Raw genomic sequence first — 144,179 nt, 5'->3', positions numbered from 1 at the left:
CATTTCCGGTTGCTTCTTCTCCGCCATGTCTGAACACCGATGAGAAAAAGATGAACCAAATCATCAAATCTACCTGCCGACATGCGAAAATGTTTGAAATGCATTTCCTCGTACGTGTCTCTCAGGAAGAAACTCAACACAGTGGCATAGAAACCCCACCGCCAACTGGCGTTTTGGCGCACACCAGCGCATGCTCGCTACGGCGTAGAGCCTACGCAGAAGTGAAAATCAGGCCTACGGCGTAGCCCATACCCACTAGTATAAATCAGCCTTTAGAGAACCTGCTTCTCTGCATAGCAAGAAAAGTCGACAGTGTCAAAACATCCTCTTGTCCGCATGGTTATTCCTATAAGTATATCGAACATTAGTCCACATTCTTCAGACATATCTGTTATGTGTGGATAGACTCTGAACTTCATTTTCAGGTCACACATTATTCATCTGAAGAGAGCTGAAATTCCTCTTATAATAAAGACCAGGAGACCTTGCAATTAATGATCTGCGATTTTCAGCGCAGACAATTATGCTTGCTATTCATTAGTCATGGAGAACCAGGCTTCCTCCAGCTTTCTTTAATCAACAGTAAAGAAGCTCGCAGTTTTACTGTTTCAGGAGGGCAATTGATTCAGGTTTGAGAGCGGCACCCTGTGTCCCTGTGCTGGGACCTGCTGTCTGTTGGAATGTTGGTGCTCGTGGGATGATACACTTCTACAGTTCATGTGTATTTTGTTGAATGGTGAGCTGTGTGGAGGCATCACACTCGATACCTGTGACTCACTTAAACTGACGAGTTAACAAGCCAAGCAGCAGAACACGGTGTTTTCAGGTTGAACATGCCCCCAAGGAAACAGTTGTCTGGCTCTGCAAGTGCTTCAGTATCAGTTTACGAGAGGGAGCTGATCCCACTGTCGCACACAGTGCCTGGTGACAAAAATATTTCACCTCTTTCTAAGCAAGCAAGGTATTAAATTTCTCCCCAAATTCCCTGTTTTGCACTTAAAACGACATTATCACCCTGCTCGGTGACATGCATTCTGTATTGTTTCACACTGCCTCAAGTTAAAAGCATTTGCTTGGGATTAAATTTAACAACACCGTTTGTTATGTTAGGTGTTGCTGAAGGATGCTTAGGGTTATGGGCTATTTGCTTTCAGCCAAAGAGTTCACACTAGGAGCAGCGTGGGGCACCATCTTGTCTTTCAAAGTGACCAAGCTGCAAACTAACGCTGCATCAATTTACAACACAACAGAGTAGTTTTACTGGCTGATCCCACCAGCTCCTATTATATTAATCACTTTTATTGTATCTGCATTCCTGGAGACTGGCATCCAGACCCACCCCCATCTCGTAGTGTTAACTTTGACCCCTGCAGATCTGAGTCGCAAATCAGAACTGGCAATCCAGCCATTTGGTTGGGCACAGTGGGATTAAAGTGGAATCGTACCTGCTCCGTGTGAAGTCAGTTTGACAAGTTATTCCACGAAGTTGGATAAACTTGCTGATGATGACTATCCATTGCTAGCTTGCTCATCTTGTTCCACCAGGGCTCGGAGAGAGCTCCCCATTGTAGATTTGATGAATGATCACAGAACGCCATTCGTGTGCTTAGCTTCCTGTGTGCTGGAAATGGATTTTACTCCATGGCCTACAACAAACAGGTAATTTATTCAAGTTGGGCAGTTGAAAAGAATCCACCAAACTTAAGCTTAGGGCGAGAGTGGAGGGCAAGAGGGTTGGAGGGGTTGTTATTGCAGTCTCAGCTCCCCAGTGTCCTTGTGCAGGCATCCATGGGATCCCAAAGTCACTGCAGGTGACTTCTGAACAATAATAACGGAGGTGTGAGGAAGATAGACTGATTTGTTCCAGCAAACATTCCAAATATTTCAATAAAGTTTTGTAATAATGTTATGAACTTGAAGCCCAGAGCATGTACCTAAAGCCCAGGTGAAATTCACCACTGAGGCTGTAAGATATTAAGGGGCTGGTTTTCTAAGCCTTTATCCAACCCTGGTCAATGCTAACGTAATGACCTTTTGGGTCCTGCAGATAACACCAAGAAAAGAAATGATGTTGATCCACAGTACTGAAGGAAAGGCTCACTAGACGTGATTTAAAAAGTTCAGTTTTGAAAGGCAGGGGCTCAGAAGAGACCTTCTAGCAACAAGTGACATCAGGATAGAGAAGGTAAAGCTTTTTACACGAAAGGCAAGACAAAGACAAGGTATTTGGCCATGAACAACTGAAATTGGTGTCTTCAGGTGATCCCAGGGCAGATAACTCATCTATGGATGAGATAAATTCTATTATGGTAAATTTCAGATTAGTATTCTGGGAAATTGAATGAAATGCAGGGAGGCAAGAGTTCCTCAGAGAAAAACTGAGAAGAGGAACTATTGCAAAAGGATTGGTAAAATTGATGAACACTATTGAGAAACAGAAAGGGGTGGGAAGCCTGGACCAAATCCACAAATCTGTCCTAAACAGCAGCAGATTCTCAATGATACTGCAAGCACACAGTGACTTTCATGGATAAATTGGGATTTATGGAGAGTTGAAAGCTGCAGGAACAATAGACCTGCTTGGCGTGAAACCTACCATTTAGAAGATAGCTTTAGAAATATTGAGAGAGAAAAAAAAGTAAGTGCTTCTGTTTAATGTCTGGAGGATATAAAGGGTATAATTTGGAAAAGTCCCAAAAATAATTTCAGTCATCATGAGATGTGATTAATCCAAGGCTATTACTTCCTGTACTGCCAACACAGAAATGCCATTCCCTCTGCTAATACAATCCATTTTGATCAGTGGCTAGCTCGTGTGTTTGATTTTAGGTGGACATGAAAGGTTCAATGTCAATAAATCCTGTATGGTTAAGTGTAATTTGCTTTAGTGAGGGTCATAACCATTGTGAAATGATATTTGGCCATATTATCCAACCTGGTGCAGGTCAGAGAGAATATCTGTTATCTGTTGACATTTATTTACTTAGTTATTGAGCTCTTTCACCCGTTCAAGCCACGCCACCCAGCAATCCCCAGATTTAACCCTAGACTTATCACAGGAGAATTTACAATGACCAATTATCCTATTAACCAGTACGTCCTTGGACTGTGGGAGGAAACCGGAACACCTGGAGGTAACCCACATGGTCACGAGGAGAACATACAAGCTCCTTGCAGGCGGTGGTGGGAAATGAACCCAGGTCACTTGTACACTATGTTACCATGTGTTTATCAGGTCGAGACCACTCAACACTACCCAGTCAAGCTTGATCAGGATTCTCCCCTTTCCTATGAGACTGAAGTCTGGTTGGCCTGTGTTCTCCATTGATCCTTGAATGCCTTGGAGTGTTATACTCAACTACAAGGAAGTTGTCCCTAGTAACAATTCACTCTAAAACCAGGTACAAGGCATGGTTCCCCTTCAGAGTCAGGTTACTGCTGCCTAAGGTGTCAATCCCACTAGTTCTGCACTACATATAAACCAGACGTTGCTAAAAACGCTCACCAGGTCAGGCAGCAGAGAGAAACAAAGAACATTTCAGGTTGATGACACCCTCATCAGAAGTGAGGAAACATTATGTTGTTCCTCGCCAAGCCTTATGTCATATAGGGTGGCAACCTTACCATTTCTTTAACATTTTTTCTGTTCTTTGTGAGGCCGAGTTGCTAGCTGGACGGTCAACCAAGCATGGATGGAAAGCATGCAAGGAGCCAGATGGATTCAAACCCAGGACCACTTGCCTCAAGGGCTGGTGCTGATGCCACTACACCACTGGCCGACTTGAGAAGTGGGGAAGTTATAAATATACAAGCTATGATAACGTTTGCCTTCTGAACGAAATACTAAGCAGCAGCCCATGTTTACACATTCTGCACTTTTAAACATGTCACCATTTCAAATATAACTTCTTAGTGATTTTTTTATCCAGACATTCCACTTTATGATTACAAGATTCCTTGCATATATTCTTCAGAAGGAGTTCAATAAAACAAGATTGCAATGGTCATTGAAGAAAACACAGAAGTACAGTTGAAAGACCTCGATAGAGTGGATGTGGAGAGGGTGGTGGGGAAGTCTAATACCAGAATAGAGGGACATCCATTTCGAACGGAGATGAGGAGGAACTTCCTTAGCCAGAGAGTGGTGAATCTGTGGAATTTATTGCCACAGGCAGCTGTGGAGGCCAAGGCATCGGGTATATTTACGGCAGAAGTTGATAGATTCTTGATTAGTCAGGGCATGAAGGGATACGGGCAGAAGACAGGAGGCTGGGTTTGAGAAGGAAATGGATCAGTCACGATGAAATGGCAGAGCAGACTCTGTGAGCCAAATGGCCTAATCCTGCTCCCATGTCTTATGGTCTTACAGTCTATAACGTACAGTGATTGTTAACATCGTGTGTTTGCCTTGGTGAAGTATGCACGTTGGTCTGACCAGAACTAATTGGTCTTCCACTACAGGGAGATGTCCATACATGAACGCTGCTCACCCAACACAGTCCAACGGGCGATAGGAATGTTGTGCTGAAGGACGCACTGAAATTCATGCAGCCTCTGCAGAAGTCCAGAGCGAAGGGACAACAGTTAAGGATCCTCCCAGCACTGAACACTGAGGGATTGGACCTGTATAACAGCTTCTCAAAAGCTTCCTGGATGTATTATTTAAGGAAGAAACATGAAAGATGGTGATGCATTGTAAGATAATCTATTGATGTTGTGGTACAGAGAACATGGAAAACTGTATTTGCTATAAATTATAAATGAAGTATATTTTTGGAAAAATTGATTCCTATTTTATAGCTGTCAACACTTAAGTATTGTGTCAAACGATTGTTTTCTGGAGTGCACCGATGTTTCGTAGGAAGTATGCTTCATGCCTCATGTTTAAGTCTCAATATTCTACAATGGATTTCACGGTGGTTCAAAAACCCACTGAGCCCATATACTGTAAACTCCCAGGAGCGTGCAAGAAAATGTAACTCAGCCATTGGATTAAAAGAAAATTGGAGATAGGGAGAATAAGATGTGGTGATGATGGTGAATGTGCAGCAGTGGTCATGTGCAGTCAATGCAAGGCTCAGCCAGTCAAAAATCTCACAGAAAATGGGGTTTATTTTGAAGGCATCCAATTTAATGACTGCACTTCAAATTAACTAGAGTTTTGGATTTAATTTTCATACTATCAAGTTCCTCCAGAATCTCACATTGCACCCTGTACTGACACCAACCATAATTTTGAACTCCGTAACCAGCTATACATCCCTTTTGTGCTAAAGATGAAAATAACTCATAAATCACCTCCTTCTGAAAGCCAACCAGTGTCTCTAGTCAAAATAAAAGAAGAATGATTAGCCTCAGAGTTGTATATCTTTCTAACACCGCACATTTCACCAGCTAGGGGACCAAGCTATCTATGAAATCCTCCTCTGTATACAATCAACATTTTCAGAGAGGTGGTGTCTCTTGAAGCCAGGGTAAGAGAAGAGTTTTAAATGTTGTCTTTTTTTTTTGCCAATAAATCATTAGAACTGAAGTGACAATTTGATTTAATTTCGAGGGTAAATGTGGAAGAGGATGCTTCCATTAGTGGGAGAGTCTAGGACCAGAAGGCAAAGCCTCAGAATGCAAGGACATCCCTTTAGAACAAGGATGATCAGGAATTTCTTTAGCCAAAAGAAATGCCTCCCATATTCCTTTATGACATAGAACTTTTAACATCTATGTCAGCACTTAAGGCAATACTATCAAATGTCTTATTTCACTGAAAATTATTCTCTCTCCCTCCAAGAGGAGCTCAGCTTTTGGAGACTTGTGCGCCTCTGTGTCTCAATGTCCCGGAGAGCTATGCTGACTGGGATCAGAATCTTTAGGTCTAGCTCTTGGCAGAGTTACCTATGGCAAGCAGGTCAAAGGGTAAAGGCCAGAATAAGCGTGGTCCACTGATGTTCCAGCTTCAGGGGTTCAGCTCAGGGCTAACAACCCTGACTGGTGAATCAAAATTGCTATGGAAACAGCAGAGAAGAATCTTTCTGTACGTACAAAGGTATTCCTAATTTTCCACTCGGGATTTGCATGGCTGACAGTGGTGAAAACCGAGAGGAAGCTACTGGCACGATGAAGGAAGCCGTGAATACTGCCAGAGATGAAGGACTTCCATTGCTGCCCTACACACCAGCGAGGTAATGGGAAAAAGAGAGAGAGAGATTCTCCCTCACATGCCCACCTGGAGTCTCCTACCATCTGCCTACTCTGGCGAAAGCTTATGGTACCATTTAATCTACCGACCCACATGGTTTCTGAGATGTGGGAGGAAAGGGAGGACACATTCAGTACGTGATCGCAAGGTGAAGGCATAGACAGGGATATCACAATGAATTAAAAAGACTGAATCTGAGAGGTAAAAAACCGCCCGTTACATCACCGCATCACGCTACATATCAATTGTTCATTTTTTATTCTTGGAGTCAGTCATTAAGGGTAATCTAAAGGATTCCTGAATTATCCTGTCGGTTTTGTGAGTATTGCTTTAATTGAAATTGGATGGTATTAATTTAATCATAGGGCTAATTCGAGGATATAAAAATTGGCCAATTGCCAGCAACCTGTTCAGTCTTTTACCGACTTCTCTTGAACAATAATACCTTATATAAAGGAGTTCATCAAAACAGAAATAAATATTGTACTTTAATTGTCAGTTTTCTGTATCCACTAATAAGTTCCTCTATCAGCCCAGCACAGAGAAATATATACAGCTCATCTAAAAGTACTGCCATTGTCAAGATATACTCAATGATTACTTTACTAGGTCCCTCCTCTACCTAATAAAGTGGCCAGTGGGTGTACGTTTGACGTCTTCTGCAGCTGTAGCCCATCCACTTCCAAGTTCAATGTGTCATGCATTCAGAGATGCTCTTCTGCACACCCGTGCTGTAACATGTGGTCACACAAACATGGGATTTCTCCAGATGCTGGAAATCCAAAGCATCACACACAAAATGCCGGAGGAACTCAGCAGGCCAGGCAGCATCCATGGAAAAGAGTGAACAGTTGACGTTTTGGGCCAAGACCCTTCATCAGGACTGGAGTAAAAGATGAGAAGTTAGAGTAAGTAAGTGGGGGGAGGAAGAAATGCAAGGTGGTAGATAATAGGTGAAACTGGGAGGGGGAGAAAGTGAAGTAAAGAGCTGGGAAGTTGATGGGTGAAACATAGAAACATAGAATATAGGAGCAGGAGTTGGCCATTCGGCCCTTCGAGCCTGCACCGCCATTCAGTATGATCATGACTGATCATCCAACTCAGAACCCTGTACCTGCTTTCTCTCCATACCCCCTGATCCCTTTAGCCACAAGGGTCATATCTAGCTCCCTCTTAAATATAGCCAATGAACTGGCCTCAGCTGTTTCCTGTGGCAGAGAATTCCACAGATTCACCACTCTCTGTGTGAAGAAGTTTTTCCTCATCTCGGTCCTAAAAGGCTTCCCCTTTATCCTTAAACTGTGACTCCTTGTTCTGAACTTCCCCAACATCGGGAACAATCTTCCTGCATCTAGCTTGTCCAATCCCTTTAGAATTTTATACATTTCAATAAGATCCCCCCCTCAATCTTCTAAATTCCAGCGAGTATAAGGAAAAGAGATAAAATGCTGGAGAAGGGAGAATCTGATAGGAGAGAGTGGAAGATCATGGAAGAAAAGGAAGGGGGGAGGAAGACCAGAGGCATCAGGTCTTGCCAATACAGCAGATGACCCCAATAGACTCACAGGTAAAGTGTCATCTTACCTGGAAGGACTGTTTGGGGCCCCGAATGGCAGGGAGTGGGGTGGTGTAGGGGCAGGTGTGGCACTTGTTCCACTTGCAAGGATAAGTACCAGGAGGGAGATCAGAGGAGAGGGACGAATGGATATGGGAGTCGTATAGGGAGTGATCCGTGTGCAAAGTGGAAAGTGTGGGAGAGGGAAAGACGTGCTTGGGGGTGGGATCCGGTTGGAGGTGGCAGAAGTTATGTAGAATTATGCACTGGACATGGAGGCTAGTAGGCTGGCAAGTGAGAATAAGAGGAACCCTATCCTTGGTGGTGGGGGGCAGGCAGAAAGAAGGGGTGAGGGCTCATGTGTGACTGTCACCTTTCTCTCAGCTTCAACCAGTCCAGCCGCTCTGCTCTGACCTCTCTCGAATGCAGGGAGTTTTTGCCCACAGAACTGCTGCTCGCGAGATGTTTTTGTTTGTTTTTTGCACCATCCACTGTAAACTCTAGAGACTGTTGTGTGTCAAAATCTCCGAAGATCAGCAGCTTCTCAGCTACTCCACCTACCCCGTCTGGCACCATGGTCAAAATCACCGATCAGACTTCGTCCCGATTCTGATGGCTGGTCTGAAACAGCAACTGAACCTCACGACCATGTCTGCATGCTTTTATGCATTGAGTTGCTGCATCATGATTGGCTGATTAGATATTTGCATTAATGAGCAGGTTTACCTACTGAAGTGGCCATTCAGTGGACATTGAATGGTTCTGTAGGGTGAGTTGGTCCTCTCACATTTAGTCATATCCCCATTCTGTGTTAAGCTGGGGAATGTTAGGCTGCTTAATTGTGGAGAATCAGAGCAGAGTTTGACTCAGACAGCAAAGCAAAAGCAATCGTAAGCAACATATACAAACTGCTGGAGGAACTCAGCAGGTCAGGCAGCATCCATGGAAATGAATCGACAGTCGATGTTTCGGGCCGAGACCCTTCTTCAGGACTGAGAAGGAAGGGGGAAGATGGCTGAACAAAAAGGTGGGGAGGGGAAAGAGTCTAGCTAAAAGGTGATAGGTGAAGCCAGATGGGTGGGAAAGGTCAAGGGCTGGAGAAGCATATGCTCGAAGAGTTGGAGGGCAGCAGAGATCACAGAGAGGAGCAGTGAGGGAGGGTTTCACTGATCTCCCATCAAAGGGAAGATTTAACCTTCTGCAGGGTAGGCATCCCTCAAAGGGACTTTGCAGTGGAGTAGTAAATCATAAACACAGGAAACCCTGAGCAAAATGTTGGAGGAACTCAGCAAGTCAGATATCATCTATGGAAAAGGATGAACAGTCAACATAGAGGTACCAACTAGAGAAGGGGCAGTGTTGGATCTCCTCGTAGGGAATGAGATAGGTCAGGTGATGGAGGTATGTGTTGGGGAGCACTTCGGGTCCAGTGATCACAATGCTATTAATTTCAATATAACTATGAAGAAGGATAGGACTGGACACAGGGTTGATATTTTTGATTGGAGAAAGACTAACTTTGAGGAGATGTGAAAGGATTTAGAAGGAGTGGATTGGGACAATTTGTTTAATGGGAAGGATGTAATAGAGAAATGGAGGTTATTTAAATGTAAAATTTTGAGGGTACAGAATCTTTATGTTCCTGTTAGGTTGAAAGAAAAGATTAAAAGTTTGAGAGAGCCATGGTTTTCAAGGGATATTGGAAACTTGGTTTGGAAAAAGAGAGATATCTACAATAAATATAGGCAGCATGGAGTAAATGAGATGCTCGAGGAATATAAATAATGTAAAAAGAATCTTAAGAAAGAAATTAGAAAAGCTCAAAGAAGATATGAGGCTGCTTTGGCAAGTAAGCTGAAAATAAATCCAAAGGGTTTCTATGGTTATATTAATAGCAAAAGGATAGTGAGGGATAAAATTGGTCCCTTAGAGAATCAGAGAGGACAGCTATGTGCAGAGTCAAAAGAGATGGGGGAGATTTTAAACAATTTCTTTTCTTCAGTATTCACTAAGGAGAAGGATATTGAATTGTGTAAGGGAAACAAGTAGGGTAGTTATGGAAACTATGATGATTAAAGAAGAGAAAGTACTGGCGCTTTTAAAGAATATAAAAGTGGATAAATCTCCGGATCCTAACAGGACCTAGGACCTTGAGGGAAGTTAGTGTAGAAATAGCAGGGGTTCTGACAGAAATATTTCCAAATGTCATTAGAGACGGGAATGGTGCCGGAGGATTGGCATATTGCTCATGTGGTTCCATTGTTTAAAAAGGGTTCTAAGAGTAAACCTAGCAAATATCAGCCTGTAAGTTTGACGTCAGTGGTGGGTAAATTAATGGAAAGTATTCTTAGAAATGGTATATATAATTATTTGGATAGACAAGGTCTGATTAGGAACAGTCAACATGGATTTGTGCATGGAAGGTTATGTTTGACAAATCTTATTGAATTTTTTGAAGAGGTTGCAAGGAAAGTTGACGAGGGTAAAGCAGTGGATGTTGTCTATATGGGCTTCAGTAAGGCCTTTGACAAGGTTCCACATGTAAGGTTAGTTCAGAAGATTTAATCTTTAGGTATTAACATTGAAGTAGTAAAATGGATTCAACTGTGGCTGGATGGGAGATGCCAGAGAGTAATGGTGGATAACTGTTTGTCAGGTTGGAGGCTAGTGACTAGTGGTGTGTCTCAGGGATCTGCACTGGGTCCAATGTTGTTTGTCATGTACATTAATGATCTGGATGGTGGGGTGGTAAATTGGATTAGTAAGTATGCAGATGATACTAAGATAGGTGGCATTGTGGATAATGAAGTAGGTTTTCAAAGCTTGCAGGGAGATCTAGGCCAGTTAGAAGAGTGGGCTAAAAGATGGCAGATGGAGTTTAATGCTGATAAGTGTGAGGTGCTACATTTTGGTAGGACTAACCAAATAGGACATACATGCTAAATGGTAGGGCATTGAGGAATACTGTATAACAGAGTGATCTAGGAATAATGGTTCCCTGAAGGTGGAATCTCATGTGGATAGGATGGTGAAGAAAGTTTTTGGTATGTTGGCCTTTATAAATCAGAGCATTGAGTATAGGAGTTGGGATGTAATGTTAAAATTGTACAAGGCATTGGTGAGGCCAAATTTAGAATATTGTGTACAGTTCCGGTCACTGAATTATAGGAAAGACGTCAACAAAATAGAGAGAGTACAGAGGAGATTTACCAGAATGTTACCTGGGTTTCAGCATCTAAGTTACAGAGAAAGGTTGAACAAGTTAGGTCTTTATTCTTTGGAGGGTAGAAGATTGAGTGGGGACTTGATAGAGGTATTTAAAATTATGAGGGGGATAGATAGAGTTGACGTGGATAGGCTTTTCCCATTGAGAGTAGGGGAGATTCAAACAAGAGAACATGAGTTGAGAGTTAAGGGGCAAAAGTTTAGGGGTAACACGAGGGGGAATTTCTTTACTCAGAGAGTGGTAGCTGTGTGGAATGAGCTTCCAGTAGAAGTGGTAGAGGCAGGTTCGATTTTGTCATTTAAAAAAAATTGAATAAATATATGGACAGGAAAGGAATGGAGAGTTATGGGCTGAGTGCAGGTAGGTGGGACTAGTTGAGAATAAGCATTCGGCATGGACTAGAAGGACCGAGATGGCCTGTTTCCATGCTGTGATTGTTATATGGTTATATGGTTATTTCAGGCTGAGACCCTTCTTCAGGACAGTGAAGAAAGCATTCCTTGCTGTGTGTGCAAGACAGTAATGATAAGCCTGGGCCCTGGAGAAATGCCTGTCCATTTTTCTCCTTAGTTCCATAATACTGAGGTGAATTGTATGACATACACCGCCACTGGGAATTCCACTCAGTGTTTGAATCAGAAAATCTGCTATTTTATTACATTAACGATGAGCTTTTCACTCATCTGCTGAGGTGTTTACAAGCGACCAGGTCTTTTGCTTTAGGGCAGCTTCAGGAAGAACAGGTTCATAAAAAGGGAGCAGGCTTTGCCAAAGTGATTATCAGCTTCCTTTGCTCCCATCTGTTTGCTGGGTTTCATACACTTTTCTTTCTTTGACCTGGCATCTTTCTTGTAATGAAAGTTTGCACTCCACATGTGCAAAGGACCCGTTGCTATGGTGACATGCTGGCTTGGCTAGGAATGTGTAGCATATGCTCCACCTGTCATAAAAGTCACCACACACCACAGGCCGCGCGGTATAATTGCTGAAAGAGGCTGGAAGAAGGAAGTTGCAAAGTGTAACAATTAACAGATAAACTCAGATGCCTTTGGTAAATCTCTCCTGCTGATATACCCCAGATACATCTGCGGCTTTTCATATTTTCACAACTCTTCTGTAATTTTATTCTGGCTTCCTCACCAGCCTTTCATTTCAATTTTGTCATTTGATCTTGCGACCTGTTAAAGCCCTCTGTAAAGGATTGTAAAACACTGAAGAGATTTGTAAACTCAGCCAGCTCCATCATGGGTTCCCCACCATTGAGGACATCTAACGCAACCACAGGGGTTGTTTTTTAAAAGGGGATTTCTTGTTGTCACTTAGTATGTGGACTTTTTATTCCTTGGTGTCACTCACATTGTGGACTTGTGCTGTCCTTGGATTATTCACCTTTTATGTCTAATTATTTGTCTTTGCACTAGCCCTGGTTTTTCACTTGGTTTTGAAGGTGTCTCATTTGGGATCGTGGGGATTGTTAAGCTCTTTGTATTGATCATTTCTCTTTAATTTGGGGTCATTTAATTAGCATAGTTTTGTCAACGTCCGGAATTCCTAGGTGCATGCCAGCCCCTCTTCGTTTGGTCGTTGTAGTTCCTTGTCGGGTGAAACTCAGACCCAGTTCTTCTGTGTGCCATCAATGATTTCTGTTCATCGAGATTTATATGGTCCACCTGAGCACTTGCTCATTTTTTCTTGTTCATTTCTGTAATAAATCTTTGGTTTCATTTCAATTGCCGAAGTCTCTGTGCTTCCTGCCACTTGAGTTTGCTTGTGATCCTCACAACATCTTCCAAAGAGGATGCCTCAAGCAGCATGCATCTCTCATGAAGGATACTCCCTATCCAGAACAAGCTCTCTTCTCATTACTGTTATAAGGGAGGAGATATGAGAGCCTGATGACACATGCTCAATATTTTAGGAACTGCTTCTTCTCCTTTGCCATCAGATTTCTGAATAAACATGAACACTACCTCACATTTGACTCTCTTTTTGAACTACAGCACTATTATATATATATATATATATATTTCTTACTGTTTACTTATTAATACCTGCCTGTTACGCCATTGGCATTTAGGGCAGCAATGAAGGTCCTCCATCTCTGTCTGTACAGAAAGATTCTTCATTGCTGTTTCCATAACAATTGATTGTTAACCTATCAGGGTTGTTAGCCCTGAGTTCAACCTCTGAACCTAGAGGACTGGTGGACCACACTTAGTCTGGCCTCTACCCTTTGACCTGTTTGGCGTGGGTGGCCCTACCAAGAGCCAAAGGACAAGTCCCTGATTCCAGCCAAAATGGCTCCCCGGGTCATTGAAGCACGCGAGCCTCCAAACCTTACAATAAGGTTGTGGTCATTTTGGAGATTTGTTTACTTATAGTAATGTTCTATGCATCACACTATATTGCTGCCACAAAATAAATAAATTTCACAAGATATGCAATTGATAATCAACATGATTCTGATGCTGATTCTAGGTACAATAAGCATTGATGACTCTGGGCCTGTACTTGCTGGAGTTTAGAAGAATGAGGAAGGATCTCATTGAAACCCACCCAATATTGAAAGGCCTGGATAGATGGCTTCTATTAGTGGAAGAGTCTAGGACCAGAGTGTACAGCCTCAGAATGCAAGAACAGAGATGAGGAGGAATTTCTTTAGCCAGAAGGTGGTGAATCCATGGAATTTGTTGCCACTGATGGCTGTGGAGGCCAAGGCATTGCGTATTTAAGGCAAATCAGCAGGTTGATGGGTTCTTGATTAGTAAGGGCACCAAAGGTTACAGAGAGAAGGTCGAGAACAGGGTTGAGAGGGAAAATAAATCAGCCGTGATTGAAGGACTCAGCAAAGCGATGGATCTTTTCACAGGCTTGGTTACATTATTGCAAGAGCGGTGAATGGAAGCAAAGTGCAGATGACTGTTGCTGGCAGTAAGTAAGTGTTAATCCTACACAGCATCAGGAACCTCTAAATTAACTGAGGTAACGGCAGTCGGTTGGGAACTCCATAGTCATTAGCCGCACAATGGAAGAGAGCAAACATTTCAACCCCAGGGCATCGCTGCAGGAGTCCCTCTGAGTTTCTTCAGTAATTCCCTCTCTCCGACATAAGGTCAGGTCAGAGACAGTTACCGGTGACTAGCCATTTAGTTTCCACTTGCCCCTCCTCGTGTGATAAAAACAGTGCCTGTCAGCATGCAGCCAAACCTGGACAATATTAGCCCAGAAACTAGCTTTGTATCTTGAAGATGGCCATCCTCAGCACAAGGAAGTCAGCCATGTTTTCCTGCCACTCGCTAACATTCCCGCAGTTTAAATGGCCACTGTTAACATCTCATTTTTCATTGACAAGAAACAGACCGGGCCAGACATATAAATAATGTTGCTACAAGAGCAACTTCAGATGTTGAGATTTCTGTGGTGAATGACACACCCTCGAGCCTTTCAATCATCTGCAAAATGTTAGCCACAGTTTACACTTGCCTCTGATGCATATCTCACTCGTGTGATTTGAGTATAAACATCTCTGTTGACACTTCAAGCCTGTCCTGGGGAACTGCTGCACCTCTAGGTGGTACCATCTTTACGATGAGACATGAAGCTGAGCCCTGCCCCTCTCTTTCACTAGGGAACACTTGCAGAAAGTCATTGCTGAATCGTTGTTAAGCTTTGTTCCTTAAAATAACATCAGTAACAACGGGTAGGTTGGGTGTCATCCCAATGTTTTTTTTTGTGCTAGCTGTTTATATACAAATTGCTGCCACGTTAGTTGTAATGAGACACCCTGGACTCATTAAATCACCTAAATCCAAACTTCTTTCTCCCTTTATTTATCAGCACTGTGGGAAAGTACTCCTCTCAACCAGACAAGTACTTCTCAGACACCACTCTAAAATCTTGACACTGTCCAAAACAAAGTAACACTCTTGAAATACATCCCATCCATCATCAGGAGCATTCTCTCCTCCCACCACTGCTGTACTTACTTTATTGTCACCAAACAATTGATACCAGAGCGTACAATCATCTCAGCAATTTTTGATTCTGCGCTTCACGCTTCTTGAAGTACAAATAAAAGTAAATGTAATAAAAATTTAAATTATAAATCATGATTAGAAAATAGAAAAGTGAAAGTAAGGTAGTGCAAGTCAGGTCTGGATATTTGGAAGGTACGGGCCAGATCCGGGTCAGGATCCGTTCAGCAGTCTTATCACAGTCGGAAAGAAGCTGTTCCCAAATCTGGCCTTACGTATCTTCAAGCTGGACCTTCTGCAAAAATGTACTTGAGCACCTCCAAACTGACACCCCTCCTTCTTTCTTCAGTAAGGCCACTCAGACTGTCAGCCTCTGCCAACTTCTTCAGTCGGATTACACCTCCTGTGCCTGATAAAGAAGTCACCGAGGGTACGTTCACGAACTTCTGCTGCTGGAGCCCATCCACTTCAAGATTCAATGTTTTGTGCATTCAGAGATGCTCCTCTGCTCACCACTGGTGTAATGCATGGTTATTTAAATTACTGTTGCCTTCCTAGGAGATGCACACACCACTGTTGTGACGTGTGGTTATTTAAGTTACTGTCGCCTTCCTGTCAGCTTGAACCAATCCGGCCCTTCTCCTCTGACATTTCTCATCAATAAGGCATTTTCACCCGCACTCACTCACTGAATGTTTATTGTTTTTCACACCATTGTCTGGAAACTCTAGAGACTGTTGTGCATGAATCTCCCAGGAGATCAGCAGTTTCTGAGATACTCCAACCACCCCATCTAACACCAACCATCATTCCACAGTTAGATCACATTTCTTCCCCATTCTGATGTTTGTTCTGAACAACAACTGGACCTCTTGACCATGACTGTATGCTTTCATGCATCATTACTGCCACATGATTGGCTGAATAGATATTTGTATTAACGGGCAGGTGTACAGGAGGCCACAGAAGGCATGTTCTAAATGGTCAACCCTTTATCCTGAGCCTTGCCCCAAAGTTCCTAAACCTCTCATTGGATGAAACAACTTCCTAGCACCTACACTATCAATTGTCTTTGGAATCAATGAGACCAACTGGTATTAATTTAAGCTCCATTGTATACAAACATTCTTGCTTCATTCTTTCTCATTAAAAACCACCACCACATGCTTCCCTCTCCCAACCCCACCAAACAGGCACACACTCATCCTGAGGATGAAGTTAGCATGCTTTGTCCTGTTAATGATGGAGAACCTAAGAAGGCCCAATAAGCAGAAATGGTTTGGGGCTCAAAGTTATGAAGTGGAGCTATAACCTATGACCACATGAATCAGAGCTGTGAGCCTCATCATTGAGCCTAGGTTTACAGTGGGTTATTCTTTATTGGTGCTATTACGTCAGGGATAAACATTAAAAAGGGGCCTTGAGAAATATTCCCTCCAAACTCTTCAAACTTGTATCATGGAACTTTTTTACAGATATCCACTTGGCGGAACTGAAATGTACTTTTTCTTAAAGTATTACTTCCAAAGCAGGAGTGCCAGTCTCTTCGCCTGGGGCATATGACAAGATTTTGGGCACAGGCCTCTGAAAGGTGGGTTAAACCCAAGGCCACTGTCGTGGGAGCAGAACTGATATCACCGAGCAATGAGATTTTGTTCCCGGTGACCAGCTGCTATTCAGGCCAAGGAATTTGGGGCAGAGGCAGTTCGATATCCATGCTTTGATGTTCAACACAATGTAGCGCTGAACTCTGAGCCTTTGAATTGAAAACTATATTAAATATATATTCCTAACCACCTCAGCACACAGTATTTGGATAATGAGAAAAAGAATTAATGAAAGGAGACTCGATTTTTGTTATAGCTTCGTATTACTGGCATACATTATCTTCTAGTGTGCCTGCTCACATTTATTTCTCACTTCCCAGAAACTGTGAAGGGCCAATGAAAGAAATAATCAGAGAATTGTGTGCTTGAGCTTTTGAAACATCAAAGGGTTGTGCTTCTTCATGCTGTACATTGTGCCAAGTGAAATTCAATAATCCGGATTTTGTTTATAGCATGTCTTCCTGATACCGGGTAGAAATAGCAACATACAGTTCAGAATCAGAACTTTGTCCTAGGAAATCGGATAGATCTAGTTCCCATGATTGTGACATTGTTTATCAGATCAGTAAGGTCTCTCCGGGAAAGCTATAATGAAGTCAACTTTATTGTCATTTAACTATATACATGTATACTGTCAAATGAGACAATGTTTCTCCGAACCAAGGTGTAAAGCACAGTAGTACACACAACACACAATAACTTGGGAAAGTAAGAATTACACTTACAAATGAATTATGCTAAGTAAAAAGTAAAGTGCATTAATTAAGTACTGTAGGGTACAGTACAAATTAATTGGTGACGCTCTGAATGCGATGTGGCAGGGAGTTCAGAAGCCTGAGGAAAGAACCTGTTTCCCATGCTGACCATTCATGTCCACATCCAAAGGTGTACAGGTCAGGGTTAGTAAGCTGTGAATGTGCTATGACTATTACTACCTTTACAGTTTGCTTCACACAACAAGTATTTCCTCGATTTTAATCCATACTACATGAGAAGGTATTTGGATTTTACTTCAAAGGTCAAGCCCTTAGTATAGCAGGGATTTCAAATCAAACAAGTGTCCTCATTTTTTTTTCGATGTCAAACGCTCTAAACTGAGATAATTTGTCAATCCAAATGTAATAAGAAGCCTGTTACAATGGTTGACAGAGAATGCAATGAGATATGTGATGCTGTGTATAATTCAAGTCTGCGTAGTACACAGTATGCTACAACATAACTGTGCTGGCCACTGAAAGCCAAAACAATAATTTGTCTATATATTGGTTAAGCTTGTAAAATTTCCCAATCCACTTCAATCCGTTGTACAATGGTGCCAGTTCTTGTTGATGAAATATAACCATGAACAAAAATAAATGTAAATTAAAGCCTGCAGATTAACTTTGACTTTTTTTAAATGAAGCGGAACTGGGTAGCTAACAGGCAGCACGGTAATGTAGAAGTTAGTGTAACACTGTTTACAGTGCCAGAAACCGGGGTTCAGCTCCACTGCTGTCTGCAATGAGTTCGTACTTTCTCCCCGTCCTGTGACTGTGTGGGTTTCTTCTGGGTGCCGACATACCAAAGATGTTCTGGTTAGGGTTAGTAAGCCATGGATGTGCTACGTTGATGCCAAAAGTGGGCTGCCCAGCATATCTGTGTTGACCATTGACAGAGGACGATGCATGTTTCAATAGTCTGATGTAGATGTGACAAATACAGCTCATCGCTAATATCTCCATTTACCAATATCTGCATCTGCAGAGTATCCATGCGTGTGTGATATCAGAGCAGAGCCAGTCAACAAACTTCTTGAGCATGCTCTGACTGAAAAGCTCAAAATGGAGCTCAGCAGAGGTCCCAGGTATTGTAATGGAGTCTGAAAAACTTTCTTGACTCCACAGAACAATGCTATGTACTTTGTAAAAGGTGGTGAGAACTTAACTTGCTACCAACAGTAAACTCTGACATTATATTAGGCCAAAATTAGCTCTCTTCCAGCTGAAAGTTCATAAGAGAAAGGGAATGGGAATGAGAATGGGAATATTCCTAGTCACTACTCAGAACCCCTTGCATTTCAGGGAAGGCTACTGCAGCCAGATCTCAAACCTGAGTAATGCTACTACTGACGTTATATGCAAGAGGCTGGCTGAATAACAAACTAATGGATTCATTAAAGGTACAATATGTACTGTCTCCAGGATTCCCAGAAAGTCAATGACTTGGATCTTTGATCTTGTCAAAGATAAGAAATCCATTTAATTGTATAAATCCCTTTCACAGCCAATGAAATATTGGCGCTGTTCTCATGTTATGAATTTATTGGACAATTGTGCAGAGTAAGATTCTACAAACTAAAATGTTGCTTGAGGGATTAACATTGGTCAGGAGAGCTGTTTTGAATATTGCCAATGGAATTTTTATGAGCAAACAGAGCCCAGGGTTCCCCTCTAATAGTGAAATGCTTCCTCAGTACTGAATAGCAGAAATCCAGTTCAAATGCCTAATAGATCATGAAGGGGTCTGGAATTCACAAACCTCTGGGAGTTGAATTCTTTAGTTGAATCAAAGTTGATTTTTACTCTCGCATACATCTTCTTTCCCACAAGAACAAACTTTGGAAGTAATTCCATGCCAAGATGTAAAATTTTGTCTTGGATTATAAATTACAGAAGCTATGTATTGAAAATCCTTTAAATCTTCACTTCAACAAAGCCTTAATCATGTAGCATACACACCGCTACAGTTTCAAAATATTGAAGGTGAATTCCAATTGGATATTATGCCTCGAGCTAAATTATAATCAGGTGCTGGACATGTGCTGCAAACCGAATAGATGGTGATGAAATTGATATTGATTTTGTTTTCTTTCCAAAACAAAAGTTGATATTTTTTGAAGTATGAGGAGAACAGTTACTACCTTTCAACCATCAGACTCCTGAACCAGCGTGGATAACTTCACTCCCCTCAACAATGAAGTGATTCCACAAACCTCTGGATTCACTTGCAAGGACTCTTCAAGCCATGCACTCAATATTATTTATTTAGTTTTTTTTTGTATTAGCATAGTTTGTTTTTTTTTTGCACATTGGTTATTTGTCTGTCGTTATTTGTGTGCAGTTTTTCATTGATTCTATTGCGTTCCTTTGTTCTACTGCGAATGTCTGCAAGAAAATGAATCTCAGGGGCATATGCCTACTTTGCTAATAAATTTACTTTGGAATTTGAAATCTGAATAGTGGTTGGTTGTAAATCAACAACAGTTTCAACCTTGAATTCCAAGGCGACGATCATCGAGAAAGGGAATCTTCAGACACTGCCCATTAATCACTGCCAACCACAAACACACGCTGGACAGAATTTAAGTGCTGACCTCACCGTCCCGCTACATGCCTGGGACGGCGGGCCAGTTCCTAACGGGCTGCGAGGGTTTGAGCGTCTAACCCAGAGAGACCTGGACCACTTTCATACCAGCAGCTGATTGATCTTGTGATTTCCGCACAGTCGGGAGCTGCCTCTACTCCGGCAGCTTGTGGCAGTACCAGGGCAGATCCATGGCAAACTTAGCTGCGTCAAGGACAAAAGTTTTCTTTTTCTTTAAGGGTGGAATGGAACAAGAGGGGACGGATTGAAAGTGACAGAGACGACGAACAAAATGTGGGCGGGTGTTTCACAGCGCGATCTTTGTGGTGATTTCATCAGCTAGAAAATAAATAATTTTCTTTGAGAGATCATGTTCCAACTTTGGGGGGAGTATCCATTTCTTTATTGTTTTAATAATGCTATACGATCTTTTTGATAATGACTAGAATTATTAACTTCAAATATTAAGCCTGGAACCTATAGACTCCGCACATGCAGAGAAATAATTCATGACTTTTCTAGTGATGGATAAGGTAAATTGGCTCAATAATCATTGTACGTTAGACAATAAGTGAACAAAATTCTGCAGCTATGGTGCAGACTGGATAAAAATGGATTCCTTTTGTTGACACACACTCGGTGCTTTTGGAACAGTCTCTTTCCCTCCACCATCGGCTGTCCGAACCGATCATGGACCCATGAAAACTACCTCGCTATTTCTGCTCTCTTTACTGCATACTGCATTTTGCGTGGAAACCCCTCTTGGACTGGGCGTCTCTGGAAAATGCGGCTTGTTAGCCCCTCGCTAAGAGCCGCTGGACTCCGCGGCGAGAAACCCGCCTTTCTTCGGCCTTGTACGTCCAGGGTGTGAACGACTCGGGTCCCGCCAAATCCGTGAGGTTGGGAAGTCTCACCCACCCAAACCCCGGGTTGTGTGAATGCTGTGTGATTTACTACCCCCGGCAAGGAATAACAAATCCTACACTGCATACAATTATAAAGAAGCATATTTAAGAATGTTAACTTAAGTAATCAGTTATTAAAGAAACGAAGGGGAAAAAAACACAAAAAGGTCCATTATGTTTAAACAGTCACGTGTGCACGGTGAAGCTCAAATCTTCCAGCAGACGCAGTTCTTGATGTACAGTACACAGCACAACTTCGGAAAGTCGCTCAGAATCCATCTCCATCTCCCGCGGGAGTACTGGTCCTTCCTCCTTGAAGCCGTTCACCGGCACAAATCATCTCGTGCAACAGGGACGGCATCCTCAGCCATCTCCCCTCCTGTCTTCTCCCAGCAGAGACTTCGACCCGCACCAGTGTCCCTGACAAACCTCCTCCGCCCAGCTTCCCCAGAACCTCTTCCCAATACCACCATACATTCCCAAACTGAACAACAGACCCTCTTATCTCAGCTCAAACCCAATCAGGCTGAAAGCACAACCGACTGCTCTTACAGAACTGCTGAAATGAAATACCTATAGCATGACAGTAAAAATCTTAACCAGGGTGTAACGTCTGTATTGCACCGTACTGCTGCTGCAAAACAGCACATTTTATGGCGTGTCTATGATAATCAACTTGATTTTGATTCTACATTCCCAGAATTGGTGATTAAAGCAGTAACCACACTAATATTCAGGATAAATTATGAATATGTTTACTGTACCAGGAAAGATGGAAGGAGAACAAACTCCTGCTCAGAGAGCAGAAATGAACTCAGAAGTGGGTTGCCTTAGACTGCCAGTTGGCTTTTATATTTTCTACATCAATCTGTATAATTATTATAAGCTAAACTATCACAAATGCCCAGTAACCAAAATATAAAATGATATAATATCAGAATATATGGTGGGACTGTCATATGTTGAAAGATTGGAGTGACTAGGCTCATATAGACTGGAATTTAGAAGGATGAGAGGGGATCTGATTGAAACATATAAGGGATTGGACACGCTGGAGGCAGGAAGCATGTTCCCGCTAATGGGTGAGTCCAGAACTAGAGGCCACAGTTTAAGAATAAGGGGTAGGCCACTTAGAACAGAGATGCTGAAAAACTTTTTCACCCAGAGAGTGGTGGATATGTGGAATGCTCTGCCCCAGAAGGCAGTGGAGGCCAAGTCTCTGGATGCTTTCAAGAGAGAGTTAGATAGAGCTCTTACAGATAGTGGGGTCAAGGGATATGGGGAGAGGGCAGGAACAGGGTACTGATTGTGTATGATAAGCCATGATCACAGTGAATGGCGGTGCTGGCTAGAAGGGCCAAATGGCCTACTCCTGCACCTACTGTCTATTGTCTATTGTCTATAAAAAGGAACTCTTCTGGATTGCCTTTCAGAATATTAGTCTGTAGTCCAATTCAAAGGTTTCACTTACCCTAACTGACTTATCTAACACTTTCTTTAAAACCTCATCATTTCTGATGACAGAAATGTACTAATCAGTTACGCTCAATTTGATTTTCAACCAGATTCCCAAAACATTGGCAAAATCCTTTCCGATCCTTTTCGAGGAGTAGAAGCATGCCCTTGGACTGTGTTGGTTATTGACACAAATGCATATCACTACAACATACACAAAATGCTGGAGGAACTCAGCAGGCCAGGCAGCATCTATAGAGATAAATAAACAGTCGATGTTTTGGGCCGAGACACTTCTTCAGGACTGGAAATGAAGGGTTAAGATGCCAGAATAAAAAGGTGGGTGGGGCTAGCTGTAAGGTGACAGGTGAAGCCAGGTGGGTGGGGAAGGTGAAGCGCTGGAGAAGAAGGAATCTAATAGAAGAGGAGAGCGGACCATAGGAGGATGAGAAGTAGGAAGAAGTGATAGGCAGATGAGAAGAGGTGAAAGGTCAGAGTGAGGAACAGAAGAAGAGGGGAGGGGGAGGAAAGGACAAATTGACATTCATGCCATCAGGCTGGAGGCTATCCAAATGAAATGTGTGTTGCTCCTCCACCCTGGGAGAGGCCTCATCTTGGCATGTTTTGATGCTTCAATGTACATGTGACAAATCAAGCTAATCCTTACCCTTTTCTTCAATTTTTCTCTGAAGAATTTGATCATTTGCTTCCAGCTTCATTTTTCTATTAGTTGCAACACCACTCCTGTCTTACAAACCAGAGAAAATCTCCAGATGCTGGAAATCTGAGCAACACACTCAAAATGCTGGAGGAACTCAGCAGGGAAGGCAGCATCTAGGGAAAAAGTACAGTGGACATTTCAGGCCGAGACCCTTAGGCAGGACGAAGGTTTACTGTTTTCCATTGATGCTACCTGGCTTCATCCAGCTTTTTGTGTGTGTTACCACTCCTGTTTTCCTGTTCCGCCCACAATAAGGAAATCAGCTGGCAGCTTACTCCAAATTTTATCCTGTCTCTGAGACAGTCAGCTAATTTTCCTACAAAACATCGGAAAGTTCTGAGTCAGATGGGGCTATATCATATCATCAAACCAGATCCTGTGAGACCTGACTCCAAACACCCACGTGGAAATATCTGCAATTCCCTTATTTACAACATGAGATCTATTGAATTTTTGGTTTCAGTTATCACATGAGGCTAACTTCCTTTGATTTATGCAGATGGTTTGTTTGTCCAAAAGCCCCCTATTAGGAAGCATCCAGATTTCATTTACTGATTCAGCTTGGTGAGTTCAAAGTGCAATGTCTTGTTCAAAAATGCTTCCAATGAAGTAGTTCCTCGGTCTCGATCCCTAAACTCTTTGCAAAAATCGAACCAATTGGCGTCTGGGCAATGAAGCAGTATGAACTGTAGTTATTATTAAATAAAATATAATCTTGTAGAGCCCTGGAATGTGGCCACAAATATAAATTAGGGAGACTCTATTAAGGACAGAAATAAAATTAAGCATGAAATACAAGACATTTTTGAGAAATGTTTTCCATTTAACACACAACAAAGTGCACCAAACTAGTTAGACGGGCAATCATGAACAAGTGTTTGTGAGTTACCCCAATCAAGATTGTCCAATCAAATCAAATGAAGTTAGCTCTATATTTTCCTCTCTCCTTTAGCATTGATTGTAGAATGTCATAACAATGAAGCAGGAGAAAGGTCACCTTATTTTCACACAAATCATTACCCACTCAATAAAGAGACCACAACTCAAGTTGGATGCCTGAAGATTTTGGAATGCTGGAGACCTACCTGATCCTATGAAAGATGTCCAGTGTGAGGGTGATACAGATTTTGTCAGCAACTGAACGATGAGGAAGGAAAAATCAATTTTAGATTCTATTGCTGGTTAAATATTTTAATATGAATTGGATATGAATTTTATCTACAAACGTTTGTACATGGTGGCAAGATAGTCTCTGCAATAGTACAGAATATTTGCCTTCGGAGAACCAGTATCAGTGCATTTTCATTTCAGCTCACATTCACACTTAGAATGGGTGTCAGTACCTCCAGATGAACTCTGCCTTTTTGTGTGTTCCCCCAGTCGTCAGTCTGTGGTTTTGTATTGCCATGTGCTCCTGTCCCCGTTCCTGCTCTACTCCGGCCCTTGTATCACTGAGTACGCCGTCTCTCATCTGCTTCTCATAATTACCTGTTTTGCTGCCACCTGTGTCTCATTGTGCTCCACCTATCATCTGCCTCTCTGTTTATTGCTCAGTGTATTTCAGTCCTGTGTCTTCACCTATTTGTTGCCAGATTGTGCCAGTGAATTTTCCTGAGCCTTTCCAGCATTTGTATCTGTACTTTGTCCGTCTGAATATCAACTCTGCCTGCTTCCCAATTCTGGTTTTTGGATTTTTCTGGATGTTTTAATCTCTGCCTGAACTTTGATGCTGACTTTTTTTAAACCTTGGGATTTGCTACTCAATTAAAATCACTGTGTGCTCAGTACTGGGTCTGCGATTGGATCCCTACTCCAGCATCCTGACAATGGGTTAGAATGACTCAGACTCTGTCAAAGGTGGTGATGAATCAGCACACAGGAGGGAGATTGAAAACTTGGCTGAGTAGTATAATAACAACAACCTCTGATTCAATATCATCAAGACCAAGGAACTGATTGTAGACCAGGAGAGGGAAACCAGAGATCCATGAGCCAGTACTCATTGGAGGATCAGAGATGGAGAAGGGTCATTCACTTTTAATTCCTGACAGTATCTCAGAGGACCTGTCCTGGACCCATCATATAAATATTATTGCAAAGAAACTGCAACAGCACTTCTACTTCCCCAAGAGTCTGTGGAAATTTGGTGCATCACCAAAAACCTTGGCAAACTTCTAGAGATGTATGGTGGATGGTGTGTTGACTGTCTGCATTACGGCCTGGTATGGGTCACCAATGCCTTTGAGAAAAAAATCCTACAAAAGGTGGTGGATTCAGCCTGGTACATTACAGGTAAAACTCTCCCAACAACTGAGCACATCTACATGAAATGTTGCTGTAGAAAAGCAGCACCCATCTTCAGAAGTCTTCAACCAGGCCATGCTCTTTTCTTGCTGCTGTCATCAGGCAGAAGGTACTGGCGCCTCAGGACTTGCACCATGAGGTTCAAGGACAGTTCCTACCCCTCAGCCATCAGGCGCTTGAACAAAAGGGGACTGCTACACTCATTTAAGTACTCTGTTATATTGTTATTTCACACTTGTAATTTATTGCTGTTTATTTATATCTGCATTTGCACAGTTTGTTTACAGTTAACAATTCCTGATGTTACAGTTTACAGTTATCGTTCTGTAAATTTGTAAGTATGTCCACAGAAAAGAATCCCAGGGTTGTATGTGGTGACATATATGTACTCCGATAATAAATTTTAAATTAACCCTAATTATTAAGAATTGGATTTTGTCCAATTTTGGTATGCAAAATTAGCCAAATTGTTCAAAGTCCAACTTGGGTATCACCAAAATGTCACTGAATTGGGACAGCCTCTTCTTCTGAAGTACCTGTATGGGTTTCTCCCAACTGCCAGCGTTAGAAGCCAATGGATCTGGAGATGCTTTGACCTCAAAGTTTCTTCACGTCAAGAATGAGGCATAAAACTTGAGTTTATGGCTGTTTTATTAGGTGTTCATTATGAGACACAACAATAACCAATTCCACAGCAGAAGAGAAGTTGAAGCGAGAGAACAAAGCAAGAAGAAGGACGAGGGGAAAAAAGACAAAGGAAAAGACATGGTCACCTTATACTAGTTAGACAGATAAGAGACATTCCAGTGATAAGGAGCAATCTTTGAGACAGTCAAGTTCTACGTCTTGACACAGGCTGCAGAGAAGCTACCAGAAAAGATACAATTCCCGAAAATTCACTTGAACAATTACAGACGAACATGTGACTGTATAAACTTGTAAGCAAGCATCAAGAAAGTTAAACTACAACAAAAATAACAATTAAAACTAATCCAACAAAGATGGACTTGTCGGTTTAGAAAAGGCAGCTACTGTCTGATCTTGAAGACGCCATCTTTATTTTTGCATTATTCACTAGGGAGTAGATCAAGATGTTCAAGTTCCCTTCATAGTAACCTCACATCCTGTCAAGGAGTTTATGGAAAACCAAAGAGGGAAAAGGTAAAAATAAGGAGAGAAAGAAGGAGAGGGAGTGAGTGGGAATTCAGGGAGGCAGATTGGATGCAGGAAAGCATTAACTAGTGCAGAGATAAATTAGGAGATCATCCTTACTGTGGAACATACTAATCTGGTGACTGGACTTCAGTCATGATGTTCCTTGGGTTCACAGATCACAGCGCCTAGTGCACAGTAATCTATCTCAGTACAACTTATTTGTGAATGAGCAGAATTTGTAAGTCAAAATAAACAAGTCAGTGAAAATAATGCAGAAGTCCCACCCTTGCTCATAACCTCCTGTTTGATTTTCTCTGTGAACGAACAATGGAAGATGCAGGTCCTGACACTCGATCCAGGTTCTGGCGGTATGTTAGCAACGTGCTCCACGCACATAGATCACATCATCATGTGTGTACAATGCAGTGGGGAATGACACCAACAAAGCAGCAAGTACCCAGTCCAATGTCCTAATGGTGGGGCCTCCATTATGAATGGTACAAGCACCTCAAATGTGCATGAAACATTTGTTCCAAGTAGAATATGTTCATAAAATAACATGCAAATCTTTCCTTCTAATGCAATTTTTTAGAGTTTTTCAGTTGGGAAAACTATGGGGCATTGTAATATTGCATAGATGTTATTTCAATTGAAGCTGAAAACGTGGTGGGTGGGGATTTATAATGGTAGGGGGGATGGGTTTGGTTGCATAGTTAGAAGGCTGAATAAATGCTCTTTCAAGTGCAACTCAAGGGCAACTAGGGATGGATAATAAATGCTGGCTTAGCTGGTGACACCCACATCCTGTAAATAAATAATAAAAAGAAACACGGCAAAAGGATTGGGAATCTCTAGATTTGATATGCTCCCAAATGTAGAACCTCTGCTGTTTTTCATCCTGAGCATGAAAATCCCCACTGGATATAGGCTGCAAGTGAACGAATGCATCTAGGAAAGCATCTAGAATGGCTTACATGGATGTACAGTAGAAACTGTTGCTAAATCGCTTTGCTATTCAAGCCTAGCAATGGATACTATGTGAAAGGAGGGAAGATGTCTCATTAGCGATGGGAAGGCTATTTTTCCAAAACTGAAACCGGCTTCATCACTGGGACAGAGCAATTGAAACCTTATGACACTCTGAAGAAGATGCGAAGTGACAGAGTTGAGTTGAGTGAGTGGCACATACAGAGCACAGTGGCCAGAGGGCAGCACGGTAGAGCAACACTATTACAGCACCAGCAACCTGGGTTCAATTCCCACCATTAGCTGTAAGGGGTGTGCACGTTCTTGCCTTGAATGGATAGGTTTCCTCCTGGTGCTCTGATTTCCTCCCACGTTCCAAAACAGGGTAATTGCTCACATGGGTGTAATTGGGTGGCGCTGGCTCATTGGGATGGACGATCCATTATCTCTAAAACAAAACAAAGATAAAATTTATTGTGAAGTTATCCTCTTTAGTAGGAGAAACAGCAAGAGAGCATTATTTAAGCAGAGAGAAATGATAAAATGCATATACAAAGGGATGTGGGTATCACTGAAATCAAACCTTTAGATAAACAATTAAGGAAGCAAATATTATGCTTGTTTTTCACTATACGTAGGTGTTTATCAATATTATGCAGGATCATGGTGAGAATGCTATGCAGTTTATGTTCTCCTTTCCTGAGAAAGGTATAGAGGGAGTGCAAGGAAAGTATCATCAACTTGAATCATGGGATGATAGTGCTGCTACATGGGGAAAGATTAAGTCTTGGTCTGTGTTCACTAAAGTCAGAAGAATGAGAGGGGGAGCTTGCTGAAATATGCAAAACTTCAGATAGGTCTCACCAGGCTAGATGCAGGGAGAATGCCTCTACTGGCAGGGCAAATCTAAAACCAGCTGTCACAGATTGAACTGAGGAAATGTACCTGTGAAATTCACCACCGTAGAAAGCAGTGGAGGCCAAATTGCTGAGTATATTTACAAAGGAGCCTAGGTTACGAAACACAAATGGTATTGGGGGTGGGGGGTGTGGGTGGCAGTGTGTTAACACTTGGATGCGGGAAGAGCCATAATCATATACACACAGGAGGGATTAATAAAGTCACCACTGCATGGATGCTCGTGCTGTTCTGCTGCTGGAGCCCATCCATTTCAAGGTTCAAAGTGTTGTGCATTCAGAGATGTTCTTTTGCACACCACTGTTGTAATGTGGGTTTATTTGAGTTACTGTCACCTTCCTGTCAGTTTGAACCAGTCTGGCCATTCTCCTCCACCCTCTTTCATTAACAAGGCAATTTCACTACCAAATAACCACTCACTGGATTTTTTTTGTTCATTGCACCATTCTGTGTAAATTCTACAGACGGTTATGTGTGAAAATTCCAGGAGATCAGCAATTTCTGAGATAGTCAAACCACCCTGTCAGGGACCAACAATCATTTCATGTTCAAAGTTGCTTAGGTCACATTTCTTTCCCATTCTGATGCTCAGTCTGAACAATCGAACCTCGTGGCCATGTCTGCATGCTTTTACGCGTTGAGTTGCTGCTGCATGATTGTAAAGTGAGGTGCCTACTCCCGCTCTGGCTTTTTTCTGTTACTTTGATTCCAGCTCTGTTGTTCCTGAGTGTTTGAAGCTGACAGTGAGCAAAGAAATTGTAAAGTGTCCATTTCCCATCACCAAGTCACCGGAGGTAGGTTCATCTCTCGTTTACTTATTCTTCCTTTCTTATTGGACATTTGGAGCAGTGGTGATGCCAGACAGGATAACGGAATGCTCCCCTTGCAGGAAGTGGGAAGGCAGGGAGACCTCCAGCGTCCAAGGCAACCAGACCTGCAAGAAGTGCACCTAGCTGCAGTTTTTAACAGACCATGTTACGGAGCTGGAACCAGATAAAATCTGGATCATTCGGGAGGCTGAAGGTTGATGGACAGGACATGTACTACAGGGAGGTTGTTACACCCAAGGTGCAGGACACTGGTAATTGGGTAACTGTCTGGAGGGGGAAGGGGGATAGGCAGCCATTGCAAAGTAGCCCTGTGGCCATTTCCCTCAACAACAGGATAATGTTGGGAAGGCTGACCTAGCGGAGGGAAGCCACAGTGGTCATCTCTCTGGCACTGAGTCTGACTCTGTGGTTCAGAAGGGAAGGGTGGAAAAAAGGGTTGTTGTAGTGATAGGGGGATTTGGTGGTTAGGGGAACAGACAGGAGGATCTGTGGATGAGAACAAGATTCCTGGGTGGTTTGTTGCCTGCCTAGTGGCTGGGTCAGGGACATCTCGGATCAAGTCTGCAAAATTCTTAAGTGGGAGGGTGAGCAGTGGTCATGATCCATGTTGGTACCAATGACATAGGTAGGAGAAGTGATGAGCTCCTGCAAAGTGAGTTCAGGGAGTTAGGTGCTAAGTTCAAGGACAGGACCTCCAGGGTTGTGAACTCAGGATTGCTACCCATGCCCCATGCTAGTAAGACCAGAAACAGGAAGATCATATATTTAAACATTTGGGATCGTTGAGCTCTCTTCCAGGGTAAATGGGACTACACAGAAGGGACAGTTTGCACCTGAACTGGAGGGGGACTAATATCCCAGCGGGAAGGTTTGCTAATGCTGCACTGGGAGAAGGGAGGGGTGGTTTAAACTAGAGCTGCAGGGGATGGAAAGAAGAGAACTAGAACAGATAGTGGAGTGGTCATGGAGCAAGATGTTGCTACGCCTACATACAAGTCAGGAGTCAAACGTTTGAGCATGGTGGGACTAATGTTCTGAGTTGAGTATGTTTCAACACAGGGAGCACCGTAGGAAAGGTGGCATGCGTCAACACATGGAATTACGACATTGTAGCCGTTAGTGAGACAAGGTTGCAAGAGGGGCAGGACCAGCAACACAAAGTTCTGGGGTTCTGTTGTTTTAGCCGTGATATAGCAGGGAGGATTAAAGGGGAAGGGATGGCGTTACTAGTCAGGGAAAATTTCACGGCAGTGCTCAGACAGGAGAGTTCGTTTAATGAGATTTCATGGGCGGAACTGAGGGATAAGAAAGGTATCACAAAACCGAAGAAAATCTGCAGATGCTGGAAATCCAAGCAACACACACAAAATGCTGGAGGAACTCAGTGAGCCGGGCAGCATCTATTGAAAAGAATAAACAGTCGACATTTTGGGCCGAGACCCTTCATCAGGACTCGAGAAAAAGGTTGAGAGATCAGAGTAAAAAGGTAGGGAGAGGGAAGGGAGAAGTACAAGGTAGTAGGTGATAGGTGAATCCGGGAGAGGGGGACGGGTGAAGTAGAGAGCTGGGAAGTCAATTGGTGAAAGGGATACAGGGCTGGAGAAGGGGGAATTTGATAGGAGAGGACAGAAGCCCATGGGAGAAAGGGAAGGGGGAATGAGGACCAGAGGAAGGTGATGGGCAGGTAAGGAGAGAAGGTGAGAGAGGGAAACGGGAATGGGAAAAATGGTGAAGGGGGTACAATTACCGGATGTTCATGCCATCAGGTCGGAGGCTACCCAGACGGAATATATGGTGTTGTTCCTCCAGCCTGAGTGTGGCCTCATTGTGCCGGTAGAGAATGACATGGGCTGACATGTCGGAATGGGAATGGGAGGTAGAATTAAAATGGGTAGCCATCGGGAGACCCCCGTTTTTTCTGGCAGACAGAATGAAGGTGCTCAGCCAAGCTGTCTCCCAATCCATATCAGATCTCACTGATGTCCAGGAGGCCACATCGGGACTCACAGGTGAAAAGCTGCAGAACCTCCCTCTGTAGCTGGATCCCTGACTTCCTAACCAGAAGGCCACTGTCTGTGCAGATTGAAACTAACACCTCCACCCTGCTGACAATCGTCACTGGTGCACCACAGGGATGTGTGCTTAGCTCACTGCTCTACTCCCTCTACACCCATGACTGTATGGTTAGGCATAGCTCACATAGCATCTTTAAATTTACTGATGATACAACCACTGTTGGCAGACTTTCAGACGGTGACGAAAGGGTATTTGGGAGTGAGATATACCAGTTAGTTGAGTGGTGTCACAGCATCAACCTTGCACTCAATGTCAGCAAGACTGCAGACTTCAGGAAGGGTAAGATGAGGGAACACAAACCAATCCTCTTAGAGGGATCAGAATTGGAGAAGGGAGCAATTTCATGTTCCTGGGTGTTCCTATGAGGATTTAACCTGGATGAAACACATTGATGCAGCTATAAAGAAGGCAAGACAGTAGCTATTTCATTAGGAGTTTGAGGAGATTTGGTTTGTCAACTAAAACACTCGAAAACTTCTACAAACGTACTGTGGAGAGAGAATTCATCACCATCTGGTATGGGGGGGGGGGGAACTACAACACACGATTGAAATAGGTTGCAGAAGCTTGTAAAATTAGTCAGCTCTATCATGGGTACTAGCCTCTGCAGTATCCAACACATCTTCAAGGAGTGGTGTCTTAGGGATCCCTGCCACTCTATTAACCTCCTCACACTGTAACTGTCAGGGAGGAGGTACAGAGCCTGACGTCACACACTCAGCGATTCAGAAACAGCTTCTTCCCCTCTGCCATCCGATTTCTAAATGGACGTTGAACCCATGAACACTACCTCACAACTTTTTCATTTCTGATACTTTGCCCTGCTTATTTTAACATAACTATTTAATAGACATATAAAAATACTTAATGTAACTTTGTTTTCTCCTCTATATTTATTTATCATGTATTTCATTATACTGAAAGTTAACAAATTTCACGACATATGCCAGTGATATTAAATCTGATTCTGATCAGACAAGATCCGACAAGTGTGGATTGGGACAAATGTCTTCTGGCAAAGGTGTACTTAGTAAGCAGGAGAAGCTAAAAACTTAAATTTTGAGGGTACAAAGCTTGTATGTTCCTGTCCGAGTCAAAGAACATTGGTTTTCAAGAAATATTGAGGCCCTGGTTAAGAAAATGAAGTAGGCACAAAGCAGATATAGGTGAGTAGGAACAAATCAGGTACTCAAAGAGTGTAAGAAATGCAAGAGAACCCTTAAGAAGGAAATCAGATAGACTCAAAGAAGGCATGAGGTTGCTCTGGCAGACAAGCTGAAGGGGAATCCTAAGACCTACAGATGTATTAAGAGCAAAAGGATAGTAAGGAAAAAAAATTGGTCCTCTGGAAGATCAAAATGGTAATCTATACGTGGGGCTGAAAGAGATGGGGTGGATTTTTTGCCAATGTATTTTCTTGGGAGATGAATACATAGTCTATAGAAGTGAGGCAAAGCAGTCGCGAGGTCAGGGACCCTATACAGATCACAGAAGAGGAGGTATATGCTGTCTTGAGGTATATTAGGGTGGATAAATCCTCAGGGCCTGACAAGAAATCACAAGGACCCTAGCAGAGATATTTAAAACGTCCTTAGCCTTGGGTGAGGTGCCGGAGGATGGAGGATAGTTAATGTTGTTCCGTTGTTGAGGAAAGGTTCTAAGAATAAGCTAGGGAACTATAGACCAGGGAGGCTGACATCAGTAGTGGGAAGTTATTGGAGTGTATTCTAAGAGACCAGACATATCAGTATTTGGATAGACAGGGACTGATTAGGGATAGTCAACATGGCTTTGTGCATTGTAATTTGTGTCTAACCAATCTTATAGAGTTTTTCAAGCGAGTTACCAGGAAGGCTGATGAAGGCAAGCCAGTGGATGCTGTCTATCCACTGATTTCAGTAATGCCTTTGAGAAGGTCCGCATGGAAAGTTAGTCAAGAAGGTTCAGTCGCTTGGCATTCAAGCCGAGGTAGAAAATTGGATTAGACATTGGCTTCATGGGAGAAGTTAGAGAGTGGTAGTAGATGGTTGCCTCTTTGACCAGTGGCCTGTGACTAGTGGAGTGTCGCAGGGATGAGTGCTGGGTCCATTGTTTGTCGTCTATATCAGTGATCTGGTTGATAATGTGGTAAATTGGATCAGCAAATTTGTGGATGACACCGAGCGTGGGGCTGTAGTAGACAACGAAGAAGACTATCAAAGCCTGCAATGGAATCTGGAGCAGATGGGAAAATGTAGACAATTGTGAAGTGTGGCACTTTGGGAGGCCAGCCAGGGTAGGTCTTAAATGGTGAGTGGCAGTGCAGAATTATGCAGTAAAACATAAGGATCTGGGAAAACAGATCCATAATTCCTTGAAAGTGGCATTAGAGTTTGATAGGGTCGTAAAGAAAGCTTTTAGCATGTTGTCCTTCATAGATCAATGTATTGAGTACAGGAGTTGGGATGTAATGTTGAAGCTGTTTTAATCTTCAGTGAGGGCTATTTTGGAGTATTGTGTGATGTTTTGGTTACCTACCTACAGGAAAGATACAAATAAAATTGAAAGAATGCAGAGAAAATTTACAAGGATGTTGCCAGTACTTGAGGATCTATTTTGTAGGGAAAGGTCAAATAGGACTTGGAACATAGAAGATGGAGGGGAGATTTGATAGAGGTATACAAAATGGTGAGGGGTATAGATTGGTCTAGACAGGCTTTTTTCCACTGAGGTTAGGTGAGACTACAACTAGAGGTAATCAGTTAAAGATGAAAGGAGAAAAGTTTAAGAGGAACATGAGGGGAAACTTTTTCACTCAGAGGGTGATGAGAATGTGGAATGAGCTGCCAGCACAAATAGATAGGTACATGGATGGGAGAGGTATGGAGAGATATGATCTGGGTGCAAGTCGATGGGACTAGGCAGATTAATGGTTTAGCACTGACTAGAAGGGTCAAAGGGCCTGTTTCTGTGACTAAGTTCCCTTACAAAGAACATCACAAGTGTTTAAGTGAAAGTCAATCACCCAGTATTATTCAGTCTGTCATTCCCTCAGAACCAGAGTGTCATTCACTTCAAGTAGCAGTGGATGCTACTTTATGGTATTTCTGTAAAGAGTTATCAACCGAAAAGTGAACTGGGAAGTTTTACTTTCATCAATCAGCTGCTCAAATTTATATTGATGCAAAGCCATTGCATCCAAGGAAGGAGATAACAATTTGGGCAAGTATTTTACCCTGGTCCAAAAATGTTGAATCAGTTTGTTAAAATGTGTTGCGTATACAAAGTTTGGTAACTTTGAAAATCAAAGAAGTTGCAGTTTTTGGATATCTGAAGTAAGAACAGCATTTTTCTGGTATCATTTAATGTTAATTTTAATGTTAACAGTCAAATATCACTAAAAATTAACATCTTGGCTTAGTATATAATCAATGATTCAAGACCTTGATTTTCTGGTTTCATTTCCCATATGATGTAACTCTTGTCAAAATTCCTAGAGATTTCTTACAGGACATACTTGTTTTTTGTCTTTATCAGCCACTTTGGATATATCCTATTCCTCAGTTAATTCAATCTCCATCCCTAAGTACCTTTCTTAACTGAAATCCCATTCTCATCTTTCAGAGGGATATTCAATTCAATTCACTACTAAAGTTACTTAAAGTCACCACTTCTGGTCATTTTTTTCCTTCTCTTCATACTCCAGCCAGCTCCAGAATTTGAACATCCTTGGCTCCATCAAGGGCAGGCATGGTAATGTAGTAGTTAGCATAATCCCAGCGGCCCAGGTTCAATTCCCACTGCTGCCTGCAAGGAGTTAGGACATTTTCCCCCTGACCATGTGAGTTTCCCTCCATATCCCAAAGATGTATGGGTTAGTAGGTTAATTGGTCACATCGGTGTAATTGGGTGGTGCAGACTCATTGGGTTAAAAGGGCCTGTTACCAAACTGTCATCATGAGTATGTGCCATGTTGTATGATGTGGGTGATCATGGTCTACCACCTGTCTTCAATCTGAGAAGTTCTAATAAACTCTTCAAATGTTTGCCTGTCCATCCCTTCATGTAATTTATGAATATCATGCGCTGTCGGCCGTGACCACTTCTTCCATCAATTTTTCCCATCAATGCAAGATGTCCTAACTTCTCTTTCCTCATTACATGTCTCGGAAATTCCAGCTGCTGTTTCCTGATTGATGCTATCAGCTGTCTTCTTATTCCAGTTTTTCACAACGCTTCCTCACTTGTTGTTCTGTCCTTCTACAATATTTTCATCGTTGCTCTAAAAAAAAATCACATTCCTGCAGTTTTGAGCCTTTCCTCATTTTGTTTTGATATTGTCCAACATTCACTTCCATGTGCTAGTGTGGAATGAACGTAGCACCTCGAAACTATGAGTTTCATCCTCATAGAAATTGTTATTCTTTAGTATCTTGCTCAAGCGTACATTTAGCCACCCCAAGCCGCCTTCTAGTTTCAACATCAGCCTCACCATCAGATGTTATTGTGCTCCCTAAGTAAATGAACTTCCACATTGGTTTAATTATTTCATTGTCAACCTTCAGTTCGCATTTCCCTTTTTCTTTCTTCCTTCTGACAATCATACATTCTGTCTTCTTGCAATCGATGGTCAATCCTCTCCTTGAACTTTTTTCATCAATTTTATCTAGAATTTATTGGAGCTTCTCTCAGAAGTCACAATCAGCATTGTGTCGGCTGCGTATTGTAGATTGTTCAAATTATATCCACCAATTATCATGCCTGGAGTACTGCTAATTTCTCTTCAAATCTTCTCGCGCTAAAGGTTGAATAGGTCAAGCAAGAGAGCACAACCCTGTCTGACTCCCCTTTTAATCTGGACAAAATCACTTGTCTCATTTTCAACTCTCGTTCCTGCTCTCTGTTCCCAGTGCACAATTCTGATGATGCTGATGTCTTTCTCATCGGTGTCCAAGTGCTGATGAATTTTTATAAGCTCTTCATGTCTCACCTTCATAACCAGTGAAACCAGGCGGTCTTTCTGGACTTGTGCCGCGCTCACAAATCACTCAAGCTGTATCTGTAAATGAAAATAAGTAAGTAAATCAACCCTCATAACTGAAAGCTCAGCCTGCTTGTTGAGAAGCTGAATGCACAGCTTTCTCCTCATCCGCAAATCTGCTTCCTCGCTGAGAGTGCCTTCTTCAGCCTTTCAAAATTGGATACTTCTGCCTTTTGCTGAACTCTGCTACCGATGATGCCACAGTCTAAAGCTTCAGATCAACGTCTTTAGTGATCTCCAGGATGGCTTTCAGCAGATTACTAACACTTGCAATTCACTTCACTGCTGCTTACTTGCTCAAAGCACCACACCACACTTTTATAACTCTGCAATTCAATTGCCAATTTCTATACTCCCTTTCACTGGTTTTTTCCTTTCCCTTTCAATTGCCTCGGCATACTCTCTTCATTTTTTCTCTATAATTTGGCTACATACTCTTCACTCCTTTATAACACTCCCAAAATCTCTTGTAAAAATAAACTAAATTCTCCTCAGATATTCTTCTCTCCTGTTACCTATTTAACTCACTTTCCATTTAATTCATTCTACGTGTGCCCCGGTTCTCCAGCACCTGCAGAATACCCTGTGTTTATAATTCGTTCTGCTCTGTTTTCTTTCTGCTCGTTGTTCTTCTCAATCATGGCGGCACAGTGCTGCGGCAGTTAGCGTAACACTTTACAGCGCCAGTGACCCAGGTTCCATTCCCGCCGCTGTCTATGAGGAGTTTTTACGCTCTCCGGGTGACTGCGCGGGTTTCCTCTGAATGTTCCAGTTCCCTCCCACATCCCAAAGGACGAGCAGGTGAGTAAGTTAATTAGTCACCTGAGTGTAATTGGGCAGCGTGGGTTCGTTAGGCCGTGGGGGACACCTGTTATGGTGCTGTATCTCCAAATTAATGAATAAATTCAGTGCTCTGTAACGATTTCCTAATGTGAAGAGTGCTACAGGGTGGCAAATTATAGAAATCTGGTTTCTATCTGGAATATTGCTAATCATGTATTTATATAACAATTATTATAGAGATTCTTAATGACCTAATGAATTGAATTTACTTAAATCTTACATCCATCCCACAACATGAGGGAATGAAAATCTTTGCGTTATGACTCTGTTGCGACGTACAGACACGTGAATTTATAAGTCTAATGGCTTGTAGAGAAAAGCTGTCCCGTAACCTGTTGGTTCCAGCTTTATTGCTGCGGTAATGTTTGCCAGGCAAAAGCAGCTGAAGCAATTTATGATTGGAGTGACTGGTGTCCCCGATGATCTTCCAGGCCTTCGTTCTGCACCTGCTGCTGTAAATATCCTCAATGAAGGGAAGTTTACATCCACAGATGCGTTGGGCTGTCCGGACCACTCTCTGCAGTGCCCAGCGATAAAGGTTGGTACAGTTCCCGTACCAGACAGTGATACAGCCAGTCAGGATGCTCTCAATTGTGCCTCTCTAGAAGGTCTTGAGGATTTGGGGGTTCATTCTGAACTTTCTCAGCCGTTTGAGGTGGGAGAGACACTGTTGTGCTTTTTTTATTGCCACAAAGCTGGTGTGTACCGACCAGGCAACATCATCAGTGACGTGTATACCAAGGAACTTGAAACTACTCACCCTGTCAACTGCAGTCCCTTTGCTGCTGGTTGAGGCAAGCCTGTCTCCATTCCTCCTGTAATCCAGAATCAGCTCTTTTGTTTTTTGGATATTATGTGTGTAATACCAGCCAAATGTATACTTTTATCACTAGGCAATGTTTTTTTTCAAAGCACTTTCATTCTAGTTACACTGAAACAATAACAAAAAACCCTTGTTAATAAAACTAAACCATAAATATAAAGATTGATGATGTTTCTTGCTACAGTTGGAAACAGAGTTAATTAGAAAATCTAATATAGGCTCATCAGTGGCTATACTTATTGTCTCTTCCGATTAACTTACACCTCGCAAATGTCTGGGTGACTGCAAAACATTTTTGCTGGAAGAATTAAAGAAGATTTAGAGGAATTACTTGGAAAATGCAAGTCCAAGTGAAATGAAGAAATAATGAAACCTCAGATCATTAAAAGATGAATCATTTTTTAACACAAAGAAGGCAAGTGACGCAGAAGGACTTCTTTCTCATTTTTATATTTTAATTATTCTTTATACTTGAAAAGGAGAGGACTTACCCAAAGGTTGTGAACAAGGTTAGGGTTAGTGCATTGACACCATATTGACAAGAGGACGTAGATGCGCTGGGCTGAATATTCCAAGCAGTCTGTGGGAATGTACATCAAGAAAAGACGAAAATATTGATTTTAACACAGAATGTCAGGCAGCATCTATGGAGAGGAATAAAGAGTTGATGTTTCTGGCCGAGACCCTTCATGAAGACTGATCCATAAAGCACCAGTTTGCATAAAAGTTCAAATTTATTATCTAAGTATGTATATGTCACCATATGCTACCCCGAAATTTATTTTCCTGCGGGCATTCACAATACGACAAAGAAGCACAACAGAATCACAAAGACTGACAAACTACCAATGTGCAAAAGAAGACAAACTGCGTAAATGCAAAGAAAAGAAACAAATAACAATAATAAATAACTAAATAAATAATAGTGAGAACTCAAATTGTGGAGTCCTTGAAAGTGAGTCCATAGCTCGTGGAATCAATTCAGTATTGAGTTGAGTGAAGGTATCCACGCTCGTACAGGAGTCTGATGGTTGAAGGGTAATAACTATTCCTAAACCTGGTGGTATGGAAACTAGATGGGGGTCTTTAAAAAAAAATGAGTAGCTTTGATGGAGTGAACACAAAAGGAGAATATTTCCATTGTGAGGAACACAACTGGAGGCCTGAGTGGTCATCAAGAAATCCAAAATTCAGCAGAAATCTCTTCTCCGTGGAATATTGAAAATACGGAATTACATGCCACAGATATTGGTTGAATCAATATTACTAATGCACTTGAGGGGAGAATGGAGAAGGGAATAGCATGTTATGCTGACAAATTTAGTTGACTAAAGATGAAAGGAAGGACTAAGTGGTGTATGAACACCAGCAGGAATGGTTAGGCCAAATAGTTTGTTTTTGCACTGTGCATCTGAAGTAATACTGTGCAGATAATTATTCATTTCTGCAATTCTTCCAGCAAACTTGAGATTGAAGACCAGATCTTCAGTTTGATTCCTACTCTGTGTCGAAGATTTATGTTCTTCCCATGACCATGTCAGTTTCCTCTGGGTGCTCCGGTTTCCTCCACATCCCAAAGACATATTGGTTAGAAGGGTAATTGATCATGAGGTGCAATTGGGCATCACAGGCTCACTGGGCCATAAACGCCTGTTTCCATACTCTATCTAAGGGAAATCTTCAAGAAGACTAAGGGAGAAAGTGGAGATCTTCAGGCGTAACTGTAAATATAACTTCTACATGCTCTCTTAAAATCATAAAATGATTTATCATAAAATCATAATATTTCCAATTTTGGTTAATTGGCTTTAATAACCCTTAGTTGGAAAGAAAAAGAAGCAATCAGCCCAGTTTCCTTCCCCCAACAGCTGCTGAGCAAAAACAGCCAGGAGAACCATAACAAGTTTGGATGATAAACCCTTGGTTCGACTGTCAAGATTTAGAAAAGAGCTGGAGCTATTTGGATAGGCATGAGTCAGAACCTTAAGATGAAGTGTGGAGGAAATGAAATTGTTCTTGTGCTTAATTTTGCTTCATAAGTCATGCTGCACTTGGATTGGCATTGGTTACAGCCTCAGCTTTCTGGAAGGTTTTGAGCTATAAATGATCTGTTTCCTCTTGGATCAGTAGGAACAACAGAACATGAAGTAAACAGCATCGTGAGCTGCTGCTCCGGAGACTCTGCTGGCTTGTGTTTTGCCAGTGGGTGGGCTGTGAACTTCGCCCAGCCAAACAGGACAGCAAAGCAACCTTCCTATTGTGTTCCTTTTTCTTGTGACCCTCCCAAGCCATGGCATGGGCCGAAAGCCCAGCAAAACGTGTGAGCAGGCTACCACATGTGGGTTTGTTTCCGTCACCTGGCTTGCAGTACAAGTTGAATGCGTTCCAAAGCAGCGAAAGCACCAACAAAATCTGCCACTGTTCCAACTCTGCTCAATAACTCTAGGCCACATCCCCCCTTGACTTGGCCAAGCAGGGACCCCATAAATTCCATCAGTCAAATAACTAACAATAATGTCACATTTTCTTTCATTTCTATTTTAATTGGAGTGCTGATTTATTGAGAGAATAAATAAATTCACAACGCTACTGCATTTGACCGCAAATCTGCATGCAATTAATGATGGTCCACATATATTAGTTATCTGGTAATATCTGTATCAAAGCAGCGCATGAAAGATAAATACCTTAAAGGGATTCTAAAGCAAGGTCAAACTAAACTTGCTCAGATTATGATCCAAGCACTGTGAGTAAATTGACTACAGCTCATCCGAACTTCTAAATTGACACTATAGCTTTTTAGGTGCTCTGAAGTGCCCTTTTTATGTAAACCTTTCGCCCTGATATTATCCAACTTGGGGTCCTTTTTTAATATAACAGCAGATCCCAAGAGTCTGTGTGTTCCATCATTTGAACTGAATTGACTTTATTACTTACATCCTTCACATAGATGAGGAGTAAAAATCTTTACGTTACGTCTCCGTCTGAATTTGCAGTGTGCAATTTATGGTAATTTGTAATAAAATGCACAACAGGACAGTCAATATAACATAGAAATACAATTGTATCAGCATGAATTAATCAGTCTGATGGCCCGGTGGAAGAAGCTGTCCCAGAGCCTGTTGGTCCTGGCTTTTATGCTACAGTACCATTTACAGTTTGTGGTTGGAGTGACTCGGGTCCTCAATGATCCTTCAGGCCCTTTTTACGCATCTGTCACTGTAAATGTCCTGAATCGTGGGAAATTCGCATCTGCAGATGCGCTGGGCTGTCCGCACCACCCTCTGCAGAGCCCTGTGATTGAGGGAAGTACATTTGGGCCCCATGTTTAAGAAAGGATGTGCTGGCATTGAAGCGGGTCCAGAGGAGGTTTATGAGAATGATCCTGGGAATGAAAGGGTTAATGTATGAGGAGAGTTTGATGGCTCTGGGCCTGTACTTGTTAAAGTTTAAACGATTGAGGGGGTTCTCATTGAAACCTATCAAATATCGAAAGGCCCAGATAGAGTGGAATGAAGGGAGAGCACTGAAAACCTGCTGAATATTAAACAGCCCTGAGAGAGTGGACATTTCCAATAGTGGGAGAATCTAGGACCAGAGGGCACATGTTGGAGTAGAAGGACATCTCTTAAGAACAGCGATGAGGTAGAACTTCTTTAGCCAAAGGCTGGTGAATCTGTGGAATCTATTGCCACAGATGGCTGTGGAGACCAAGTCATCGGGAATATTTAAAGCAGAGGTTGATAGATTATGAGGAGAAGGCAAGAAAATGGGGTTAAGAGAGAAAATAAGTCAGCCATCACAAATGCTGGAGCAGACACTATCAGCCAAATAGCCTAATTCTGCTACATCTTATGCTCTTCTGTTGAAAGATAATGATGTTTGTACAGGATTAAGAATTGTTTTCCAGTCATTGAAGAAGTTTATTTATTACCAATGATATTAGAGAAAGCTGATTTGTAAAGTTTCATGTAAATATTCTGCTAATCTCTGTGCAAATTCAGCTGAAGAATTGTGAAAGACTTTGCTTACCCCAGAATTCCTGCCATTTCAACCAGGCCTTGATTTTGCTGCAGAACATTATTTTGTATAAAATGAGTTTATTATTGTCCTTGTCCTGTTCCACATTATTTTAAACTCCTTATCTAAAAAAATGATATACCTGCATTGGAGTCAATACTGCACAGATTCACTGGATTGACTTCTAGGATGAGGAGGTTGCCCTGTAAAAAGGAGGTAACTTGTGTTTAGAAAAATAGATGATCTTAGTGAAATGAATGTTACATTGAGAGGAATTGAAAGACAGATGCTAAGAGGTTGGTCATTTTAGTTGGTGTTTGAAACCAGGAGGCATTGTCACAGTAAAAAGTCGCCTTTTTTAGGACTGAAAAGTGCTTGAAATTCTCTTCCTCAGAAAGCCGTGGTTGCTCATTCAACAACTCCAAACTTGACGGTAGAATATATTAGTGGACACTAAGGGAAATAAAGGATATTGATGATTTGGTAGGAAAGGAGACAAGGCTTGGGATCACTGACAGTCCTATTGAATGGTGGAGGTGGCCAGAGTTCTGTTTCATTGAAATTCAACAACACTACAAATGCTAGAAATCTGAAACAAAACTGAGAATGCCAAAAGACTCAGCAGGTCAGGGAAGAGAAACAAACATTAACGCTTCAGGTTGAGGACGGCCAGGCTTATCTTTTTTCATATGCTTTTTTGATATTCGTTTAAAATATTGATAATTTGTTTTTATCAGGAACCCAGTAGAGACTCGGAAATTACTCAATGGGCACAACACAGGAGGTTGCATATTCGACACTGAATCCATTCTGTTGATGCTAATTGCAGTCAAATTTCCTGAAATCGGAATAATGTGCAATGCAAAATGGGAAAATGCAGTACATGTATAAATCATCCCAAATAATGTGGGACCAGAAAAGTGTTGAACGATGTGCGAAAATATATGTTTCAGTTCATTTAACACCGATCATGCATGGCAGAGACAGCATAATTAGCAACCTGTAATCAGAGGTGTTACAATTTTACTATGACTTTTGCCATAGAAAAGCTTTTTTAAAAAATTATAATAACAGAATAGATCTCTGTCAGGATTTTTAGAATAATTGAATAAAATTCATCAGAAAATTATTACAACTCCATTGCGCCTGCAACAGCCCTGCCTCTCTAACCCATTGACCACTGATTTAGCAAATATTGACAGTAAAGTTGCATAACACAAGAACATAGCAGTTTCATGAGATCAAGGATACAGGAAGATCAGGAAAATATTTATGAAGCATAATTATACGCAACTGAAAATAAAGATAAAAGATACAAGTGAGCTTTATTTATCACACAAACACATCATTGTCACAGTGTCAGATCACACAGTGAAATGCATTGTCTGCATCAACGAGCAACACAATCCGAGACGCTCTGGGGGCCGCCCACAGGTGTCAGCATACTTCCACGCCCACAACTTGCTAAACCTAACCCATCTTTGGACCGTGGGAGGAAACCGGAGCCCCTGGAGGAAACACACACAGTCACAGGGAGAACGTACGAACTCCTTACAGACAATGACAGGAACTGAACCCCAATCTTAAATAAACTGCTACACTGCTATGCTGCCTCAACTCTCTTAAACCCCAAGTTACTTCAAGTTGTAATTATCCTGGATCTTGCTTGTCTCTGCATATAGATGTGTTAGATTTTCAGCATCTTCCCTCCAACACCCAAGTAACAAGAAACTTAATTCTTAAACTCAGTGTATCTTTTTTTAGATCATGCCTCAGGATCCCACAAGGCTTGCTTCCACTCTTGGTTTGTGGCTTCTTAAGTGGATGATGAGGCAGGTGCGGAACCACAAAGTCTGCCACACACGGGGAGACTGAGTGAGTGGTCGATCACTGGTCAGGAGATGCTTTCCTTTCATCGCTTACTCAGAGTTTCTGTGTGCACAGACATGGGGTTCACAATAACACCAATCCAAATGCCCTCTCTCCACTTTGAGCGATGACGGCCAGGTTCCCAGTGGAGATATTGCATAACGTTAAGGTAGTCTCCAGCACTTCTGAGGACAGATTTCCGATTAGAGTTTCTGCTTTGGGAGTCTGGTGTCAAACATGTGAACCATGCAGCTAATGGAAAGTAACTAGGGTCTCAGTGCTGGGGATGTTGGCATGAGAAAGGCTTCAGATATTTCTTCTGGTGAATTTAGAGGGTTCTACAATGACATTGGATGGTATCAATCCAGTGCTTTGGGATATCTGCTGTAGGTAGTTCATATCTCAACAGAACCACCCTCGTGCCTGTCAGTAGCTCCACTTGAACTTTGTCTTTTTGTGTGTTTTCCCCCTAGCCGTCAATCTGTGGTTTTGTGTCACCATATGCTCTTGTTTGTTTTCATGCCCCATGCGCTCCTGCTCTACTCTGGCCCCTGTGTCACTGAGTATCCGTCTCTCACCTGTTTCTCATTATTACCGGTTTTGCTGCCACCTGTGTCTCACTGTGCTCCACCTATCATCTGCCTCTGTTTATTGCTCAGTGTATTTCAGTCCAGTGTTTTCACCTGTTTGTCATCAGATTGTGCCAGTGAATTTTCCTGAGCCTTTCTTAACTCTGTCCATCCGACTATTGACTCTGCCTGTTTACTGATACTGGTTTTTGGATTTCTTTGGATGATTTGATCTCTGCCTGAAATTTGACACCAACTTTGTTTGCACCTCAGGATTTGTTACTCAATTAATATCACTGTGTGCACAGTACTGGGTCTGTGATTGGATCCTGACAGTGCCAAACAAGCCCTTGACATTTTTATCAGTCCCCCATGTCATCATGTTGAAACCCACCTTCAACAGATTTCCTATGGGGGTGGGGCTAAACTTCAGAAGCAATGGGAACTACTCCCTAGAGTCAAAGCCACCCGTCAGTGGTCAAGCTACAGCTGTCCCTTGCATTTACACATGCACTGGGATCAAGATCCAAGACATTGTTGATTCAGTCACCAAAGCATGGGAGACATTCAACATGCGCAAGACCAAGGTCCTCCGCCAGCCCACCTCACTGCCCTTACAATAAATGGTCACAATGGGACCATGGAAAATGTAACCCACCCCTCATCTCTGAGACACAACCTCCTGCTGAAGATGGGTGTTGGTATTGAACTTGCCTACCAGCTGGAATGTTCCAATGGGACCACAGAATTGCACAGCACAGAAACGGGCCCTTTGGCCTGGCTTGTTGAGCCAACGAGGGTGTCTATCTGAACTAGTCCCACATACCTACATTTGACCCAAATCCCTCCAAACCGTTCCTATCCTTGTACCTGTCCGGATGTCTTTTCAAACACTGTGCCCTTCTCTGCAGGTTCCTCTGACAATTCCTTTCGTATACACATCAGCGTCAGTGTGGGAAGTGTTGCATCTCAAATCTATTTTAAATCTTTCCCCTCCCCACACCGTAACTCCATGTGTTCCAGCTTTAGACTGCTCTACCCCGCAGCTATCCACCTGACCAGAGTTTATACCTGTCTAGAAGCCCCATATGCTCCAGGGAGGTTCTCCCTATAACTTGGGGCCTCCAGTCCCTGTAATGCCGTCTTACCTGCAGGTGGGCACCAGAAGCACACACAGCACTCCGAATGAGGTCCCACCGGCCACCTGTACAGTTGCAACTTGACATCCCATCTTGCACATTGGCCAACAGAGCAAAGAAGATGAGAGGCGAGTGGAGAGAAAGGAGAGCTCCCGCTGAGCAGCAAAGAGGAGCAAGCAACCCAGAAAACAAAGGGAAGGAAGCGAGAGCCCAGCCTGAAAGAGTGGAGGGGGTGAGTGGCAGCCCGGGCTGGCATGTACTTGGAGGACACCCTTCTGACCAAAATGCCATCCTTCCTAAACTGGGCAACCATTCCAAGGGAGAAGGTGACACAGAAGGCATGGTTTACTCATATAACAGTTCATCGCAACACACACACACACACACACACACACACACACACACACATGCACACAAATTCAGTAGGTCAGGCAGCATCTATAGATGGAAAAAACAGCCAATGTTTAGGGCCCAGTCTCTTCATCAGGAGTCTCTCCACCATTTTCTGTGCGATCCTCCGGATTTCCAGCATCTGCAGAGTCTCTTGTGCTTATAATTAAATAGTGATACTCCACAGCTTCGAAACAAAGCTCTTTTTTTCAATGGGCTCCACAGCTAAAGGTTACTGATGAGTGTGTGTGGGGGGGGGGGGGGGAGGTTAGTGGTGATTACCTGGCAATTCTTAGTAAGAAAATTATAGGACTTTTATAACCCTGTCTTTCCTTATTGTGACAAGCTGGCTGACAACAGGGGGAAAAAGTGCTCAATTTCTTACTTTCTCCAGGGACAGAGGAATGAGTTTAATCTAATCTAGAGAGTGTGTCTGTGCCGATTTTTTTCTCTCTCTGGAGTGTGGGAATAGAAGAGAGAGGCAGGAGAGCTGAATACGGGCTCCTGGGCCAGGAGCAGTGGGGAGCCGCTTAGATGCCACTGATCCGAAGCCAGTGCATGAAAAGGGGATTAAGAAATGTTCTTATTTGCAATTCACAGAACTACACCCTGTTGAACCGCCCGTAATATTTCAAACCAGATTTTTTTTAAAAAAAAGTAGAGGCCTTTCATTGTATCTAAGAAATGCTACTTTTTTTTGGTTACATTCCCTTTGTTTGCAACCGCAACAGCTCCTTTTTGTGTGAAGTTTGTGTCTGTTGCAACGTTCACTTTCGCGCACAATGCACCTTATGGGCGTCTTTTACAACTGCAATTCCCGGTTTCGCCAAAGGCAGGACCGGCTATTGATACCCGCCATTCCTCTGTTCAAATAATTACTGCCATTCTTTGTTGTCAATGTTGGGATGACATTACGAAATATTAACGAGAGATTTTTTTAAAAAATATCGGGAATTAAAAAGCGGCCATGACCGTGCACGTTAAAAGGACGACTTTAGGACAAGTTAAAACAAATTTACCCTTTTTTGAAATTGTAAATTGAAAAAAAATATAAAGCAATCGGAGAAAAAAAATATAAGTTTTGCACATAAAGGTTTCCTTACATCTAAACCGATCACCCTCCCCTTAATAAAGCAGTGTTTTTTTCATCCATGGTTAAATATGTAAATAAAATGTCTAAAGTCATTCTTCAAAGCACACAAAAGAAGAAAAGATCAACGACGGACAGCCATAAAATTCCTGCAATCTTCTGTAACGCCAGTCGCCGGGGGTCCGTCTCTGTCCCAGAGATTCAGCGGGGTTTCTCTTATTTGCATAGAGGCGCAGGTTTCAAATCCGACCCCAAAAATATCTTTTCAGCTTCAGGCATCAAAGAGCCTTTTCACATATTAGCAACAGAATTATCTTAGTCGTTTGCTGCTCTCTCTCTCTCCCTCTCTCTCTCTCTATGTCCCCTCTCCCCCTCTCTCTCTCTCCCTCTCTCTATGTCCCCTCTCCCCCTCTCTCTTTTCCCTCTTCCCTTCACTCTCTCCCCCCTCTCTCTCTCTCTCTCTCTCCCTCTCGCTCCCCTCTCTCTCCCTCCCCCCCCCCCACCTCTCTTTCTCTCTCTCCCGGAGATGATGCAGTTCGGCAGCCGATTGTCTTCCAGCTGAACTCGGATAGGAAACTGTTTAAAAGAAGATAAAGCACTCCAGGGAATAGCCGCTTTGCAAGTGTAACATAGTCTAAATAAATATATACAGGTTTAGAAACAATAACAAAAGCCTACATTTAGAAACTTTTTGTTTCAACATTAGGTGGGAATCTAGGAGTATTTTTACACAGAGCCGGTCTCTGGTTGATAAGCTGCGGCAGAAATTTGTCTCGGCTGGGTGAAAGTGTGCGAACTGACTCCACTCTCTCTCTCCAAAGTTTCTCAAGTTGAAGAAACCAAGTTGAAGACGATTTATATCTTTCAAGAGATCGTTCGACTTTTCCTCCCGACCTGATCCGTGCTGCAGTCGAGCTTTTCGGTTAATGGAATAATCGATCTGTTGCTATGAAAATAAGTAATCGCCCACGCCGATTGGAGGGCAACATTTGGATATGCATGTCACTAAACTAAGAGAAAGAGTGGCGGAAATTTGTAATATTACTTAAATGGCTGGGCCCAAATGCTTGTTTTGACAATCTGCCGATCATCTCGCTCTCTCACTCACACTCACACACACTCTTTTTCTCTCGCTGCTCTTTTTTTAATGAAGTCGCCCCGCCCCCTTTTAGCTCACTTTGCAGTTGCTACTGAGAGAGCCGCCCCCTTTCCCTCTCTCCCACTCTCTGTCTCTCAGTGTATTTACTTCCTCGTACCTGGACCCCGCACACGGCAGCGCTCCGGTCCCCGACCTGGGAGTTACAGTGGGTGTGCAGAGAGTCGATCGTTTGCTCTTTATTCCGGTTCACTTCGTTCTGGACTCATTCTGTGGATTTCCAGCGTTGCTCGCAGTGCCCTCCCCAACTTCGGCTCTCCCCCTCCGCCCGGGGAAACGGTGGGCTCGGCGCAACCACTGCCAAGCGGACCAAGTTTGACGTAAAGTTCATCCCAAGGCACCTTCGGACCAGAGGCCGACTTGCTCCTGAAAGGGGTTGGGTTGTTTTGCGGGGGGTGGGGGGGAGGGACGAGTTGACATGAGGTCGCCGAGGACGATGAACTGTCTGTGCGCCTGGACCGCCTGGCTGACACTCTGCGCCTCCGCCATCAGTTCCATGGATGCGGAGCGCTCGGAGGGCAGATGCCAGCCCATCGATATCCCCATGTGCCGGGACATCGGCTACAACATGACCCGCATGCCCAACCTGATGGGGCACGAGGACCAGAGGGAAGCGGCCATCAAGCTGCACGAGTTCGCGCCGCTGGTTGAGTACGGCTGCCACAGCCACCTGAAGTTCTTCCTCTGCTCCCTGTACGCTCCCATGTGCACCGAGCAAGTGTCCACGCCGATCCCCGCCTGCAGGGTGATGTGCGAGCAGGCCCGCCTTAAGTGCTCGCCCATCATGGAACAGTTCAGCTTCCACTGGCCCGAGTCGCTGGACTGCAGCAAACTGCCCAACAAGAACGACCCCAACTTCCTCTGCATGGAAGCCCCCAGTAACGGCACGGACGACCAGGGCCGAGGGGCCAGCGCCCTGCCTCCCATCTACCGGCCGCACCCGAGAGGCGGGGGCTCACAGGAGCCCTTCCTCTTGCCGAAGGACGGCGCCGGCAAGGCGGCCTGCGAGAACTCTCACAAGTTTCACCGGGTGGAGCGGAGCGCGTCCTGCGCACCCCTCTGCTCGCCCAGCGTGGACGTGTACTGGGCCACCCACGACAAGGGCTTCGCCTTCATCTGGATCGCCATCTGGTCCATCTTCTGCTTCTTCTCCAGCGCCTTCACCGTCCTCACCTTCCTGATCGACCCGCAGCGCTTCAAGTACCCCGAGAGACCCATCATCTTCCTGTCCATGTGCTACTGCGTCTACTCGGCGGGCTACATCATCCGCCTGTTCGCCGGAGGGGAGAGCATCGCCTGCGACCGCGACAGCGGCCACCTCTACGTTATCCAGGAGGGGCTGGAGAGCACGGGCTGCACCATCGTCTTCCTGGTGCTCTATTATTTCGGCATGGCCAGCTCGCTGTGGTGGGTCATCCTGACACTCACCTGGTTCCTGGCGGCCGGCAAGAAATGGGGCCACGAAGCCATCGAAGCCAACAGCAGTTACTTCCACCTGGCCGCCTGGGCGATCCCGGCTGTCAAGACCATCATCATCCTGGTGATGCGAAGGGTGGCTGGAGATGAGCTGACCGGCATCTGTTACGTGGGGAGTATGGACGTTAACGCGCTGACCGGCTTCGTGCTTATCCCCCTGGCTTGCTACCTGATCATTGGCACTTCCTTCATCCTCTCCGGCTTCGTGGCGCTTTTCCACATCCGACGCGTCATGAAGACCGGCGGAGAGAACACGGATAAGCTGGAGAAACTGATGGTGAGAATAGGGGTCTTCTCGGTGCTTTACACGGTGCCCGCGACGTGTGTCATAGCCTGTTACTTCTACGAGCGCCTCAACATGGACTATTGGAAGCTCCTAGCCACACGCGAGAAGTGCAAAGCTGCTAACCACTCCAACAACCTAGACTGCACTATGAGCAGCTCCATCCCGGCTGTGGAGATTTTTATGGTCAAGATATTCATGCTGTTAGTGGTGGGTATCACCAGCGGCATGTGGATTTGGAGTTCGAAGACCCTGCAGTCCTGGCAGAACCTCTGCAGCAAACGATTCCGGAGGAGGGTCAGGAGGAAGCCAGCCAGCGTTATAACGAGTAGTGGAGGGGGGTCTTACGGTAAAGCTCGCCCTCCCTTGAAAGTGCACGGGAAATACGAACCAGCGCTTCCGCCAACTTGTGTCTGACAGGAGTTTATTTTATCCACTCCTTTCCTCCTGATGATACTGGGAAACATTTTTGGTCCTGCAAGGGGGCTGCCCGCAAACAATGAAAAACTCACCTTAAGTGAAAATGCAAGAAGAAATAGTTTCCATTACTGGCGACATAGCTGGCCTGGGCTGGATGACGAGGTTCAAGGAAAGGTTAAACTATAGGAGGAACCTGTGGCGTCTCAAATATTTGGAACCAGAAATCAGAGACGTTTGTTTCCACGATGTGTGTTCTACTGTAATTTTGGAAATTACTAACACTTCAATTGTCATCGGACCCCCGGCTCAGCGGCTAACATCTTTTAACATGAAGTTTTCAGGGATAAGTACAGACTCTTCAAAAGGTTCAGTATTTTGTCGATGAGTAATATTCTACCGAAGATGGGCTCCTTTAACAATGTGCAATAGTTTTTTCTCTCTCTCGCTCTCTTTCCAACAATCCGCTGCAGATAAAAGACTTAAAAAGAATCTCCGTCTGACAAAAGAACTTAGAGGTATGGGCAACAGAAGTTCTTTAATGACACATTTTGCTTTCTGATGGAAATCAAGCCAGTGTCAGACAAGTTGAACTGATTTGTAAACGGGCGATTCAAAGAGACCCACGGAGCTTATCGACTCGTCTCATTGTAAAGCTAATTCTAGCAAGGAACAGATCAACAAGCACTAGATAAAATCAAGAGCTGAGTGACAGCTGAGCCTCTGTGATTGCGTAGCTCTTCACGTGCTTTTTGGAGCACGTTTGTACATACTTGTAAAATATAATTATCGTCAAGTTCGTCTATTTTATAAAATAAAATGTTTCTTTAGTTTGGCAAGAGAGCGGTTGAATATGTGACTATTCTTAAAAGGCAAATCAGGTTAATTGCAGACTGCCTCAAAAAGGCAGTGCCCGGGGTTAAAATGCAAAGCCACTGCCTGCTGGACTTGATTTATTACTGGTCCTCAAAAAGCGAAATATTAAAGAAAAGAGCAGGTCAGACCTGTTGTGAACGGAATTTGCGCGACTTTAGTTAATTAATGTTCTCAGTTGATGGTGCTGAGGCAACGTTTAATTAATATTAACTCTTAACGTAATGACATAGTTTAAAAGGTTTATAAGAAGTGTAGTGTTTTCCTTAATACTCTGGTCAGACCGGCTATGAAATGAATCAGTCGACACTGATTTATATTGCTACTCCCAACGCTTACAGCAAGATCCACTCCCAGCTGCAGAATCTGTCATTTAAAATACATGCATCAGGGCGAGAAACCGGCTCAACAAAAAGTCTGCGAAATCGGTTTCAAAACCTGAAGTGTAGGCCTGATTTTATTTTTAAAAAATGCTTTCCTGAGAACGACGAGTGCTGAATATGTAGTTAAAAGTGTGTGTTTGTTTTCTAAAGGGGCACTTTGTATGAGCACAAACTACCAAAGTTTAGTTGAGCCGGCCGCCACGCTGCAGCTCAGAAACAAAACTTGCCCATTATAATTGGTAATCGTTAGTGAAACAGTGAATGGTCGGCATCTTGATTCAATCTTGGGAAAAGTCGAACTCCTGTGAAGTTCTTGTAATTAAATAGCTGGCTTCTCTTAATGATTCAAAACAGTTTCAAACGCCCCAGCCACTGACGTTTTCAGACGAGCATTTTGGGCGAAGTGGAGTTTGGTAAACCTAGCGCTGCATGGGGGAATAGATGAAATGGGGGTCCGGGATAAGACGTAGGGACGGGGAAACATGTTGACCCAGGGGCACCGGTGCCGTGCGCCTGCACATAAACTGAACGTGAAGCCGAACAGCGGCCTAAACTCTCAGGGGAGCCCTGCCCAACTTCCCGAGAGCGCTGTCTATGTAAATATATACTTTGAACTTGACAAGCCTGAATGAAAGAGGCTGTTGTCTGAGTTTGTTTTGGGTCCCTTTTTGCCTTCTAGTTTGTTTGGATCAATCAACTTATCTTTCTCTGACCTGTGGCCTTTCAAAGAGAGAGGGGAAAACAGTCATAGTTTGCACTGAGTGCGGGGGGGGGGGGGGGTAGGCTTCTCAGGCAGACATTCTGTACCGATGGGGCAGCGAAAGCCCCGTAGGAAACTGGTAGGGTGGGGACAAAGTTCCTAAACCATTGAGCAATGTAATTTTTTAGCAAGTGTCGCGGCTTGAGTGTTTTTTTCAATGACGGGAGAGTGTTTCTGCCTTCTCCCAGCCCCAGTGCAACGTGCATTCCAATAATTCATTCAAAGAAAACAAAATACCTACAGTTTTAGTGAGGTAAAAAACTGTTCTCCGTTGACTGTTCTAAACAGCCTGCTTGAGTTTGATTAGACAGTATTTCTGGTCCCTTTGATCACTTGGGACAGACTGGGTGATCTCCCCAGCCCTATGCCCCGAAGCCTTGCAGCAGCACCTGTTTGGAAATCCAGATCCCAGCTGCCTCCCTCCCAGCTCTGTCGGACTCTGCCCGGCGGGGAGGGGGCGGTGGAGGGACTTAGGTGCAACTTCACGCAGTGTTCAACACGCTCAAAGAGCTGTTTGCCCCTCCGGGACTATCCACCGTCCCACTCACACCTTCCAAGCTCACGGTGCAAAAAAAACCCTGAACTGGAGTTCAAATTATGGACGTTCAGTGCAGAAAGGGCATTCAGGACTAAATACACCCGCCAGGAAGTTGCAGCTTTTGGAGCATATACTAAGCATATTAAACCTTTAAACTACGCCTGTTGTTTAAGCTCACTATCATGTGACAATGCGGGCCAAAGCAGATCACTCATCGCTCACAGGAGGCCTCATTGTGACAAGCTCCATGGTCTTCTTTCACAGATCAGGGAGCAACTTTATTCGCCATATACATTTACATGTATTAGGAAATTGCTGTGGTGAGTTGGCGCTACGTGCGACAAAAACAGTTATACAGAATAAAGGATTATATAAAATAAAGTAAGAAGTACAGCCATAGAATAAAATATACATAAATACCAGCATGCATTTACAATGTAAACATTATAAAATGCAGTTTAAAGTGCCTGATATAATAGGTAGAGATGGGTGGGGGAGTGGGAGGCTCATTTCTACTGAAATCGATATGCATTTCCCCAAGAGACTTGCTGGCACTTCTCTTTTTCAAAGACCACAACTCTCTAAAAACAGCAAACAACTAAGAGAGCTTTCTTTGGTCTGATCCTATTAAAGTGGGGTTGGTTTTGTCAAGAATTATTGACAATTCACTCAATTAAAATAAAACTGCCGGGCCATGAAGGGCTTTGATTTTTATGCATCTCTGGTGGAAAATAAAGTGAGATTGCAATTCAAAGGTCTGGGTCAATAGGTGCCTGAACATCCAAACGGAACTTCCTTCTTGTTTCAACTTTATTGGTGTCTTCAAAGATTTAAAAATGTTACAGCTGTCGACATGAAAGTAAGTGTTAAAAATAGAATATCAGCATGGACCAGCAGCAAAGAGCAGACTTCGAACCAATTATATTCTTAAGTGCTTTAAAAACTCAGGATATTTGATACTGTTGCATCTCACTGTCAGGGAGGTGGTTGAAATTATTTGATTAGAATTTAATAGCTCTTAATAAGCAAACGAAGTTAATATTCCAGTTCCAATGTCTGATCCAAATCAAAGGTTTTGGTGGTCCTTTGGGGAAAAATCCAGTTCACGTTTTCCTTTGATCTCAGGTGTGAACAGTGCATGTCCAGAATGGTGCAAATACTCAGCTGGTCAGACAGTGCAGATGGAGGGAGAATCAGTGTTACTATTCCAGGAGTATTGTCATCATCATTACTTAAAGGCTATTGGCTGGAAATGTTGGTGCAGATGCAGATTGACCTGATGGATGTTTCCAGCCACGTCTTTTTCACTTCATGTGTACAGCACCTGTAGTGGTCAGTTGGTATTTACATCGCTAATCTACAGAAGTTCTGAGTGCCAGGACACCGGGTGAGCAGGGACCCACTACTGCGCACAATGGTATTAACAGATTAACAAATCCCAAGGTGCAAACAAAGTCGGCATCAAAGATCAGGCAGAGATCAAAATATTCAGAGAAATCCAAAAGCCAGAATCAGGAAAGAGGCAGAGTCAATATTCAGACAGACAAAGTACAGATACAAATGCTGGAAGGGCTCAAGAAAATTCACTGGTACAATCTGGCAACAAATAGGTGAAAACACTGGACTGAAATACACTGAGCAATAAACAGAGAGGCAGATGATAGGTGGAACACAATGAGACACAGGTGGCAGCAATTCAGGTAATAATGAGAAACAGGTGAGAGATGGAGAACTCAGTGATACAGGAGCCGGAGTAGAGCAGGAGCACATGGCAGTACAAAACAACAGACTGACAGCGAGGGGGAAACACATGAAAAGACAGAGTTCAACTGGAGCTACTGACACTGAGATCATGAGCACTTTGAAGGGAATTAAGGGTCACTCACCCAACATTGGACTGGAATTCAGGTAACAGATTTCCATCCCTGGAGGAGGACAATGAACTAGATGAATGTTTGTCATCCAGTTTTTCTGCAGTCAGCTTACTAATAAGGAGATTTAGTTACTCAGTGTATATACTATATATTATACAGTACTGTACAAAGGTCTTAGGCACATCTATATAGTTAGGGTGTTTAAGACATTTGCACAGTACTGTAGTAATTTTATGCAATGCACTGTACTGCTGCCGCAGAAGAAAACAAATTTCATGCCATTTGTGAGTGATGATAAACCTGATTCTGATATGGGTCGGTATTGTGGGCTGAGTGGGAAGGGGGCAGGGAGCGGGGAATCATTTTTGGGAAGTGGGGAGGGAGCTGGAAGCTCCAGAGAGATTCTGTAATGATCACGAAGCCAATTGTTTGTAAAAGTATTGAGGAAGAGTTCATGGGTCGATTTGCTGCCCATTCTGAAATCTGGTGGCAGAGGGGGAGAAAGCTGCTGCAGGGTGTCTCTGAGCTTGCATCCCTGCAGCTGTTAAATCCTACAACGATTATGCTGCATAATCAAAAGAGATTGTGTATGGATAGAATTTAATATCCCAATTGTGTATTCTTCAATTCATCTTCCACTTTTGTCTAGATTACTGGCGATCTACGTTTAAGGTGTATAGTGCAATGAACCAATTCTTTGAGGAGCAATATTCCATTATTGTGTCCACATTACTGACGTTTAGGTCAAGTTAATGAATATCAGTAGGTTTATTGAGCTTGCATAGCCTAGCTCAAGTCAACTCCTCCCTGTGTCATACACGGTTTTCTATAGGAGTATGTAGACAAAGGAGATTGCAGGTGCTGGTGCCTGGAATAACAAAATAAAACAGAATACTGAAAGAACTTAAAGATCATGTAGCGTATGTGGAGACAAAAGGTAATATTGACATTTCACTCTGAATCCTGATGCAGGCTCACAACCTCACAAACATCTTTTGCTTCTACAGACATGGGTTGTCCTACTGAGCTCTCCCAGATTCCCCTTTCTTCTTCCTACAGGAGTAGTCACAAGTGTAAATCATGATACCCACTCTTCCTTCCACCAGGGGTACGAAGCAATTAGAGCACTGATGGGTTAATACCACACTAGGGAGTAAGTCCTCTGACGTTGTTGTAGGGTTTCGAGGCTTGCGTGCCTCAATGACCCAATCTGGACTCGGGGTCTTGTACTTCGGCTCTTGGTAGGGTCACCCATACCATACAGATCAAAGGGTAGGGGCCAGACTCAGAGTGGCCCACTGGATCTCCAGGACCGGAGGTTCAGCTCAGGGCTGACAACCCTGACGGGGGGGAGAAAAAACAACTGTTAGGGAAACAGCGATAAAGAATCCTGTACAGGCAAAGATGGAGGTCCTTCAGCGCAGCCCTAAATGCTGGCAACGTAACAAGCAGTAAGTAAGCAGAAGTACACCACTCCCATCCAGACGTACTGAAGGGATGAAGAGGGATGTAACTCCTAGTTCTCTTGGCTTTCAGTCAATTAGTCTGATCTCAATTCAAATTTGCGAGCATTGCACAAGTTCAATAATTTGCAGAAATTTCAATCATAAGTTTGATATGTAATACTGAGTTATTTTCCAAGGTTGAACCATTGGTAATAATATTCTTAATATACCCAAAATAAAGCTAATATAAATCGTTTTATGTTACTTTAATGTAATGCTTAGTATTTTCTCACATCGGGTTACACTTACACTTAGTGTTCGGTATTTAAATGTGCTTTTAATTATAGTTTACATTCTGCAAATGATAGGTTAAACAATGTACTCATTGTAAAAGTGTCAAACTCATGTCATCCAGCCAAAAGTTAACAATTTAAAGATAATTTTGCTCCAATCAAAAAGCGGAGTGCATTTCCTTGTCTTGGAGTAAATCAATGTAAAGTGGAAAAAAATGTTTGTATTAAAATAGTAGCATTCATGTCTCACAGCATCCCAAAGTGCTTTATAGTTAATGAGAAACTTAAGGTTAATCAGTGGTGTGATGTAGGAAAAAGCAGACAGTCCATAGTTTACTGTCACATCTGAAGGACAAACACTCCGACCATGAAAACTGTCCACTGGTACAGTGCCAGAGTATCAGTCTAGATTTTATATTCTAAACTCTAGAGCAGGGGTTCCTGACCTGGGGACCACAGACATCTTAGTTAACAATAGGAGTTCCTGGCATAAAAAGGGTTGGGAACCCCTGCTCTGGCATGTATCACTGACAGAAGTATTGAAAAATGTGTTCAGTTTTGTGAAGTCTTTCTAAAATAATATTGTGTTGTGTATTGGTAATGTTCAACAAAGGCTTAAAGCCCAGAGGAATTTTACCTTCTTTGACCTTTTTAATATGCCAAGTGTGCTTTGTATTCCATGATATGATCAAAATTATTTCATTAACGCATTGCCTCTTATAAATTGTCCTAAATATGTTCTGCAATTAATGATAGGATAATAATACATTATCATTTCCTCTTCCCAATCTTATTTCACAAGTGAGGATTTAGATGCAATAATAATCTTTAGTAAGAGTCCACACCACCGAATCACTTTTTAAACTGGTCATAGAGATATTCAGAGTAGCACATACAAAATGCTAGAGGAACTCAGCAAGCACTTATGCAGGGGAGTAAACAGTCGACAAGACCCTTTATCAAGAAGGCTTGCTGTTTCTAGAGAAGCTCTTGTGTTCGGAGAAATATTAAATATTTTTTGATGTTTATCGGAGGCTGTTTCAAAACATTGTGACTGCCGTGAAGTTTTGGACAACTGCTACCCTTTTGTCCTATGATTCAGGTAATCCACGAATGTGTTTTCACAACTGATATAAAAGGACTGCTTGGGACGGATTTTTACTTTGTGCTGGTAGTTAAAATATTGAGATTCATTTTATCTAAGTATAACAGTTTGCAACAGAACGCAGATGTCCCTGGTGCTTTTCCTAAAATCAGGACGTGTATTTACAAGGTAAGCAATACTTCAGAAAAATGCAGGCTTGGTCTTGGTTTCAGAGAGAGAAAGAGAGACAAGAACACCCACTTAGCCTGTCAGTTTCACAGAGCTAGTTCAGTGCTGATTTGAACAGTTTATCTCAATAGAAGCAGTGGCCACTCTGTGATGAATCATTTACAATAGCCATAACCTGCTAAGAGTGATTGAATGTATGATGCTTTAGTTATTGCAACTTAATCCTTAATAAGGTAAATGTTACAAAGGTGTCTAAGGAAAGCTGAGAAAGGAGACTTTATTTGCATGACCATACGTATTAAAGGCCCTTCTGTGGGTAGAGAAGCTAGCAAACACCAGTTAAACAAGTGCACAGATGCACTGCTGAATTAGTCAGTCCAGTTTGAGGATTTTGGATGGGTTTCCATTAATTATCAGCTGACTCAGTGTAAGTGAGAAGCTGAGCCTCCCCAATCGATGGGGCTCAGCCATTTACAGGCTAAAACTAGAAAATATTAGAAATGCTCAGCAAGTCAGGCAGCTACTGTGAAGAGAGAAAGAGTGAATTTCTATTATTTTCGGTTTTATTTTAATTCTCCAGGATCAGTAGTTTGTTGCTTTTTGGGCGCTAAGTAACATCAGCCATGGGACTTTGCCAGCTTGTTCAGAGCAAGATGTCACAGCTACAATTTCTATGTGCTTCTCCCCAGCAAAAACAGGTAAAGATTATCTTTATTTGTCATGTGCGCAATGACACATACAGTGAGATGCGTCATTTGCATCAAATGAAGTCAGAGACGATTGTGCTGAGCAGGCCACACATGCCCCACGCTTCTGCTGCCAACATAGTAGGCCCAAGGCTCACTAGCCCTTTACGTCTTCGGAACATGGGAGGAAACCGGAGCACCCAGAGGAAGTCCATGCACTCACGGGGAGAACGTACTGACTCCTTACAGACAGCGACAGGAACTGAACCCTGATCTTACAGCTGTTGCGGTAAAGCATCACGCTGACCACTATGTTACCATTCAGCAGTGATGGAAATTTTGTTTAATCACTCATGCTAACGATTCTTAAACAGGACGGGTAGACTCAGGCACCATGGAAGTTAACTTTGTAGTGTCTGTTACTTGGGCACCAAGGTGATGATTCTTCCAATTCGGTACCTGAAATGAATGTGCATAAATGTATAGCATGAATCACATTGGCCAGGAAACTAGAAAGGTTGCTAATGTGGGTAATGATGTTTCTTGCCTGAGTTGTGACAAGTCAGTGCATGGAGATGTCGTGCCAATTCCATCAAATTAAGCTGACATCATGTGTGTGGTACAGAAATATAGTTAAGTTGTCTCTGAGGATTGACGCATTGTCGTCGTGGAGAAGTTTGTGAGATCCTGAGTGAGATGCCTTCTGGAGCTTGGCTCCCAGTAGGGTCACCCACGGTGAAAAGTTTAAGGGGGAGGTTCCAGAAAAAGAGCACTCCAGCCCTCAGCAAAGGAGCTGGCAGAAGATGGCGCAACACAATGACGGTGAAGGTGCAGCAATGAAGGATCCCCGGTCGTCTTGCATTCCGTACCACTGGACCCCGGCCCCGATCTGTCACGCACTGTGTGGTGGCTGCCCATGCATCAGCCTCCTCATGTTAAGGTCATGCTCAGGCATTCTCCTTTTAGGGAATACCCTTGGGAGAACTTCAAACTCAACTCGAAAGATTGCACAACTGCTATTATTAAGCTTTCTGCAGCACCACAGACCCCTCATCAATTCTACTTATTGCAGAATAGTTAGTGACTCATTTCTATAGATTGTAGAACTGAATACATTTGATGGCTTTTCAAAACCATCATAGTTTGCATGGAGCTCACGGAGTTTGTACTGAGTGTAAGTGCTCAGCAATATTCTGTTGCTCCAAGGCAGTGGGTGAATTGGTTACCACTTTGAAGAAGGGTCTCTGCCCAAAACATCAACTGTACTCTTTGAGGTGGTGTAATGGCATCAGAACCGGACTTCGAGGGAAATGGTCCTGGGTTCGAATCCGGCTGGCTCTGTACATCTGTGCTGGGTTGAGCCTCATAAAAGGAAATGGCAAAATTCTGTCCAATGCACTGCAAAAAGGAACACCAACAACAATTGAGGTAATATAGCTAGGCTTTTAATAGTTGGCACATTCTCAAAGCACCTGTTTCAACACTGTAGATGAGAAAACGCATTTCAAATATTTACACTTGGAACATTTGGTCATTGCAATAAACATGCAATGTTAATCACAATAAATAACTATAACATGCAGAGAATACTAAGCAGGACAAACAACATGTGTGAAGTTTCAGATCCCGAAAAGACAAATAGAATTTAAAAAGCAGAGGAAAGCAGAAAGAGAGGAAATATTGGAAGAGATGGCAGGCTGTAAAGCAGGAGAGATGAAATGGAGAAAGGGATGTTAATGCAAAGCAAGAGAGGGACATGTTATGGAATAAGGAAGAATACAAAAGAATCACTCAGGAGCAGGGGTTCCCAATCTTCTTTATGCCATGAACCAATATCATTAAGTAAGGGGTTCATGGACTCCAGATTGAGAACTCCTGCCTTAGAAGGAAACAGATTTATACAATTATCAACACAGAATCATTATCTGAATTCTGAATTATTATCTTACATCACTGGAAAAGAATACATCAGGTTCTGAAAACCTGAAATTAAAACAAAAATTGCTGGAAATATCCAACTGGTCAGGCAGCACCTGAGGGCCAGAATTCACCTCTGGTTGTTCAGATGCATAGAGTGATCAAAAGACGTGGACCAGCCTCTCTTATTTGGGACAAAGGTGTTTTTATTTTTGAACAAAAGAGGTGGATGATTGCAGCTTGTGAATCAGAGGAGAGCGTAGGTTGTGGGAGAAGTGGGACGAGCGTTTGAAGATGCTCTTGTCTTGAAGGATTTCTGCTGGTTCCAGACTCCGTCTTGGCTGGCTGTGATTATAGCAGGTGAGCTCTACTCCAGGAAGGAGTGACACAGATGAGTCTCTCTCTCACCCATTTAGTGTTGTTTATGCAACACCTTGTCCTGTGAGAGAAGGGGAACTTTGTGTGTGTGTGTGTGTTTATCTTACCCGATGTGTTTAAGACCAGAACACCATAAGATAAGGAGCAGAATTAAGCCATTTGGCCCATTGAGTCTGCTCAACCATTTCATCGTAACTGATCCATTTCCCTCTCAGCCCCAATCTCCTGCTTCTCCCCATATCCCTTTCTGCCCCGACAAATCAAGAGTCTATCACCCTCTGACTTAAATATACCCAATGACTTGACTTTCACAGCCACCTGTGGTAATGAATTCCAAGGATTCAGCACTGTCTGGCTCCAGAAATCCCTCCACACCTCTGTTCTAAAAGGACGGCCCTCTATTCTGAGACTGTCTTCTGGTCTTAAACTACCCCACCTTGGGTAACATCCTCTCCATATCCACTCTAAACTTTCAACATTTGGGGTGATATGATGGTCATTGGGGAAATGTTGGCAGACTGCATCTTGGGAAATGTAGATGCAGGGGATTTTTTTTTCCCCAAAAATACTTTATTCAGAAATATTACAAAATAAAGTTATTTACATAGAAAAAAACACTCGTTAAATCTGTCCTTACACAATAAATAAAGTTATTTACAATAAGTTATGTGTTCCTATTCAAATTAAAGATGGTCAAAATAAAACATTTGTTGACTCTCAAACTTTAGTCAAGAATTAAAGACTTATTTACAATAAAATAAAATTATTAACGATAAACATCCAAGTGTTGACTCTCATTCCTTTACTGAAGTTCCTTTACGGTCTATACATTTCCAGCCTTACAATGCCTTAAGAACGCTGCTCATGAATTCTGATTGTGTGCGCTGTTTGGAAGGTGAGGATAGTGGGTGTAGTGAATTGTTGACTTGGTTGCTAAGGTACGGTACTTGTGACCATGACAGCACGTGTGAGGTCACTGTACCTTTCACAGCAGTTCCTGAGGAAATGATTCGAAGTTTCAACTCCTGAGCAATCTTTCCCACCTAATCTGGCAGCTTGTGGCTGCAGGAACTCATTCAGCAGAGAAGCAGGTTCTGGGACAGCATCTCTTTTTTTCAGTTCAACCACTCCATTAGAATTGTGGACCAGCCTTCTTAGTTTGTGTCAGAAAAGGCCAGTTCTGATAGAAGTTCACTCCCAGTTTTTCCTTCTCCACAGACGTTGCCTGATCTGCTGAATATTTTCCATATCCTTTTTTACTGCACATTTTCAGTAGCCACTGTGTTCTGTATCTCACACCCAGTCAACGTGTTGTGGTCTCCATCAAGATTGTGACTCAGACTTAGTTGTTTTTTAAGTTTGTGGGGATGGTTTTGGAGGCAGGGAGGGGAGTTAGGGGTCCAGTTAGTGTTTGGAGACAGGGATGTGGTGGTGTGAGAGGTCAGGCCTCTGCTCTGTGCTCCACATTCAAAGTCCAGTGACGTGGACACGTGATAAAAGATATCCAAAACCCACACCGATCCGCACTCGAAGTCCGGTGACTTAGAAGGAGGAAGAAGAAATCTGTTGATGTCAGGCTGTCCAAGGTTGGTGAGCCCCAGGATCGGAGGTCTGTGTGAACAGGTGGCACGAGGAGGCACAAGAGCCAGTGAGTCAGAGAGCCTGCAGTTCGGGGTCCTATTATCAGCCAGTCCTGCAGTCAATACCAAAGATGAGGCCTAAAGATCCTGGAAGTCCAGTAGTTCATAAGACCATAAGACTTTGGAGCAGAATTCAGCCATTTGGCCCATTGACTCTGCTGTACCACTTGATCATGGCTGATGCATTTTCCTCTCAACTCCATTCTCCTGCCTTCTCTCATAAGCTTCCATCCTGATTTATCAAGAATATATTAACTGCCACCTTAAATACACTCAATAACCCAGCCTCCACAATGAATTCCACAGATTCACCACACTCTAGCTAAAGAAATTCCTCCTCATCTCCACTCCAAATGGACGTCCCTCTATTCTGAGGCTGTGCACTCTGGTCCCAGACTCTCCCACTGTAGGAAACATCCTCTCCACATCCACTCTCTCTAGGCCTTCCAACATTTGATAGGTTTCAATGAGATCCCCTCCCCCCATTCTTTTAAATTCCACTGAGTACAGGCCCAGAGCCATCATGTGCTCCTCATATGACAAGCCTTTCAATCGCAGAATCATTTTCGTGAACCTCCTTTGAACCCTCTCCAACGTCAGCACATCATTTCTTAGATAAGGGGCCCAAAACTGCTCACAGTACACTGTGAGGCCTCACCAGTGCCCTATAAAGCCTCAGCACTACATCCTTGGTTTGATATTCTATTCCTCTCAAAATGAATGCTAACCTATCATTTGCCTTCCTTACCATTGACTCAACTTGCAAGTTAACCTTTAGGGAATCCTGCACAAGGACTCCCAAGTCTTTCTGACTCTTCTCTCCATTTAGAAAATTGTCCATGCTTTTATTCCTTCTACTGAAGTGCATGATCATTCACTTCCCTACTCTGAACTCCGTCTGCCACTTTTGTCCATTCTCCTAATCTGTCTTAAGTTCTTCTACCACCTCTCTGCTTCCTCAACACTATCTGCCTCTCCACCTGTCTTCGGATAGACCGCAAACTTGGCCACAAAGCCATCAAATTTGTCATCCACGCCATTGACAAACTTGGCCAAAAAAAGCCATCAAATTTGTCATCCACACCACTGACAAACTTGGCCACTGATGCACCATCAATAACTCACTCTGAGATGTAAGGCAAGATATCGGCTTTTATTGACTGAAGAAGGAACCAGCAGTGAGTGACCACCATACTACATCCTGGAGAATGAGGCAGAGGATCAGACCTCGATCGCCTTTATACAGGGGCCTGTGGGAGGAGCCACAGGAGAAGTCAGAAGGGGGCGTGTCCAGACAGGCACATAGTTCACCACAGCCACAAAGCCATCAAATTTGTCATCCACACCATTGACAAACTTGGCTCAAGGCCATCAGATCTATCATCCACATCATAAAAGGCCCAAAGGCCAACCTTCGGCTATCGTACAACAATACCCACTGCCGGGGGAATCGGCACTCTTGTGCCATATCCCCAGTGGTCGTTCCTCGACAAAGGCAGCCTTCAGAAATGAAATTTAATGTTGGCTTTAGTGTGCCTGTACAGCCTTCATCCATCTGGGGAAAGAGAGTTTGGTAATCAGAATGTCAGCCTTGCTTCAAAGTTTATGATCTACCAACAGCAGCCACCCCTACTTCCTGCCACATCAGAGGCATGAACTACCTACACAAGGTAACTTAAAGCACTAGACTGGCACCACTAATACCGCCTCCACTAAATTCTCCAAATCCTCCCGTCCCAATCCAGTATCCCCAACAGTCCAAATGTACTTGCATTTTAAGATTCAAACATATCAAGTACATTTATTATCGAAGTGAGATAACCTGAGACTCACCTTGCCGTAGACAGCCACAAAGAAAGACCAAACACCTACACACAAAAAAGAACAAACCACACAAACAGCAAAATAAAGAGCGAGGAGCGCAACATAAAACATCAAACCACAGAGCCATCGAACAGTCTGGTTCAATTCAGTTCAGTTCAATCTGTGCCAGTCGCTGACTGCTGGCCACAGAGCCAATCAAAAATCTCACAAAATAGCAATTAAAAAAAGAATAACCAGAAACACATCATAACAAACTACAGAGTCTGATCGTCAAACCAAGTCGATTACACTTCATCCAAGAACCAAGACCCTGGCTCCATCCTCCATTTAAGAGTCAATCACTTGCAAGTTAAAGTGGACTCACAATCTAACTTGTTTTGGCCTTGTACCTTATTGTCTGCCTGCACTGCACTTTCTCCGTAAGTGTAACACTATTCTGCATTCTGTTATCGCCTTATTCCCTTCGTACTATTTCACACACCCATACTTTAAAACGATTCCCTCTCTCTCACAGGATAAGGTGCTGCATAATCAGGGCCAGTAGCAGCAAACGGGTTGGAGAGAGATTGTTATATGTCTTACTTAACCCTGGTACAGAGCTCACTCGCCATAATTAGAGCCAGCCAAGGGAGAGTCTGTGACCAGCTGAAATCCTTCAGGATGACAGCGTTGTTGTGATGAAATTATCTGTATGGATGGCATGTAGAACAATTACTTTTCACTATTCCCTTGGTACGTGACAATAATAAATCCATTTACCAATTTCTGTGCAGTGTGCGCTCAGCCCCTGAAACAAGCCCTCTACTCTGAGCTCCATCGCTATGAAGCGCTGACCAGGAAGGAGGACTGTGCAATCGATGTCAAATGTTCTTAAAAAATGTAACTTTCTCATCAATACTTTGGAATCCTTGGAAAAAGAAGAGAAGATCTGCAGATGCTGGAAATCCAAGCAACACACACACACACACACACACACACACACACACACACACACACACACACACACACACACACACACACACACACACACACACACACACACACACACACACACACAATGCTGGAGGAACTCAGCAGGCCAGGCAGCATCTATGAAAAAGAGTACAGTTGACATGTCGGGTCATGACCCTTCGGCAGAACTCCCGAATCCAGAACTGTTCAAAATGGAGAACAGACAGCCAGCATCAGCACTGAGAACTTTGTGTGGGTTGGCAAGGAGCACCCAGAATCACAGCGAAGTGTGGAAGGGGTATGTCACCTCGCACGTGACCCAGCCATCGGCTCTATATGTACCTCCTGCCTTCTCTCTGGCAGAGCCAGCAAATACTACATTTACCTCAGCAGTTACTTCAGAATCCAGACAACCAGCATCAAAGCAAGTCATCCTCAAACCCTAGGGGCGAAAGAAGGGCAGGAAATCACCTCCGAACAGAAGTTTAACAGCTGATTCAGCCACAATGCACCTTCCTTTTTGAGAAGTGCAGGCTTCTTTAATCTGCTCATATCAGCACAAATCAAAAACTGTTGTTGCATTCAGGCCAGTAATGACATATTAAGTTCTGAGTGGATGCTAAAATTAAACAACCAGCATGGAGATAGGGACTTGGGGTGTTGCCACGCCAAATCAAACAGGACTGTTTGAACTGTGCATCACAAATCTCATTTATTTTTCCTAAGACTATCCATCTTATTTCCCACAGGAAACCACAGACCAGAGGGATGGCATTCAGCCATTTGTATCCTTATTAATGCTTCCCACATCTATTTGCTGGGTATTCTTTTAGTACACCAACTTTAACTCCAGACTTGCTCAGGACCCAGAGCATGCCCCCTTCTCATTGCTACCATCAGAGAGGAGGTACAGAAGCCTGAAGGCCCACACTCAACAGCTTCTGCCCCTCTGCCATCTGATTTCTGAATGAACGTTGAACTCACGAGCACTACCTCAATTCTTTTCCTTTCCCTTTTTTGCTTCTTCGGATGTACTATGGAGAGCATTTTAATTGATTGCACTGGTGGTGGTGGTGGGGGGGCGGGGGCGCTCTGTACAGGATTGAAAGAAGCTGCAGGAAGCTGTGAACTCGATCAGCTCCATCATGGGCACTGGCCTCCACAGCAGCCGGGACATCCTCCAGGAGCGGCGCCTCAGCAAGGTGGCATCACCATTAAGGATCCCCATTGCCCAGGGCATGCCCTCTTTTCATTGCTACCATCAGGGAGGAGGTACGGGAGCCTGAAGGCACACGTACATACACACTCAATGATTCAGGAACAGCTTCTTCCCCTCTGCTATGAGATTTCTGAATGAACATTCAACCCATGAACACTACCTCAGTAATAAAAGAAAACCTGCGGATCCTGGAAATCTCAGCAACACACACAAGATGCTGGAGGAACTCATAGCTCACTACTTTTTTTTATTTTTTGCATTAATTATTTAATTTAACTTTTAAAATATATATATATATATACTTCTTAACATATTTTTCTTTTTTATTATGTATTGCAATGTCCTGCTGTCATGTAACAACCAATTTTGTGACATATGACAGTGATATGAAGCCTGGTTCTGATCCTGTCTATGTTGAACAGGAGCACAAGATTTTCTAAGTAAGTAACTTTAGAATGTGCAATGTACTGTACTATTGTAAATATAGTTGAAAAATACTTTTTAAAGCCTTCGTTCTCTTCCTATGGCCTAGCTTTTCACCCTAACTACCTTTACCATTCCTGCCATAATGACCTTTGTTTTCAAAGTTCAAAGCAAACCTTTAGTAACCAATGAGTTTCCATTTTTCACTCAAATGCAACGGCATTCTTTGTTGGCAGGGACTATAATAATCTTTGTGATTTGCTCGTCAACCATATGCAAAGCAGTCTCATCTAGTATACTGTTTACAGTAGCAATTAATGAATACAGTGATAAGAATGGGATTTTAATAAGAATAGAGGAAATTGTCAATCAGTTAAAGTGTTCAAAAGGGAACCTGTTTCAGCACTTGATATAGTCAGAGTTCTTATTAGCATTTCAAACACAACTGAGGAATGATTTTCCGTAATTGCAAAGCTGATTTTAATTACATAACAAACACATGGATCACTCTACTGACTGATGAACTTGTTTACGTGGTCATCTTTAAAATGCAAAGACTCATGAACTGAAGAGGTCGATTCTTTTTGTACGAGATACCAACCTGTAAAAGCTGACTCTCAAGTTTCAAGCAGGAAACCCCCTGCGATATTTTCTATAAATAGAGCATCTGGAAGAAAGTAGTGAATTTAAATCTCTCAGTGCAGCATTTTTAGCCTATGGCAGAATTGTTACTGCAGTCCTCAACGGTCTAAAGAATAATTTACCCAGCGTCATTGGTAGGCTGTATACTAAGATGGCTGCTTAAACTGTTTACAGTATTTGCATTTTCCCAGTTCTCTTCATTTTCTTCCTTAAAGCCAATATTTCAGTTGTTATCCATACTAAGGAGAAAGCCAGTGGACAGTATCTTAATATCAGACTGCACCCCCACTGCTAATTTGCCTTTTGACTTCACAGATATTGTTTCAGTAACTGTACATTTTACATTATTTTATGACAAATATTATTTTTCCAAATCTAAGCATAAAACTTGATCTCAATATTTCCGTGAAAACAAGTAGAACCCAGAAATGAACAATAAAAGAAAATCTGCTTCTTGACTTTACGAGGCTAACTGATCACCGGATCTTTAAAATGGAACTTCTTATTGAATAAAGACTGTGCTGCTACAAAGTACAATGTACAGAGCAAATTTATTATCAAAGTACATATGTCACCATATTCAATCCTGTGATTCATTTTCTTGTGGACATCCTCTCAGCAAATGTATAGAATAGTAACTATAACAGGATTAATGAAAGATCAGCTAGAGTGCAGAAGACAACAAAATGTGCAAATGCAAATATAAATGATTAGGAATAAATAACAAGAACATGAGATAATTAGATAAAGAGCCCTTAAAGTGAGATCATTGGTTGTGGGAACATCTCAATGGATGGGCAAGTGAGTGTAGTTATTCCCCTTTTATTCAAGAGCCTGATTGTAGAGGGGTGGTAACTGTTCTTGAACCTGGTGGTGCAAATTCTAAGGTGCTTGTACCTTCTACCTGATGGCAGCAGCAAGAAGAGAGCATGGTCTGGGTGGTAGGGATCTCTAACGATGGATACTTTGTTCCTATGACAATGTTTCATGTGGATGTGCTCAATGGTGGGAGGGGGTTTGTCCATGATGTACTAGGCTGATTCCACTACCTTTTGTAGGATTTTCTGTTCAATATCATTGGTGTTTCCTGGCCAAAAGACCATAAGACATTGCAGCAAAATTATGCCCTTCTGCCATTCGAGTCTGCTTTGGCATTCAATCATGACTGCCTGGCTTTTGGCTCTCAAACCCATCTCACTGCCTTCTACCCTCGATTTTTGACAATCTTCCTAATCGAGAATATATCCAACCTCTGCTTTAAATATACCCAATGACTACCTTCTAAGCTGTCTGTGGCAATGAATTCCACAGATTCACCTCCATCTGTTTAAATAAATTCCTCCTTGAATCTTTCCCAAAGAGACTTCCTTTTATTCTGAGGCTATGCCCTGGTGTCCTAGACTCTCCCTTGACTAGAAACATCCTCTCCATATCCACTCCATTCAGGCCCTACAACATCCTGTAGGCTTCACTGAGATTCTCCTTTATTCTTCTAAGCTCCAGTGAGTTCAGGACCAGGGCCATAAAACACTCTTCATATCATAACCATTTCATTCCTGAGCTCGTTCTCATACACTTCTTCTGGACCCTCAGTGAATTCCAACAGCCTTGGCAGCAAGATCTCTTTTAAAAGAAACTACGCTGACCTTGGCTTTTTATATCATGTGCTTCCAAGTACACCGAAATCTCAGAATTAATAATGGACTCTAAAAGCTGCCCAACCACTGAAGTCGTAACGTAAAGATTTTTACTCCTCATGTATGTGAAGGATATAAAAAATAAAGTCAATTCAAATTCAAAGTCAGGCTGCATTCATCTTTTCCACAGATGCTTCCTGACCTGCTGAGTTTCTGCAGCATTTTGTGTGTGTTATTTAGAAGTTACAATCATCAACAGCATTGTATGAAGGCAGTCCATTATCTGCTTTAGATGTCTACACTAATTTTGTCCATTTACAATCAAAATAATGTGATCAAAAGATAATCCTCCATCAATAAGTATTAGGACCTGTGTATTAGAATTCTCATTTGTTCTGTATTTCATTTAAATACATAATTTGTTATTTACTTTGTCTTTTTAATATTTTTTTACCTATTTCCATGAAAATTTGGATAAATGGGGCAACCGCTTGACTGGGCCAAAATGTACTGGTTCCAATGCCTCCCAGTTAATAGGGATGCTCTATATTAGTGACTTCACTCACTTCTTCCCCCCGACACTCAGATTTCTGGCGTCTTGCTCCTGTCTCCCTCAGTGAAGACTGACACAAAATACATATTCAGTTCACCCGTCCTTTCTTGATTGCTACTTCTGCATCTTTTCCAGCAGTCTGATGTGCACTCTTGCCTCTTTCATTCTTAATTTATCTGACAAAAACTATAGGTGTCCTCTTTCATATTATTGGCTATTGTACCTTCACTTTTCATCTTTGGACCTCTTATTGCTTTTCAAGTTGCCCTTTGTTGATTTTTAAATGTTTCCAGCTACTCTAGCTTCCCACTAACATTTGCAATATTCTTCTTTGCTTTTGTGCCGTCTTTGACTTCCCTATCAGCCATGGTTGCCCCATCCTCCCTTTAGAATACTTCTTCTTCTAGGGGATGAAATAACTGCATATTCCAAATTACTCCCCTAAATTCCTTTCTTTCTCAATCTTTTTTATCAAGCTTCGAGTAGATAAACATAACAATGATAATGATACAAAGAGATGGGGATTACATTAATAACGGTTAACGTATACAGAAACAGACTTCGAGTAACATGTGTAATCTAAGCCTCCCAATCTCTTAGTAATTAAACATCAAGTCAAGTCACTTTTATTGTCATTTCGACCATAACTGCTATGTACAGTACATAGTAAAAATGAGACAACGTTTTTCAGGACCATGGTGTTACATGACACAGTACAAAAACTAGACTGAACTGCATAAAAAATCAACACAGAGAGAAAAAAATACAACTACGCTAGACTATAGACCTACCCAGGACTGCATAAAGTGCACAAAACAGTGCAGGCATTACAATAAACAGGACAATGGGGCAGTAAGGTGTCAGTCCAGGCTCTGAGTATTGAGGAGTCTGATAGCTTGGGGGAAGAAACTATTACATAGTCTGGTATGAAAAAGATTCAAAGAAATTTTTTTTAACAAAAACGGGAAAAAAAGTTCCCCTAAACTAAAAAAAAGCCGAAATAAAAACAAAACAAAATAAAAGCTGGGCTGCCATGTTTCTTCGGTTAAAATCATTATTTGCCATTAGCTCCGCTCCTCTGTACACGAACAAAAAGTTATTGAGAAGGATTCGGAAAAGGTCAGCTTACATCATACGAAAATGTTGAATAAATGGCCTCCAAGTTTCTTCAAATTTAACCAAAGGGTCGATAGTGCTCAAAATTCCTACCATGATTGGTCTACCAATGATCCTTTGATCCCTTCCAATCAGCTTTGGGCAGCACCTCTCTCATGCCTCTGTAGTCACTTTTATTCAATGATAGTACTGATACATCTGATATTAGCTTCTCCCTCTCTAAATGCAGGGTGAATTCTATCATATTAAGATCACTGCTTCCCAAGGGTTCCTTTACCTTCAGCTTCCCGATCAAATCTGGCTTATTTCACAACACCTAATCCAGAATTGCCTTTTCCTGAATGGGCTCAACCACAAACTGCTCTAAAAAACCATTTTGCAGGCAATCTACAAACTTCTTTTCTTGGAGCGTTCGGTGACAGCCGAAGTGCAGAGGGAGAGACACAGCAGCAGAATGAACAGTTCACTGAGTTTTAATAAGAACTGTTCAGAACCAAAGGAAAATTATACATGCTAGGCCAACAGGGCTGCTAAGTAAAACTCTCAAACTAAACTCTAACACTGTCACTGCGACTTAGAAGCGGTAACTTAATACTAAATAAATACTGCTTCTTTGCAGCATCAATCTAAATTGTAATCTTCTCTTCTGGACTATGCTTTGGTCAAGACTGAAACAAACGGAAGGGAGTTAAATACAACCACAAAGAAACACGAATTGGCTCGACGTGCATTCTCACGATTATGATTCCCACCCCTTTCAGCTGTCCGGCTGCGAGAGCATCCAGACTCCGCAGCAGAGTCCATGAATGCGACAGGACTTCCTCCCTAGGAGCAGGTCCTGAAGCGCCAGAGACCTATGCCTGCTGGGACAAGATGACATATGCTGGAACCCAAGAATGTTCCTCTGGGCTTTAACCCCCGCCCCCCCCAATACACGAGGTACTGGACCCTACTCCACACCCAGTGAGATACCAGGAGGCCCAGCACAGAATAGACCAGGGATCCATCAACCGAGCGGGGGACTGGAGCAAGCGGGGTGGAAGTCACCGGCTTAAGCTTAGAAACAGGGCACACTGGGTGAATCGTCATTGATGGATGGTCCCACTAGTGCGGGGTCAACTTGCAGCTCTCTGCCCTCAAAAAGGAAGATCTCTAGATGCCAGCAAGACTTCTTCCCCTGGTTTGAGAGGCCTCAGCCTGTCAGCGAAGCCTATCAGCCTGCCCAGCATACTGTCTCCACGTCTGCTTGTAGTGTCGGACCAACTATTCAGCAGCAGGGACACCCCTCGCACATTTCTACAGATGTACGGTGGACAGCATTCTAACCGGCGGCCTGCTGTCTGACAAGGAGGGAGCCGCTGCACAGAGTTGAGAAAAGCTGCAGGAAGTTGAAAACTCTGCCGGCTCCATCATGGGGACAAGCCTTCCCAGCATCCAGCACACTGTCATACAGCAACGCCTCAGAAAGGTGGCATCCATCATAGAGAACACCCATCGATATTAAACCTGATTCTGACATGATGGCACGAAAGCTGTTCCATATGATTGCCTCCTCACCCATGCTGGAGTGGTACTGTGGAAAGGTAGATCTTGCCAGTGCCAGAGTCTAACCATCCAAAACCTTGACATCTACATTCACTCTCAATTGTTGAGTGAGAACTCCCCACCTTTGAACCAAAGACATTACTGGCTGCCCCGGAGGTCAGTAAATGCCTGGATCTCATGGGTCTGGGACCCCTATGACAAGAAAGCTGGGAGCATTGCTCGATGAGGGGAAGATGCTTGCAGGGAGAATTGACCCACGAGAATTCCCCTTCTTGCTGACCAGTAACTTTTTCACTGGGCGCTTAGGACCTGATGCCTGGAAGTGTCCTGGAGTACCTTAGTAGAGGCAGCAACCTATTCTCTTGACACCAAACTCATTCCTCCTGAGATAGATATATGGCACGCCCCTCCTCCCCCCATCTCTGCGGACTGCAGAGAGGGAAAGTGACCTAAAGAGTCAGAGTCTCTGGGCATTCTCTTTCTGTGCCAACCAGTTGCCTGGTTTCTCTATTCAAATGGCCAGGCTATTCATCCAGGCTGTCCTGTTCGACAGCCACTACAATCTCATGCCAGACCCCTGTGCTCTGCCCACACTGGGAAGTAATGATGAGGGATCTCTCGTTCCAGCCCGTCTCAACCGCAAGCATGCACAATTTACTGGGTAATCTCTCACCGTCCTTTTCTCTTGGCTTATGTCCATGAGTTGGTGAGCAGCCTCCTGACTCCATACTGGAAGATTAAGCACTCTTGAACATGGCAACAAATTATTGGAAGGACCAGGCTGCACGTGCAACTTGTTCTCATTGGGTGCTGAACAGGCTGAGTGGGGGTTTGTCTAAGTAAGAGATTCATCGTGTAAGCTAGTTTATGTGCATCATCACCAACCGACTTTGCTGGGTTTGGAAAATCAGCTCATACTGGGAAATAAAGTTCTTGCAACCATCAGGGTCATTGGAGTATCTGCTTGGTGGAGGAACCATTGCTGTAGGTGCTGACACCTGCTTGGACTGGGCTTCCTAGTCTGAAGTAATTGTCACACTGCATGATCCACTTCTGCCAATACAGCCTCCACTGACTTGAACTTCTCCTCCACCTGACCAATGACATTCAGGGCCGACGTCAGCTGATCTCTGTCTGCTAAGTCTATTTTAGTAGTCCAGTCTTGCTGACACAGTATTTGGTGATAGCCCAAGTACAGAGGGAGAGACACAGCAGCACAAAGAACAGTTCATTGAATTTTAATAAGGACTATACAGAACCAAAGGGTAATAATAAGGCCACTAAGTAAAACTCTCAAACTAAAATCTAACCATCACTGTGATTCAGAAGCAGTAACTTAATATTAAATAAATACTGCTCCTTTGAAGCGTCAATCTAAATTGTAACCTTTTTTCCCATAGACAGGGAGCATTGCCATCACTATGCCTCAATCAAGACTCGACAAGATTGAAATGAGAAGAAGGGAGATAAATACAAGCACAAAGAAATGCTAATTTGCTGGAACATTCTTACTCACGAGTGTGATTGCTGACCCCTTTCAACTGCCCGCCTACGAGGGCATCCAGTCTCCGCGACAGAGTCCTTGCTTGTGACAGATCTGATGTCAACCTGATTTTCCTAGTCCACCTGCAACTTGAAGTCACCCACGACTATCATAACACTTGCTTTCTACATGCTTTTTCTGTCTCCTGATGTAATTTGAACCACACCTCCTGGCTACTTTTCAGAAGTATGTAGATAATTCCCATCAGGGTCTTTTTACCCTTGTAGTTTCCTAACTCTACTACAAGGATTCTATATCTTCTGATTCTACATCACTTCTTGCTCAGGATTTGATTTTACTTTTTTATGAGCAGAACCATCCCACTCCTTCTGCCCACTTGCCTGTCTCTTTGACAGAAAGTGTATTCTTAGATGTTTAGCTCTCAGCTGAAATCATCTTTCAGCCATGACTCTTGTAATGCCCTCAACCTTGTACCTGCCAATTTCTAACTGCACTCTAAGCTCACCTACTTTGTTTTGTATGCTGTGTGCTTCAAAATAAACAGCTTCAATCCACGATTCACCACCCAACTTCTTGATCTTTTCTCCATGTTGCCTGAAGTAAATTCTTATCCCTTTCGAAACTTTCTGCATTACCCTTTATTTTAGAGACTCTCCTGCACACCATGTCCGTTTAATTGTATTCATACTTTCCAATCTGTTGAACTCACCCTATTTATTTTGAAGTCCTATCCACAGCCCCAGTTATACAATTCATCAGGACCCTTGTTCCATCATATTTCAGGTGAAGCCCATCCCATCGGAACAGTTTCCACATAGCTGGTGCTGATATCCCACCCACTTCTCCCACATCGATCTTTGAGCCGCGCATTTAATTCTCTGATCTGACTGACACTGTACCAATTTGCACGTGGCTCAGGTAACAATCCAGGTGCTATCACCTCTTCTATTTTGCTTTTATATTGCTCCTTGAATTCCCTCAGCAGAACCTCTTTCCTTGTTCTTTCTATATCATTGGTACCCACACGGACCACAGCAACCGGATCCTTTCCCTTCCTAATACAAATTCCTCAGCAGGCCAGGTGAGGTGTCTGAAACCCAGGCAGCAGACAGACAAGGCAGCCGTCAGAATTTCTGATCCCTGAAGCAGAAAAATGTGTCTACTCCCCCTGAGTATATTGTCCCCAAATTCAGCCACATTTCTCTTCCCCTTCTGGAATGAGCCATAGTACTATGGTTAGGTTGCTCAACCTTCCTAATCTCATCTACACAGGGAGCAACAACCTCAGACCCGTTGGATAAATTGAAGAGCTGAAGCAGCTCCAGCACCACCTCTTGGCTCACTCACAGTCACCGCCTATTGTCGCTGACCGCAGACTGGATTTGAAGCAGTCAATCCGACAGACGTGACTGCATCCTGAAGCACAGTATCCAGGTAATTCTCCCCCTCCCTGACATGTCAGTGTTTGAAGGTCAGATTCCAGATCATCAACCGTGAGTTCCCTCAGCAAACAACACTTGCTGTGCTGCTGATGTGGTCACCAGGAACCACGCTGGGGTCCACCAGCTCCCACAACATGCAGCTACATCACATCACCTGATCCTGCATCCCTGTTTTATTTAATTAGCTGCAATTTGCTGTTTTTTAAAATTAATTGCCATGTTGTAAGTAATCAAAGTGTAGATTACACAAGTTGGGATGTTATGTTAAAGTTGTATAAGACAGTGGTGAGACCTAATTTGGAGTATTATGTGCAATTTTAGTCTCTTACCTACAGGAAAGATGTCAATAAGGTTGAAAGAGCACAGAGAAAATTTACAAAGATGTTACTGGGTATGGTGGACCTGAGTTATAAATGAGGATTGAATAGGTTAGGACTTTATTCCTTGGAATGCAGAAGATGGAGAGAAGATATAATAGAGGTATACAAAATTTTGAGGGGTATAGGTAGGGTAAGTTCAAGCAGGCTTTTTCCACTAAGGTTTGGTGGGACTACAACTTGAGGTCATGGGTTAAGGGTGAAAAGTGAAAAGTATGAGGTGAAGATGAGGGGAAACCTCTTGACTCAGAGAGCCCTGAGAGAGTGGAACGAGCTGCCAGCGCAAGTAGTGCATGTGAGCTTGATTAAACATTTAAGAGAGGTTTGGATAAGTACAGGGATGGCAGAGGTATGGAGGGCTCTGGTGCCGGTGCAGGTCAATGGGAGTTAGCATTTTAATGGTTTTGGCATGAACTAGATGGGCCAAAGGGCCTGTTTCTGTGCCGTGTTTTCTATGACTCTTTGACTCTATGAAATATCGAAAGTAGGAGGGAGTCTAACTAATCAAAAACTCACCACTGTCAAGACAATCAAAAATTGGAAAAGATTGTCTGCAGACTATCTTTCGACAGAGGAAAAAATCCTCATGTTGCAAGCAAGGATAATACCATGCACCTGACAAAATGACAGGTACTTTCCTGATCTCTGCCATTCCTCCATACACTTGCAGCTAACAGTTTTAAGTAATAGAGTCAAAGAGCATTACAAAACAGAAACAGTCCTTCAGTCCAGCTAGTCCATGCTAAACTGTTGTTCTGCTTAGTCCTATTGTACCACCCCGGTCCATAGGCCTCCATTCCCCTTCCATCCACGCACTTAACTAAACTAATCAAATTATCATCCACCACTTCTACTGGCAGCTCGTTTTACTGTCGCTGAGTTAAGATGGTCCCTTTACGGTCCCTCTTATATTTCACCTTTCACCCTTAACCTATGAACTCTAGTTCTAGTCTCACCCAACCTCCATTGATAAAACCTGCTTGCTTCCTTGTAAATTTTCTCTGAGCACTTTCGATCTTATTAATATCTTCGTTGTAGGCCCACCAATGTCTCATTCAACTTCAACACTGCTCTTCCTTCTTCTTCCAACTTTTAATGGTGGTTAGTAGTCCAACTTAATTAAATTGAATTGAATTCGCTTTACCAGGTAGTGATGCAACCAGTCAAAATGCTCTCAATTGTAACCCTGTAGAAAGTCCTTAGGATCATCCCAAACTCCTTCAACCGTCTGAGGTGGAAGAGGCGCTGTTGTGCTTTTTTCACCACACAGTCGGTATATGCAGACCATGTGAGATCCTCGGTGATGTCTATGCACTAGACGTGCATTACCACCACCAACTGGACTGGGGTGTGGTGCAGAGAATTGGGAAATAAAGCCCCTACTAGTTGTTTATCAACCGAAAACTAAATTACCCCAAAAAGCCCTATCGATTGCAAATAATGAAAGACAATATCGTGAATTAAAGTTACTTCCATAACTTAGTAAGGTTTTAAAATGAAAACTGTCAACCCCCAAAGCAGATTGCATTTGCTTTCTTTCAACCTTTTTTTTTGTTTCACACTGTAATAGACTATGTTCCACTGTTTCATAATGATGACAATACCTACACACCCCAGAATGATGTTTTTCAACAAGACAAAAGGAATAATTAAGCATAGTATGCCCAATTCTAAGTTGAGCCACTATAATTCTTTCCCTTCTTATTTTACCCCCTTCTCCCATTAATCCAACAGTTTTATGTATTCTGTAAAGGTATCACCCCTTATGTCAATTATCCCAAGTCTTGCCAGTATCCCACCAACCCCTTACCTTCTGTTGAGCTAAGTGTGTCTATATCCACAGATGAACTTTTAACAGCTTTTCTTTTAGCCAAACAATCAATCCACTCATTCCCCTCGACACCTCTATGTGTGGAGACCCATAAGAAGAGGACATGAAGACCAATACCTTGAAAATGAAATAAAGTTTGAAGAGCTCCCAGAAGTAAATCTGCCCTACTGCTAGAATGACCTGTTTTAAGACTAGTCAAAACCAAAAAAGAATCTGAACAAGTTATAACTTCGCAAGGACAGATTTCCTCCACCCACTGTAAGCCCAAAATGATGGCAACCAGTCCTGCAGTATATTCTGATAAATGGTTAGTAAGACGTTTCTTTAAAATCCTATTTCCTATACTCAGCACTCTGATTTAGGGAGGCTAACACCCAAAAAATATGTATTTGAATATACATTTGAATGCATTTGAATGTAAGTATAAAATATATTTTTCTACTTTGAGCAGGTAGCTTTCTCACACAAATGTAATTTGTTTTGTAATGTACTAAAGCAGGATATATAACTTACTAAAGAGGTATTGTTGTGTCTTCAAGTACATGCTACTGAGCATTCCCGCCGTTGATGTACTGTGACAGAACAAGCACAACACACGGCTCTACAACAGGCACACCCTTTGCCAACGTACACAGACACTATAACCTCTACTGTTCTTTCCCTGATGGATTGCTTTTGCTATTCAATGTAAGCAGGCTGTGATGGGCAAGGGAAGGTCTGCCTGCGCTTGAGAGTGATACCAGGCACAGGAAGTAGAAGGTGGTTTCCCTTACTGTCCTTTACTGAAATTGCCCGGAAGTTTTCCAAGAAGTGTCTTTCCATGAACTGATAAGAAACAATGAGACAGCTGTCCTTTGTGGAATATCCCTGGCAGGTTACCAGGCATGCTGTATTTTTCTTTGATAAAGTATATATTTAAAGCAGATGGGAACTGCACCTCAATAAAATTTAAATGCTTATCCAACACTCTCCCTCCAATAATTTCAGTAATTCTTCAGCCAGAGGGTGGAGAATCTGAGGAATTCATTGCCACAGATGGCTGTGGCCAAGTCATTGGGTATATTTAAAGTGGGGGTTGATTAATCATCATCATTATGTGCCGTGTCATATGATGTAGGTGATCATGGTCTTATGACCATGATGGTTCTTGGCAAATTTTTCTACAGAAGTGGTTTGCCATTGCCTTCTTCTGGGCAGTGTCTTTACAAGATGGGTGACCCCAGTCATTATCAGAGATTGTCTGACTGGCAGCGGTCACGTAACCAGGATTTGTGATGTTCACCATCCACCAGCTGCTCCCATGGCTTCACATGACTGTGATTTGTGGGGGGGGGGGGTGCTAAATAGTTGCCACACCTTGTCCCAAGGGTGACCTGCAGGCTAGCAGAGGGAAGGAGTGCCTTACACCTCCTTTGGTCAATATGTATCTCCACCCCACCACCTTGATTAGTAAGGATGTCAAAGGTTAGGGGAAGAAAACAGGAGAGTAGGATTGAGAGGGATAATAAATCAGCCTTGATGGAATGGTGGATAAGACTTGATGGGCTGAATAGTCCAATTCTGCATTTAGGTCTAGGTTGAAGTAGCTGACTGAGGAAAGGTTGCTTACATATTTTCTGATCAGCTAGCTGTAATTCTTTATGGCAAAGAACTTTGGCTCTGGACATGCCAAAAACATAGAAAACACAGCCACATAGCCTTGCTTTGCATCCCAGACCATTTGCAATATTAATAGGATTCAGGCTGAATCGAGAATAATTGGACCTGCTCTGATTAGATGCCTCTGAGCAACAGCAGGCACCAGTGTGTTACCCTGGTATTATTCCTCCATGTCAGTATGATTTGGCATCGTACAATCAGTGGACAGCATTGTAAATGTGGTCAGACCCACGCCCAACCAGAACCAGTGAAAACATGCCTCCATCTACAGAGGATGAATTAAGGTACAGGTACTGTGCATGTGCATAACGCTAGATAAAACAAACCAACTTTTCTCCCTCTGTTTCTCCAGAGTCTAAACTTCCTTTTGATGATGCTGTGCTCAGCTTGCTTGGCTGTGGAAGGAGAGCAGGCCGTTTCGCAAAGATGCTTCTCAGCTACTCTCCTAATGAATGTACAGGGTGGGGTGAATGTCAGACGGCCTGCTTGAACACATTAGGCTGCTCTGCCTGCTGTTCCCAGCCTCCCCCCCCCCCCTTTGTTAGGCCGATAGACAGGACAGATGGCTGATGGGGAGATCGAAGGAGGCAGAAACCAACTAAACAGGGGATGGAGCAACTCATTCTGACCTCTGCTCATGGGGGTAAAAGTGGTATTAAAAGTCACTTAAATGTAGGGATCAATTTAAACTGTTCTCAACTCTGCCTAGGCTCAATATTATGTTGCTGGGAGATTGCAGCATTACGCTGTTCAGCAAAAAAAAAGTTGTAATCCGCCAATCAGAACCCATTCTGCACCACATAGACTTCTTCTTACAGCTCATAGGTTGAAATCAATTTTTAATCCCTGTGGTGAACTACATATACCTGTCTGGACACGCCCCTCTCCTGACTGCTCCTGTGGCTCCTCCCACAGACCCCTGTATAAAGGTGATTGGAGGCACTGCTCCTCCCTCCCAGGATGTTGTGTGGTGGTCTCTTGCAGCTAATAAAAGCCTATCGTTCGCCTCCCATCTCCGAGAGTTATTGATGGGGCATCAATCCCCAAGCTATTTTTCAACCCAATAAAAATACGAAGTGAGCCAACCTTTTTCACCCACTGTGACATTTTCAAGGAGTGGGCATAACCAGGGGAAGGACAGCCTGGGGTGTCATTGGAAAGGAAGTGATTTTCCAAGGCTGTACAGAGAGTGACCTACCATTGTCAGATACTTTCCCCTGAGGTAGCTCACTGGTGAGAAGACATCCGAGGGGCAAGATCTTCAGGAAGATAAAGTTGTGGGTTAATAAAAAATCTGCTGGAGGGATTTGACCCAAAACATTGACAATACCTTTCCTCCCTCAGATACTGCTTGTCCCACTGAATTGATCCCACTGTTGTTCCAGATTCTAGTGTCGGCACTTCCTGAGTCTCTCTTTTTGTGAGTGAGAAGGACAAGGTGCACTGTGGGTCTGGAGGAAATTGTTGGAGGCAGGAAGTGCCTGGAAGTTCATGAGTGTTGCTATGGAAATGGCCAGGGGCACAAATGGATATGAGGAGCAGGTACCTCGGCATTGGATAGGGTAGGTCGAGAATGATGAAAGTGGTCGAAGTGATGAAGAAAGGCACTTTCATTATACAAGATCCAGCTTGACAGAGATGCAGTGATGAAACTCAGCACCATATACCTCTCCACATTCCCATTCCTCCTGCAGGACCTCTTCACCTTCCCATTCCTCGTGCAGGACCTCAACAGGAACTCTCCACATATAGCCTTTTCCTATCCCTGTCTTCCACGTCACAAGGGTAGACTCTATTCAACCACCTTCAGATTCCACTTACGTCCTAAAAAGCTGCCGCTGCTCACCCAATGGTTTCATGCCAACCTTAGGTCAGGAGCTCTGACTTCATCATAATGTCAGATTACCAATGGGATTGAGTCCTAGAAATTGATGCAACCATCTGGTCTGATTTTTCAGCATTCTGGTAAATACGGATTATCTTTAGAGGTTTTTTTTTCTCTGTAAATTGTTGCTCAAGCTTGTTCAAGCTATATATTGAACTTTGTAATGGCACTTTAGTCTTTACCTGAAAGACCACTCTGTCGGTTGGACATAAGAAGCATCAACGAAAATCTTGAGGAAAAGCAGCCCTCCTAACTGGTGTTCATTCCTAACCCTACAAAAACACTTCATTAATTTCAAATCTGAATAATAACTACCAGTCATATTTAATCGCAATTTTCCATTTAGTTCAAAATTCAAAGTTTAAAGTACATTTATTATCAAAGTACGAGTGTAGTATACATCCCTGAGATTTGTCTTCCCGCAGACAGCCACGAAACAACAAAAACTATGGAACCTGTTCAAAGAGAAACATCAAAACCCCAATGGGCAAAAACAAAGAACAAATCGCGCTAATGGGAAAAAGCGAGAGAAAAACACAGAATACAAAACGTCAAACCACAAAGTCATCACACAGTCCAGGATTGTTCTGTTCAGCTCAGTTCAGTTCAATCTAGCACTGTGTCATTAGAAGCAAAATTCCTCAAGAGTTTAAATTGGTTGTCACGTATCAAAGTGCATGTGTTTCAGTGTGTGAGATAACTAGTGTTATATTCAGTGTTTTATTGATCATGCAATCCCTACACCATCAGTTCTAAACACCTCCAAGTGCTGTTGATGTTTTCCAGTATTCGAGGATCTGGAAGACACAATGGTCTTTACAGGAACATCTTCACAAGATACTTTAGAAAAATCCATCAGACTGAATCCCTGTTTTCTGGAATATAACACTTACTGTAGATGGAAAACTTGAATGGTCTTCTGTGGATTGCAATCTGCTTATTTCAGACTGTAATCAAACCTGATGGTGAAGGAGACCTGTGCTAACCCTGTGTTGCTAATCAATGTACTATGTCTGATGTACTATGTAGAAGGTAGATTTGTGTAGGCAGCAAATCATACCCTCCCCACCAGACACACATTCTTTTTCTAACCTTTTACCTCTTCTCACCTGCCTATTACCTTCCCCTGGGTCGCCTCCTCCTTCCCTTTCTCCCAAGGACATCTTTCCCCTTCCTTCTCAGTCCTGAAGAACGGTCACGGCCCGAAACATCACTTCCATAGATGCTGCCTGGTGTGCCCAGTTCCTTCAGCATTCCGTCAGCGTTGCTTTGGATTTCCAGCATCTGCAGACTTCCTTGGGTTTAAATCTTTAAAATGCTTTAATGGGACAGTGGTTGCCTGACAGAAAGTCTCATGAGAGTGCTGGGGAAGTGGGCATCTTCCTGATATTATCATGATAACATAGCAAGGGTGCATTGCGAGGTGGGTGTTCTTTCCAATTCATAATTGTACAGCGTGCTGGAGTGATGGGGAAGCGGAGAATGATCCCTGATTTTCAGGGAATCTGCAAACTCTAAAGACTAACTCCCCTGCCCTTTAAGGGGCCAATATGCTTTTTCTGACAAGGAATACCAGAGTTGCAACACACGCAAAATGGTGGAGGAGCTCAGCAGGTCAGGCAGCATCTTTGGAAATGAATAAACGCTTGACATTTCCGTCTGAGATCCTTCCTCAGTTAATTCAAGCATGGACTGTTGACTGAAAACCGTTGCTGAGGACAGATAATGGTATTGTATAGTTTGGCATCTTTTTGGAACCAAAAATTGTATAGTTTTGGAATCAGCTTCCTGAGGCCTTCATTTGGTCAGTGTTGACCACGGATATTGCATTCTCACTGTCTAGATATGCAAGCCAGGGCAGTACAATAGAGAGAGCAAGATGTTGACTATGTCGCAAGCTTCCCCTCTCCACACAAGTGATGAACCCAGAGGAACGGCAGGGACTGATACAGTTTTGCACCAGAAAAACTAAACTCAACACAGGTCAGTCTTGAGGACTCGAGCTCCGGATTTTTCCCTCGGGGTTTACTCCCGAAGCCTCCCCCATGAGCAAGGAAGCAGAATTTTGAGATCAGAGTTTACCTTCTCCTAGATGAGCTGGTGAGCCCCACCTGCCCGAAAATCAGCTTCATGCACTCTAAATAATGTTTAGTGTAAACTCAGATTAATGCAAATACATGATTGAAAAAGGATCAGAAGTACGACCTGAATTTTGGACAGAATGAATGAAAAAGGTATTTTCATATTGAACTGTTGCAGAGGTAGCAGAGCTCAACAGTGGAGTTATCTTATCCACCAAGTGTGTTAATTGTATTAAGAATGATGTAAAATATAGACGAGTTTCCCTTCATTACAAATAATCCAGCACATCACCGTCCCTTTCAGACGTTCACTCATCGTTTGAAGCTGTTGCTCTCAGAGAGAGGTACATTTTGAAAGGATGAAGGTTTTATTCCTCCCTCCAATCGAGTACGCTGGTGGTAACAACAATCAACATCTCACACCAGTGCCATTTGAAGTTGCTTTGATATCTGAGCTGGACTATGAGTGAGCCACTTAAAACTTTTAACATATTTATGTTGTGCAGACCTTTCACTATCCTTTAGACAAGCCCATAAATATCATACACTCAGGCATTAGACATCTGACAACGCCTGAATATAAAGTGTGGGCTCTTGTTGCTAGATCATGAATGGTATAAACATTAATGTAACATTCAGAAATATGAAGTTTTTCTCAATTCTTGTTCAGTACTTGTGATCAGTCGTTATATCAACACAATTAAGCTGACATATAGGCAACGAAAGACCAGGTTTATTCTCAAATCAGAGCTGAAAAGACTCATATGTTAGAGAGCTGCAACAATCCAAGATTGTCACGTCGATTGTTCGACGTCACATGCACGTCGAAAAATGCAGTGAAAAGCGTCATTACCGTTAACAATCACCACATCTGTGGGTGTGCTGGGGGCTGCCCGCAAGTTTTCACCAAAAATTGCGGTGCTAACTTGGCATGTTCACAATGCTCAGCAGAACACAAACGACGAGCAACAACTGCAAAGCAAGCCACATTCCTCCCTCCCATCCACGCACATGCACAGTCCTTTAACCCTAGGACTGGCCTCTAGCTCCAGCCTTCAGCAGGCATGGACTTGGGTCTGCAGATACTGGGCTTCAACCTCCCCAGTGGAGTTGAAGAAATTCTCAGACTCGGCTCCAGTGAACGCGCCTCGTCTTCCTGACTCCAGATTTTCCCTCAGTCCTCAACCTTTGACTTCGATCCCAGGGCACGCCAGTCACCGAACGCTAGGCCTTGACGTGCAGAAATGCCAATGGCGGCAACCCATGCACAAGGCCTGAAACTTCAGTCTCACCAACTCACGGCCCAGGATGTCATGGGAACTCGTTCCTCCTGCCCACACAGAGCTCCAACCCTGAAACCTGTCAACAGCTTGCTGACCTGGGGGACTCCTCCTCCACACTCTGCTGGTCCAACATCTGACCATTGATGATTCCTAAAGCTAACAGAGGAATCGACATCTTCAACCCTCAACTCAAGATTACCACTGCTGTTAGTTACGCACGTGCAAGAACATTGCATCCCGAGAGGTATCGTGCTTTTCTGTGATGCACTCCAAAATCAGACAGCTGGGTAACACTGAGTCTAAATTTATACAAGAGAAATTATCACTTGGGCTTCAGAGGGCAAGGAATTCTGCCACAGATGACCCAGGAAGAAATTGGGAAGAAATTGGAAGCAACTTTCTGTAAACTCAGCATACAATATCTTTCACTAACAGCCACCTCAGATCTGTGAAATTAGTCAGCTGCATTATCTCTTCATATTCATTGTCACCTTAAATATGAAAGGATCCATGAAAAATTTGGCCAATGCTCAGGGACTGCCTAAGATCCACTTCAAACCAACATGACAGAAAGTTACGAATGGTGGCTGATTATAAATGTTTCTGCAGTTACTTCGCTTTCCTTGTAAAGCAGGAGGACCCATCCCGCCTGAATGACAATCATTAGGATGAATGTTTTCCTGTAATCTGATACGAATTTTTGAAAAAACTTAAGCAACTGTTATTTTTAGCTAAAGACTTTATGAGGTTTTAAACTTTCTTTTAGTCATAAAATGATAAAGGACAGGAAGAGGGGATTATGCCGTTGTGTCTGCACTGATTCAAGGAGAAAATTAGTTAGTCACACTCCAGGGTTCTTTCCCCAATTCTCTGGCAATGTTTTTCCATTAGAGTACACTGTATTTACAAAACCGTGCAGAAGTCTTAGAAACATGTCAAATAATTCTGCAAAGTGAAGATGCTTTCAAAAATAATGAAAAGTTTCAAAATATCAAAAAATACCATGAAGTGCAGTAGACAGTAAAAGAAACTAAATCAAGTCAATATTTGGTATGACCACCCTTTCCCTTTAAAACTGCATCAATTCTCTTATACTGTTGTGTAGTTTTGTAAGAAAAGTGGCTGGTAGGTTGTTCCTTGGAGAACTTGCCAATGTTCTGCAGACTTTGGCAGTCTCACTTGCTTCTGGCTCTCCAGGTAATTTTAGACTGCCTCAATAACATTGAGATCAAGGCTCTGTGGAGGCCATATCATCTGAAGCCAAATAAGACAGGGGTTTCAGACCATTTTAATACCACGGACCAATACTATTAAGCAAGGGGTCTATGGACCTCAGGCTGGGAACCCCTGGTATAAAAATCCAGGGTGCCTAAGACTTTTGGACAGTACTGTACAATTCACTGCTGAAGGCTTTCATTAGATCTCCATCAGGTTGCCCATTCCAAATTAAGGCCAAACGACATAGGAGCACAATTAGGCCATTCAGCCCATCGTATCTGCTCTGCCATTCAATCATTGCTAATTATCCCTCCCAATCCCATTCTCCTGTCTTCTCCCCATACCTTGGATGCGGGCGCCATGTCCGTGTAGTGATTAGCGTGTCACTATTACAGCTCAGGGCACTGGAGTTCGGAGTTCAGTTTCAATGTCACCTGTAAGGAGTTTGAACGTTCTCCCTGTGACCTCATGGGTTTCCTCTGGGTGTTCAGGTTTCCTCCCACAGTCCAAAGGTGTACCGTTTCTTAGGTTAATTGGTCATTTGTAACTTATCCTTGTGATTAGGCTAGTGTCAGATAGGTGGGTTGCTGGGCAGCACAGCTCACTGGCCCAGAAGAGCCTAATCCGCACTGTATCTCTAAATATAAATAAAATTAATTAATCAAGAATCTACCAAACTCCTGGAATATACCCAATGACTTGGCCTCCACAGCCATCCATGGCAATGAATTCCACAGATTCACCAGCCTCCGGATATGGAAACTCCTCCCCATTTCTATTCTAAAGGAACATCCCCCTATTCTACTCTAAGGCTGTGCCTTCTAGCCCTAGACTCCCCACTATAGAAGACATCTTCTCCACATCCACTATATCAGTCTTTCAACGTCTGATAGGTTTCAATGAGATTACTCTCATTCTTCTAAACTCTAGCAAATACAGGCCCAGAGCCTTCAAATGCTCCTCAATTCTAACCACTTTATGCATGGAATTTCTAGTCTTTCTCCTCCAGCTCCTATGCTAACCATCCCAGTCCATGCCCTCTTTTCATGAACTGCTCCAGTCACTGAAGATGCCTCACCCTACCCATTCCAAACCTCTCCATCAAATCGCTACAGGATAATTCCAGCTCCATCCAATTCCATGGGGGAAAGCATCTGATTCCATTCACTCAACTGAAGCTCCCAGCTAAACATTGCTCCATTAAATTAGGATGTCCCAAGCTGGATCCAATACTCCAGACAGAGAAGCTCAAGCTTTTTTGTTTTTCGAGGTTAATGTGAATCAATTAAATGAATGAATGGGTAACACAAGTTGTTAGTGGCATAGAAAGTAGAGGCACTGTCTCACAACTACAGTCTGTGCGGAGCGGAACGTGAAGGGTTTTCTCCGAGTGCTCCAGTTCCCTCACACATGTAGCCTATTGATCATTGTGAATTGCCCCTTGTGTGTGAGGGCTGCACAGTAGTATGGTGGTTAGCATAATGATTTACAGTGCTGGCAACCCAGGTTCAATTCCCGCCACTGCCTTTGTACGTTCTCCCTGTGACCGCGTGGCTTCCCTTCTGGATGCTCCAGAGTCCAAAGGTGTAATCAGTCAAGTCCAGTCAAGTCAAGTCACATTTATTGTCACTTTGACCATAACTGCTGGTACAGTGCATAGTGAAAATGAGACAACGTTTTTCAGGACCATGGTGTTACATGACACAGTACAAAAACTAGACTGAACTATGTAATAAAAAAAACAACACAGAGAAAGCTACACTAGATTACAGACCTACCCAGGACTGCATAAAGTGCACAAAACAGTGCAGGAATTACAATAAATAATAAACAGGACAGTAGGCAAGGTGTCAGTCCAGGCTCTGGGTATTGAGGAGTCTGATAGCTTGGGGGAAGAAACTGTTACATAGTTTGGTTGTGAGAGCCAGAATGCTTTGGTGCCTTTTCCCAGAAGGCAGGAGGGAGAAGAGATTATATGAGGGGTGCATGGGGTCCTTCATAATGCTGTTTCCTTTGCAGATACAGCGTGTAGTAGGCTAGGATTAAATCAGGGGATTGCTGGGTTCAAAAAGCCAAAAGGGCCTATTCCGTACTGTATCTCAATGAAATAAATGGGATTAGTGTAGTATAAATGGGTGCTTGGTATTTGTCATGAACTCTGTGAGGATCCTGTTTCTGTGTGTATGATTCCATGATTATGAGAAGTAAAATATCATTGGGATAGGAAAGGAAAGGAAACTTGAGGGGCAACTTTTTTACACAAAGGGTAGTTTTGATTTGGAATGAGCCTATGGAGGAATTAGTTGAACCAGCTACAATAATAACTTTTAAAAGACAATTGGACGGGTACATATAGACAAAAGAGTTAGAAAGTTATGAGCTAAAAGCTGGTAAGTGGGACCAGCTTGGATGGACCAGCCTGTTTACGTGCTGAATGAACAGTCGCCTGCTGCAAGCTGTGGCAAGTGTCCCAGTAAACCCCTGCCCTCAATCACCCGCTGCGGCAGGACGCTGGTGGAAGGAAGGTCTACATTCCCATTTCATTTTCCTCCGAGCTGCTCTCCGTCTCTCTTTTCCCAGGAGCAAACAGGTAAACAGTGGGAGGAAGGCCAAGATAGCAACACATGGACGAATAGAGTTGTGTTTAATAGCATTATCTGTCTCTCTCTCACTAATCATTCATCGTCTGCAAGTTTCAGACTCAGCTCATGCTGTGAGTCAGTAGCTGATCAGATCTTACTTCATGCATGACTCCTGCTACCTTTACCCCATATTAATATTGCATCTTAATTTATCCAGACTCACCACCAATATCTAATGACCCTCAAAAGATGCCAGGCTGGGATGCTGCCATAACTGGAGATCATTCTTTAGAGCCAATACTTAGCTAAGTTACCACACACAAACTTGTGAAAATGTTGAAAGTCAATAGAAGGCAGCAAGAAAACTGAGCCGTATGGTTATTTACCTTAATCTGGAGGTTTAAGTTACTGGAATTTATAAACAACTGGCATATCCCCTTGTATTTAATTTCGGCAATGAAGTGATCATTTGCTCCAGTACAATAAAAGGGATTAGTTCTTTGTGCGCAGGGCTTTTTAGTTTCTAGCGATAAGGAAGCGATTAAAAGCAGCAAGGGCAGACTGAAATAAACAAGTTCTTTAGTAAAGATATCAGAACTAAATTCGATAGCCTCCAGAAATGGCATGGGGCTTGCAATACACAATTAATCCTGGCCTGTCGATTGTAATGCAGGCACTGTGCCAATTTTATACTGCCTGCTCCCTTCAATGATTTCAAAGTCCTACCGGCACAAATCTCACTGTCAATTGTCTGGTTGTATCAGGAGCACTGGTACTGCGAGAGTTTACCTCCAGTTAACGCTAACTTGTTGAAGGGTTGGCAATGATTTATAAAGAGGCTGGGCATTGTGGTTGGAGCAGGGGATGGCCGTCGTACTGGGAAACATTGGTACAGGAGAAACATAGAAACATAGAAATCCACAGTGCATTTTAGGCCTTTCGGCCCACAATGTTGCACCGACCATGTAGCTTATTCTAGAAACAGCCTGGAATTTCCCTACCACATAGAGAAAGAATGCTTTGAGTCAGAATCAGAATTAGGTTTATTATCACTGTCATCTATGATATGAAATATGCCATTTGTAGCAGTAGTACAGTGCAAAGATATAAAGCTACTATTAATCACAAAATAAATAAATAGCACAATAGAAGGAACAATTATTTATTTACTTATTTATTGAGATACAGAGCAGAATAGGCCCTTATAGCCATTCAAGTCTCAGTTTACAATGACCATTTAACCTGCCAACCAGTACACCTTTGGACTGTGGGAGGAAACCGAAGCATCAACAGGAAACATGCACCGTGACAGGGAGAACATACAGGCAGCAGCGGGATTTGAACTTGGATCGCCAGTGCTGTAATCCAGTGTGCTAACCGCTATGCTACTTTGCCATGATATTGATCATGGATCATGATCATCCATGGACCATTTAGAAACCTGATGGCAGAGGGGAAGACTCTTTTTCTGAGTCATTTAGTGTAGGTCTTCAGGCCCCTGTACCTCCTCCCTGATGGTAGTAACAAGAAGAGGACATGTCGTGAGTGGAGAGGGTCCATAATGATGGATATTCCTTCTTGAGGCACTGCTTCTTGAAGATGTCTTTGATGGCCGGGAGACTTGTGCCAGTGATGGAACTGGCTGAATCTCAAACCCTCTGCATTCTCTTATGATCTGATGTATTGGAGGCTCAAGGTCATAGGGGTCTTAGCTCAAGGTCAGGATGTGCTCCACCTGTAGACATTGGTAAGAGTATTTGCTGACATACCAAATCTCCTCAAACTTCGATTGATGTGTAGCCATTGGTGATTTATTTCATGACTCTGTTGGCCCAGGACAGATCCTCTGAAATGTTGATAACCATGACCTTCAAGCTGCTCACTCTTTCCACCCCTGAACCCTCATTGAGGACTGATATGTGTTCCCTCAACCGCCCATGCTGAAGTCCACAATCAATTCCTTGATCTTGCTGATGTTGAGTGCAAAGTTGTTGGTGCGACACTTCTCAGCTCGTCAATATATCTCACTCCTGTACACCTCCTCATCGGTATGTGAGATTCTGCCAATGACAGTGGCGTCATTAGTGAACTTATAGATGGCATATGAGCTGCGCTTAGCCACACAGACATGAGTGTAGAGGCAGTAGAGCTGTGGACTCAGCTCATATTCTTGAGGTGTGTCAGTGTTAATTGTCGGCATAGAGGAGATGTTATCACCGATCCGTGCTGACTGTGATTTCCCAATGAGGAAGTCACGGATCCAGTTGTAGAGGGAAGTACAGCGGCCCAGTTTGAAACTTGTTGCCTGGTACTGAGGGAATGATCGCTTTGAATGCAGCACTGTAATCAATAACAGCAGCCTGAGATAGGTGTTGTTGGTGTCCAGGTGGTCCGAAGCCAAATGAAGATCCAATGAGATTGCACCTGCTGTAGACCTGTTGTGGCAGCAGGCAAACTGTAGCCGGTCCAGGTTCACCTGCCATCCCAGAAGCCTCTACGTCCAGCACATAATCCTCTATAACTTTCATCATCTCTGACGGGATCCCACCTCCAACCACATCTTTTCCCTCCCTCCACTTCCTGCTTTCTGTAGGGGTCACTCCTTGTACCCCTCTTGTCCACTCGTTCCCTCCCAACGCTCTTCCTCCTGGTACTTATCCTTGCAAGCAGAACAAGTGCCACACCTGCCACTGTACCTCCTCCCTCACTACCATGCAGGACCCCAAACAGTCCTTCCAGGTGAGGTGACACTTCACCTGCATGTTTGACGGTGGGGGGGTGGGGTTATCTATTGTATCCAGTCCTTTCGGTGGTGCCTCCTGTATATCGGTCAGACCCGGCGTAGATTGGGAGACAGCTTTGCCAAGCACCTGCACTCCATCCATCAGAAAAAGCAGGACCTCCTGGTGGCCACCTATTTCAATTCTACTTCCCATTTCTGTTCTGACATGCTGTGATGAGGTCACGCTCCAGCTGAGGCACAGCACCTTATATTCCATTTGGGTAGCTTCCAACCTGATGGCATGAACATCGATTTCTCAAAATTCCAGTAAATTGCCCCACCCCCCTTCACCATTCCCATACCCATTTCCCTCTCACTTCATCTCCTTACCTGCTCATCACCTCCCTGTGGCGCTCCTCCCCCTTCCCTTTCTTCCATGGTCTTCTACCCTCTCCTATCAGATTCCCCTTCTCCAGCTCTTTATCTCTTTCATGGATCAGCTTCCCAGCTCTTTATTTCACCCTTCTCCCAGCTTCCCCTATTACCTACTGCCTTGTACCTCTTCCTCCCCTCGTTCCACCTTCTTACTCTGACTTCTCACAATTTTTTTTCCAGTCCTGATGAAGGATCTTGGACTGAAATGCCAACTGGTTACCCTTTTCCATAGAAGCTGCCTGGCCTGCTGAGTTCCTCCAGCAATTTGCATGTGTTGCTCGGATTTCCAGCATCTGCAGATTTTCCTTTGTTTAGGCCTAGGTCCTTGCTTAGACAAGAGTTAATTCTAACCATGGCCACTGCGCCACGGGAGATGTGAATGTCACCTGTCACAGCTGCTGAGGCAGCTCACTCTGCTTTTCTTGAACAACGTATGAACACCTTCTGAAGCAGGTGAGGTCCTCAGAGAGGAGCAGTCAGAGGTTGAAGATGTCCATGAATACTCCAGCCAATTGATCGACACGGGCTTTCAGTACCCAGCTACGTACACCTTTACGTCTTTGTGGTGGTGCAAGAGAGAAGGTACAACCTAAGAGAAAGTCCAGAAGACACCAAGTCTTCGCAGTGTCACCAAGTCTTCCAGAAGACATTGGAAGACAATGGTTTCAGGTAACTATGGAGCTAAATACCAGTAGTCTGATACCTCAGACCTTCACATATAGCCACCAGAAGTTCAGCAGCTGCACATGACTAACCAAAGTAATTGAATTCACTCTCAAATGTCATTTCTTCCCAATTATACTGCTAACCACTGTTATTGGTCAACTCACCGTACCAGGGTAACCAATTTGCTACTGGAAGCTGTTCAATGTGAGGCTTTGCCAACTCTGAAGTTAATCCAAAAAGCTGCATGTGCTGGGAACCTCAAACAAAAGCGGAGCATTCAGTCCAGCAGGCAGCATCTGTGGAAAGAAAAACAGGGTCATTGCTTCAGATGCTTAGATCAATCAGACATCACTTCCAACTTATATGGACGGGCTACATAACTCCTTCGCTCTGCTCACTCCACTTCCGACTCCATCTCAAACAAGTTCTAACCACTTCCCCTCAAACATACCAGCACACAGTGGATGTGATTCACTAATTTAAGGAAGTTTTATCCAAAAAACAGGGCCTGATGGTCACTGTTTTTTTTTCAGTTGCACCCAATTCATTCTTCTCCATTTTAATTCATTAACTGTTGGTGTAATGTGTGTGATGCTTAGGATGGACACAAATTTCACTGTTGTTTTATGCTGTGAAATATTTTCAGGGTACAATTACATTGTCTCTCACAAAGTTTTATTTCTTTAAAATCAAAGAGAAATAACACCAAAGCATAAGAAAGGTGCATAAAATCTTCTCGGGCTTCCAGCCGGGTCCAAGTATCAATGTTAACTGATATTTTGATGTCAAACTCTGCCATCTTAATTAGGGATGATGCCTAGGCATGTCTAGTCCAGTAGCGTATATATGGAACTCCTGTCGTCCATACTCCCTGAACGGTCAGTCCTCAACCAATCAGGTTTCTTCTGTCTCACCTTGTTGAAGACTAAACAATCAGAAGGAACAGATGACGAGAGTGTAAATACCACTGGACTAGACATGCCTAGGCATCATCACTGATGAAGATGGCAAATTCTGTCACTGAAACATTGGTTAAAGTCGACACCTGGACCCAGCTGGATGCCAGAGAAGATTTTATGCATCATATGTGCCGGGAAAGCACTTGATCCTTTTTCAAAAGAAAGTGTGTTTTCCTCAGGTCTTCAAAAGGTGGATAAAGAGTTCGTGTTCTTAGTTGAGGAAATAACTGAAAAGCACAAGCTGAATGTGTGATTCCAAAAATGCAGTTTTATTTGTGGCAATAGGTAGTGGAAATAGTGATGTTAAAGAGAAGATCAACAGTGCTGAGCCTACTGCTTTTCAAGTAGACAGCAACAGTCTTGACTGATTAAATGTGAAAAGATTCAAGATTCCAGCTTTGATGGGCATAGGTGTTGTGAAAAATGGCTGAATCTTCCTTGACGACTATCCCTATCTAGTGATGATGCATGAGCTTTTTGTCAAAGGATGCACTTTGGTGCACAGTTCGGGAATCGCTGGAGCTTTACAACTCTCTCTATTTTGTGTTTTGAGCCTTTCCAGGTTGAAAGTAATTTTGTTTTATTACCAGCACAGTTGCATTGGAAGTATCACTTCAGCTTCTTTCTTGCCGGTCCACTGTGTCAGCCCACACCAGCTTGCTTTCCATTATCTTAGGTGCCAAGCTAGAAACTAGTCTTCCATCACTAGCATAAAACAATCAAGTGAACTCAATAGAACTGAACGTTGTGAGGGTTATGAGACGCGGGACAATCACTGTAGCATCATTTTGTGCTCATGACAGAACTGGCAAGTGTTAGAATTTAAACCAATTCTAAGCAAGAGAGAGAAGCAGAAAATAGGAAGGAACAAGATGAAGTGTAAAAAAAAAGGAACAGGAGTATGCCAGGTTCTATCATTCAATAGAATCTGCCTGTTCACGTCAGCTCCACTTTCCATGACTCTATTTACAAAGACCTGCCTGTCTCAGTCGTGAATGCACTTAATGAAAGCCTTAGCACCCACTGCTCTCTTGTGTAGAAAACCCCAAGAATTCTCAGTCCTTTCAGTTAAGGAATTCCCAGTTACCACCATCATAAATGAACATCTCTTTATCATGAGACAATCAGCAGGTTGAGATACCCCACAAGGGGAACATCCCTCAGCATTCATCTTGCCAACTGTCCTCAAAATCCATGTTTCATTAAAATTACCTCTCATTGTTCCAGAGTATAACGTGGGAGGGCAGGTTCAAGGATCCAATGAGTGACACAGACTTTAAAATGGGTGTGTGAGGTATTTATTTAACAAACAAACAGCGACACACTAAATCTGGTATCTAGCTAAACAAGTATTCGTCTAAGCTACCCAAAACCACTACACAATACATTCCGTCACCTTTAACTGAACGGATACTCTGCTAAGCCTCCTCGATTTATAAAACCCAAAAAGTAACCATGCTATGAATAACTAAACAAACCATGGGAGGGCCTGTCTATGTCTGCAATGCTCTCTCTCAATGGACCTTCAGGACTGGTCATGTGGGTAGCAAGAAAGAAAGAGGGCAAACCCTCTGCACGTGCTACCTTTTATACCCCTAGAGTTCTCGGAACTAGAGATGGGCTTCATTACGCCCAAAAGCCAACCAACTGGAAAAGAGCATTGCAAACTTTAAATGGACCAGTCAGCATGATGGAAGTGGCTTTTGAACAGAATAAACCACTTCCCCAGAGGAAATAAAGCCTATTTATCCAGAATGCCTAATCTCTCAAAATAGGGCTACCCTTTCACCGGGAATTAATCCAGTGAAGCTCCACCACACTACATATGAGATAAGAATATCCTTTCCCTAAATAAATGTCAGCCTTGCACATGCAGGCTCTTCCCAGTCTCCACCCAGCTAACAGGAGTCACCTGCTACTTCTTTCCAACTCATCACCGGCAGCCTATTTAAACCCAGCTCTCATCCATAGTCCTTGTTCTGCCCCGATTATGAACTTGTGTGCTCTGATTCATTCTCAGTCTGGACATCTATTGAAACAGATGCTTCAAACTGCAGGGCAGATAATCTTCCTGAGAATGGACAACATCTGTTGTGCATACATTTCATATAGGTCCTGCCCACGTTGGGGGTCAAAGGAAATGAGGTGGCAGGCATTCTTGCAAAACAATCTCTTAAAATTAAAGATATAAATGTAGTGGTGCCTTTGCATGAAAGGGAGATGAAAGCCATAAACACCATGGCAACAGAGTTGAGATAAGGGAAAGAAAGGACAGCATTTATATAAAATTTGGATGGTGGAAACCGACTAAAAGGAAAGACGAAATTGCACATACATGTTTATGTACTGGGCATACTAGATTGAATAATTGCTGCTCAGAATTAATATGCATGATACTGGCATCTGTATGGAGTGCACTTACCAAGAGATGGTTCACCATGTACTGTTTGAATGCAGTTCCTATGTGGTGCAAAGGAAACATCTAATTGCTAAATTGACATCATTGACGTAGACAGAGTTTAACAAGGAAAGTTTATCAGGATATCCCTGCTCTCGTAACGTAAATAAGTGTTTATTGACTTTCTGAAAAGCAGTAGACTTGTTGATATATATTGAAATTTATTTTTGGTGTGTGTGGGGGAATTTAGTGTGTCTTTGCTCCACATTCCAACTCAGTAGGTGATGGTAATGCACCTTATATGTTGGTCTGCCAACTGCTGTTAAATGGTACAAGTTAAAGGAACAGTCCTTGTTCACTCGTTGTGCCAGCCAGCCTCAACCAGTTGCTCCTAGCCTTCAGATACCTTGTTGCCCTCTCATGTATAGTACTATCCTCTCTTAGTTTGTGGCCCCCTGGGGTTTGTTAACTTGCAGTTTATTATTAAAGTTATTGCTCACTGGTAAATTGTCTCCTCTGCTCTGCATTTGGGTTATGCCTCCTCTACATTTCATGACAGGATGAGTGAACCATCGGTTGATCGGAGTATGCTCGCCTAAAGGAAGTCATCCACCAGCATAAACACACAATCCAGAAGCAACAGAGCAGGAAATAGGGAGCTGCTCAGTACAAATGGGCCTTGGAGGAGTGGAGACATTGGCCAATGGGGAACATAGAGTCCTTCCTGATCTGGACCAGCCACCAGAACCTCATATCCATTTCCAGACCTGTCAACTCCACCCACGTCAGGCTTGCTGGGTCCTCTTCTTTGAGCACCTCAACATCGTTATCGCCTACCTACCTGGCTCCAGGAACATTACGATGGGTGCCCTATCATGAGATCTATTTGAAATGGAGATTGATCCTCAGCCCATCATTCCGTCTTCCCAGATCCTCACCCCGATCATCTGGAAGCTTGAGAAATAGATTGGCGGGGACTTACAGCACGAGCTGCTCCAGTAACACACTGGCAGCTGTGCACACTGAAGCACTCTAGTGGGCCCATTCCTCACCCCTCTCCTGGCATCCAGGAGCATGATGGACTCTGGGTTTTCTGCAACACCAATTCTGTTGGCTCACCATGATCGCAGATGTACATCAGTTCATCGCTGTCTGCCCTCAATGTGCTTGGTCCAATTCCTCCAAACAATCCCTGTGGGCTCCTTCAGCCCCTACAGGTCCATCGGCATCTGTTATCCACCCTCATCATGGATTTCATCATGACTTTGCCATCTTCCAGTGGGGCCATGCTGATCACTTCAGTGGTGGACCAGTTCTCCAAGGTGGCCCACTTCATTGGCCCCTCAAACTCCCTCCAGCTGTCGAGACGGCGGACCTGTTTCTCCCCAATGTGTAGTTCACCTCCACGTTTCCCTCCAAACGTTGAGCCAGACCGGGGCCCACAATTCATCTCCCACTTCCAACGAGCCTCTGCTCCCTCCTCCACACCTCAGTGTGTTTGTCCTCTGGCCATTGTCCACGCACAACGGTCAGCCGGGAAGAGCCAATCAGCAAGTGTAGAAGTTTCTGCGATGCTTCACCAATTTTTAACCCTTCCACATGGAGGAAATGTCTGCAATGGGCTGATCTGTCCCACAACGTACACACCTCCTCTGCCATAGGTATGTCACCCTTTGAAGTGTTTCATGGCTGCCAACCCCTGTGTTCTCCCCAGAGGAGCCAATGATGGAGCTCCTCGTCCATCAGGATCCTGGTTCACCACTGCTAGAATGCTTGAAAGAGGACCATCCTAGCTGCCAAGCGTGCCTATTGCCACCAGGCCAACTACCAGCAGCACCCAGCCAGATGTCTGGCTATCCACCTGCGGTCTTTCCCTGCACACTGGCACCCACGAGATCTTGCCTCTGTTCATCGGTCCCTTCAAGGTCACCCATCGCATCCATCCAGTCACTTACGGTCTCCGGCTGCCACCGTAGCCCAGACTCACGTCCTGCCTCAAGTCTGTTGCTGCGGGCCACCCAACCCACCTGAACCTGCGTCTCCGGCACCTCGGATGGTGAAAGGTGGTCCAGTGTACACCGTTCATCAGTTGATGGATTCATGCCCTTGTGGATGGGGTGCACAGTACCTGATTGACTAAGAAGGGTACAGCCTGGTGAAGAGGTCTTGGATGGGACCTGGTTTCACCTTGAATCCATCAGTCGCTGAAGAGTTCCACCAGACCCATCCCTATCGATTCCAGCCTTCATGTGCTGTCTGTAGTGTGTGAGGTGGGTCCTGGCACCTCCCAGCTAATAGGAGTCACTTGCCACTCATTTCCACCTCATCACCTGCAGCCTATTATAACCCAGCTCTCACCCAGAGTCTTTGCTCACCCATTGAATCAGCCAGCCTCCAGTTACCTTGCTGCCTCTTCATGCTAAGTATCCATTCCCTCTTGTCTTGTGGCTTGGGATTCTGTAGTTTATTATTAAAGTGGTCATCCACTCCTAAATCGTCTCCACAGCTCTGTGTTTGGGTAAAGCCTCCTCTACATTTCCTGACATGTGGAGCCAAATTCACCAGAAAGAAGGAAAAAACATTTGTCATGGTTTGATGATTTTATCCAAGCTGGCAACAACATTCCAATTCCATGAGCTCAATAGCTCAGGTCTTTGTAGCAGTTTCAGAATTTCAAGCAAAGGGCACAAATCTAGGCAATAACTGGGAAAACGAAGTACAAGGGGTAGAAGGAAAGGGCATATCTGAAAGCAAGCAATTGATAAACCTGTTCACTTTAGGAAGATGTGTCATCTACAAACAACTTGTTTATTATTATCAAGCCAGCAACATAGGAAAGCATCCCATGTGGAGAATTGCCGTGAGACAGCAACTGAGCCAAAGGAGATGTCAGGAAGAGAGTCAAAAGTTTGCAATCCTTACTTTCAGAGATTGAGTTGTACTAAAGAGGGTGACAGCGATGGAAGAATGTGAAAGGCAGGCATTCAGGGAAAATATTTGTAGACACAGAACACTGTAGATAGTCATCAAGAGCAAAGAGGAAACTGAGGGAGGGTCAGAGATTGGAGTCCCATGCATTGTAAAGCTGTGATTGAAAGAGGCTGTTGTGAGGGGATGCAGGGGAAGGCAGTTTAGGGGGCAGAGTTGGTAGCAGAGGGGGTGGGTTGAATCACTATTCACAAGCCACTCAGCTTAAAATGTCGACTTGTTTATTCCTCTCCACAGATAAGGGGTTCCCAAGCTTTTTCATGCCATGGACCGATACCGTTAAGCAAGGGGTCTGTGGATCCAGGTTGGGAACCCCAGCATAGATGCTGCCTGCTCTGATGAGTTTTTGTGTGTGTGTGTGTGTGTGTTGCTCAGAACTCTCCATTTGCTAGATTTGCCATACAAGTCCGCAAGCATAGGTAAGGCATGAAGGGGGAAGGAAGGACTGGGAAGTGGGAGTGTCAGCGGGGCATGCCGAAATAAAGCATACATTAAGCGTGAGGAGCTGAGACACAAGAGGGTGCCGATGCTGGAATCTGGATCAACAAGCGTCCTGCTGGAGGAACTCAGCGGGACAAGCGGGTTCTGACAGACGAAAGGAATCGTCAACGTTACTTGCATCAGGATGAAGAGCGTTGACAAGTCTCTCACTGATGTTGCATCCTAGGGGACTGGGGTTATTAGGCGTTTCAGGTCTTTCAACGTAAGGCAACCTCGCCCACGCGACCCAGCCAGGTTTGACCAGGCCCTGCCATGTGTCCCAGCACACCTCTTGTTTGCCACGGCTGAAAACGTGGCAGGAGAGGCGGGATTCAAAGCAGGCTGAAGCGCAGGGAGATGAGGCTTCCTCTTCCGAGCATCTTGTTGGTGAGTGTACAGTCATTCTAAAGTAAGATTGATCATCTCAGGGCAAGGCTGCTGTATCAGAGGCAGATCTCAGTTGTTCGTTACATTGAGACTCGGTTAACAGTAAACACGTCAGACCCAGCTATCTGACCAGAACGTTTCACAGTTGTCAGAATGGATTGAACCTCGAATTCTGGTAAGAAAAGAGGAGGCAGCCTGTGGTTTTTAGTCATTTCTCATTGGTGCATGGATGTTGGGGTTATGTCAGCTTCTTGTTCCCCTGACTTATAACAACTAATGATTAAATTCTGACTGCCTCGGGAGTTCTTGTCTGTGATCCTGACCATAATTGACATACCACCAAGTTGCCGATTATAAGAAAGCACTCGCAAAAGTGTACAATATCGTCTGTAACCAAGAATGGCCCATCCCAACACATTTCAAATGAGAGTCGGTGACTTTAACCAGGCCTGTTTGAGAAAAACCCTGCCCGGTTATCACTAGCACGTAACCTGTTGCACCAGAGGTCCCAACCAACTAGACCACTGCTACACTACGATAAGAAATGCCTATCATTCTTTACCGAGCCACATTTCAGCAAGTCAGATCAATTGGCTGTATTCTTACCACCTGCGTACAGACAGCGCCTAAAGAGCAAGCCTCCAGTGATCAAGACAACTAAGGGTGGTTGCAGGAGGCGGAGGAACTTGAATCAATGGACTGGGCCATATCGAAGAACTCATCTGAGGACCTGAACGACTACACCAGGGTCGTTACAGACTTCATTAAAACAACTGCGGATGAGTGTGTCCCCACAACATTGTTCAGAGTTTTCCCCAATCAGAAGCCCTAGATTAACCATGAAATTTGGAACCAGTTGAGAGCCTGATCAAAGGCATTCAAGAATACTACAAGAGGTGTAGGTATGATCTCCCGAAAGCCATCCCTCAGGTAAAGTTTAGACTAGACTGGACTCAACGAGGGATGCTCAGCAGCTGTGGCGGGGTTTGAATGCCATAATCTCCTACTAAGTTATATCTTGCAACATCGGAGACAGGAGAGCTTCACTTCCGGATGAGCTCAATGCCTTCTGTGCTTGCCTTGACACAAGAACAGGGAGGAACCATTGCGTACCACCATGTCTCCTGATGATCCTTTGGTCTCGGTATCTGAAAATGACGTGCAGGCTGCCTTCAAGAGAGTGAATGCAGGGAAAGCATCCAGTCCAGACGGACTACCTGGCTGAGTACTGAAGACCTGTGCTGACCAACTGGCTGGTGTATTCATGGATATCTTCAAACTCTTGCTCCGGCAGTGTGTGGTACCCACCTGCTTCAATTGTACCGGTGCCCAAGAAGAGCCTGGTAACCTGTCTAAGTGACTATCCCCCAGAGGCACCTACATCCACGTGATGAAGCGTTTTGAGTGGCTGGTGTTGAAACACATCAGCTCCTGTCTGAGTGGTGACTTGGACCCACTCCAATTCGCTTACTGTAGCAACAGGTCTACACCAGATGCCATCTGGTTGGCTCTTCACACAACCCTGGAACATCTGGACAGCAAAGCTGGAAACATCAGGATGCTCTTTATAGATCACAGCTCGGCATTTAAACACAGCCTCTCAAAGCTAATCAGTAAACTCCAAGACCTGGGCCTCAGTCCCCCTTGTGCAATTGGGTCCTGGATTTCCTCACTTGTAGACCCCGTCAGTTCAAATTGGCAAAAAGTCCAACTCCAACGCCATATACAATTTTGCTGATGACACCACTATTGTGGACCATATCATAGATGGTAATGAATCAGCATACAGGAGGGAGATTGAAAACTCGGCTGAGTGGTGTAATAACAACAACCTCTCACTCAATGTCAATAAGACAAAGGGACTGATTGTTGACTTCAGGAAAGGGAAACCAGAGGCCCATGAGCTAGTAATCATTGGAGAATCAGAGTGGAGAGGGTCAGTAACTTTAAATTCCTGACTGTCATTATCTCAGAGGACCATCATATAAATGTAATTGCAAAAAAAGCACACCAGCGCCTCTACTTCCTCAGGAGTCAGCGGAGGAGTCACATGTCATTGAAAACTTTGGCAAACTTCTAAGATGTGTAGTGGAAAGTGTGCTGACTGGCTGCATTATGGCCTGGTATGGGAACACCAATGCCTTTGAATGGAAAATCCTACAAAGGATAATGGATTTAGCCCAGTACATCTTGAGAAAAACTCTCCCAACCATTGAGCTTGCTACATGAAACATTGCTGTAGAAAAGCAGCATCCATCAAAGATCCTCACCACCCAGGCCACGCTCTTTCATGCTGCTGCCATCAGGTAGAAGATACAAGAGCCTCAGGGCTCGCACCACCAGGTTCAAGAACAGTTACTACCCCTCAACCATCAGGCTCTTGAACAAAAGGGGATAACTGGACTCATTTCAGGACTCTTCTCTCATTATTTCATGCTTGTTATTTATTTATATCTGTATTTGCACAGTTCATTTAGTTTATAGTTCCTGATGTTTACAGTTACAGTTCTATAGATTTGCTAAGTATGCCCATGGAAAAAGAATGTCAGGGTTGTACGTGGTGACATGTACGTACTCTAATAAATTTTACTTTTGAACACGGGTCTCACCTCGTGATCCACAGCCATCTGGAGGCTCACTCAGCAGCTTCTCCACAGGTCCTGATGGCTCTTTTCTTTGCAGCCCCTCAATGCAAGGAGAGAGCTGGTTCTGCACAGCGAGCAGCGGGCAAAACCTCATCACCCTGCCTCTGTAGACTCACATCGTGCCCTCCACCCGTCTCTGGCACCGCTCCACCAGCTCTTGGTACTTGGCTTTCTTACACTCAAACACCTCCTCAATCCGGTCTTCCCAAGGCACTGTCAGTTCTGCCACGACCACCTGCTTGGAGGTTTCTGACAGAATGATCATGTCGGGCCTCAGTGATGAAGATGTGAGGAAGTCAGGGAACTTTAAGTGCTTGCCAAGGTCGACTTTCAGCAAAGGTGCTGAATGAGAGGTTGGTGCGTAACGTGGGCACTGAGCAATGGAGTAGATTTCAGTGAGGCAGGATGCCAAAGCACCTGCAGTATATGCAGGAGATGGAAGGGGTTTAGTTGGTGATAAAAACCACAAGGTTTTCATTACCAGGTGTCTCAAGTTATTTTCTTCACTATGATGGCAAGGGAAGTAGTTTTGTTGTATTTAGTATAATTGAAGCAAACAAAATCTGTTCTCCACATTGTACAGATCAATTCCGATCAGTTTCAAGGAAATCAAATGCTTACATCCACATGGAATTCTTTCCTGACTGTTATCCAAATGTCCGAGTTGTGGCTGAAGAAACTTAGGTTGATTTCTCTCTTCAAAATCGCAAAAAGACAGTTTGCTTGAATTTCCAGCCTTATTGTTTCTCCACAGAACGCTGCAAATGGCTTGTTAAGGTGGAGCATCTAAATCTTGCAATTATTTCTAGAGAAAACAGGAGTCTTTACAATCGTATAGTGCTTCGCGTGTCAGAAACATTTCACTGTGCTTCAGGTAATCAATTTTGGGGTGAAGAGGTAAGACTTTTTTTTAGTCCAATTGGTTATTTTAATGTTAATTCTTGTCGAATTGGTGGTCTGTTTAGATTGTGGCTGAGGCCCTGAAATTTTGAGGTATTGGTTGAGGCATCTGTGTCTAAATGATGTATTTGCCTAATCAATGCAGCTATAAAGAAGGCAAGACAGCAAATATACTTCATGAGGAGCTTAAAGAGATTTGGTATGTCAACAAAAACACTCAAAAAACTTCTATAGATGTACCATGGAGAACATTCTGACAGGCTGCATCACTGCCTGGTATGGGGTGGTGGGGGGGGGGGGGGGGGTTGCTACTGGCCAGGTCCAAAAGAAGCTGCAGAGGGTTGTAAATCTAGTCAGCTCCATCTTGGGTTCTAGCCTACAAAGTACCCAGGACACCTTCAAGGTGTGGTGTCTCAGAAAGGCAGCGTCCATTATTAAGGACCCCCAGCACCCAGTGCATGCCATTTTCTCACTGTTACCATCAGGTAGGAAGTACAGAAGCCTGAAGGCACACACTCAGTGATTCAGGAATAGCTTCTTCCCCTCTGCCATCCGATTCCTAAACAGACATTGAACCCATGAACGCTACCTCACTTTTAAAATATATATTATTTCTGTTTTTGCACAATTTTTAATCTGTTCAATATATGTATATTCTAATTTATGTATGTATTTACTTATTTATTATTTATTCTTGCTCTTCTATATTATGTATTGCATCGAACTGCTGCTGCTAAGTTAACAAATTCCACGATATATGCCGGTGATAATAAACCCTTTGCTGATTCGACCTTGGGTTACAGTTCAAAGGGGTCAGTAAACTGCAAAGATGCCGGTTGATAAAAAGGAAAGTAAGTAGTATCAAAGTGATCTTGTGAGAGTCAAAGGGTCCTCCTGTGAGAGGGGTTCTTGTCTAAAGCTGGGAATCATGTGTGTAGAGCTGAGCGGCGGAGTAGGAGAGATTGCTCGGAGTGGCAGTAGCCAGAAGCAGGCAAAGCTGGTGAACGGAACAAGAAAAATGCTAATTGAAAACGTGGAGTTCAAATTCATTCAAAAGAGGCTTCACAGTTACTGAATATTAACATCTTGACTTGGCGTTGCAGGCTGCCCTAAAGGCAGAGAGGCCCTGCAGAGGCATCAGTCCCATTTCCTGGTGCTTGCAAATGGCTAAACATCAGTTTCCAATTTGAGGAAAGGATGCAATTATTTTCTTTGTTTTTATCTAATATAGCGACAGATACACTTCCAGACCGAAATGAGCAAACGCAATCTGTCCAATATGAGGGGTCTTAGCCGCCTCGGCCACAGAGTCTGTGGGCCAACGGTACCCACAGATTATCAAGGAGTCTGACTGTGATGTGGAACCATTAACTACTAAGAAAAGTCGGAGTTTACCATGTTAGCAATATTCATTGGTAGTTTAAAAATCTCCGGCAGTGTCATTGGGTAATTCGATGCATCCTCTCAGCTCTTGGATGGGAATTGTGCCTCAGGCAGTGTGAGCTTTCGTACCTTATATTAGTTTGTTGACATCTTTATGAATGACACAATGCCAAAATATGAAAGCATTTACATAAAGTTCTCCTCACCTGGTATTTACCATAATTTAGCTTTTTTCATCTTTGATAAACTGCACAAACCAGTTTGTTAGAGCACAATCATTTTTGGAATTCACTGCAGGAATATTTGATAACAGATGATCTTAAAACCAGATGCAGTTCAAACTTCCAGTACACAAAACTCGTTTGGATATTGTGCTTCAAAGGAGCATTAAGCTTGGTGGTGAAGTCCAGTAAATGACAGAACTTGTGAGCACATTGAAGGGAGGATGAATAGAGTACAGGGGTGGTTTTATTTAGTCAGCTTTCAACTCTTTTATGCTCGGCAGTATCCTTAATTTCTCAATCTACATGCAGTATTTCATATCCAAACAACCTTATCTTACCAAGGACAGTGTAAGGAATTTACAGCCTTGGAGTGAAAGACCTTGATGTTAAGGCTTCCTTTATTATCCAGAGACCGAACTAAACAAACCTGCAGCCCTGCCCCCAATCCTTTAAGGGTCTGTGCAGATATTTGCATGTGGTGTGGGATGATTCAAAAAGCACTCCGATACATCAATAAATGATTAATTGCCATGGAAGCATTCTCCATCGTGATCAATATGACCAGAAGTCTTAAAAGATAGAATGGCTTGCCAAGTAAGACAAAAAAAAAGTAAAGAATTTAACGTTCTGCAGCCTCGGGGTTAATATTGTTTCTCCGTGAGAGAGCAAAGGTGAGCTCATAGAGCCCCTTGTGGTGCTTGTTCTTTAGCTTCAGTTTCTTTGCTTTTCAGTTACTGATGCACACAAGCATCTCTTACAACATTATAAATGATTTCAAGTGCTTTCCTACAGCCTTCAGAATGATCTAAGTAATACGAAATCTCATGATAATGCATGGATGTGGCTGCAATACGAGTAGAGTTACCCAGGGAGCTGAATAATCTAATTTTTTAAAAGACCACATATAGAGACCATACACAGATGATTGGGGAATGCCATTCTCAATTAAACCTGGTGACTATAATGCTGCCAATGATAGAGATTCAATTTATGCTCATAATCTGTTTGTAGCTATCCTTCACTCACAGTATATCTTTCAGATAAATTAGTTAGTGGGAAGTTGCTACAGATTTAAAAAAAAATGTCTTCATACTGATATTTTTAGCAACACGCACAAAGAACTCAGCAGGCCAGGCAGCATCTATGGAAAAGAGTAAACAGTTGACATTTTGGGCTGGGAGCCTTCATCAGGACAGGAAAGGAAGGGGAGAAGGCAGGATAAGAAGGTGAGGGAAGGAGAGGGAGAAGTACAAGGTGGCAGGTGATTGGTGAAACCAGGAGAGGGGCAGGGGAGAAGTAGATTGGTGAAAGAAAGGGCTGGAGAAGGGGGATTCTGATAGGAGAGGACAGAAGACCATGGAAAAATGGGAAGGAGGTGGAGAATCAGAGGGAGGTGATGGGCAGGTAAGGAGATGAAATGGGAAAGGGAGACAGGAATGGAAAACACCCCAAATGCTGGAGGAAATCAGTTTTACATATAGAGGGCAGATTTAGTAACTGAAAATGTTCATAGAACCATAGAAATCTACAGCACATTACAGCCCTTCAGCCCTTCAGCCCACAATGTTGTGCTGACCAAGTTCAAGAAAGAATTTGATCAAATATGATATGACTGAATATTGTCCAAACATTGATTCATCAACCTGAAGTGTTATCATTATTTCTTTCCCACAGTTGCTTCCTGAACTGCTAAATATTTTTAACAGTTCTATTTTTATTTCAGACTTGGTATTTTGTTTCTGATTAGCAGGTCCATCAACTTGAACTGCCAAAGCAAAAGATTTAAAAAAAGGTTCAGCAGGTTAATTTTGTTATCAAAGTATGTACTCAAAATACTACTCTGAGATTCGTCTTTTCCAGATAGCCATAAAATACAGGAAAGCCATGAAAGTCATTGAAAGAAAAGGCATCAACCCCCCACATGAAAAAGGAAAAGAAACCCCTAACCCCCCCCCCCCAACACTTCCCTCGCACAAAAGCTAACAGATTGCTCACCTGAAAGCAGCAGCTAGAACTTCAAACCCCTGACCCCCTCCCTGGCAGAAAAACTAACCTATCGCCCATAAGGAGCAAAAATAACATCAAACCCCCAACACCGTCTCTGGTGCACAAAAGAACAAAAAGAAACCCCAAACAGAAAAACACCAATGAGGATATGAGGCTCCAAATCCCCATCCACTCCCTTGCACAAAAATTAACGTATCACCTGCAAGGACATTGCATTTTTGCTGGGGTGGGGTGGTGGTCATTGCTTTGCTGCTGCTTACGCGTGGGAGGGGGGAGCTGGGGAGGTCTTTAGGGTTTTAACATTTAACTGTCATTCATTCTTTGGGACACTCCTCTGTTTTCGTGGATGTTTGCGAAGAAGAAGAATTTCAGGATGTATGTTGTATACATGTCACTGACATTAAATATACCTGTTGAACCCTATTGAGAAATGAGGGATTTTAGCTGGAAGGTGGGGATTGTTCTCACAGTAATGAAGAATCTGGTGAGGAAGCTGGCAGAAGAGTCAGGATTATGATAGATTTAGAAGAGGAGGACAAAGAGACAATGCTTTCATTATTTAATGATAGAAGGACGAGGAGCCACCAGTTCTAAGGGTCTATGCAAGAGATAGAGGGGATGTGAGGAAGGACGTTTTTTCACAGTGCAGGGACCTGGAATTTGCTGCTTCTGAGGTTGGTGGAAATGGATGCAATCAATGATTTGAAAGAGAAACCGAATAGGCATAACATTTTGATGCCTCAGGGAGAGAGCAGGGAAATGGGACCAAATAGAATGTTCAACAGAATACTGGAATGGATTTGATGGTAAATAGCCTTCTTCTATGGAACATCGATTCTAAGTTCTATTATTTTATCCATAGTCTCGATGGAATTTTTCTTCATCTTCTTGGTTTTTACTCCCTGTAGTTAAGTTGCACTTGCTGAACCTATCAATACTCTAGAATTATTAAGAGTATTTTTTTCTGGCTGTTGCACTTCCACCGACTAGCACCCATGGCAATTCACTACAGTCGAGCTGATTGACTCGCGATACTGAATAATCATTTCTCCTGAGGTCATCACAGGATTATTCACTCTCAGCTATGCAAAAAAAAGCCTACACTCTGGCTAACACTCTCATCTCAAACTTTTTAATAAGTAGTGTACAGTACATTAAAATACTCAAATATGATACTCTGTGAATCTTTTTCTTTATTTGTCCATTTACTGCTCGTGTCGCAACAGACTGATTCCATTATATTCCTGCAAAACATTTCTAATCCACAATGGACAGCTACTTTGTGCTCACAATTTATTCACAGGAGCTGGAATGCTCTTGGATGTTTCCTGATGATTCAAAATTCAATGTAAATTTATTATCAAAGTGAGTACTGTTTATATTGCCATGAACTACCTCGAGATTCATTTTCTTGCAGGCATACAATAGAATTGATTAAAAACTGTACATTAGCAGAAGCTGACAAACAACCAATGTGCAAAAGAAGACAAATCGTGCAGATAAATAAATAAATAATACCGAAAACATAAATTGCAGAGAACTTGAAAACAAAATGTTGTAGTGGGTGAAGTTATCCACATCGGTTCAAGGGGCTGATGGTTGTACGGTAATAACTGTTCCTGAACTTGCTGACGTGGAACTTAAGTACTTTTAAAATAAATTAACCAACATGTGAAATTAAATTAAAATATCACAGAATTATATTTAAACAAAAATCAACACAATTTGTAATTGAACAATGAAAGCCTGTTTTATTAATGTCCTTTTATGGAAGGAATTCTCTGCCCTTATGTAAAGTTCAGACCAACCAATGTAGTTTACTCTGAAATGGCCAATAAACCATTCATTCTGGGGTGAAACAGTGATGGATAATAAATACTGAACTGGTTTTTTTATATTTACATCCCATGAACAAATAAATTAAAACAGGCCGTGATTCAGAATTAGCCTAGTCCAGTAGTAGAATAATCCCACCAGGGAATAAGAGAATGGAATGGGATAAATATGCTTAGATTACAGACAAGAGATGTAGAAAAGATTTGTAAACATTCTTGTCTGGCATGGTGCCCACATTCTGCTTTTGTGTCCAGTTAGTTTTAAAATGAAAACCTTATTGTGGCAGCTTTGTAGTGTGGAGTATTTGTGCTCAGACACTGCATTACTGATGCATAAACCATGAGCTCCCTCCAGCATTTCCCCAAGCACCTGATCTACTACAGGAGGTGTTTGAAGACAGAATCAAAGGGCGACTTAGTTTGTAAAGGTCTCATCCTCTTTAGTTCAATAGTACTAGGCATAACAGTGGCAGAAATCTATGAATTGCTTGCCTGTCATTCCATTGTTGGAGAATAGAGCATGGAAGGATTTAAGGTGGATGAAAACAATTTGGAAAATCTGTACAATTAACAAGTAGACAATTAGATGTGTGCTTAGCTGGATAGAAGGCAGTTTATTGGACCTGATTTCCAAGCGCCAAAGAAGGTGCCGGATCAGTCTTCTCTGTACAGAATGGAGGCTTAACCCATGTGGTATACACACTCCAATTACTATAGGAGGCCAGCTCAAAGCTAGCTGACTTGGTGGTTTAACGGGTTGGGGATGATGGCAAGGAAAAGGAGATGGGCACAATGGGAATCAAGTTGGGATGAGTGGTGCAGTTGTTGGACGTAATTGGTGGCAACTGGGGATCAAAATGTCATCTGACTTAGGTGCTTCTGAAAATCAGCCTGGACGCATCCTAACTGTATGCAGATGATCCAACGTGTCAGTCACTGGGCAGTACTGATTTGACACCACTGTTCTCATTTGAAGATAACTTCTTCGACCAATTCCCTCTCTTAACTTTTCTTGGCTGAACACGGGTTATTTAAAGAGATAATTCAGGTAACATTTCTTTTGGTGCTTGTTACAATTCAATGACGGATTAGTGGTTCTAAGGTAAATATACAAAGATGGATAGAGTGGGGTAACACATGTAGAAGACCATCTTGTTGCCAGAGCTGGATGTGCTACTGAGAACACAGCTTAACCATGAGCTGTACACAGCTGTACACACCAGCTGTGTGGTGAAAAAGGCACAACAGCGCCTCTTTCATCTCAGACGATTGAGGAAGTTTGGGATGGGCCCCCAAATCCTAGGGACTTCCTACAGGGGCACAATTGAGAGCATCCTGACTGGCTGTATCACTGCCTGGTATGGGAACTGTACTTCCCTCAATCACAGGACTGCAGAGAGTGGTGCAGACAGTCCAGCACAACTGTAGTTGTGAACTTCCCATGATTCAGGAAATTTACAAGGACAGGCATGTAAAAAGGACTCGGAGTATCATTGAGGACCTGAGTCACCCCAACCACAATCTATTCCAGCTTCTACCATCTGGGAAACGGTACTGCAGCATAAAAGCTAGGACCAACAGGCTCCAGGACAACTTCTTCCACCAGGCCATCAGACTGATGAACTCATGCTGATCTGAGTGTACTCTATGTTACATTGACCGTTCTATTTATTATAAATTACTATGATTGCACATTGGACATTTAGATGGAGACGCAAGTAAAGATTTTTACTCCTCATGTATGTGAAGGATGTAAGAAATAAAGTCAATTCATTCATTCAGAGCAAAACAAGCAGCAGGAAGGATGAAGCGAAGTTGGAAGTGGGGTCTCAGCAGGGGGCACATCTAGGGAAATATGGGATTCACCTTCTCGGGTCTCGTTTGAGAAGGTTCTTGTGCCTTGTGAAGGGCAAGCTTACTGGAAGTTTCCCTTGCAGCTGCCATATCTGCAACCAGGGTAGGGAAGGCACTGCACCGACAGTAGCCATCAAGATAGCCGTGGTAAAGAGTACAGGTGCTTGATATTTTTCCAGGCCAGGGATGGAGATACTTCACTCTGTTCATTGTTCAGTGTTGCTCTCCTTCCGAAGATGGAACAGCACATTTCATTCTCTCACACAAGAGGGTCCTTGCTGGCAGAGTGGGCACGCATGTGTGCAGGGATTGGAGACTATCCCATACTGCCGGTCACTAGTTACGTGCACATCCCTTTGCAGCTACTGTAAATCAACATGGAAGTTTAGCATGGCTGAAAGTGATTCTATTCAAAGATGTGCAATTAGAATGTATCACGTGTAACAAATCAAACTGGACAATGTCTTATCTCCTGGCAAACATAATGATTTCACTGTGTGGTAGAGCATTATGCTATCTGCAATTAAGCAAAAGAGTGTCTACAGGTTAACAATTGTTGTGCATTGATAGTTAACTCATGCCATTGAACGGCATGCAAACAGTAGAGAAAATTCTACCCCTAAACTGCGATAGAATTAGACTCAGAGTTGAAATAACGTTTCCATTATCTGAGTGACCAGGTAACCAAGCTTCCAGTTATGAAGCACACAGGTGAGGAGAGAAACCTACACAAACTCTGGAGGACCTCGATAGGTCAGTCTCCATCAATGGAGGAGAATAAACAGCCGATGTTTCCGGCTGAGATCCTTCATCAGGCTTGAGGAGAGAGAGAGGGAGAGGGAGAGCCTGTGGTAAGTGAGAAGGGGCAGGATCAGCAGGAGGAAGAGGCAGAGAGAAAGCTCACAGTCAAGAAACCCAGGGAGAACAAAGTTCAAACTGAATTTGGGTAGCCTCTCACCCTCCTCCTTCTTCTAATCCTCACTTCTCACCTTCTACCTCTTCTCATCTACCTATCACTTCCCTCTGGGTCCCCTCCACCTCTTCATTCTCCTATTGTCTACCCTCTTCTCTTATCAGATTCCTTCTTCTCCAGTCCTTGATCAATCCCACACACCTGGCTTCACCCATCACCTTCCAGCTAGCCTCCTTCCCCACCCTCCCCATCTTTTTATTTTGGCGACTTTCCCTTCCGTTCTCAGTCCTGAAGAAGGGTCTTGGATCAAAATGTTGACTGTTTATTCATCTCTATAGATGCTGCCTGACCTGCCTGTAAACTGTCCCATGAGTAGACTAGAGTTAGACCGCTGGGTTGCGGGTGGTGCAGCTTGATACAGCGCAGCTAATTCTGCACTGTATTTATAAATAAAACATAAATAAATTACAGGTACTTTAGAAGTACTGAAATCTGTTAACATCCTCATGGGGGTTACAGCTTTTTCGATTGCAAAAGGGGAGCAGTCCAAAGGATATACAATTTCACATTACCTTTCAGCAGCTCAGACCCCCATAAAGCCTCTGATTTATTTCCTGAGCAAGATTCTATGTGAGTCCTCTTTCCCATGCGCTCATCTAAAAGTACCTTGGCTGACAGGGGTTACAGAGGTAAGACTTAATAAATTCTGCCGCTTCTCCTTGTTGCAAGACTGTCAGAAGCGTAAATCAAGACTGGAAGTTCATGCGTTTATGAACAATCATAGAATGTTGCACTCGCTGTTCAACATCTGGAGCAGAATCAGTACTAATCTTATTGTAGTGTTACATTTCAGTGTGTTGCACACACCTACACTGCCTGCAAGGATTGTCATCTGCTGATTTATGAAGGGAACCGGGCTGAAAAGCTGATCTGTGTTGATATCCGTTTTGACAATATAGTTCAGTCACTGTTACTAATGTACAGGTTTTTAGAAGGTGCCCAGTGATTCAAAAAGATTTTACCTATTTTTTAATATATATATATATATATATATATATATATATATATATATATATATATACATATATATATTGGGATGTAATGTTAAAATTGTACAAGGCTTTGGTAAGGCCAAATTTGGAATATTGTGTACAGTTCTGGTCACTGAATTATAGGAAAGATATCAATAAATTAGAGAGAGTGCAGAGATGATTTACTAGGATGTTACCTAGGTTTCAGCACTTAAGTTACAGAGAAAGGTTGAACAAGTTAGGTCTCTATTCATTGGAGCATAGAAGGTTGAGGGGGGATTTGATCGAGGTATTTAAAATTTTGAGAGGGATAGATGGAGTTGACGTGAATAGGCTGTTTCCATTGAGAGTAGGGGAGATTCAAACGAGAGGACATGATTTGAGAGTTAGGGGGCAGAAGTTTAAGGGAAACACGAGGGGGTATTTCTTTACTCAGAGAGTGATAGCTGTGTGGAATGAGCTTCCTGTAGAAGTAGTAGAGGCCAGTTCAGTTGTGTCATTTAAGGTAAAATTGGATAGGTATATGGACAGGAAAGGAGTGGAGGGTTATGGGCTGAGTGCGGGCAGGTGGGACTAGGTGAGATTAAGAGTTCGGCACGGACTAGGAGGGCCGAGATGGCCTGTTTCCATGCTGTGATTGTTATATGGTTATATGGTTATATATGTATGATCAATAAAAGCATGCGTGGCAGAAACACTCAAAGATTCTAAGATTCAAAGAGAGAGATTTGGGGCTGGAAAAATAAAGCATAATAATCTTCTGATGACTTGCTTTTGTAACTTTCCCAAATGACATTATTGACAGATTTCAATATTGTTCATTACGTAACCTGTCCAGTCAATTCAACATTGTTTCCCATCACTTCGAACCTTGTAATGTCTCCTTGATGAACTGTAGGGCCTGTCTTTCACATCTTCATGCATTCTTTTGTAATGATGTTCAAACATGGAAAGATAAACTGAAGCTTCAGTTAACTTCAAACTGCACTCACCACTCTTCCTTGATCGTTACGCTTCCCATGTAGATCCATTGGGATGTGGTTAAACGTCTGACAACCAAGGAGAGCTGTTCAGAATAAGTGCACCGCTAGAAATCTGGCCAATGATGCCTCACTCAGGAGTTTCATTAGTAACTAAATAACTGAAGTTCAAAGAACTTATAGGGTGGTGATTGTTTCTAAATTGCAGCAGTATTTTCTCTGAATAATCCATTAGTTCAAATGCTAGCAAAAGGTCAGAACCTTTTTGTTGTTTCATAAATGCTAACTTGCAGAGTATTCCAGTATCGTCAGTATTTGTTTTGTATTCATCAATGCCGTCGCTTCCGGTCCTCTCAAAATACATAAGCTAAAAGCTAGGAAATCAAATGTACTTGGCACAGGGTCATATTACATCATATGAAAATGTTGAATAAATGGTCTCCATAACTTTTCAAATTTAATAGAAGTCTCAAAAGTACCACTTCTAATTTTTTCTAAATTTAAACATAACATAGTTTGAGAGAACCAATTAAATACAGTGGGAGGATCAATTTCTTTCCAATTCAACAATATAGATGAATTGATGAATACTTATTTTTGTGAGATATTATAAACAGCCCACTTTTTTTTTCTCCTTCTCTTTTGTTTGTTTTTCTTTCTTTTATATTACTTATTAGTTATAGTTATTAGATTAGATTAGTTAGTTTTGCATTATATCAATTTTTTTTGTTTTTTTTTCTTTCTTTTTTCTGTTTTTTTTTATATTATACATTATGAAATATTTAGATTTACTATGTCCATACATATATCTTATGGCTTATGTCTTGGTAAACTCATTTATATTGTAACTATTATGTATGTTTTTTTTCATATGTAATGGAATGTGTATGTTGGTAATTTCTTTATCAATATATCATCTGTATTCTGTCCATATTACTAATATTAATAAAAAGATTTAGAAAGAAAGAAGTATTTGTTTTGTTTGTCCAAATTTTGTACTTATTAAAACATCAAGTAGAATTTATGAAGATTAGTTTTTGTTTGCATTGGCAGAGTGTCGATTATCACTTTGACTCACATTAGCACATTGTTTCTGTCCCTACTGATGGCACTGTCCCTGATTTCCTCTGGTGTCTTTCTAGGTGCCCAAAATCCTTGTTAGTCAAGGCTCTTAAAACATTGTGCACAATGATACGGAATCCAATTTGGAACAACATACTAACCTGTATTGACCCCCTGTTAAGTAATAGTACAAAAGCTTTCTTCCTCATATCCAGATCTTTCTATGGTCTCCTCTTCTGTAATCTCAGTAATATTGGCCAATGCTACACTCTTCCATCAATTCTGACATCTTCTGTATTCCACAAATTTGCTCTACCGTGGAGGCAATGTTTCAGAGCCTACTCCTGGAATTCCTTCCCAAAACCACTCTACCACATTAGCTCGCTTTCTTAAGGAGCTCCTCAAACTTTATCTTCTTGTCCCAACTTTAAGTCGTCTTTCTCAGTATTTCTTTGTTTGATGGCACTTCTGTGAATCAGGTGAAGATGTCTAGTTGAGCTAAGGTCACAATGTAAATAAAAGTCACAATCGTTGTGATGTGATTTCTCTAACTTTTACTCAAAACTCAGATTCTTGGTGGAGTTTTTCTAATCTTCTTGACTCCATCTGAGCACCAGTCCAACACTCCGCTTCCAGTTTTCTGTCCTGCAGGGCTCTTAACCTTCTCATTCTTAAGAATGTAAGCAATAGAAGCATTCCGTTCATCAATCCTATTTCACTCTACCATTGACTAAGTCCAGAGATGGTCTCTTACTTCAGTGCCACTTCCCTGCACTAACCCCATCTTCCTTGATTTAAAAAACTTAAACAAGAAGCAGCCCAAGTCCAAGGGACATCCAGTGTGAATTGCCACATACTGACCCTCAAGAGTTTCAATCATTTTCTCAAAGTTCCAAATAAAGAACAGCCTCAGTTTTGATCTATTAAGACAATGGATTCATCTTCTAATGATAAATCTTGGAGGTTCAACTCTATTTTACTGCAGGAATCAGACTTACTTAACTTTATTAAACAACAAATTGATTTGCTTTTTTTCAACAAATTCTGCAGAAGAGATCTCTACTGGAACATTATGGGACACTTTTAAAGCATTTATTCATGGACAGATTATTTCATATTCTCCTGGAGTTAGGAAACGAACTAATTCTGAATTATTAATATTGGTCGATAAAATTAAAGAAATTGATAAGATTTATTCAGTGACCCCCAATAAAGAACTTTATAAAAAAAAGAGTTGAACTTCAAATGGAACATAGTTTGTTATTATCCTCTTTGACTGAAAATCAGTTAATTAAATCTAGAGCCCAGTTTTATGTACATGGAGATAAATTTGGCAAATTATTGGCTAATCAATTGAAAATTGCTTCGGTTAAACGACAAATCACCAAGATTGGTAAACCCGATGGCATTTTGACAATTGTTCATAAAGAGATAAATAAAGCCTTTCAAGATTTTTATAATTCTTTATATCAATCAGAATTTGTTGAGAATTCTTCCATAATGGACGAATTTTTAAGAAAATTGAATATCCCGAAATTAACAACAGAAGACAGTGTATTTCTAGATGCACCTATTACAGAAACCGAAATAAAAGAGGCTATTTTTTCAATGAATTCAGGTAAAGCCCCTTGTCCGGATGGTTATACTGCAGAATTTTTTAAATCCTTTTTTTCTATAATCTCTCCTTGGCTTTGTAAAATTTTTAAAGATGCGTTAACTGTAGGCAAATTACCACAATCTTTTTATGATCCCTCCATTTATCTAATTCTTAAAAAAGATAAAGACCCCACTGAATGTGCATCCTATTGGCCTATATCCTTGCTGAATACGGATTCTAAGATTTTTACCAAAATTTTGGCCACTAGATTAGAATATATTACCTCAAATTATTTCTGAAAATCAGACCGGATTTATTAAAAACCGTTATTCATCTTTTAACATCAGAAAATTAATTAATATAATTTATACTCCATCTAAAATACCAGAATGTGTTATTTCCTTAGATGCTGAAAAAGCGTTCGATAGAGTTGAATGGCCATATTTATTTAATACGTTGCAGAATTTTAATTTTAGTTTAAAATTTATATCATGGATTAAATTAATATATTATAAACCTTTGGCTTTGGTTCTTACCAATAATCAGAGATCTCCTTTTTTTCAGTTATCCCGTGGTACGAGGCAAGGCTGTCCTTTAAGTCCTTTATTATTTGACATTGTTTTGGAACCTTTAGCAATTGCCATTTGTGAATCACCTAATATTTTTGGTATTACTCGTGGGGAAGGGACTTATACGTTATCGTTATATGCTGATGATTTGTTACTATACATATCTGACCCTGAGAGATCTATTCCTGCTATTTCGTCCTTGCTTACTCAGTTTAGTAGCTTTTCTGGTTACAAACTGAATTTTAATAAGAGTGAATTATTTCCATTAAATATGCAAGTTCCAATTTATAAACACTTACCATTTAAACTTGTTACAGATCATTTTACTTATTTGGGTATTAAAATTACCAAGAAACATAAGGATTTATTTAAAGTTAATTTTTTACCTTTAATTGACCAAATCAAGCAACTTGTTACCAGGTGGTCCCCATTATCTTTGTCACTCGTTGGTCGAATTAATGCTATTAAGATGATAGTATTACCCAAATTTTTATATTTATTCCAAGCATTACCAATTTTTATTCTTAAATCTTTTTTTGATATTATTGACTCCAAAATATCCTCGTATGTGTGGAAGAATAAAAATCCTAGATTAAGTAAAAAAAATTTACAGAAGCCTAAGAAGGAGGGTGGTTTGGCTTTGCCAAACCTGAGATTTTACTATTGGGCAGTTAATATTCGATATTTAATATTTTGGACACAAGAATCGATTATAGTATCTTGCCCACAATGGGTAAATTTGGAATGTAAATCTGTACAAGACTTCTCATTGTTTTCTATTTTAGGATCTTTGCTTCCTTTTGCTTTACCTAAATTGAAACAAACAAATATCCAATCCTATAGTTAAACATACATTACGAATATGGTTTCAATTTCGTAAATTCTTTGACTTGAATAAGTTTATCTTATCAAGCCCTATTATATCTAACTTCTTTTTTGGCCCTCTTTTTTATGGATCACGCCTTTGTATTATGGAAAACTAAAGGTACAACATGTTTTCGTGATCTATTTTTAGATAATAGTTTTATGTCCTTTGAACAGCTATCTAATAAATATAATTTGTCTAAAACTCATTTTTTTAGATACTTGCAAGTTGGAAATTTCTTGAATAACATGTTACAGTCTTTTCCGAAATTATGTCCAATGGACATTACGGAAAAAAATTTAGCTCTGAATCCTTGCCAGAAGGGTTTAGTAGCCACCATTTATAATATGATCATGAAAATACAGCCAGAAGTATCAGGGAAAATTAAGAAGGAATGGGAAAAAGAACTTCATTGTCTTATACCCACTGAGCAGTGGGAGAAAATTTTACAATTAGTCAATTCTTCTTCTATTTGTGCTAAACATGCCTTAATACAATTTAAGGTTGTACATAGGGCTCATATGTCTAAGGATAAACTTGCTCGATTTTATTCTTATGTTAATCCAACCTGTGACAGATGTCATTCTGAAGTCGCTTCATTGACCCACATGTTTTGGTCTTGCCCCTGCTTGCAAAATTATTGGAAAGATATTTTGGGTATTATTTCAAAAGTTCTGAATATCAAATTGCAACTGCATCCTATTACTGCAATTTTTGGTTTACCAATGGTGAATAATAGTTGTTTATCCCCCTCAGCTTGGAGGATGATTGCATTTGTTACGTTAATGGCTAGAAAATCTATCCTATTGAATTGGAAAGAAATTAATCCTCCAACCATATTTCAGTGGTTTTCTCAAACTATTTCGTATTTGAGTTTAGAAAAAATTAGAAGTGTTGTTTTTGACCCTTCAATTAAATTTGAAGAAACTTGGAGACCATTTATTCAACATTTTCATATGAGCTAAACTGACTTTTCCTAAATCTTACTTTTATTATCCTTAATTATTTGGATGGAGGTACGGAGTTATTGATGCTGCTGTGTATATTTGACATAATGCAATGGCCTATGTGGGTTAGTTTTTTTTTTCTTATTTACTCCTTTTTTGTAACCACTATGAGTTTGGGAGGTTATTATATATGGATTATCATCTATTTGTATTTATACTTTAAACTATTAATTATGTATTCTCAAACTCTCTGTATCTATGTTTCTCTTATGTTTGTTTAAAATTAATAAAAAGATATAAAAAGAAAAATCTTCTATAGATGTACTGTGGAGAGCATTCTGACTGTGTGGTATTGGGGGGGGGGGGGGGTTAGCTCCTGCACAGGACCAAAAGAAGCAGCAGAGGGTCGTAAATCTAGTCAGCTCCATCTTGGGTTCTAGCCTACAAAGTACCCAGGACACCTTCAAGGTGTGGTGCCTCAGAAAGGCACTGTCCATTATTAAGGACCTCCAGCACCCAGGGCATGCCCTTTTCTCACTGTTACCATCAAGTAGGAGGTACAGAAGCCTGAAGGCACACACTCAGCGATTCAGGAACAGCTTCTTCTCCTCTGCCATCCGATTCCTAAATGGACATTGAACCCTTAGACACTAACTCTCTTTTTAATATTTATTATTTTTAATACAATTTTTACTCTATGCAATATATGCATACTGTAATTGAGTTACTTATTTATTATTATTATTTTATTTTGTCTTCTTTCTTCCCCATTATTGCATTGAACTGCTGCTGCTAAGTTAAATTTCACAACACATGCCAGTGATAATAAACCTGATTCTGATTCTGAATGATGCACTTCTTCGACGAAGCTCATTCTTGTTTCTTTCTCTTTGACTGATTGGTAATCTCCTCCCACTGTAGAGCTCAAAACAGAGTGTGTGTTTATGGAGCCTGGGGACAGGCACGCAAAATGATGTAGCTGGCCTGGTGTGATTGGCTGGAAGTAAAGAGAGTTTCAGTGCTGGGAACGTTAGCCTGGGATTGGACACTCCCAGAATCCTTCATATTTATGGGAATTATGACCAAATCAACAATTGTTGGTTCACTTATTCAGTAATTCCAGTCAATGTGATATATTATGTGGCAGCAACTTTAGAGACCCCTCATTTTATTAATATTGATATAGAATGGCTGCTTTTAAACCTGTTGTACGACATAGGCTATCATAGTCTTTCCATAGCCATGATCGTTCTTGGCAAATTTTTCAACAGAAGTGGTTTGCCATTGCCATCTACGGGGCAGTGTCTTTACAAGAGAGGTGACCCCAGCCATTATCAACACTTCAGAGATTGTCTGCCTGGCATCAGTGGTCACATAACCAGTACTTGTGATATGCACCTGCTGTTCATACGACCGTCTCCCATGGCTTCGCGTGCCCCTGACCGGGGGCTAATCAGGTGCCACACCTTGCCCAAGGATGACCTGTAGGCTAACAGAGTGAAGGAGTGCCTTACTCTTCCTTTGGTAGAGACATATCTCCACCCTGCCACCAAATTGAAAAACTGCACAGAGTTGAAAAAGGATGATATCATTTCACATACAAGTAAAGCAGGCTTTACCACTTGGAAAGTGCGAGGGGGGTACACACCGGGAAACATTGACAATAAGTGAATTGCCCAGGACTAGCTTAAAAAATTGAGGGTGCACTTGAGCAGTGACTAAAATATTGTGCATAGATTTATAGAAAACAGCTTTGAGTCAAGCACAAAGCAAAACCTTTTATCTGTCATATATAATGTCTCTGAACTAATGGAGATTTTGTTTCCTTGAATAATCTGCAAATCTGAGCAAGAACACATGCACAAGATTGTGTTAGGAATGATCCCATTCACAGTCTGGGAATGGGAAACTATTCTTTTACAGGGGGAAAAAAAACAATTGGGATAATTGAAATGGCTATAAATGGCTGGCAGTTTCTCATATGTATATTTTATAAATTAATGATGACTGAAAAAAAGGAGTCTCTTTTCACTTTACTTCTTTCTTATCTAATTTCCTCACTAATGCACAGAGATAAATAATTTAAAGCAGAGGGATCAATGAACTAAAGAGCAGCTCTAGTTCAAATAGCTGAATAAAACTTTAATAAAGTCCTGATGGTAATTGGATTTTTCTGTTCTTCTAAATTGCCTGATTTCCTTTTTGGGATACTGTGTGATCCACTGAAGGGTCTGTTTTATCTGTTTGGTTTGAAAATGCCTGGATGTCTGATGTTGGATCTCAGCTGCAGCACAGTTAGTCCGGACTTCCGTTCCAGTGCCTCTCGGATCAATTGTGGTTCTTTCTTTCAGCTTAGAGCTTCATCCTATCCTGCAGATGTGTGGAACAAGTTTGCCAATGCAAGAACAACATGTAGGCTGCTAATGGCTAATCATTCCCAGAGCTCAAAGACACCTGAAATCAGAACTGACCTAATGGATGATTATTGCAGTTCCTTCTTCAAGCTATTGAATCACACTTTCAGTGGCCACTTTATTAGGTACAGGAGTATACCTAATAAGATGTTCACAGGAGTGAAACCTGGTGTGGTCTCTGCTGCTGTAGCTCATCCACTTCAAGGTTAGGCTTGTTGTACATTCAGAGATGCTCTTCTTCACACCACTGCTGTAACACATGGTTATTTGAGCTACTGTCACCTTTCTGTCAGTTTGAACCAGTCTGGCCATTCTCTTATTAATAAGGCATTTCACTCATAGAACTACTGCTCACAGGATGTCTTTAGTCTCCACGCCATTCCCTGTAAACTCTAGAGACTGTGATGCATGAAAATCCCAGGACATCAACGGTTTCTGGAACACTCAAACCACCTCTCCAGGCACCAACAGCATCATTCCATGGTCAGAAACACTTAGATCTCATTTCTTCCCCATTCTGATGTTTGGTCTGAATAGCAGTTGAACCCCTTGACCACGCCTGCATGCTTTTATGCATTGAGTTGCTGCCACATGATTGGCTGATTAGATATTTGCATTGAGGAGCAGGTGTACAGCCACTGAGTGCATTACCAACTCTTTACCAGTAGGGAACAGAGTTACTAGTAGAATATTTTCATCAAAATGGAGGGGTGGACATCAGGCTCATTGAAGTCCAAATTTCAAAGTAATGCTTATTCTCAAAGTACATACATGTCACCATATTAATTTTCTTATGGGTACGCTCAGCAAATCTACAGAATAATAGCTACATCAGCATCAGTGAAAACCCATCCAACTAGGGCAATCAACCAGAGTGCTGAAGACAACAAACCGTACCAATGCAAAATGAAGAAACAATAATATAAATAAATAAGTGATAAATATCAAGCACATGAGATGAAGAATCTTTGAAGTGAGTCCATTGGTTGTGGGACCATTTCAGTGATGGGGCAGGTGAGATTGAGTGGAGTTATCTCATTTGGTTCAGGAGCCTGGTGGTTGAGGGGTAGTAATGTTCTTGAACCTGGTGGTGCAAGTCCTGAGGTTCCTGTACCTTCTTCCTGATGGCAGCGGTGAGATATTGGTGGTGTCATGATGTTGGAGGGTGGCAGAGGAATAACTTAACTCTTAACCAAACCCAAGGAAGAACAACTAATGTGACATCCTCAGAAGGAATGTAATTATGTAAAGTGTCATTCAACAGCTGTTGGTGTATGTATGGGAGGAAGATGAAAGGAAGGGATTTGAATTAGATATGGCAAAAGACAATTCTGACAGTCCCTCTCAGCGTAAGTCTTCTCATTGCTCACACATTGATGAAATGAAATCAGCATGATATATTTTTAATTCTGTCACCAGATATGAGCTCCCAGTCTCATTACCCACAAAGAAGAGAGGCAGATGCGCTACCTACCTGCATGTGCTCTAGCATACAGATCGGGCATTCTTCAGACCCCTTCCCTTGTATCTTGTGTTCTTATTTTGCTGGGGCGGAGAAGATGAACTGTGACCTGTAACACAGGAAAACATTCCTCGGAAATTCAAGGGAACTCCATCAAACATTGAGCAGATCTACATAAAGTGATGTTGGAGCAAATAGCAGAAACAGGCAGACATTGAAGAGTACATAATCCTAGAACTTGACAGCTCATGATATAAATTGCCAGAGTTACATTAATTCAAATCAGGAATGTGCTTGAGGCCAGAACTGGAAGGGACGGATATTTCAGGATGCTCTAAGCATGCAGGATGTTGTAAAGGTAGCCAGAGATGAATATTTAGTAAGCATAACAGTGGGACTTGTGCATCTTGTCTGTAAGGGCTGGGCTGAATGACAATGCTATGTCAACACATCTGGGTGGCGGGGTGGAGATAAGTCTCTGCCAAAGGAAGTGTAAAATGCTCCTTTCCTCCGCTAGCCTGCAGACCATCTTTGGGCAGGATGTAGCACCTACTTAGCACCCCATTCAGGGTCACAGGAAGCCATGGGAGTAGGTGGTGGATGGTCACACAAGCAGCTGGTGCAGATCACAAGTCCTGGTTATGTGACGACTGATGCCTGATAGACAATCTCTGAAGAGTACTGATAATGGCTGGGGTCACCCATCTTGGAAAGACACTGTCCAGAAGAAAGCAATAGCAAGCCATTTCTGTAGAAAAATTTGTCAAGAACAATCATAGTCATGGAAAGACCGTGATCACGTGCATCGTATGATAATGGCACATAATGAACAATATCAACACAAGGGAAGGTGAGGAAGAGCATAGAAAGGGAAGGATGGCTTCCGCTGAAATTGAAGTGGGTTGTTAGGAATAATGCTCTGCAGCCACTTTGTGAGCAAGGGCAAAAAGGATCGTAGGGTGTAGATGAGTCAGCAAATATAATCAGCTTTCCACTAACAGGGAGAAGAAAAGTAACTGACTTGGACCAAGCTTCATCAGATTTAACTGCATCAATACGATGGACAGCCGTGGAGGCAGCTCATTGGGTATATTTATAAAGGTTGATAAGTTATTGATTAGTCAGGGCGTCAAATAATATGGGGAGAAGCTGGGGGAATGGGGTTGACAGGGACAATAAATCAGTCATGATGGAATGGTGGAGCAGACTCGATGGGCCAAATGGCTAAATTCTGCTCCTATGCCTTGAGGTCCAAGTTTCATGCACAATGTGCAATAAAGTTCATGGAACGAGAACACTTATGACAAATAATTTAGAGGACCACATCTTTAATCACATGACCCATTTTCCTTGATTTGTCATCTTGTTAGCTGTAATTGCAGCAACCATGACTGGTTATTATGTTAGTTAATTAGTTACTCATCATTTTGGGTTTTGTAGCCCAATGCAAAATCCTGTACTGGGGAAAATTTGTTTTATGTGTCTGCGGAAGCGATTGAGAGCTACCTGGGTAGTCCATGACAAGAGATCTTATAACTTTCCAACTTTTCTTTCTAGAAAGCAGCAGAACTCCACGTAAGACATAGGAGCAGAATTAGGCCATTCAGCCCATCAATTCTGCTCCACCATTCCATCATGGCTGATTTATTATCCCTCCAACCCCATTCTCCTGCCTTCCCCCCATAACCTTTGACACCTTCACTAATCAATAAACTATCAACACCCACCTTAAGTATACCCTGTGGCTTAGCCGCCACAGCCACCTGTGGCAATGATTTCCATAGATTCACTACCCTTTGGCATAAGAAATTCATCCTCATCTCTGTTCTAAAGGGACGTTCTTGCATTCTGAGATAGTGCCCTCTGGTCCAAGATTCCTTCGCTATAGGAGACATCCTTCCCATGTACACTATACCTACACCTTTCACCTTTCAATAGGTTTAAATATGGTTCCCCCCCCCCCGACCAGAAGGTGCAGGCTGAGACCCATCAAATGCTGCTCATATGTTAACCCCTTCATTCCTGTCATTCCTGGGAATTCTGGCTGTTCCTAGCTCTTGTTGAGCTCATGACTTCTAGCCCACTGCCAAAACTTTGCTAAAAGAAATGGCGACGATAAATTTTCAATGCGGAGTTCACAGTTCCAAGTTCAAAGTAAATTATCAAAGTATAAACCCTTAGATTCATTTTCCTGTTGGCATACTCATTAAATCCATAATAAAATAATAATCATCATAAAATCAATGAAACACCACTCCATCTTGGGTGTTAAACCAATGTGCCAAAGACAACAAACCTTGCAAATACAAAAAGAAATAATAAATAAATAATAATAAATATCAAGAACTTGAGATGAGGAGTCCTTGAAAGTGAGTCCATAGGTTGTTGCAACATTTCAAAATTGGGGCAAGTGAAGTTGAGTGAAGTTATCCCCTTTGGTTCAAGAGCTGGATGGTTGAGGGGTAATAAATGCTCCAGAACCTGTTGGTGTGCTTCCTGAGGCTCCTGTACCTTCTTCCTGATGGCAGTAGTGAGAAAAGGACATGTCCTGGGTGGTGGGGGTCCCTGACTGCAACAGTGCTTCATGTAGATGTGCTCAATGGTGGGAAAGGCTTTACCTGTGATAGACTGGGCCGTATTCACTACTTTTTGTAGGATTTTCTGTTCAAGGGCATTGGTGTTTCCATACCAGGCTGTGATGCAGCCAATCAATATACTCCATACATCTATAGAAGTTTGTCAAAGTTTTAGATGTCATATCAAATCTTCCCAAGCTCCCAAGAAAGGTCTTTCTTCATAATTGCACTTGTATGCTGAGCCCAGGACAGATCCTCTGAAATAATAACACCAAGGAATTTAAAGTTTCTGATCCTCTCCACCTCTGATCCTCCAATGAGGATGTGGACCTCTGGTTTCCTTTCAGAGCTCATTGTTCCCCAATGGAGAGCAACTGGACCAAGATAGGCACTGTGCTTATTCAGCTCAATAACTGCACAGCCATCAGTTTAGCAAAGAAATTTCAGGCAACGCTACATAAAAACTCTCATGGACATTCAGGATTTAAGGGATTAACATGGCACAGAACTGATCTCCTTGTAACCTTGTCACTTAGCTTAGAGACTTTGCTGGAGCAGTTGCTGCCTGACTGACACTGCCAACATTTGAGGACATCATTAACTAGAGCAAAGAATTTCCTGAGAGCACCTGAGTTTTACAAGCTATTAGTTTTACAAAAAAAAACCCTCTGTTCATCATTTTATTGCCACCACAAAATTATTGTCTCACAGGAATAAAAACTCTGTGCAGATGACTGCAACTGGAGATTTCCACAAACCTCTCACAAGCTATTTAATGATTGCACAATATCCCATGGAGAAGGAAGATTTACCGTAAGTATTCCAAAACAAATGGATCTTCATCGGAGAGTGCAGCATCTTAAGATTCTGCAAGCTAATTGCCGTTCATCACACAGTTTTGATCTCTACTTTGTAACTTGATGTTTAACGATTTTGGATACTAGTTATTCAGAATGATGATTAGTTAAGATAGACAGATGCTTCCTTGATCCCAAAGGAAATGACAGTCACAGTAGCATTACAAGTACACAGATGTATAAATATTAGAAGAGAAGTAAGAAAGAATAAAAAGTAAGTTACCTCAAGCAGTCTAACAGGAGGGAGTCGTCACTTCCCCAGCTATAGGTTGACTCATTATAGAGCCTAATGGCTGAGGGTAAGAATGATCTCATATAGCGCTCTTTGAAGCAGTGTAGGTGCCTCAGTCTATTACTGAAAGGCCTCTGTTCAGCCAAGGTGGCATGCAGAGGGTGAGAAACACTGTCCAGAATATCCAGGATTTTCCATAGGGTCCTTTGTTCTACCATAGTCTCCATTGTGTCCAGTTTGACTCCTATAACAGAGCCAGATTTCTCATCAGTTTATTGAGCCTGTTGGTATCACCCACGTTGATGCCATTGCCCCAGCACACCAGATAGAAGTTTGTACTGGCAGCAACTGACTAGTAGAACATATGAAGGAGAGGCCTGCATACTCCAAAGGACCTCAGTCTCCTCAGGAAGTAGAGGCGACTCTGGCTGTTCTTGTGCACAGCCTCTGTGTTGGTGCTCCACTCAAGTCTGTCATCCAGGTGTACCCCATTACTTGCAAGTCCTCACCATCAGTGGGAACAGGGAGCAGTGCAGGCTCGGTCTTCCGAAAGACCATCAACATCTCCTTTGTCTTACTGATGTTGAGCTGTAGATGATTCAGCTTGCATCATTTGACAAAGTCCTCCATCAAGGCCTGTATTCATCTCCCATCCACCCTTTATACACCCAACTATTGCTGTCATTAGAGAATTTCTGCAGATGACATGACTCAATGTTGCATCTAAAGTCTGAGGTATACTGGGTAAACAGGAAGGGAACCAATACAGTCCCCTGTGGGGCCCAGTGCTGCTTATAGCCACGTCTGACACACAGCTCTGAAGCCACACAGACTATGGTCTGCCAGTCAGGTAATCCATTATCCAGGTTACCATGGAAGTGCCAACCTGCGTTGAATGGAGCTCTTCCCACAACAATGAGAGCTGTATCGTATTGAAGGCACTTGAGAAATCAAAAACATGATCCTCACAGTACTGCCCTGCATGTCCAAATGGGAGTAGGTTCTGTTCAGCAGGTAGATGACAGCATCGTCAACTCCACTGTGCTCCTGGTAGGCAAACTGCAGGGGATCGAGGGCTGATCTGACCAGGGGTCAGAGGTGAGCCAGAACCAGCCTCTCTAGGGGCCTCATGATGTGTGAGGTTAGGGCCATTGGAAACTAGTCATTCAAGACTTTTGGTTGGCCCTTCTTGGGTACCGGGACCACAGATGATGTTCTCCACATAGTCGGGACCCTTTCCAGGCTGAGACTCAGATTGAAAATGCGCTGAAGAACTCCACACGGCTGCACAGCACGCTCCTTCAGGACCCTGGGGTTCACACCATCCGGTCCCAATGCTTTACCGTGTCTGAGTTTCCCCAGAGCCCTTCTCACCTGTGCAGTAGTGAAGGAGAGTCCATGATGACTGGGGAGTTGGCGGAAGGTGAGAGCTGGGGGAGGTGAAGATTGGGACACTAGCAGTTGGGATGTGGAGGTGTGGATAGTAGGTACAGGGCAAGGATGAGATGTAGACAGTGGCAGCCTGTATAAGCAGACTATTCCAAACATTCTGGTCATATCTCTCTAGGACTCTATTACTGAGCACAAATGGAAAATCAGAATCAGGTCTATCATCACTGGCATGTGACATGAAATTTCTTAACTTAGCAGCAGCAGTTCAATGCAATACATAATCTAGCAGAGAGAAAAAAAAATAAATTAAACATAATAATAAACAAACAAGTAAATCAATTGCATATATTAAATAGATTTTTTTAAATGTGCAAAAACAGAAATACTGTATATTAAAAGAGTGAGGTAGTGTCCAAAGCTTCTCTGTCCATTTAGGAATTGGATGGCAGAAGGGAAGAAGCTGTTCCTGAATCGCTGAGTGTGTGCCTTCAGGCTTCTGTACCTCCTACCTGATGGTAACAGTGAGAAAAGGGCATGCTCTGGGTGCTGGAGATCTTTAATAATGGACGCTGCCTTTCTGAGACACTGCTCCCTAAAAATGTCCTGGGTACTTTGTAGGCTAGTACCCAAAATGGAACTGACTAGATTTGCAACCTTCTGCAGCTTCTTTCAGTCCTGTGCAGTAGCCCCTCCGTACCAGATAGTGATACAGCCTGTCAGAATGCTCTCCATGGTACATCTATAGAAGTTTCTGAGTGTATTTGTAGACAAATCTCTTCAAACTCCTAATAAAAGTATAGACTGCCTTGCCTTCTTTATCTACATCGATATGTTGGGACCAGGTTAGATCCTCAGAGATCTTGATACCCAGGAACTTGAAGCTGCTCACTCTCTCCACTTCTGATCCCTCTATGAGGATTGGTATGTGTTCCTTCATCTTATAGTTACATACATTCCTGAATCGTCCAACATCAAATAAACAATTAGATACAGCAAATCTTTAAGCTTACTGAGACTCGAGGACTGAGTCTCAAGTTCTAAGTATGAATGACAATGAGATTCCTAGTTATTTGCATGTAATATTAAAGATTGCTTGGCCTTTGCGGTAAGCATTGTCCTGAGTGCTTTGTAAATATCTATTTGTGTGAAGACTTGGACAGTGAAGTTCCATTCGATTCAGCAATAAATTCACAGAACGTGAACATCCCATTGGAAGAGCATGCGGGTTCAAGTATGTCTTGCGCAAGTTTTGTTAATTCAGTAGAATGCTGGCAGTAGTAGCTATCTACCTCATGATAGGCGACAGTAGGAATGTAATTATTCAAACAGCACCCTGAACGTCAGCCCTGAATAATGCTCCAAGTTACTGATTCCTGTGAAAACCCACTGGGAAAATTCACCCTCCATCGAGCTGCGGTGGGGTGGGCACAGAAGGCAGTAGAGTCGCTTTATATTCAGTGGTTTGACCTCAAAACAAAAGCCCAGCGTAAAGGTTAAAGGGGATGCATGTCATGTCTTTGTGTTCAAGTGATGGAAAGTATCCCTGGCCAATTTTGCCCGACTCTTGTTACTTTTTGTTCCTGTTGTGGGATGCGGACTGTTACCACAGCAGCATCTGACCTTCGTGGATTGAAATGCTTTGGCTCTCTGCCAGCTTGTCCAGAAGCTGAATTCTCAAGAATTTTCCTTCTGACAGTTTTTCTTTTTTGAAGTAGGTGCTTGCTACGTATCCATCCTGCAGGATTGTAATACTCATAGCAGCAATATTGAGTTGGAGGCAAACATATTTTGGAGGACCTTCTACTCATGGTGATAAATGGAGAGAGAGAGAGAGAGAGAGACAGACAGAGAGAGAGAGAGAGAGAGAACATCTGCAGATGCTGGAAATCCGAGCAACACACACAAAATGCTGGAGGAACTCAGCAGGCCAGGCAGCATCTGTGGAAAAGAGTAAACAGTTGATGTTTCGGGCTGAGATGCTTCATCAGAAAGGATGAGAAGTCAGAGTAAGAAGGTGAGGGGTGGGGAAGGAGGGGAGGAAGAAGTAGGTGTTAGGTGAATCTGGGAGAGGGGAAGCGGTGAAGAAATGAGCTGGGAAGTTGATTGGTGAAAGGGATAAGTGGTTGGAGGAGAGAGAACCTGATAGGAGAGGACCGAAGGCCATAGAAGAAAGGGAAGTGGGGGTGGGGGAGCACCAGAGGGAGGCGATGGATAGGTAAGGATAGATGGAGAGGAATGCAGAGATCTGCAGGGAGCTTCAAGGTTGTTTGCTCATTATCACATTACTTAAAATGAGTTGGTTGATACTCTTTTTTTCTATACCACTTATATTAAACACTTATTGATACATATTAAACAAACGTACATGTTCCAATTCTGACTTCTTTAAAAAAAAAGACTCTAGGCTTTCTTTGACTGGCTGTAAGATATTTTATTATAATGGATTAACCAGCGTCCTGCTTTTAATATCGCATTGCACACACATATTTAATTTCAAGGTAATTAGTGATTTAAAAATTCTGTGCTGGGTAAGTGTGGTAAAGCAATCAAACTAGCTTACTCTAGGTCAGACATTAGTAACAGATGTGGACCTATAAATTGGTGAGCCGGAACAGAAAACCGAAGCGTTATTAATTTTAAAGGAGTCTTCTATTTAGAAATTCATGCCCACTGATTAGTGTCAAATATGCTTTTAGTCTCATCAGTGCAATGAACTTTGCTGGTACACTACTAACATGCTCCTCTAAGTTCATTCATTCACAGGAAATGCTTGCAGCTGGTACTTCTCATTCAGATACTTCCACAGCAAATTTCCATTCCTGAAGAACATTAATGAACCAATTGCCTTTTTCTTAAAATGAATGTTTTAAACGTTTCATAGATTTCTCTTTTGAGACTAGGTACCCTTTCAATTCAAAGTTCAAAGTAAATTTACTAGCAAAGGATACATATCTCACAATATGCAAATCCTCGGATTCCCTTTCTTGCGGGCATGCTTGGTAAATCCAAGAACCATGATAGAATCGATAAAAGACGGCGCACAACAGGATGGACAGGCAATCAATGTGCAAAAGACAAGAGATTGTGCAAATGCAAAAGAAAAACAGGGATAAGAATAATAAATTTTTAAAAAAGCAACAAAGAGAGAAAAATGAGACAAGGAGTTGTTGAAAGTAAGTCCACAGTTGGTGGGAACATTTCAGTGATGGGCTGAGTGAAGTTATGTGCAGTTGTCCCACTGGTTCAAGATGGTTGAGGGGGTAAGAATTGTTCCTGACCCTGGTGGCATGGGTCCTGAGGCTCCTGGACCTTCTTCCTGAAGGCAGCAGCAGGAAAAGATCATGTCCTGGGTAGTGAGGGTCTCTGATAAAGGATGCTGCTCTGTGTAGAAGTGCTCCATTGTGGGGAGGGCTTTACCCTTGATGGACCGGGCTGCATCCATTACTTTTAGTAGGATTTTCCATTCAAGGGCATTGGTGCTTCCACACCAGACTGTGACGCAGCCAGTCAATCACACATCTGTAGAAGTTTGTCGAAGTTTTAGATGACATGCCAAATCTTCACACGCTACTAAGAAAGTAGAGGTTCTGCAAGCCTTCATTATTGCTCTTACGTACTAGGACCAGGTCAGGTCCTCTGAAATAACACTGAGGAATGACACCCTCCACCTATGATCCCACAATGAGAACTGGCCGGTAGGCCTTTGGTTTTCTCCTCCTGAAATCAATAACAAGCTCTTTGGTCTGGCTGACATCGAGTGAAAAGTTGTTGTTGTGGCACCACTCCCCCAAATTTTAAATCTCCTTCTTATATGCTGATTTATCACCACCTTTGATTCAGCCAACGACAAACTTAAATATGCCATTAACGCTGTGCTTAGCCACACAGTCATAAGCGTAAAACAATTAGAGCAGGGGGCTATGCATGCAGCCTTGTAGTGCACCCATACTGGTGAAGATCGTGGAGGCGATGTTGTTGCCAATCCAAATTGATTGAGGTCTGCAAGAGAGTCCAATCACACAAGGCAGTTTTGAGGCCAAGGGCTTGAAGTTTATTGTTTAGTTTTGAGGGTATTCAGTATTGAATACTGAGCTGTAATCTATCAAGAGGATCCGGCTGTACTCAACCCCCAGCCTTGGAAGTCTTCATGTTTTATTGTTTTACGACATTGAATCACAGTGGATTTAACTTGGCTTTTTTGACATTGACCAGCAGAATAAGATTCTTTCATATCAAACTGAAAACAGGTCTCTACAAAGTAATCTAAATATAAAACATTAAATAATTGATTACTCACCCCCTTCAAGTTAGTATTTTGTAGATGCACTTTTGGCAGCAATTCCAGTCTTGAGTCTGTGTGGACAAGTATTCACCCCCTATAATATGAAATGCCAAATCATCACTGGTGCAGCCAATTGGTTTTTGAAGTCACATAATTATTTAAGATGTCCTAGCTATATATACACCTATGTTGAGTCAAGGTATTTCAATTGATTGTAGTAAAAATAAACCTGTATCTGGAAGGTCTAACTGATGGTGAATAAGTACCCTGGCAAAAACTACACCATGAAGACAAAAGAATACTCCAAACAATGCCCTGAAAAGGTTATTGAAAAGCACAATTCAAAAGATGGATACAATAAAATTTCCAAGTCACCGAATATCCCTTGGAGTACAGTTAAATCAATCATCAAGAAATGGAAAGAATACGGCACAGCTGTAAATCTGCCTCGAGCAGGCTGTCCTCAAAAACTGAGCGACCATGCAAGAAGGAGACTAGTGAGAGAGGCCACCAAGAGAGCGATGACATCTCTGAAGGAGTTACTAGTTTCAGTGTTCAAGATGGGAGAGACTGCGCTTACAACAACTGTTGCCCGGGTGCTTCACCAGTCACAGCTTTATGGGAGAGTGGCAAACAGAAAGCCATTGTTGAGAAACACTCATACAAAATCTCAGCTAGAATTGGCCAGAAGGCATGTGGGAGACTCACAAGTCAGCTGAAAGAAGGTTCTGAATAAACCAAAGTTAAGCTTTTTGGCCATCAGATCTAACACTGTTTGGTATAAGCCAAACACCACACATCATCAAAAACACACCATCTCTACCGTGAAGCACGGTGGTGGCTGCATCATGCTGTGGGGATGCTTCACTGCAGCAGGCCCTGGAAGGCTTGTGAAGGAAGAGAGTAAAATGTATGTGGCAAAATCCAGGGAAATCCTAGGGAAAACCTGATGCAGTCTGCAAGAGAACTGTGACTTGGGAGAAGATTTGTTTTCCAGCAAGACAATGACCCCAAGCATAAAGCCAAAGCTACACAGGATTGGCTTAAAAACAACAAAGTTAATGTCCTGTAGTGGCCAAGTCAGAGTCCAGACCTCAATCCAATTGAGAATTTGTGGCTGCACTTGAAAAGGACTGTCCACTCATGATCCCTGTGCAATCTGACAAAGATTGAGCAGTTTTGTAAAGAATAATATGGAAAAATCAGTGTGTTCAGATGTGCAAAGCTGACTTATCCACACAGTCTCAAGGCTGGAATTGCTGCCAATGGTGCATCTACTAAATACTGACTTGAAGGAGGTGAGTAATTATGCAATCTATTATCTTGTATTTAATCCTTACATACTGTTCAGGTCAAATTTGACCCACTTTGATATATGATAGCAGTAAAATCACTCCAAATGCCATTTTTTTTAGCCAAAATTTGATGACTTTTCCTAAAGTGACCCAAAATGTGCAAAAATGAAAATACTTAAAAACTTTATATTTTTGTACATTGATGCTGTTCTGGGTCAGATTTGACCCGTATCTATTGAAATAGATTTTAGATCTCTGAAACATTAATTAAGGATTGATCACCCATTTATTAATGTCAGATAGGCTTTTTACACATTCTAAATAGATCTGTGGTTCAAAATTTGGTATAGACTCTAGTTATGAGGGGGTTCTTGGGCCAGACCCAGACCATACTGTGAAGGTAAAGAATATGAACAGGTTGCTCGGGTTAATAATTGTAATAAATTTAGAGCAAATTTTAGAAATTTGTTTTCACTTTGACATGAAAGAATCTTATCCATTGATAGGTGTCAAAAAGCCAAATTAAATCCACTGTGATTCAATGTTGTAAAAAAATAAAACATGAAAACTTTCAAGTGGGGTGATTACTTTTTATATGCACAGTATGCACTTTTGCTGTCCAAATGTTCCAGTGTTGAGTGAAGAGCAAAAGAAATGTGGACCTGTATGTCATTCCACATATAGTATATGTATGTATAGTATGTATAGTATGCAACTCTGTATGTATGTAATTCCAGATTCTATGCAGTTACTTTCCCAGCTTCCAAAGTGGGATTTAACTCTTTTCTCTGAATCACTGCTGCAGGCCTCGGACTACCAGTCCAATAGAATAGCATAGTGCTACTGTACCCCATGATTTCATGGTTGAAATTCATTGCTCTTGCAATCACATCTCATACGATTATTTTGTCTAGTTTTGACCATAACGTAATTTGAAATCCCATTCCAATTCAGAATTCCACCGCCTGTTTTAAGTATCTGGGCAAATCATTATGAAATTTTGGCATCAAAAGTGTGTCTGTCTGTGAAAAAGATTGCTAATAACCATGGATAAGTTATACAAAACTGATCTTTAGGAGGCTTGAACAGCAATTAATTTCTCTCAGTTTAGGTGATTCTAAAGTTACCATCAATATGTTAGGATGAATTCCTAGCACATTGATGGTAACATTAGCATAACCAAAGCTGACAGAACTAGCAGTAAAAGAACTCTCAACTTCTCAATAATTTCATTCTGATGTCAGTCCAACATATTCCTCTTGGATCTATTGGTCTGTATTGTTCTGCCTATCATCAATATTTTAATTTATTTATTCAGAAACAGCACAGAATATGCCCTTCCCTTCCAGCCTTTCGAAGTTCCACCACTCAGCACTATCCCAATTTCATCCCAGCCTAATTACTGAACAACTGACCATGACCAATTAACCCACCAACCGGTATGACTTTGGACTCTGGGAGGAAACCCACGCAGTCCCGAGGAGAATGTACAAACTTTTTACAGGCACCAGCGGGAATTGAACCCCTGTAGCTTTTTTTGTGAAGCGTTGTGCTAACCACTAAGCTTGTGTCACCCTGCTACGTGTGAGGAATTCTGCCTCTGCACTCTTGATCGAGGAGCTGAAGTACCACACAGCTGAACGTTTGGAGTGCCAGGCTTTAGATGTTTCAGAAAGGACAGGGAGGGAGGGAGGCAAAAGAGGTGGGGGCGTGGCACTGTTGATCAGAGATAGTGTCACGGCTGTGGAAAAGGTGGACGCCATGGAGGGATTGTCTACGGAGTCTCTGTGGGTAGAGGTTAGGACGAGGAAGGGGTCAATAACTTTACCGGGGTTTTTTTATAGGCCGCCCAATAGTAACAGGGGTATTGAGGAGCAGATAGGGAAACAGATCCTGGAAAGGTGTAATAATAACAGAGTTGTCATGATGGGAGATTTTAATTTCTCAAATATTGACTGGCATCTCCCTAGAGCAAAGGGTTTAGATGGGGTGGAGTTTGTTAGATGTGTTCAGGAAGATGTCTTCACATAATATGTAGATAAGAGGAGAGGAGAGGCTGTACTTGATTTGATATTGGGAAATTAACCTGGTCAGGTGTCAAACCTTTCAGTGGGAGAGCATTTTGGAGATAATGATCATAATTCTGTCTCCTTTACAATAGCATTGGAGATAGGAACAGACAAGTTAGAAAAGTGTTGAATTGGAGTAAGGGGAATTATGAGGCTATCAGGCAGGAAATTGGAAGCTTAAATTGGGAACAGATGTTTTCAGGGAAAGTACGGAAGAAATGTGGCAAATGTTCAGGGGCTATTTGTGTGGAATTCTGCATAGGTACATTCCAATGAGACAGGGAAGTTATGGTAGGGTACAGGAACCGTGGTGTACAAAGGCTGTAATAAATCTAGTCAAGAAGAAAAGAAAAGCTTACAAAAGGTTCAGAGAGCTAGGTAATGTTAGAGATCTAGAAGATTATAAGGCTAACAGGAAGGAGCTTAAAAAGGAAATTAGAAAAGCCAGAAAGGGTCATTAGAAGACCTTGGCGGGCAGGATTAAGGAAAACCCCAAGGCATTCTACAAGTATGTGAATAACAAAGGGATAAGGTGTTGAAGAATAGGATTCATCAAGTGTGAGAGTGGGAAAGTGTATATGGAACATAAAGAAATAGCAGAGGTATTTAATGAATACCTTACCTTAGTATTCACTATGAAAAAGGATCTTGGTGATTGTAGTGATGACTTGCAGAAGACCGAAGAGCTTGAGCATGTAGATATTAAGAGAAAGGATGTGCTGGAGTTTTTGGAAAGCATCAAGTTGGATAAGTAACCAGGACCGGATGAGATGTACCCCAGGCTACTGTGGGAGGTGAGGGAGGAGAATGCTGAGCCTCTGGCAATGATCTTTGCGTCATCAATGGGGACGGGAGAGGTTCCGGAGGATTGGAGGGTTGTGGATGTTGTTCCTTTATTCAAGAAAGGGAGTAGACATGGACCAGAAAATTATAGACCAGTGAGTCTTACTTCAGTGGTTGGTAAGTTGATGACGAAGATCCTGAGAGGCAGGATTTATGAACTTTTAGAGAGGTACAATATGATTAGGAATAGTCAGCATGGCTTTGTCAAGGGCAGGTTGTGCCTTATGAGCCTGATTGAATTTTTTGAGGATGTGACTAAACAGATTGAAGGAAGAGCAGTAGACATAATGTATATGAATTTTAGCAAGGCATTTGATAAGCTACCCAATGCAAGGCTTATTGAGAAAGTAAGGAGGCATAGGATCCAACGGCACATTGCTCTGCGGATCCAGAACTGGCTTGCCCACGGAAGGCAAAGAGTGGTTGTAGATGGGTCATATTCTGCATGGAGATCAGTCACCAATGGAGTGCCTCAGGGATCTGTTCTGGGACCCTTACTCTTCGTAATTTTTATAAGTGACCTGGATGAGGAGGTGGAGGGATGGGTTAGTAAGTTTGCTGATGACACAAATGTTGGAGGTGTTGTGGATAGTCTGGAGGGCTGTCAGAGGTTACAGCGGGACATTGATAGGATGCAAAACTGTGCTGAGAGGTGGCAGATGGAGTTCAACCCAGATAAATGTGAAGTGATTAATTTTGGTAGGTCAAATATGATGCCAGAATATAGTATTAATGGTAAGATTCTTGACTGAAGCATCAAAGAGATCTTGGGGTCTGAGTCCATAGGAAGCTCAAAGCAGCTGCACAGTTTAACTCTGTGGTTAAGAAGGCATACAGTGTATTGGCCTTCATCAATCGTGGAATTGAATTTAGGAGCCGAGAGGTAATGTTACAGCTATATAGGACCCTGGTCAGACCCCATTTGGAGTACTGTGCTCAGTTCTGGTCGCCTGACTACAGGAAGGATGTGGAAGCCATAGAAAGGGTACAGAGGAGATTTACAAGGATATTTCCTGGTTTGGGGAGCATGCCTTATGAAAATAGGTTGAGTGAACTTGGCCTTTTCTCCTTGGAGTGACGAAGGATGAGAGGTGTCCTGATAGAGATGAATGAAATGATGAGAGGCATTGATCATGTGGATAGTCGGAGGCTTTTACCCAGGGCTGAAATGGTTGTCACAAGAGGACACAGGTTTAAGGTGCTGGGGAGTAGGTACAGAGAAGGTGTCAGGGGTAAGTTGTTTTTTTTAAAACACAGAGTGTGGTGAGTGTGTAGAATGGGCTGCCAGCAATGGTGGTGGAAGGTCTTTTAAGAGACTTTTGGATAGGTACATGGAGCTTAGAAAAATAGAGAGCTATGAGCAAGCCTAGTAATTTCTAAGGTAAGGACATGTTCAACACAACTTTGTGGGCCGAAGGGCCTGTATTGTGCTGTAGGTTTTCTATGTTTCTATGTTCATTTCCAGCTTGAAAATTAGTTGGGAAAAGCTACGTGTCATTGTTAAAGCCGATTTTCTGTGAATGTTTTTGATTGCTTCTTACTATTTGAAAGTGCTTTGCCTTGACTTATTTTTAAATAACAAATTTTTAATCATCGCAGGAATTTAGTAATGTTTAAAACTAATGCTTTTGTGCATTAACCCTCCCAGCTTTAACAGGAGAACAGCTCCATCCCCAGCCGTGTCTCCTGTCGACAACTGTCAGGGCTGTCTAAGGGTGGGGTCGCAAGGGTATGGTGTCTGAGGCTTCACTTCACCCAACTGAGGAAGGAGACACAGTTCGGACAGCCCTCTGTATCTGGCCCAGTTATATGAGGGCAGGCGACGACTGCTGGCATCAAGTCCAGGCAGTGGGCCAGATCCAACACAATTCACCCCGTTATCCCTGCCAGTATGATTCACTATCACAGTGATAAACTCTTGTGTGGCTTCAGCTTGAGTGTCAGCCTTTCAGAAAGTCCACTGTGCAAGCATAATTCTCACTATTAATTGTATTGTGATGCATTCAAATTGCAGATCTAAAACAGTCTTCTTATGGATAGTACATTTTAGAATCAGAATCAGAATCAAGTTTAATATCACCGGCATTTGTCATGAAATTTGCTGATTTTGAGTCAGCACTACTTTGCAATACATGATAATAAAAAAACTGTGGATTACAGTAAATGTGTGTGTGTATATATTATATATGAATATATATATACACAAACATATATATAAAGTTAATTTAAATAAATAGTGCAAAAATAGAAATTAAAAAGTAATGAAGTAGTCTTCATGGGTTCAATGTTCATTCAGAAATTAGTTGGCAGAGGGGCAGAAGCTGTCCCTGGGTCATTGAGTGTGCCTTCAAGCTTCTGTACCTCCTCCCTGATGGTAGCAATGAGAAGGCGGCAAGACCTGGGCGATGGGGGTCTTTAATGATAGATGCTGTCTTTTTGAGGCATCGCCCCTGGAGGATGTCCTGGATACTGCGGAGGCTAGTGCTTATGTCTAAGTTTACAGCTCTCAGGTCGAGTGCAGATGGCCACGTCAGGAGTACATCCTTTCTTTCTCTGAGCTTCAGAACTCCAATCCCCCCCCCCCCAAAATATGAAGTACCAATGTATTGTCATAAACAGATCCCAATGAACAAGTGCAGGAGGCTAGAATTTACAGGGCTGCTGCAAATGCCTGGAAAACAAGTGGGTGTTGCCCAATTAACATTCTCTCAAAATAATTGACTCATCTATAAAAGTTCATGATATTCACACAAAAGGTGCCTTAATAACGATGGCAATGAAAATGATTTGGGTTCAAGTGGGCTTCAATGTCCTCTGACCAACACCTTCCACAGTCTATTGTATTTGAAACATATTGTTTGTTTGCACATGCCATAGTTATGAGCAGGCACGCACTGAAGCTCACATTTGACTTCAGTGACCCATAAAAGATCATTAGTAATTTAAATGTAGCTTTTAACAAGAGCCAGGGCCTATTGCTTTAGAAATTATACAGAAAAATAACAAAACCATCAATCTTTAACTTACTGGGATGAAAAGACTTTCTTTCAGTATCGTTCTTTGCTATCAGCACAACCATGCACACCCCCTTTCACTTCAAAGGCATTGCACAGAAAGAACTTGCGTTGTTGGCTGAGCACCAGCTTGTGGTTAGCCGGATTTCAATGAGTCATAGAAGAGAACTGGGAGACTGAACCATTTGAAGTTGCAGCTCAGACGCTAAGAAAGGGAATATTTTATGAAGCATTATTTTTCTTTCATTGTTTTATCTTAATTTTAGAAATGAAGCCAAGCACATTGTCATTATTTAGACGAGCTGGTCTCTCATCTGTCCTTGTGTGTTCAAGTTTATAAAGAACTGTCTGTCTTTCACTTGCTCCTGGTTTCCCTAGTAACAGTTACTACCTGCAGTTAACTTCCTGTTTTAAATCATTATTCTTGAATAAAGAGGAGATTGAATTGAGTTTAGTGTACTTGGTAACTAAACTATTACAGGAGAGGTGAAAGAGAATGAACTTTCCATCATTCAGATGTTTCTTAGTATTTAATTTTATACTGACCCTCTAACACAACAGATCATGCACGTTTTGATTTTTTTTCCCCCAGAATAAGAGTGAGGTTTGGCATTTGATGTCCTTTCAAACATTCACAGCCTCCATGTACAATTGTCACTTAGGTTTACGGAGCCGGAACAAAAGAAAGAGAGAAATTGATAGAAATTGTTGTATATACTGGAGCTGTGGTCAGAAATTAAGTTTGAACCCAAGCTACTATGAAGTTAATGATATTGGGTTTCATCCAAAGGAGATAGGTTATAGGACAGCTAGCATCTTCCGCGCCGAGTGGTCTATTTCATCCAAGTCGATGGACAAGAACACTGGATGTGACATAGAGCAGATGGTCAGTGGGATGAATTTCCAGACTCTCATTTGACCAGTGTGGTTTAGCCTGTTTCTTAAAGAATGTAAATCACAGGGTTAGATTTTTTTCTCGAAGCTGCTGATGGGAGGAGAGCAAAAGCTACTAATCTAAAGTGTGCTTCTGTGGTCCTTCATTAAGTATAACTTCAGCGCCTTTGTAGAGAAGCTTCAAGTTTGTGGAATCCAAACAATTGAGGCTGCATTTTTGAGGTCACTTGGATCTTGTCATGGCTTTTTGATTGCAACCATAGAGTCTAGAAGCTTTGTGACGTGAGACTGAGGTTGTGTTAGTGGTTGCGCTTTTGAATTGGCCTCTGGAACTTTCATTATGTGAAGTTCAATAAAATTGTAGCTAGTGATGCCGGCAAGATTCCTGCTGAGACCGAAGGAGCTGTCTGACCATGGTGCAACGTTTAATAATCACCAGAAGTCGTTTTCAGGAATATAGTAACACATTTTGAAAACTATACCTTTTCTATGTTTATGGCATGAGATGTTAGCACAAATTAGGAAATCTCCTCTCATTAGTTATCTCTTCTAATTTATTATTTGTTCAATTGAAGTAGGCAGTTTAAATGATTCAACAGAGACAAGATGGGCCAAAGGGCCTGTTTCTGTGCTGTACTTTTCTATGATTCCTTGTTTTGGTCCGTTCACTTTCAAAATTGATGTGAAGCGTGCAGCTGCTGTAAAGGAACAATGGATATCAGAAGTAAGAGCAGAAGAGGGTGACTTGATCAAGAAGCTGATCATTCATTTTCCTACGTAGCACTTCACTGTTGGTTTCCCACTTTCTTTTGATAGTCTAAAATTCCCAAAAGGTATCCACCTCAAGCTTAAATGTACTCAAAAGCTCATCACCAGCTGGTGTTTAGAGGAGAAATTCCAGAGATTCACAATGCTCTGAGTGATGAAGTTTCTCCTGAGACAATATCCCAAAGTGTTAGACTCTCTGATCAATTGAGACCTTCATGGTACCAACCTGGTCAGAATATTTTGACCTGAGACAACACAAGTCCTTTTGGCATGGGACATCCTTTTTATCCCAGGAATCAATCTAGGAAGCTGTCATTACACTCTAAAACAGATTTACTGTATCCTTCTGACCAACAGTCATAAATGTGCTCTCAACAAAAGCCTTGTAGAATTGCTAGAAAATTACCTGACACTTGTAATTGCACCCCATTGCAATGAAGAGCAACAAGCGACCTGCCGTCTTATTTCATTACTTTACGTGTTTATTAACTTTCATACAAATTTCTCCTCATGCTCAGCTAAGAGAGAATATTCTTCACCTCTCAGATTTGCTCACAATCTCTGCATCCACTGCTTTCAGATCCCTAGAATACAGGCTATCAAGTCCAATGCATTCAGACCATAAGACACAGGAGCAGAATTAGGCCATTCAGCCCATCGAGTCTGCTATGCCATTTCAGCATGGCTGATTCCGGATCCCATTTAACTCCATACACCTACCCCCTTACCTATTCCTTGATGCCCTGACCAATCAGGAATCTGTCAACTTCTGCTTTGAATATACCCATGGACTGGGCTTCCACTATGATCTGTGGCAGAGCATTCCACAGATTCACCAAAAAAAATCCTCCTTACTTCTGTGATAAAAGGTCACCCCTCAATTTTGAGTCAGTACCCTTTAGTTCTGGATACCCCCACCAGAGGGAACATTCTCTTCACATCCACCTTATTTAGTCCTTTCAACATTTGGTAGGTTTCAATGAGATCCCCCTGCTTTCTTCTAGATTCCAGTGAATACAGGCCCAAAGCTGCCAAACGCTCCTGTTGTGATGGAAAATAACTGGTTCTTTGAGTCTCAACAGTAGAGGACCAGACGCACACAGTTTTAATAATAAGGAATTTACTTACAAGGGGAAGTCGGGTCAACACAAGCAACTACAATATTCTAACAAAAAATGCTTAGGGTTAACATGTGTGGGGAAGGTTGGGTCGGCTGTACAATACACAAAAAGTGGTGTGGGGACAGGGTACAGTTACACAAACAAAGAACAAGGGAAAAGCACTACAACAGCTATCCCCCTTGACCTTGGATAGCTGCGGCTCCCTTATCAGGTCAAACGATAGACCTTCCCGAACATAAATCAATGCACTTACCTTCAATGAGGTGGTCTGTAAGAGAGACCGAGCCAGGCACCTGTCTCACCTTTTGTAGCATGGGGCTGGGCGCGATAATCCAGTTATGGTGACCAATAATTTAGGTGCGCATTGATTAGTTGGGGGGGGGGGGGAAACCAAATGTTGATTGACGTGTGGTGTGTCCTCCAACCAGCCAGGTGGCAGTGCGTCTGTCATGTGACCGGTATCTCTGGATACAGCTCCTCGTATGTTAACCTCTTCATTCCCAGAATCATTCTCGTGAACATTTCTTTCTCTGATCCCTTTTATTTCCTGGTGTTAAGTTCTTCGCTCTTATTAGCATAAGAGCTAACTTGCTAAACTGCAAACTGTTGGGAATATTGAAACAAGTTCTGGTTTGATTTCTTTGATCTGCCATAAGTTTGAATATTAAGCGTAGATCATTCTGGGGCCTTCAATGAGACATTACCGAATATAAAGAGATAAAAGAGAAGAAAAGTGTGTGCTAAAATGGCATTTCATGGGAAATCCATGGAAGCCCTATGCAATGTCTGAGGGAACCTGTCCACAACATGTGCAAGGTTTACTGTGTGTATCCCACAAATCTCAGCTCATCAATGTAATTACACAGAATTACTGTTAATTTCAGATTTTTACCAACATCAAGCGGGAAGCAAGGTTTAAAATGTAACCTGCCTCCATCCAATGAGCTCCTAAGCTGAAGGTTCACAGTACTGTACCTCAAGTGGTGGGCTATCTTAATATTGGAGGTAGCGAGACATAGAGAGGATGATTGATCCCTTCTCTGAAAAGGAGTGGCTTGCCTGTGATATTGAAGATACCAGAATAATTCAGATCTTGCTACCGAGCAGAATTTTTCAATGGGCTCAAAATGTACAAGCACAGCAAGAGAGGAAATATTCTCAATGGCCACTTTATTAGGTCCAGGAGTGGAACCAGGTGTGGTATTCTGCTGGCGTAGCCCATCCACTTCAAGGTTTGACATGTTGTGTATTCAGAGAAGCTCTCCTGCACACCACACTTGTAACACGTGGTTACTTGAACAAAGAACAATACAGCACAGTACAGGCCTTTTGACCCACAATGTTGTGCCGATCCCTAAACCTTGCCTCCCATATAACCTTGCACCTTAAATTCCTCCATACTGTCATCTCTCTTCCAACCTGAACCGGTCTTCCCTTTCACCTCTTGCCCCTCTCAGCAAGAGGACCCCTCTGCCAGCAGGAATGCTGCTCACTAGACACCATTCTCTGTAAACCCTAGAGACTGTTGTGTGTGAAAGTCCCAGGAGATCAGCAGCTTCTGAGATACTCAAACCACCCCATCTGGCACCAACAATCATTGTATGGTCAAAGTCACTTAGATGACATTTTGTCCCCATTCTGATGTTTGGGCTAAACAACAGATGAGCCTCGTGACAATGACTGCATGCTTTTATGCACTGAATTGCTGCCACATGATTGGCTGATTAGATATTTGCATTAATGAGCAGGTGTCTGTCCAGGTGTATCAGAATCAGGTTTAATATCACCAGCATATGTTGTGAAATTTGCTGCCTTGGTGGCAGCGGTACAATACAATTCATAATAATAGAAAACAAAACAAAAACATGAATTGTAGAAAGATGGCAGAGGGCAGACACTGTTCGTAAATCATTGAGTGTGTCCCTTCAGGCTTCTGTACCTCCTTCCTGATGGTAGAAAATGAGAACAAGGCATAACCTGGGTGATGGGAATCCTTAGTGATGGATGCCACCTTTTTGAGGCATCACTCCTTGAAGATGTCTGGAAAACTGCGAAGGCAAGTGCTTGTGATGGAGCTGAGCACAGTGGGACTGAGTGCAGGTGCAGATGTAAACTTGTTTATAAGCTGGCTCATTAGACCATAAGATATAGGAGCAGAATTAGGCCATTTGTCCCAACAAGTCTGCTCCTCCATTTCATCATGGCTAATCCATTTCCCTCTCAGCCCCAGTCTCCTGCCTTCTCCCCATTCCCCTTCATGAACTGACTAAGCAAGACTCTTTCACCCTCCACCTTAAATATGCTCTTTCGCTCATGAGGCCTCAAATCTACTTCTCATTGCTTCATCTTCCCTGCCTCTGATTTTGAGCTGGGAGTGGTCTTTTTATTAGCAATACACACTGCAACACTTTCTCCTCTATTGGCATCACAACCAGGCACCCAGAAGACTCTGAACATTAGCATGTTAACAGATGACAGACTGTGTCAGAACTTACCACAGGCCGCAGAGAGAAAAAAAAACTTTAGCAATTCAATTTTAACTTCAAAGTTATTGTATGCTGTTTAAAAATAAAGTGTCTAGCTCAGCTCATTGTCATCAGCAGAAAGGAGGCAGGGGTGGGTTACAGAGGGAAATGTCATCCAAGTTCTGAACACTTTGAAAGACATGAATCATGTAAAAATTGAACATGAGGTTGAATTAGATTCAGACTTCAGACTCATGAAAAATCAATTTTAAACAACTTCCAGCAAGGTTATATTTATAGACTATTATCCGAGCCGAATACTAACACCCACATAAAGGAATTAATGGTTACTGTTTCTCCTTTATTCATTCTTTGGGATTTGAGTATCGTAGTCAAGCTTAGCTTACCCCTGTGTTGAAAAGGCTTTGAGGTTCTCACGTTTTTCTGTCATTCATTCATTGTGAGTTTTTTTCTGTTTTGTGGATGTCTGT

At 42.5% G+C, this 144,179-nt stretch overlaps 1 protein-coding gene and 1 long non-coding RNA gene across 2 annotated transcripts; one reads left to right on the top strand and one right to left on the bottom strand.

The window, feature by feature from the left end:
• Window positions 1–25,954: 25,954 nt before the first annotated feature.
• Window positions 25,955–141,595, bottom strand: LOC132404162 (uncharacterized). The gene is made up of 5 exons (XR_009515437.1): window positions 141,477–141,595; window positions 131,235–131,313; window positions 121,893–121,989; window positions 92,145–92,276; window positions 25,955–27,854 (listed from the first exon to the last, which is right to left on the bottom strand). It is a non-coding gene; the product is annotated as an uncharacterized LOC132404162 (long non-coding RNA).
• Window positions 48,196–51,168, top strand: LOC132404161 (frizzled-10-B-like). Its single transcript, XM_059988229.1, has one exon. It carries the CDS (start codon window positions 48,568–48,570, stop codon window positions 50,323–50,325), a length of 1,758 nt encoding a protein of 585 aa, XP_059844212.1. The 5' UTR covers window positions 48,196–48,567; the 3' UTR covers window positions 50,326–51,168.
• Window positions 141,596–144,179: the final 2,584 nt, after the last annotated feature.

The sequence above is a fragment of the Hypanus sabinus genome, chromosome 13 (assembly GCF_030144855.1).
Source record: "Hypanus sabinus isolate sHypSab1 chromosome 13, sHypSab1.hap1, whole genome shotgun sequence".
Classification (NCBI taxonomy): Eukaryota; Metazoa; Chordata; class Chondrichthyes; order Myliobatiformes; family Dasyatidae; genus Hypanus; species Hypanus sabinus.
This window is presented reverse-complemented; position numbering and strand designations above follow the sequence as displayed.

Coding starts and splice junctions, on each gene's coding strand:
- LOC132404161 (XM_059988229.1), top strand. CDS start 48,568: ATGAGGTCGCCGAGGACGATGAACTGTCTGTGCGCCTGGACCGCCTGG.